At 34.4% G+C, this 139141-nt stretch overlaps 3 protein-coding genes, 1 long non-coding RNA gene and 2 other non-coding genes across 8 annotated transcripts; 2 read left to right on the top strand and 4 right to left on the bottom strand.

Moving 5' to 3' along the window:
* Positions 1–6739: 6739 nt before the first annotated feature.
* Positions 6740–115329, bottom strand: LOC126723393 (3-hydroxyisobutyryl-CoA hydrolase 1-like). Of its 3 annotated transcripts, none has more exons than XM_050426786.1 (14): positions 115169–115329; positions 114618–114698; positions 113094–113162; positions 112484–112547; positions 112130–112209; positions 111943–112026; positions 110389–110473; positions 109468–109553; positions 107878–107999; positions 107376–107436; positions 107113–107211; positions 105164–105265; positions 7118–7159; positions 6740–6998 (listed from the first exon to the last, which is right to left on the bottom strand). In XM_050426786.1, exons 1-14 carry the CDS (start codon positions 115205–115207, stop codon positions 6861–6863), a joined length of 1152 nt encoding a protein of 383 aa, XP_050282743.1. In that variant the 5' UTR covers positions 115208–115329; the 3' UTR covers positions 6740–6860. The 3 variants fall into 3 exon arrangements, with proteins under 3 accessions (XP_050282743.1, XP_050282741.1, XP_050282742.1); XM_050426784.1 differs by lacking the exon at positions 7118–7159 and adding an exon at positions 105044–105085; XM_050426785.1 differs by lacking the exons at positions 6740–6998; positions 7118–7159 and adding exons at positions 104549–104920; positions 105044–105085.
* Positions 42048–43320, top strand: LOC126723401 (uncharacterized). Its single transcript, XR_007654254.1, has 2 exons — positions 42048–42079; positions 42386–43320. It is a non-coding gene; the product is annotated as an uncharacterized LOC126723401 (long non-coding RNA).
* Positions 52289–53381, bottom strand: LOC126723397 (acidic endochitinase-like). Its single transcript, XM_050426791.1, has one exon. It carries the CDS (start codon positions 53317–53319, stop codon positions 52432–52434), a length of 888 nt encoding a protein of 295 aa, XP_050282748.1. The 5' UTR covers positions 53320–53381; the 3' UTR covers positions 52289–52431.
* TRNAL-CAA (transfer RNA leucine (anticodon CAA)) lies at positions 74101–74184 on the bottom strand. Its single transcript has one exon. It is a non-coding gene; the product is annotated as a tRNA-Leu (tRNA).
* On the top strand, positions 100850–100921 carry TRNAK-CUU (transfer RNA lysine (anticodon CUU)). Its single transcript has one exon. It is a non-coding gene; the product is annotated as a tRNA-Lys (tRNA).
* A 2795-nt stretch (positions 115330–118124) lies between the features above and the next one.
* On the bottom strand, positions 118125–129520 carry LOC126723396 (3-hydroxyisobutyryl-CoA hydrolase 1-like). The gene is made up of 14 exons (XM_050426790.1): positions 129460–129520; positions 127982–128062; positions 126762–126830; positions 126092–126155; positions 125758–125840; positions 125542–125625; positions 124193–124277; positions 122040–122125; positions 120861–120982; positions 120368–120428; positions 120102–120200; positions 118766–118867; positions 118644–118685; positions 118125–118520 (listed from the first exon to the last, which is right to left on the bottom strand). Exons 1-14 carry the CDS (start codon positions 129496–129498, stop codon positions 118383–118385), a joined length of 1155 nt encoding a protein of 384 aa, XP_050282747.1. The 5' UTR covers positions 129499–129520; the 3' UTR covers positions 118125–118382.
* Between the last annotated feature and the right edge of the window lie 9621 nt (positions 129521–139141).

Here is a 139141-nt window from a genome sequence, read left to right on the forward strand (position 1 = left end):
CCTCCAAGCGGTAATCAATCCACTAGAAAATACAGTTGGGATACAAGGACAACAATAGACCCTCCAAGCCTAATCTACCCAGTGCACCTAAGCCCTCCAAGCTTCTTGCTCCAACGAGGTTGCGCCGAACCTTTTTCTTTTCTAACTTCCCGGATTCCGCTACTAGACCGTAGCATCAACCAATGAAGATTGGTTCCTTCCTAACTGCTTCCCAGAAATCCAAACAACTGTCTCACAGTGAAGATGATGGTGAGAACCAGGTTTGGTATAATGCCTCTCAAGGATTTGACAATGGAAAGGAAGAGAGTTGAGGAATTTGAAGAGACTCTAAGGTAGAGATTGTGGGTGAAGCAATCTGGTTTTTCTTTAGGATTTCTCTCTCAAAATTCTCTCAGGAAGCTCTCTTTCAATCGTGGGTAAAAGGGGTATTTATACTGGAGTGGGAGAGGAATGTGAAACGTCAGGTTTTACAAAACAGGGGTGGCTCGCGGCTTAACCTCGCGGCTTGACTAAGTCGCGAGATCCAGTCGCGAGTTAACCGTATGGCCAGTTGTCCTGTTTTGTCCTGTAGTGCTCCAGCTAGCATGACTGTTCATCTTCCAGCATGCTTGGCACGTGTGCTGCTTCTGACGGCTTGCAGCCGCGAGTCACCCGCGAGTCCCAGCCGCGAGTCTCTGTTTTCTTGCACACTCTTGAGCAATCTTCACTCTATCTCACTCACTACCCTTACAACAAACCCACCTAAATACAGGGTTACTAAATGCTGAGTTACAAGCAAATTTGGCACGGAATAAAGCCAATTAGATGGTTGAATAAATTCAACCTTACACCTTTTTCTTTTTCTCTTTTTTCTCATCCACTCGTTCACTTCTTCCTCATCTTCTTATTTTCCTTTTCTTTCACTTTCCTCCACATAAAGCCACACACAATCTCATTTTCTTATATATATTACTTTTTTTTTCTTGGCCATCTTCTTTGACAATTCATGAAGAACATTTAATGCAAGCTCTTGCATTTCTTCACGCATGAATTTCTTCACGCATGAAACTTCTTAAATATCATGCATCTTCTTGACATGGGCATGCAAGCCATTTAATGGTTTGTTGGCTAGTATCAAGCCACTAAGTTTGACTATTCAAGCCATTCCGATAGGAAAAAAAAAAAAAACGTACTTGACTGCACTAAGCTCAAGTACTATAAAGAGATACTTGATTTCACTAATATCAAGTATCACATTTTTTTCTTTTTTAATTACACAAATTTCAGGTTAGCAGTGCCACGCTGGTGACTCACTAGGAACTCGCGTACTATTTAAAACTCAATTTTGTGGAACTCGAGTACTAAAAAAGTGATAAATTACTAAATATTTCTGAAACAGTGTTAGTTGCCACAAATTTTGCCAAAATGTGGTATTTGACTACTTTCACCAAATTTCTGGTGGTAACTCAAATGAATCAATCAACTACAGCACTGCTCTACCAATCATAGCCTATACACGAAGACCTCGATGATAATTAAAAACGACATTACTTTTCCATATGATTTAACTTCATTGAATCCATTTGATTTACGAGGAAAAATCTAATTTGAAAAAGTAATATGACTGCAGACATATCCCAAAGGCCAAAGGGTAAAGAAAAATACAACTTTGGGGTTTGTGACATTGTTGGAACGTTTTGAGTTGTTATCCACATGAATATTAAGTGGAAATAATAACTACTCAGCTCTAACAGTTTTCATATTAGTGTACGAAAACTAAGCATGATCAATCAATATTTGTTTGTAGATTTTTTTTTGTTCCTTTTCTCTGTTGATCAATCAGTAATTTTTTTATTTTATTTTTTTATTTTATTTTTTTTTATATATATAAACAATATGACGTGATGATACAATTGGCTACTGATGTTGCATGTAAAATAATTTTTTATTATTCTGTTTCACAAATTAACGTTTTTCATCCAAGAGATAACCGCAAAGATTAAATTGACATAATATTGAAAATGTTAAAGATCAAATTGAGACAATTGAAATATTATGGACCAAATTGAAATCTAGTGTAAATGATAAAGACTAACTTTGTAATTTACCCTTCAAAACATAATATAACTTTGAGACATTTTAAAAACTATTTCTTTAAATTGATAATTTTCTACTACCCTAAGGAGTTTGTTATCCAATTATTTAAGAAATAGAAAAATAAAAAATAAAAACCACGCACACATGGTCAAGTACACTACACACGCGCACATGTTCTTGAATGTCCATAAATTTTCTAAAATTAAAAGTGTTCTTAAAAACATGTCCATAAATTTTCAAAATTATTTTATTTGTTGGCATTTGTGTCACTTTATATTTTCAAAAGACTTTGAAAAATTTCAAGATGAAACAAGTCTTATAACACAAACTCACACCCTTTATCACATAAACAATCTACACAAAATATTTTAACAATTATTACTTTTCTAAAAAGAATTAAATAAAAAACAATGCTTATTTAGCCAATTCAGTTGAAGCAAAACATGTAGGATATTTCTTTCTTTCTTTTCATGATTCCTATACATCCCTTTTAAGTTGCTAATTTTGCCCTAGATAACTAGGGCATTTACAAAGCACTTAGTTGGGCATAAAAACAATCAATTTGACAGTGCGGCTACTCAATTACGGGTGTCTAATTGCAATATGCAATGTTTAGAGAAGATATTTAAGGTGTATGGGACATAAGATTTATGTTCTAGCTTACCAAGACTAGCTAGTAAATATGTTCTAATAAAATTTTTTTTTAAAAAAGACTAGTAAACATGTTCTAGTTGGTAGTTGGTAAAGAAGAAATGGTTCTCCGTGACCACAATGACCTTTGAAGTTTGAGATAATATAATTGCGATAATTGCAATAAGTATACAAGTATAGAGTGATTGATTAGACATTTAGAATTTAGAAAGGACCATTGTCCAAATAGAAGAGAAAAATTATTTGTTAGACTAGAAAAATCAGCACCGCCCTGCAGCTAGCAACTCATGAGTCCTCAATTTAATTTCGCATATGGCATAATTTTTTTTTTTTGAGAAGGCGCATATGGCATAATTAATAATTGGATTTTGATCTCAATCAATAATTGCATGGTGCAATTATAATGGAACTAACTTTTTTTTGAGATCCCAACGATAGAATTGCATTAATATGGTCAAGAAATACATACAAAGGTGGGCCCGGGGGTGCCCAAAACAGAAATGGCTACAGTAGATTATGGAAACATAACACATGCAAACACAGTGAAACAAAAACGTAGAAGCCTAGTCTTGTCCCTGAGGGTCCGTTTGGATTGAGTTTATTTTTGCTGAAACTGAAAACACTGTAGCAAAATAATTTTTAAATATGTGAATAGTATCATGAGACCCATTTTTTAATGAAAAAGTTACTGAAAAGTGAAATTTGTGGATCCGTGAACAGTATACGAATGCACTGTTCACCGTTGATTTAGTCAAAATGTGCGGCTAAAGTTAAAAAAAAAAAAAAAAAAAAAAAAGATTCAGAAAACGCAGCTTGGATTCAGCGTAACGGCCTCTGAGTGTCCATGAACCTCTGATACTCTTCAAGCAGTCCACACGCCATGTCTGCTATCACTTTTGGGTGAGTATGGTAGTGTTGGAAATAAAATTTGTTCCTCGCGCCCCATATCGCCCATGCTGTGACTGCCCATTTCTCCAACTCCTGCTGACTGAGCTTGCTCCGCATTTGCCGAAATAAGAGGAAGAAGTCGCTGACAACGTTGCTGCACTTTTGGGTTCGGCCACTGAACAGAGCCCACACATTTTGAGCAAAGGGCATTCCCATAAGATGTGGTGCACAGTCTCAGTATTATGAAGGCAGAATTCGCACCGTGTGTCCACATTCACTCGGCGTTGATGCAGCTTGTCTCTAGTTGGAAGACAGTTTGAAACAGCTCTCCATAGGAACATCCTGACCTTCGGCGGCACTTTCAGATCCCATACTTTGTTCCAGGTTGGCCCATCCTCCCGAGCACCAGAGTGCTCCGCCCAACTCTGCGTACTGGAGCGGAGAGCGACTCGATACACAGTTTTTACCGAGAATTTTTGGGCCGCGTTTTCAATCCAAACAAGCGTGTCTTGGGACTGCAAATGGTCAAGTGGTATTGATAGAATCTCCTCCCTCGTCCTTTGGCTGAACATGACATCAAGCTTCCCACGGTCCCACTGCCGAGTGTCTTCGTCTATGAGTTCACAAACTCTCATATCCAGCACTGCCTCTGTTCGTGGTATTGGCTTGTGTGTGAGCCATTTATGGGTGTACACTCCAATTGTTCTGCCATTACCCACCCGCCACTTTGAGCCTCTAAAAATTATGTCCCTTGCTGCCAAAAGGCTTCTCCAAACAAAGGAAGGATTGCTCCCTATGGAGAGTTTGTGCTCACGCACGGAGATGTTCAATTGTAATGGAATTATTGGTATTATGAATGTTATATATATATATATATATATATATATATATATCCATTTGATATTCATGTAGACAACATAACATTTTAAAGAATTAAAATGAGAGACAAAAAAAAAAAAAAAAAAAAAAAAAAAAAAAAAAAAAAAAAAAAAAAAAGAGGAAAAAAATACCTTGAAGTTTTGCCAAGAAGTAATGAAACGTAAATTTAACTTTGGATAATTGGATTTGAAGTACAATAATTAAACGAAGATATAAGATTTGAAGCAGATTTACTCCAATTAGAAGTATAGAATGGCAGAGAGGCGAATCAATAATACTAGGCTTCAAACGAGAAGCCTATCGATTGTCCCACGAAGTTTAGGTTTCAAAAATCTGAATCCGCTCTTAATCGACCAATTATTTGTACTAGATGTCTTTTAGCTTGGGGGCCTCCATGTCAAGCAAGTCCAACTCAATCCTACGAGCATGAAGCATTCATTTTAAGTTCTATAAATTTAGAAAAACAACAAATTTCACAATTGGGTAACAAATTATTAATATAGGATAATAAAAAAATAACAATAATAACATATAAAAATCAATAATAACCGGTCAACTCAATAATTGAGAAACTTACTGTAAAAGCTATTTTGTTTATAGCATTATTCTTTTAATTTAGGTGTTTTGTGTTTGTTAAAGTTTAGTTTCCTTCCTAACCTTTTCTCCCAAAAAAAAAAGAAAATCATTTAAATAAGTTTATTTTTTTTATTGGTACGTACAAAAACCGACACAAAAAGAACCCCACATTGTCACCCAATCATACCTCTTGGGTTATTTTCACCCATGCAAAACAATATAATATTATAATATAAACTAGCATAATATTTAAATGAGATTAAAAAAATAAAAAAGATTATTCATAGAATCATTGTAGAACAAGAGAGGTCCAGCTCACATGAGACTGATTTTCGAAGTGAAAAACCATTTCAGTGTCAGTGACAGAGACTCATCAGAAAAGCAAAAGCGACACTCAACACAGAAGACGTCCAGTAAGGATTAGGGATAGATACACATTTTCTACATACACATGCACTCGTATCTACACTTACAGCTTTTGCTCAACTTGGTGATTTTTAGATTTGGGGAGTTGGATCCATGAAATATATCAAGATGGTTAAACTAGAGCATTCTACAAGTTTCAAGTATTCATTAATTGAAATGTACTCAAAATATGGAGATATAGACAATGCTCGTGGAGTATTTGATATATATATATATATATATATATATTAATGTGTGCCTTAGAGCACATATTAATTATTTATCTTAGGAAATTTTTAAGGATAAATTGAAAAAAACTGTAAGAAAAAAAATAAATAAAAAGTTAAATCACTTTTATTACTTTCTCATAAAAATTTTCATAAAATAATTTACTAACATATGCCCTAATTTATATATATATATCAGCAAAAGATGTAGTCTCTTGGAATGCTATGATCCAAGTACTTGCTCTTCATTTCCTTGGCTCAATTTCATTTGATGATAACGACATGCATTCAGCCATATGATATAACCTTTATTGGAGTATGATCAGCTTGCAGCTGTGCAAAGTTGATTCAAGAAGGTACAAGGTAGGCAATATTTCAACACGAGGACAGAACGTGGAATAAGTCTTAAGTTGGAGCACTGTGGATGCATGATTGATCTTATATGTAGAGCAGGACTTTTGGTGGAAGCTATAGATCTCACCAAAAAATATGCCCATAAAACCAAGTGGGGCAATCTGGAGAAGCGTACTTGCTGCATGCAGTGTTTAAAAATGTGAAGTTAGGGGAGGAAGCAGCCAGACACTTTGCTATATCTTGAACCATAAAATGATGGAATCCACGTTTTGCTTTCATGAATCGAAGATCGTTCTCATCCAGAATCTACAGAACCTAATGCTAAATCAAATGACTCAAAAGTTGAAACTGGCTGGCTATGTTGCAGAAACTTTAAAAGTTATAGTGAACGGAAAATGCAATTTCTCTACATAGTGAAAGACTGACAATTTCTTTTGCTTTGTTGAAAACACAACCAGGGGCCAAGATACTTATTCTAAAGAACCTTAGGGTCTGCTCCAACTGCCATTCTACATTTAAACTTATTTCCAAGGTTTACAAACGAAAAATAACTAGGAAGGTTCCTGTTCTTGCAACGGTTGGTGAAAACAATTTCAAGGGTATACTGGAAATTTGTGTTCTATATAGTATATTCTGCAATTTTAACATCAACTAAAATTGGCGTTATGAAGAAGGATTGGCCAAAAGGACAAAGTTAATGAGATTATTATTGTTGTCAAATAAATGTCTCTACACATTAGGTTGATATCCATTTTATTATGATTCACAAAGTACATCTATTTCCCCCATTTTCACCTTCATGCATTAAAGCTTTGCAATGGCAGATACATGCAAATTAGATCTTGCAGGGAACTTTAGATCTTCCCAGCCTTCATCATCCACTTTAGAGAAGTATGAGTCAACCATACGGTCACTAACAAACTCCAATTTAGAGGGTTCCCACTGAGAGAGAGAGAGAGAGAGAGATGAAATAAGAAAAATAAACAGCAATCTATATTTATGAAAAATATTGAGTGAGAAATCTAAAATACCAAAGATACAGAAAAAGAATGCATATCTACATTTGGGTTCTTATCCTTATCCCACAGTATAGCTCTGCAGCCCTACAGTAAAAGGGGAGGTCTTAAATGATCCTCAAAAGAAGAAATTAGGAGAAGAAAAATATGTGAGTAAGATGAAACCTCAAAGAAATCCCTGCTGAGTTTTCCTTGCACGACATGACAAACCATTCTATACTCACGAACAAGGCATTGACCAACACCTTGGAGCCTTCCTTTTCAATCTGTTTGCAAGAAGAGAATGAACATTAACTGGAAACAATCTCATGAGACAACTTAGTTTTGTCTACATTTATAAAGTTATTGAGGGAAATAAATATTCTTGCAGATGTTCCACTAGCTATTTTCAACAGGACCATACATTTATATAGATCTAGGTGTATCATATTTCTTTAATGGTGGTAACCATACAACAGAGGAGATCATATGTCAGATAACCCCCACATTCCATCTTCATACTTCAAATGATATGCTCTCTTGCACATATTAATAAAATTTTGTGTACTATTATTACAACTATGATTTCACATATTTACGGGGGGAAAAAAAAGCATTGTGCATATCAACCAATCTGCGTCTTTCTCTTTATGCAGAAAAAGCAGGCAAAAGGTACAAGGCCATTATTTATTTTTTATCAAAACAAAACTTATATTGGCCTGTTAAAAAAAAAAAAGGCAGGAGTGCAGGACATTCTCTTTCATAGGATCCAACTTGATTCTCTAACATTTCTGGTTGTTCCTTCAAATTCTACCACAATCCCCACCCCACAGAGACTAAAATATTTAACTCAAATGTTCTCCAATGGCCATAGCACTTCCTTTTTCCTGTTTGACCAGTGCCAAACTATGTCACAAGTCCCATGTGCTAGGTGCAGATGACAATCTAGGTGTCAAACTAATTTACCCCTTTTTCTTTTAAAGAAAAAGGTAAGTGTATTTTATTAGCTCAAACCATTTTGTAATACAATCTCCAAATCAGATGGTAGTTCTTCTACTCAAACATCTAAACCTGTAGTGAAACTACTCTTCTAACAAGGGTATGGGCTAAACATGATTAAAAACCACTGCATAGAACTTAACAGGATGTTTGTCTCTTCAATAATATGTCCTTGCAAAGCAAAACAAGGTCTGTTGTCTCTCAAGGCTGAGATGACCAACATTGAGTCCCCTTCAAATTCAAGCTTGTGAATATTAAGACCCTTGGCAAATTGAACTGCAACAAAAGCTTCAGTGGCTTCAACAGAGTGTGGGAGAGGAATTTTTTTGGCTCATTGCTGCAATAATAGGACACCATTGGAATCCCGAACGACAACCCCACTACTGTCATAAGATATTTCAGAAAATACAGCCCCATCAAAATTGGCTTTGTATTCTACTTAGGTCGGTGGAGACCATTTTCAACTTGGGCCCAAGCAAAAATAGAGTTCTCCACAGAATTAAAATTAAAACCAAGCTCAAACAATACCACAATCCAAATCTAACCCAAACAGTATCACAACCTAGTCCAAACAACAACAATTATAAACCCAAAAAAACCAATCCGAACAAAAATTCAGCCCTATTAACAACTAAAATTTGGAAAAAGAAAAAAAAAAAAAAGCTAAAATGCAAATTGCAAGACTAAAATTCATTTTAGACCTCTAAATTTTAAATTAATTTAATTTAGGCCTTTTTTGTAATTCTGTTTAAAAAATGCTCACCATCTCTGTATTCTCTCACATAATAATAAATACTTTTTGAGTCTCTCACTGGATGCTAACTGGCGGTGAACGACGACATGAACGACTCTGAAATTTTATATGAGTAACGATATGAGTGGGAGTGGCTGTGAATCTTCAAAACTAACATATGCATCAATTTGGCATATATACCAAATTGATAGTATAGCACAAAGTCTGTACAGGGGTTGAAGTTAAAATGTTATCAAGAGGAAATATTTGTAGACAATGTCTAGCAGGCTCAGTCAAAATTTGGACACAAGGGCCTCTTTTTCTTGCTATAGCAAAGGGCCTTATTATTATTCCGGCCTTAAGTTCAAGCTTGCCATGATTGGGTCCAAGACATTCCAAAAGGACCTTATTAAAAGTCTATCTGGTTTCTTTGAGGCCCAAACCTTTATTGGACTCGGATTAGAACCAAAAAATAGAACTTTCTAACTTTGATCTTCTCATTCTCTATTGATCTGTAGGATATATAGATCTGGTGGAGTACTAGCCCGTCAACTCTTGTTGCCGGCCACACCCACGGATTAGCATTAGTAGGGTACTCAATAAATATCAGCCAATATCTTGATTGCCAAAAGCACAGTCCAATTACTTGACCCAAAACATTACTTCCATTTGGGTGAAAACCCATCTCGATTTTCAACAATAGGCCTTTTTAGATATTTAGGCAGCTTAGGCTAACTTACATGGTTCCATAAAGAAAATCCATTCAGAGAAACTAAGACTAGGGTTCTGTTTGGATTGAGTTTATTTTTGTTGAAATTGAAAACTGAAACTGAAAACACTGTAGTAAAATAATTTTTAAATGTGTGAATAGTACCGTGTGATCCATTTTTAATGAAAAAGTTACTGAAAAGTGGAATTTGTGGGTTCGTAAACAGTGCACGGATGTAGAGTTCACCGTGAAAAAGTCAACATTTTGTGGCTACTGTTTATGAACAGTATATAAACAGTAGCCGCATTACTCCCTAAACACGTGAAAAAAAAAAAAGGAAAACGCAGACTAAAACGCAAACGTCATTTTCAGTCCAATCCAAACCGCACCTAAAACTTTGAGATAGTGATCATTACAACCTTAAAATTTGTATTTTAGTTCAATTTACTCCCTAAATTTTGCATACATGCCAAATTGATGCATACATTAGTCTACAGATAAAGTAACTAAAAACTTCAAAACTAAGAATATATATCTAAAATAATATTTCTCATTCTAAAGAAGAAATTTATCTCAATTTGCAAAACTAGATCGATCTTGGATACCCATATTGAGAGAAATACATACCTACAAATTTACAAACATGTACTCCACCAGATACCCAAGACGTAACACCAATCCAAGTGAACGGAATAGCCATCTATGTTACTTTGGTTTTACATATCAATGTCTTAAAACTCAATTGAAATAAAAGAAATGCGCAAAAAGTTAAAATCAATATGTCTCAAGCTTCCCATAAATAAATAAATAAAAGTCTTATACTTAAACATGAGGAATTCATGTGATTTAGTTAGTTCAACTAGTAAAGTTTCTGATAATTAAATAAGAAATATGTGATTCAATTTCCGCTATAAATTGACAGTCTTAAAAAAAAAAAAAAAAAAAAAAAAAAACTACATTTTAATGATGCGTTCTTCAGCCAATTGGGCCGGAGTACAAGGCCATCAATCTTGAACATTGTTGTGTCTCTCTCTCATCCTCGGCTAAACTGCATTTCCTCCATTCTTCTTCACAGCGCACAAATTTAAGGCTCTCCCAAACCAAGTCCAAATTACTCAACAATAAGCCCAAGCCTACACCAGACACTAGCCCAAACCTAAAAAGGAAATCCAACAGTAAAAGCTCAGACCTGGGCCTATTTGGTAACACTTTCAAAAACAGTATTCAATTTTCTGTTTCTTCCTCAATTGAGCTCTGAGCTATTTTGTTGCAATTTTGGGCTCGTAGCTGTAACGCCCAGTGAGCCAGAGATTGTTCTGCTAAGGCTTATAAATTAAAAACTCAGTCCATGATTTATGTTAATTTTAATATATATTGTAACTTTGCAAATTGCAAGTAAGAGGGTTAAAGAATGTGGTGATTGAATTGCTATTTAAATTGTGATCTTTATTGGTTTTTGAAATTGGGATAGAATATTATATTTAAAGACCCATCGCCTATTGTATTTATCATAGAAATTATAAATTCATATGAAAACGTTTTTAAAAAATTTAACTTTGTAGTTATAATACTAATTAGATAATAGATAATATGATATTTGAGATTTGAGAATTAGTTGTACTAGTGTGTAATCCATATGCACATGTATAATTAAAAATAATCACAATTGAGCAAGATTTAGGTACAATACTTATGTGTTGTTCTTTAAGTTCCTTTCGTAAAATTCTGCCATGTGACTTTTTTCTTATGGATGGAAGTGTATTTTTTAAGTTAAGTAGCCACATGACATAATTTTAAGAGGGGAATCTAAAGAACAGCACCTAAGGTACTGTACATAAATTTTGTCCATCACAATTATATAGTTTAAATTATACATTATTTTAGAAGAGGTTTAACTTATACATGGTATTAGCTTACACACACGCGCGCGCACACACACACACACACATATATATATATATATATGATTTAGAATTTAAATGGATTTAGACTCTTCGGTTATCCAGTAATTCACTTGTCATAAAAACAAAAACAAAAAAAATAGATGGACACATGACACAAAATTGAACTTTGATTGAAATTTAATTTAGAATCTAATTGGATTCGAACTTTTCGATTTTTACAGTTAATAGTTTAAAAATTAAGGTCATTTAACCATTATCCCCCAAAGTTAACATCCCTTTAGACCTAACAAAAACAACAACTCACAAAAGAATAAGCCAAGCCTAATGCACCATTCCTTGACTTGGGTCTATGGTATGTGAATTATAATTTTGAGTGACTACTTACTATTGTAATTTACTAAAGTACTAAAAACCTTAGGGCCTATTTGGTTGGTTAGTTCTAACAACATTTTCACATTTTAAACAACCTTACATATATTTCAACACACTTTTTCACCCACACGTATATCAAAAACACTCAAACAACATTACTCAAACTAACTTACCAAACAGGCCCTTAGTAACTTTTAAATTTGAATTTTTTAGGGGTTAAAAGTGGTAAATGGGAATGAATGATATAAATTAAGTCCACACATTGTGTGGATGTAAGTCTAGTATATTATAAAAGTTGGATTTCACAATTGGTGGATGCACACAATGGTGACAAATGACGCAATGACAATGCAAAAAATAATGACACATCATATTTTGTAATTTCCTTCGTCTATTAGGGATGATATTGAATAAAAACAATGTTACATGACAAACAATTATTAGTACATGTCAATCTTTTTGTAATGTCAACAATAAATAAAGTTTTTAAAAAGTCCTTAAATGCACACTATAAATTCCACCATTATAATAAACTAGTGTGTAAACTCATACATATACATGATTACAGTACAATTAAAAATAATTACAATTATATAGTTCAAATTATATATATTGTTTTATAGAAAATGTTGAAATTATACAATATTTTGATATCCAACTCTTTTAATACTCCACAATATTTTCTTTGGATAACCTAGAAGGCATCTTTTCATTTTAAGAGTAACCTAAATGACACGTTTAAAATGTGCTAAGTATGTGTAATAAAGTATCAAAATAAATTACAAATGCTAATATAGTACACAACTTATAAAGGATTTTTTTTTTCTCCAAAAAAAAAAAAAAAACTTATAAAGAATATCTTCATTGATATTGTAGGAATAAGGGCCCAAAATTATATATTGGGCCTTGGGCCTTAGCCGAGGATGTTGGTTGGTTCGAGGACGAATAAACAGTAATGAGGGTGTTAAGCTTAGAGTCCCATGAGTATGTGGCAAATGGAAGGATTGGGGGAGGTTGTCCGAGGAGGAGTAACTAATTGGATCAGCGAAGCACAAACCAAATGTATATCCTACTGTTCAAAGTAACATTCTAGAAAGTTTCACTGATAGGAACGTGCATTATGAACGTATAAGAGGGATGGGAGCCCGAAAATACCTAAGGAAAGGCTACTGCCACCGCATTAAATGCTCTGCAGCTAACTTTCTGGCTGCATTAATGTGGAGAAGACCCTTGAACAGTGCTTCCTTGGCTATCCCAACTCACAGAGGGCCTGATGGGGTGTCCAATGGGACAATCACTCAAGTAATGGCTTAGAGCTCTTCTATCCAAATGCCTAAACTCGTAGATGAAACACTCATTAGCAGGGCATGAGCTAAATAGTTTCTCTCTCTTTCAACATGATTAAAATTAAACCAAAGTAAAGAACTTAATAGGACCTATGCCTCTTTAATAATATGTCCATGTAAAGCAAAACGAGGTTTGTTGTCTCTCAAGGCTGAGATGACCAACATTGAGTCCCCTTTCAAATTCAAGCTTGTGAATATTAAGATCCTTGGCAAATTGAACTGTAGCAAAAGCTTCAATGGCTTCAACAGAGTGAGGGAGAGGAATGTTTTTGGCTCATTGCTGCAGTATTAAGACCATTGGATACTTGCCATAGATATATCAGAAAACACAACCCCATCAAAATTGGCTTTGTATTCTACTTGGGTCAGGGGAGACCATTTTACAGGTTGAGAAGGAGTCCTTCTTGAAGCCAGTTGTTTCTGGGCCTCTAGAAAATCTTGAAGATACTATTTTGCCTTAAGTCCCAGCTCCCATATTTCCCAAGTTGGTTGGTTCTTCCGAAGCTTGTTTCACCATTTCTATAAGCTCCAAGCATCGTAAAAAGAGCAGCGGTATATTTGGAGGATTTGGTGAGGATATAAGTCCTCCATCAAATCGACACCAGACTTGTAGTTGCACTCCAAAAACTTCTTAAACAACGGTTTAGACTTCCATACCACATTGGCATCATCTTAGCTCCACAAAGAATGAAAACACTCTTGAATGACCTGCCTCTTATATCTACAACAAGCTACTTTGGTTGGAAGGGACTCATTACAGAAACGGCAAATGAAGTGTCAGAGTTTATTAGGCACCATAAGCTTCCAAACCCCTCTTCACAATAATTTATAGCTCTCAAATATTGTTTGAAGCACCTAGAAGATTTGAGAATTTAGTATCAGTAAGCATATTATGCACTGTCTTGCTTGAATAATCACCATCCCGTGCTATGAAGCACGGGTGCGTTTCAAGACTCGGGTGCGGGTGCGGGACTCGGCAATTTTTGAAAAAGGTGGGTGCGGGTGCGGCGGGACTCGGCAATTAAAAAATTATTAAAAATATTTTTATTTATATTTCTATTTATTTTTACTATTAAAATATTCTTAAAAAATACATTAGATTCACAAAACAAAGAAAGAAGAAGGCAAAAAATACAAAACCAAAAAGAAAATACAAAACAAAAAAGATTGTCCTACCCTCTCACCTAATCATGCCATATCAGATCATGCACTGTACCCATCTCAACCAACACGTGTATATCAAGGTAAAATGACCAAAACAGCTGCATGACTTTAGGTGCAACTAGGGGGTCCAATAGAATACAAAGCAAAGGGCATTTTGGGGTAATCAAAGTCTTTTTATATTGCAACTCTTTGTCATGGGCCAATAGAGTAGCATTTGTGTTGTGTTGTTGTGGAGACGCAGAGACGGAGAGTAGAGATAGAGAGGTAGAGAGTGATTTAGTGAAGCCGAGCACACACATGCTGCAGAGAGCACAGAGAAGAGAGACGAGTGACGGAGTGAGAGAGTGTGTTTGAATTTCGGCCTGAATCGGCCGTTTCGGCTTGAACCGGCCATTTTGGCGGTTTCACCAGTTTCGACTGATACGGCCCGAGTCGGTGCGAATCAGCATGAATCGGGCCGAGTCTCAGCCGCGTCGGCACGAGTCGGCCAAAAAAAAAAAAACCATGTGGCAGATGTGGCCCGACGCAGCACCGACGCATGGTCAGCGGCGTCCCTTGCGCATCGCCGTGTCGCGCCGTGTCAGACACGGGTGCGGCGCCTCTGGAGCCACGTCCGTGCATCCCACATCCTGTGTCAATGGCCAACACAGAGTATCTTCATCCCGAAGAGGAATGAGTAGGGGCCCAAGAGGCCCAGGCCCCCCTGACTCTACCCAAAAAAAGAAATAGTATATGTAGTATACCCATTTTCAACTTAGGACCAATTAAAGTAAGTTTTGGGCCTTCCTCCTCAAAATTAAAATTAAAACCCAGCCCAAACAACACCACAATCCAAATCTGACCCAAACAATATCACAACCTAGTTCAAACAACAACAATCATATACCCAAAAATTTAGCCATATTAACAACTAAAATTCACAACAAAAAGAGAGAGGCTAGAATGCAAATTTCACTCTCTAAATCTGATTGAAATTTATTTTTTAAGTTTTAAATTTATTTGATTTTGGCATTTTGTCCAATTCTGTTAAAAAAATGCTCAAGGTCTCTTTATTCTCTCACATAATAATCAACTTTTTGAGCCTCTCATTGTATGCTGACTGGCGGTGAACGACCACATGAGCGACTCTAAAATTTCATGAGCAATGCTACGAGTGGCAGGGGCTGTGAAATTTCATAAGGTTGGAGTGAACTGAAACTGTTTGAGAGGGCCAAAATGGCCAAATACCACTTTTTAAAAAAATATTTTGCAATCTACTGTTGTTTGCGAAATATTTAGTAATGTACCAATTTTTTAAAACTCAATTTTCACCATATATATTTTCTCAAATAGTGGTATATGGCCATTTTGACCGTTTGAGAGAGCTAAGGGGCTGTTTGGTACATCATTTTAAACACATGTTTTCAGTTTTTAAACAACATTACATGTATCTTCACATACTTTTTCACCCACACGTATTTCCAAAAAAATTGAAAACTGTTGTTTAAACACATGTACCAAACGGGCCCTAAACGTTTTAAAGCGTGTAGATTTTATTTTGATAGGAAGATGTGAAAGCCTATTAGAAACGTATGGAAGAAAAGTAAAAGAAGGGGCAATTGCCACTTGGGATTTAGGAAATCTTAGGTTGATGAAGAAACAACTATTGACTAGTTTGCTCGAGCCAGATTCTTCATGTGCCAATTCTTTGATTTTCTTCACAAATTAATCAAGAAATGCATCCTTGACTCAGATGACATTGTCACAAATATTAGCTACTTTAAATCCTAACAGTTTAATTCAATCATTGTTCTCAAGCAACATGTGCTTCACCACTAACTAAAAGACCTGCATTCTTTCTAGTCTCAAAATCAATTTACAGCCTTAAGAGTTGGACTAGTGATTTGACATAAATGGAGACAGATTTAAGAATAAACTTATGTAGATAATTCTTTCTTTATATATATATATATATATATATATATTTTTTTTTTTTTTGGGAGGTGGCATGGGTACCCATGAGCTATGATCTAACCCAACTTGTGACTTGATACTCTTTAAGAGATGGGGGGAAAGGGAGTATGTCACATAATCAGTCCTACACCCATGTATTTCACGAGCATTGGATTTGGCCTTTGACAAACTTTCCAACTAGAAGCACCACACATGGTGTAGCCAAAGAAACCTACAACTGCTCTGCCAGTTAGCTCTTCAGCATATTCCATTCTTACTCGGGCAGGATGCCAAATCAGAAATCTAATTACAAGGGCTGGCTCGAGTGAGATATGATTGAAGAGGAAGGGGACTACGGCAATGGTTTTGGGTTTTTGATTTGAGTATTTGGCTCGTAAGCTTTTTGGATTCTTTGTATAAATTTTTTTATACATAGAGATCTATGGACTGGACGACATTTACATGACTACAGAGGTCAAGTAACGATTCAAACAAAGCATCCAGCTATTCCATTCCCATTAAAAATAATATTTTTAACACTATATAGTTAAACCCGACTAAAGTCTTATTCATGTCTTTAGGCAACTCTCTCTTCTTTTCACTTCCCTCTTCCATAGGAAAAATGTCCCAAATGAGAGAGCCTTTGATCCTAGAGGAAGGATCATATCCCCCGCGACGTTGTACTCATCATCTTGGCAAGGCTACATGTCAACTCACTCTTAAGATTCAGGTGCGTTTGTAAATCCCGGGACTCCTTAATCGTCACCTCCAATTTCATCTCCACTCACCTTAATAACAATAACAACAATCATGATCACGGTTATCTCTTACACTGTCTAATGGTGTTAGAAATGTCATGCATCCTTCTTCTTCTTCTTCTGCTAAAAGCCCTGTCTAAACGGTTGTTTGTGACCACACTTTTAATAGGATTTCTGAGTGTCCAATTCCCCTTTTTTTTCAACCATACATTTTCAAAATAGTCGGTTTGTGCAATGGCCTATTGTGTCTTGCTAAAGATGGATGTAGTCCCAGGTTTGCTGGAGTTTTATATTTGTGGAACCCCAGCATTGGAAAATTTAAGCGGTTTCCTGATTCTTGCTTAAGCAAAGATATATGGATGGCTACTGGATTTGCTTATCAGTCACAGTCCCATGACTGCAAGGTTGTAAAGATCTATTGTTTGTGTCCATACAAAGAAATAGAGCCTGAGGTTGCAGCTGAGGTATACACGTTATGTTGGGATTAATACCCAAAGTAATAAAGGAAGAACAAGGGTAATACAAAAGACAAACAGAAATAGATAACTTGGAGGCACAAAATTGTTATCCCTAGAGAATATTGGCCTTCACATTGTTGCTAAAGGGTTATTGAAAATTTGTTCTTAGGATACAACCAAGTTATTGAGTTCTACAGATAGCAATTCTGGAGAATGACTACAGGATTTCTTTTGTTTCTTTCAAACTTACTATTTCTTGTGTTTCTTATATTTCATCAAAAGGCATGTATGGAGAGTCAAAATGTTTCATAAAACCGTTCACAATGCTTGAGACCTCTTTAAACATTCAGACCAGTTACTAGAAAAGTATGTAGAAAACTCAATTTTACGAGTTTTGATTGGTCAAGAGTTCCTTTCAATTGATCGAATGCTCTTTTCGATCGATCGAACAAGAATCGAATAGCAATCAAATCATCCAGAGACTCCAGGATTATTTTCTTCATCATTTCAATCAATCGAGCAAGAGCTTTGACTGATCGAAAATCCTTTAGTTCAAATTTCACTTAGAAAATTCCAGAACTTGAATTTTCACTTAAGAAACAATACTCTCCAATCTCAAACATCATTATTACAATGTATCCATTCCAAACTCAAACATCATTATTACAACGTATCCATGTATATATCTATATATATATAGCACATTAAGCTTGGACTCATGGAGAAGGTTTGGAATGTCATTGAGACCCAATGTTGTGGTCTCCACTATCCAGCCTTATTCGTGTGCCATATTTGTTAGTGGGGCTTTGCATTGGTTGGCATGTATTGTAAAGGTGGAGGGAAATTCCTAAATCAAAACACAATATTGTCATTTAATGTCACTAATGATAAATTTGGACAGGTAGAACTCCCTGATGGAATTGACCAGGAACGACAACATCTAGTTGTGATCAAGGGGAATCTATCCTTCATTACATTAGTACACCATAAAACAGCTTTGTGATATGGTATTTGCTACGCTCCATTTGGGTGATGGAGGAGTATGGTGTACCTGAATCATAAAATCAACTTTTTTCAGTGCAGTTGGAAAATGTAGAAAGCTTCACTAGTTGCACCTGGCATGGTGAACTTCTACTTCTCAAGTCCAAATCCAATTGTCTTCATTTTCGTTGTGGATTATGGAGGTCAAATGATTGTGTGACTGTTTCACTTGACCCTAAAAATTTTAATGAGAAAGACCTTGGTATTCTATATTTTCCAACGATAGCTACTACTTTTGTGGAAAGCCTTGTGTTAATTGATAGAGCAAATGATCTATGTTGTTGAGAAGTGAAATCATTACTGATTTCATAAAATTTTATTTTGCAAGAATAGAAATGAGACCATTATCAATTTGTTTCCTTTGATTGTTGTTGTATTTATAACATCCCATAATTCTTGTGGAATGGGGTATCAAATACTAGAGGGGAAGAAGTTTGAATGCTGTTATGTGCAGATAAGCTTCAGGGTCTGCTGATTACTCTGTTTTGTATAGCAAGATTGCCTAGTGTTCACCCCCTGCTCTGTTCACAGTGATTGTTTCTGTTTGACATGGAGTCTATGTTGGCAGTTGGAAGATTTGGGAAATTTGGCTTAAGCCTTTGGGCTTAGAAGTCCTATAACATATGACTGTCTGTTGTGTTCCTTGCTTTGTTTCAATAAAAGTAGTCCGCTATTTTTTTTCTTAAAAAAAAAAAAAAAAAAATCCTTAATCCTTGTGAAAATTTCATGGAAAACCATGCTTACTCAACATGTTACTTCCTTTTAGTGTGTCTCTTTGATAGTGTTGGCAAAGATTTAGATTGCAGATCTTCATCCAAAATAAATAAATAGGTAAACATGCAGAGAAACTAAAACAAAAACAAACAAAAAAAGGGAAAAAAAAAAAAATGAAGCTTTGAAACGAGAATGTTGAAAATGGGATGTGGAAGTGCTTATTTGGTGAGTACGACTTGTGCTTAATTCTTTGATTGGAATGATACGGTTCTTGTGGGTGGTTGCAGTACATCTAATATGTCATTTTAACGACAAGAAACTCATTCAAACGATAGATAAATGCTTCCATGAAAATTGAGCTCGATGTATTATTGTGTCACCCCCCATGGGAATTGCATTATCTCAATTGTCTAAGAGAGATTGAGATGACAAATAGTGAAAATTTTCTTAAGGCTTTTTAAGAAATTAGTGTCACTTGACTATTTTGGAGTTGCAATTGTTTTCCCCCTCCTGCTTTGGTGGATGAATCACATTTTTATTACCTGAGATAATGAGAATCAATTTTGGGAGGAGGGAATAGAATGGAATGGAATCAAAGGAATATTTTTAGAATATTCTTCCCTCCTCTTGTTTGGAAGTTTTAACGGAGGGAATGAAATGTCCATTCTCTTGTTTGGGAGTTTAAGTGGGAGGGAATGGAATGGTTAGGAGGGAATGCTCATTCCTCCCTTTTCCCTCAAAACCTCAAATTTTTGTTCCCCTCAAAATTGGGAGGAATGAGAGGGAATGGATTTAGGTTTAATGAAATTTTTTTTAAAATCCCTAAAATACCCCTTTAATTTCAACCATTTTTTTCTCATTCAGCCGTAAAAAAATATAGCTATCATTCTATTATCCTTTCTCTGCAGAGTGAAGTTGCTGCCGCTGGTCTTGCTTTTTCTTTTGTCTACTACAATTTTCGGTTATTGCTCAAACCAAGTATGTGTATCTTTTTCTTTTTCTTTTCGGTTTTTTGCTAGGCTTTTTTTTTTTTTAAATATAATTTTTATGAACTGTTTGCTATGAGAGTGATATATAGTGTTTTTGTTTGATCAGCCTCCCTCTGTTGAACTTCTCCCTGTATTGTATTCGGATATGAATGGTTTGTCCTTTTGTAGGCTGATAAGCGTGTTTGTAAATAGTTAGTTGTTTTATAATATATATCCCTTTTAACAAAAAGAAAAATATATATATATATATATATATACATATAGTGTTTTTGTACACCTAAAAACCAAAACAAACTAGCATTCTATACACCTAAAAATCTTGAAAGTGAAAAGAAACGAAAATTGCTGTTAGAGTTACCTGTACAGCTAAGATTCGAACTCGTATTTAGAAATTTGAAAGTGAGAACTGCTAGAAAACTACTGTAGAACTACTGTAAATTTGAAAGTGAGAACTGCCGGAGAACTCAACGGATTTGCTTTTTACTCTGTTTCCTCTCTGCTTCCTCTGTTATTTATGATCTCTGCTTCCTCATGATCTCTGCTTCCTCTGTTATTTACGAAGCAAGTGGTGTGTTGAACTTCCAGTTTTAATTCAACCATCCAATGCTACTAATATCTCCAAGGCTTCACCACGTGTATGGTTAAGAGGAAATATCTACAAAAGCTACTGTACAAGTTTAGACAACAGACAAGTGTGCGGTTAAGAAAAAAACAAGAATAAAAAAAAAATTTTAATGAGAAGAAAGTAAAATGAAAAGTATTTTAATTAATATAATAGTAGGTGAGAATATCATAAAGATGTAACACAGTGCCGTAGAATATCATAAAGTATTTTAATTAATATAATAGTAGGTGAGAATATCATAAAGATGTAACACAATGCCGTAGAATATCATAAAGTATTTTAATTAATATACTGCTACTGCTTGGGCAATACACAGTGCCGTAGATGAGAATATCATAAACCCAAGGCTTGGACTCCAAAGCAACAACCATAAGGGAAACAAAGAGAGTTACTTTCATTGCCATGGTTATTTTACTATTATTCTCTTACAATTGACTTGCTAAAATGCTAGGCATTGGGACCAATTTATACTATATGAGAAAGCACAAGCAACTATTACAAATAAGGATTACCAGTGGTTTTGTCTAAAACCATGGTCTACTAGGATTTGGTTTTGTAACCCCTAATAGGTGGTTTTACGATTATCACATTCTTAAAAAAAAGAAGAAGAAGAAATTAAAGGATTACCATATTTATGTTATATTTTATATATTTATTTATCAATGTTGAGATACAATACTAAATAATAAAGATGTAAATGTATTTATGCATGTGTGTATATCTGCTTACAATGTGCCCATAATTTTCTAAGTTGGACTAATAACATAACTATTTTTTTACTTAGATGGATTTGAATGATGAAGTACTTAAGACCATAATTTTTTCGGACTTTATGCGGAAACTAGCCTTGGTTCATGCTGCATGCCGTTATTTGTGTTACATTATCCATCAAAGGCAACGACTAAAAAGAAGACGTGTTCCCCACATCCCTACACAATCAACCATAGAAAGACAAAAAGTTCGTGATGAACTAATGTCTCAACTTAGGAATAGTGAAAAATGCTATGATGTAATACGCATGGGTCCACAAACTTTTCAAGGTTTGTGTGACATTTTGCGGAGAGATGGTGATCTTCAAGACACATAGCGTGCCACGGTTGAAGAGCAAGTTGGCAAATTTCTTCACATGCTAGCACATAATCAGACGACTCGTACAAGTCCTTTTTTTTTGTCGTTCCAGTGAGACCATTAGTTGCCATTTTCATAACGTGCTAAGATCAATAATTAGGTTAGAGGATCAATTCCTTCGACAACTTGATGGAACCCAAGTGCCACTTGAAATACTACAAAGTAGTAGGTTCAACCCATATTTTAAGGTAAATATATCACGCATATAATTTGTATTTGATAATAGTTTAGTACAAATATATTTTAAGGTAAATGTTTTGAGAGATAATGTTAAATCTCAGGATTGTATTGGGGCACTTGATGGAACACATGTTTGTGTCAAAGTGTCTAATGAGGATGCACTAAGATATCGGGGTAGGAAGGGTTACACAACACAAAATGTGTTGGCAGCATGCTCATTTGATTTAAAATTCACATACGTATTACCAGGTTGGGAAGAAACTGCGTCAGATTCAAGAATAATAAAGAGTGTTTTAACTAGAAACGATAACTTGAAAATCCCACAAGGTAAATTTAATTCAAATACGTATTAGGATGTATTCTTTATAATTAAAAAATTTGTAGTATATAATTAATGGTTGTTATTGTTTATTAGGTAAATATTATCTTGTTGATGCGGGATACATGAATAGAAGTCGTCTGATTGCACATTATAGGGGAGTGCGCTATCATTTAAAAGAGTACTTTGTTCGTCCCCCTGAAAATGCTAAAGAATTGTTTAATTTGCGACATGCGTCATTGCGCACTGCTATTGAAAGAGCATTTGGTGTACTTAAAAAGAGATTTCCTATCATAGCAAGCACTACAGAGCCTAATTATTGTGTTGACACTCAAAATGAAATTATTTTAGCATGTTGCATACTTCATAATTATTTAATGGGTGTCAATCCCGATGAAAGTCTTATTGCTGAAGTTGATGAAGAGGTTTTACATTCTCATTGTGAACGTGTGGCCTCTACTCCAAGAGAAGATGATGAGGATGCTAGGCAAGGAGATATTATTAGACATTCTATAGCATCAGCCATGTGGCAAAACTATGTCCAAATGTGATCGCTTTTGGGTTTATTGTTGTCATGTCGTTTAAGACTATGCTATATTTCAATTACTTAGACCTAAATGTTATGCAAATTGTAAGGTTGAATTTATTCAACCATCTAATTGGCTTTATTCCGTGCCAAATTTGCTTGTAATTCAGCATTTAGTAACCCTGTATTTAGGTGGGTTTGTTGTAAGGGTAGTGAGTGAGATAGAGTGAAGTTTGCTCAAGAGTGTGCAAGAAAACAGAGACCCGCGGCTGGGACTCACGGGTGGACTCGCGGCTGCAAGCCGCCAGAAGCAGCACACGTGCCAAGCATGCTGGAAGATGAACAGTTATGCTAGCTAGAGCACTACAGGACAAAACAGGACAACTGGCCATATGGTTAACTCGCGACTGGATCTCGCGACTTGGTCAAGCCGCGAGCCACCCCTGTTTTGTAAAACCTGACGTTTCACATTCCTCTCCCACTCCAGTATAAATACCCCTTTTACCCACGATTGAAAGAGAGCTTCCAGAGAGAATTTTGAGAGAGAAACCCTAAAGAAAAACAAGATTGTTTCACCCACAATCTATACCTTAGAGTCTCTTCAAATTCCCCTACTCTCTTCCTCTCCATTGTCAAATCCTTGAGAGGCATTATACCAAACCTGGTTCTCACCATTATCATCTCTGTGAGACAGTTGTTTGGATTTCTGGGAAGCAGTTAGGAAGGAGCCAATCTTCATTGGTTGATGCTACGGTCTAGTAGCGGAATTCGGGAAGCTAGAAAAGAAAAAGGTTCGGCGCAACCTCGTTGGAGCAAGAAGCTTGGAGGGCTTAGGTGCACTGGGTAGATTAGGCTTGGAGGGTCTATTGCTGTCCTTGTATCCCAACTGTATTTTCTAGTGGATTGATTACCGCTTGGAGGGCGGCGGAGAGGTTTTTCGCCGAGGACTTCGATTTCCTCTTCGATAGCACATCGCGTGTTGTCTTTGTGTTTGCATCTTCCTTCCTCTCTATCTTTGCCTTTTATTTATCTGCTGTGGATTTTATTTTGTTATGGCTTAGATAGTTTATAACCAATTTCATTTTATAGCATGTGTTAAGTTTCCGCACACTAGTTGTTTGACATATTGCTTGAATTGGTTAAGCTGTATTTTGGGGGTCTAAACGTTCAAAGGTGTTTTGTACACGTTTTTGAACTTTCAATTGGTATCAGAGCGGGTACACTGCTATTGGTTTCATTACCATTGTGTGATCCTTGACTCCCTTTTGAGATGGATAGGTCTCAATCCCTAAATGCACCTCCATATTTTGATGGTAGTAATTATGCTTTTTGGAAGGTTCGTATGAGAGCTTTTCTGTGTTCTATTGATGAATCCGTTTGGGATGCTGTTGAGATTGGTTGGACCAAACCTGAGGCAGCCAAATCCACATGGGATAAGGCAGCACTTGCTGCATCTAATGCTAACAGTAAAGCACTCAATGCTATTTTCTGTGGTGTGTCTCCAGATGAATTTCACTGGATTTCTCACATTACCATTGCCAAAGAAGCATGGGAGATTCTGGAAACAACTTATGAAGGCACGAAGAAAGTGAAAGACACCAAGTTACAAATGCTGACCACTCGGTTTGAGGAGCTCAAAATGAGTGAGGATGAGTCTTTTGACTCTTTCTATGGAAAACTAAATGAGGTGGTTGTCAGTAAGTTCAACTTGGGGGAGAAAACGGAGGACTCAAAGATTGTAAGGAAGATCCTTCGATCATTGCCGGAAAGTTTTCGTGCTAAAGTGACAGCAATTGAAGAGAGCAAGGACCTTGATGACATCAAAGTACATGAGCTGGTTGGTTCTCTGCAGACTTATGAGATGTCGCTGCCCAATCAACGGAAGAGTAAATCTCTTGCTCTAAAGACCATTAATGAGAAGGTGGAAGATCAAGACTCATCGGGAGAAGATGTGGTTGACAAAGATGTAGCCTACCTTGTCAAAAATTCTAGAAAGTTTTTGAAATTCAAAAATAATGGCAAATTTGATGATAAAAGAAAATTCCAAAGTTCTGGAAGGGAGAAGAGGGATTTCAAAAAGAAAGATGGAAAAGAATCCCAACCCACACAAGGTGTCACTTGTTTTGAATGTAACGGGCATGGACACTTTAAGAAGGAATGTCCGAATTATTTGAAATCGAAAGGCAAGGTGTATGCCACGACCTTGAGTGACTCAGATTCGTCTGACTCAGAATCTGAAGAGAGCTGTGATGGAGAAGGGAACTATTCAGCTTTTATGACTATTGCTCATGTTGAGTCTTCGGATGAGTTAAATCTGCTTGTACAAGACCTTGGAGAACATAGTGATGATGAATCACTAGGAATTGTTGAAGAATCAGATGCTGAAGAAGATGAAGGCGTAGCAAATCTTCAAGAGAATTATAACTCACTCTTGGAGAAGTCCGGTGAGTACACAAGGGTGGCCAAGGCTGCTGTGAGAAAAATGAAGAAGGCTGAGGAGGACTACAAAAGTCTCCTAATTCGATATAGGGAGGCCAAATGCGAGATAGAAACACTGAATGGTGAGTTGACCAAAGCTTACACAAAAGTGAGATTTCTTGAGAATGAGGTTGTGCAAGCGAATGCTAAAATAGAGAGGGTCATCACCAAGAAGCTAGATGATGTTATATCATCTCAAAAGAGCTTTTCAGACAAATCCGGACTGGGATATACCGGAGGAAGTAGTTCATCTGGAAATACCACTAAAGAAGTGAAGTTTGTAAAGGCCAAAGATCCAGTTGTAGCTGACCTTACTGGTGTGAAGCTCGAGGTGGAGGAGAAGAAGAATGTGGTGGACCAACGGATGCTGAATCATCGTAATCAGTCTGTGGGCAGGTCTGAATCTCGTGCCAAGTCACGTCCACGACCACAAAGGGGTCCTAGAGGAACTTATGTGTGCCATTATTGCGGACTTCAAGGGCATACTAGACCAAATTGCCAAAAGCTGAGAGCAAAGAACAGTGCAACTCCTCAAAGGTCAGGAGGACCAAGAAATGATAGGAGAATTTGGGCAGGTGATCAATCTAGAGATCAAAATGGAGATCCAGGAATGATGAACGTGATGAAGATGATTGGTGCATTCACCAACTGCTTGGAAAGCTTCTCACGAAGGTTTGAAAGCCCTAACTCCCGTACCCAATCCTATAAGGAAATCACCCCAAACGCAAGTGACGTGCGGGTGAAAAAGGGTACTCATGCATAAGCATTACAACATGTCCATGCATTAATACTTCCTATGCTTTGCGACAATGTTTGTTTGGTTCGCTTGCTGTTTTTGATGATGGTTGTTTGCTTGTCTTCTTGTGAATATTTCTTAATTTTGTTTTATCAATCTTTTTGTTTCTTGTGTCAGAAATCCAAAAATCACATAAAAATTAGAAAATCAAAAAGCTTGATTGACTTTGTTGAGTTTTGTCTCAAAACTTGTTTTGCCTTGTACCTTTGTGCTAATGGCTTTGTGCATTTTCGAGCATTGCTTGTCTTCATGCACTCATATCACTGTGGGAAAAATCTTGAAATCTATGTGATTGTTGTAAATAGATCTTCAAACTTGTCATGGATGATTAGTGGATGGTTATGTTGATCTTGAGACATGCATAGACTTGTGTCTATATATCTTCCCACTTTTTATTTTTGTTTTGCTAAAAAGAGCTCACCAAATGTAAATCTCCAAATGAAAAGAGATATTGAGCTGCAAAAGCCTATCGCACATTCTAGTATTTGACTAGGAAAAAGGGTAAGTGACCTTATATTAAAGTGAATGTTCATTCCAAAAGGCCAAAGGCCTGTTCTTTAAAGTGAAATGTCATATATCACTCTCACAAAGAGAGATGATTGCCTCAAAAGATCAAAAAGATCAAATGTTATGATTGAAAGTGGAGTCAAATGAAAAGCTCCAAGTTATGTTATTAAGTTGTGTGGGAGGTCATATATACATATTTCTATAATTGAGATGGGTCACATGATCTAGTGCTAATTGTGTATGTCTTGGTTGAATCGATCATTGAAGCTTCACATTAGACGAAGGACTATCTCATTGTTGATATCCACACACAACACACAAGTGTATGTTCAATAAATGCCATATTCATTTGTGTGATTGTACTTGATGAAATGTGTTTTCACATGCTCAATCCTTGTTAATTCAAGCACAAAAAGATTTTTGAGTGTTTTAGGTGTTTTTGGAAAGTATTTTGTTTGAAAAATCTGAAAATTTCAAAAATACAGTTTTGCCCTGTTTTGGCGGCTCAGTCGCGGGTATGTCAAGTCGCGAGCCTCAGTCACATCTTCGCTGGTCAATTTTGGCGACTTGTTCGCGAGTGGAAGGTCCAGTCGCGAGGTTCACTCAGAGATTTTCGCGGCTCAGCTCGCGACTCACTCGCGGGTAGACCTTCCAGTCGCGAAAAACACTTAGAAAAATTTTTCAAATTTTTGTTCTTGAGTGCTTTGGCGGCTTGAGCTGGCGATTTAATCAAGTCGCGAAAATCGCGTGTTTTGCAGAAACAGGAGCAGTTTTTAAACCTTTTTCAGTTTTCCCTCGAACTTTTGTGACTGTTCATCTTCTCTCTAAACTATCTCCCTCCCAAACACTCCGTGCTCCCATTTCCAATCTCCATTGTTGCATTCTTGTAGCTCAAAATCGTCAAGTTGCAGGTATGGGTTTTCAGTTCTGCACCCTTTTATACTTGATTTTGTGCTTTTCCCTTTGATTTTTCGCATATGTTTGTGATTTAGAAATGGGTTTGTGTTTCGGTTTTTGCTCCTTGTTCATGCTCAGCTTGCGAATGCTGCTGCTAGTATTTGATGTGTTCTTAGTTGTTTCCTTATTGCTCTTCATCTTGTGCTTAGCTAAGTGTTACTTTTATTTTAATCTGAACTTTGAGCTGTTGAGTTGTTTCTATCTGTTCATTTTGAGGTTGTGAGTTTTACTGTGCTAAATATGCATGTTTTATTGTGTTAATCTGTTGGGAGCTTCTGTTAGTCTCATAATACTGATAGTGTGTCATGTCATTTTTTTTCATTATATGTCTCAATGACATATATCTGCCTTTAGGATAGTTTCTCCATGTTGTTCATGTGTTTCCTATCTTAGGCTTGGTTTATCCATGTGATTGATTAAGTAGCTTATTGTTTAAGTGTTCTAAGTTAATTTATATGAATGATATCTCTTTGTTAATTACATGGTACTGACTGGTTCTGCACATATATTGTTCTATGCTGTTGTGGCCTTTTTCTGATTGTTCACAGATGGCTCCCTCACCTCAGAAGAAGAAATCTACTGCAAAGAAGGCTGACAAAAGATTAAAGATGGATTCTAAACTGTTTAGGTCAGTTCACCACTTTGAGAGATACAAGGATAACTTCTTGAATGCAGGAATCATTCAAGAAAGATTTGTAGATTTGGAGGACTTAAGACAAACCTTTATTCCCAGCTGTTTTGAAGGAAGAGGATGGGAAAAGCTTCTGAGTGGTTTCCCTGTTGTGTGTGAACCCCTAATTAGGGAATTTTACTCAAATGCTGTGATAAAGGAGAATGAATTAAGTTGCTGGGTGAGAGGTAAAGAATTTGTCTTGGATGCTCATGTCATAGATGATGCATTAGGGCTTGAAGGATTAGATGATGAAGAATTTATCAATTACAAGGATAGGAGTGTTTCTATTGAAATAGTTCAACAAAGGATAGGTGGGCAGAGAGAAGGGAAATGTTTGAATACCACTGCCTTTCCAGTGGACATGAGGTGCCTTACAATAATCATGATGTTTAACCTCTATCCCATTAAGAAATTGACTACAATCAATTGTGCTAGAGCAGTTTTTCTGATGGATCTCAAAGAAAAGAATTTCATAGACATAAGTTCCCACATTTATGACACCATTGTGGATGAGACTAGAACAACCTCTAGGCCTAAATTGATCTTTCCCAGTTTGCTAATGAGGATTTTTAGAAGGAAGGGTGTTCCAATCCCTCAAGACATCAGTCCCATGTCCACACCCTCTGCAATCAACAAGCTTACCTGCAAAAGGATAAGTGTTAGGCTTCTAGGAGAAGAAGATGAAGGTGATGAAGGAGAGGCTGTCCCAATGGAGACTGAAGCAGAGGCAGCAGGGCATGCATCAACCTCAACACCTAGGAGGAGTGGCAAAAGACACAGAGCTTCAACTTCTGCAGATACACCTCCAGATGCTTTCCAGATCATTCTGGAAAGGCTTGATGGGATCAGGGCAGTCCAAACCGAGCACTCTGACAGGATGAGAGCCATGCAAGACCAAATTGATGTCTTGGCTGCTAAACTTGACAGCTTCACAACTCAGCATGACCAGTGACCCTTTGGCCATTCCGGTAAAAAAGGGGGAGATATTATGTCATTAATGATGAAAAGCAGAAAAGCAAATCTTAAGGGGGAGTAATGTGTTTATATATGCTTATGTTTTTGGGTATTTTGTGTATAGCTGTTTCTAATTCATAACTTATACTCTTGGTTTAAACTTTAGTATATTTTGATGATGTTATTCAGAATGTTTTTGTGGTTTGTACCCATGTGCTTTTGTAAGCTTTTAGGGTTAATGTTTTATGCATAGTTTGTAGGCTTTATGGTATGTACCTTGCTTAATGCAGCCTTTATGCTATGTTGAAATCAGTACTTTAATCTAAATGTTCTGCATTTTGGTTTATGTACTGTCACTCTTGTGCCCTTGTAGGATTGTTCCTAGATGCATATGCCTTGTGTGTTATGCATTGGTTGAGTGTTGAGCATACAAGTGTCTTGCCTTGTGCTTGTTAACTTGTATGTCCTTGTGTTCATTCCAAGTGTGAATGAGCACTGTGATCACTACCTTGTGGTGTTCACTTGGTTGATCAAGCCATGGTTTGTTTATTAACTCCATCTTTGCTTGATCACATATTGCCTGTTTCATATGCATTTATAATTTTCTGCTTACAATGATCATGGTGTATTGTTGTGTTTCAGGAGTATTATGTTCATATGATTCAAGTGCTTCACAGCTTCTAGAGTTAGGTGTGAGTGAGTTTTGTTCAACTGTTCCCAACTCACATGTTAAGTCTAGAGTCTGTTTTAGGGTTTTGTCACTGAATAGCCAAAGGGGGAGATTGTAAGGTTGAATTTATTCAACCATCTAATTGGCTTTATTCATTGCCAAATTTGCTTGTAATTCAGCATTTAGTAACCCTGTATTTAGGTGGGTTTGTTGTAAGGGTAGTGAGTGAGATAGAGTGAAGTTTGCTCAAGAGTGTGCAAGAAAACAGAGACTCGCGGCTGGGACTCGCGGCTGCAAGCCGCCAGAAGCAGCACACGTGCCAAGCATGCTGGAAGATGAACAGTCATGCTAGCTGGAGCACTACAGGACAAAACAGGACAACTGGCCATACGGTTAACTCACGACTGGATCTCGCGACTTGGTCAAGCCGCGAGCCACCCCTGTTTTGTAAAACCTGACGTTTCACATTCCTCTCCCACTCCAGTATAAATACCCCTTTTACCCACGATTGAAAGAGAGCTTCCAGAGAGAATTTTGAGAGAGAAACCCTAAAGAAAAACAAGATTGTTTCACCCACAATCTATACCTTAGAGTCTCTTCAAATTCCCCTACTCTCTTCCTCTCAATTGTCAAATCCTTGAGAGGCATTATACCAAACCTGGTTCTCACCATTATCATCTCTATGAGACAGTTGTTTGGATTTCTGGGAAGCAGTTAGGAAGGAGCCAATCTTCATTGGTTGATGCTACGGTCTAGTAGTGGAATCCGGGAAGCTAGAAAAGAAAAAGGTTCGGCGCAACCTCGTTGGAGCAAGAAGCTTGGAGGGCTTAGGTGCACTGGGTAGATTAGGCTTGGAGGGTCTATTGCTGTCCTTGTATCCCAACTGTATTTTCTAGTGGATTGATTACCGTTTGGAGGGCGGCGGAGAGGTTTTTCGCCGAGGACTTCGGTTTCCTCTTCGATAACACATCGCGTGTTGTCTTTGTGTTTGCATCTTCCTTCCTCTCTATCTTTGCCTTTTATTTATCTGTTGTGGATTTTATTTTGTTATGGCTTAGATAGTTTATAACCAATTTCATTTTATAGCATGTGTTAAGTTTCCGCACACTAGTTGTTTGACATATTGCTTGAATTGGTTAAGTTGTATTTTGGGGGTCTAAACGTTCAAAGGTGTTTTGTACACGTTTTTGAACTTTAACAAATTTCTCTTTTCATTTTGATATTGCTCTCTATCTTTTGATAATTAATATTAATATTTACACAATATTTTATATGTGTTTTTTGTCCTATTAATTATAGCATGGGTAAGATATTAAAGAAGAATGGTGGAGATCCAAGCAAAGAAGTACAATGGAGTAGTGTTATGGATGATGCTTTAGTGGATGCTTTTTTACATCAGGTGATCATAGGTGGTAGAGTTAATGGAACTTTTACCTCTAAGGCATATGATGACATAGTGAAAGAGTTGGTTGAAAAATTTGACATGGAGATTAACAAGGATAAGGTGAAAAATCGACAGAAGACACTGAAGAAAAATTTCATGAATGCTATGACATATTTAAAGATGGATTGAGTGGTTTTGGATGGAATGATTCTTTAAATATGTGGACAGCTGAACCAGAAGTTTGGAAGCCACTCATAGCGGTAAATTACCATTTTTTGTGAGTTTAATTTTGTGTTACATAATTATATCTGTTGTTTAACCATTTGTCTTGGTTTGTAACAGTCTAAACTTACAGCCAAGAAGTGGATGACAACACTTATACCCAACTACTCTAAGATGGCACAACTTCGGGCTAAAAATAGAGCAAAAGGTGATCATGCTAAAACTGCAAAGGAGAAACGTGCTAGGTATGCTGCATCGACCACTATTGATGAGATTGATAATTTGATATCTCAAAATGAAGCTTCTTTGGAGAACTTTGAAGTGGAAGATGATCAGAGGTCACCAAAAATTAATGTTGCATGTTCTCGAGTGTCATCACAAGATGCAATATCTTCTAAAAGCAAGAAAAGACGACTGGCAGAAGATGATGAACTCGGGAATGTAATTTTCCAGTCATTTGATAATGTATCAAAAGCAATTGATAGGGCGACTGAGGTTATGGCAAATTGCTTTTCAAAGTCATATGGAGTAGAAGTTCACGCAGTTTTGGGCGTATTGGACTTAGATCAAATATCAAAGACTAAGGCCTACATATTTTTGATGGAAAATCCAACATATAAGGAGATGTTCTTTGGTTGCCCAGATCATGAGCGCAAATGTGTCTTACTGACACTGATGTCTAGGCCTAAAAATTAAAAAAGTGTGGGATTTTTTGGCAAACCTTAGTTTTGGAATAGATTATGTTATTTTGTTTTGTTTTGGCAAGACTCATTACCAGAATTTTTTTTTTTTTTAAAGATATTTGTTTGCATTGTTAGATAATATTTATTTTGCTGAGAATAAATATGTGATGCGTGAATTACTTTACACATAGAAATATACATAACTTGTTTTTTAGCAATTATAAGTTTTCTTTGATTATTTTTTTATGTTCTTTAAAATGAGGGGTATAATAGTAATGTTATTATAAAATGATTCTATTCCATTCCTTCCAATGTCACTTCCAAACGGTGTTACTTACTTTCCATTCCATTCCTTTCTATTCCCTTATTTTATAACATCCAAACAAGATTTTTAAATTCCATTCCATTCCTTTCCATTCCTTTATTTTATAACATCCAAACAAGATTTTTAAATTCCATTCTATTCCTTTAATGATCATTCCATTTCATTTCATTCTATTCCTTTATAAACTCCCAAACGAACCCTTAGTGTGTTCAGATTATGAGAATCAATCACTGAGATGACTATATTACAAAGGTTAGGCCTTTTTGTGGTTGTACCCTAGTTATGTAATGTATTATGAACCTGATTTAAAACACTAATATTACTATTTTCGTGTATGTTCTAATAAATATTATTGTTTACTCAAAAAAAAAAAATCATTGAGATGACAATTAATTTTTTTTCCTTATAATTTTTTACTTGACAAAATTATTAGGTTAAAAATAAAAGTTCCTTTCCAAGTCCAACAGGTGTTTCAAAAAAACACGTGGTATTCATTGAGATACAAGAAAGTGATGAAACTAACAACATTTTCGTGACAACAGAGGCCAATCAACAGTTCAAACAAATTCCCAATCTATATCTCTATATTACTAAAAGTTGAAGCGTAGCATTTACTGTTGCTATACTCACATTGAACCACATCTGCAGCCATGCCATCATTTTTTGTTTCCAATTTTCTTATATATTTTTTAAAACATTTTCTCATTTAAGATGACTTAAAAACTCCATTATTTAAAAATTAAAATATCTTTTAACCATTATTTTTATTATTAACTTTCCAAAACTCTCCCTCCCTTTTACCTCTTCATCTCCCCACTACTTTCTACCTTAATATCATTCTTTCTCTACCTTTTTATCTTCCTTTATTTTGATTTTCTTATTTTCAACATCTTACTATAAATTTGACATTTTCTTTTTTCATTCTATGCATAGTTTTCTTTTTATTTTATTTTAAAAAAAAAACTCTTTATAAAGTCTAGGGACTAAAATAGTATTTTATCTAAAAAATTATCATGCGCAACACACGGGTCTGTAACTAGTTAAAAATAAAAGTTATTTATTGTGCTAGAAATAAGTCAATAAATACTTCTAGGTTTTTTATTTTTTATTTTTAAGGAAAACTACTACTAGTAGTTAATCCCAACTAGTAGTATTATTCATGCCTTTATCTTCAATGGCAAATCCATGTTATAGTAATGTTACTCCAATTACCATAATTCATGACATCAATTGTAAAAAATATTGTATCCCTAACGTCACTTGGTTTCTAACTTATCAAAATAAACTCAACCATCAAAGAATAGATGTCAATGTGGAGACATTTTTACAATGGAGCATGGCCAGAATTTTGATTTAAAATGTCAACATCATGTTTTTAATAACTATAAAATCTTATTTTGAATCAAATATCATCTTTTAATATTAATTTTGAAAAAAAAATCAATTAATATTATAATTAATGGGAAAATATACACAACCACCTATGGTTATTTAGTAAGCAAAGAGATTAGGTTTAGTACTCCAATGCATTGGATTTGTTGAGATGATGACACGTTTGGCCATGTTTTGCCATTTCAACTAGTCAAGTATGCTGGAGGTACTAGACCCATGCCAAGTCCTTTTAGTAAAATTCGAAAACCAACTGAAGTTTTAAGCGTAATAGTTAACATTCTTGTAATATTATTTTATGAGTAAATTTTTGTAATATTTGTGAAAAAAATTAAGTTTCTCATTTGAATTAAACACTACTAAGGAATTATTGAAATCTCCAAGATGTTAAGTAGAGCATTCACAACAAGTTCAACCAATGAGTTCCAATTAATTAGTTAAACTGGTAAAGTCTCTTGACAATTATCAAGAGCAGATGTCATATGTTGAAACTATCTCTAAAAAAACAATAAGCTCAACCAATGTCTTCTCTTTACTTCAAATTTTGGTAACTCACCCCCAACCAATAGTTTACTAGTAAAAAAATGCCACTCTTTAAAAAATCAAATAATACCCCAAAATATGTTCACATACAAAGTTCATTGATTCCCTTTTTTAATCTAAGTACCCAAGTACTATTCCTCACTCACTCTCTATCTCTTCTCTTTTGAAAATGTCCCAAATGAGAGAACCATGTCGACAACCACCGATCCTCTGAAAAAGTAAGAACCATTTCTCGGACGACATCGTATTGAACATCTTGGTAATGTTGGGTGTGCATGTGAGCGAAGTTCCACATTGAATAATAATGAGAAGAATGAGTAGTTAATATAACATAATTAAGCACATATCCATAAGGCTTAAGCCTTTTGGGTTAAAGTATGTCTCTATATGTTATATTAATGAGAGGTGTTATGTCCACAACATTTTTACAATATTTTCACAACAAATCATTGGTAGTTAGTTGTTATTGGTTCCAATTTGAATCTAACACTAAGATTACTTTTTTACTCTAATAATAACAACCAATAACAACTTGTCACTTAGGATATGTTGTAAAAATGTTGTGAAAATGTTGTAGACATATCATTTCTCTATATTAATTACTCAAGAAAGCTCCTTTGAGTGTTTATCTCTCTTACAACTGGTATCAAAGCCTAGGCATTTGCAGCACTATCAGAGGGGCACAGATAGGGCTTTGCTGATTACTCTGTTTTGTATAGCAAGATTGCCCCAACTTCATTTTTGCTTTGGAGTCCCCTGCTTTGTTTCTAGTGATTGTCTCTGTTTGACATGGAGTCTATATTGGCAGTTAGAAGATTTGGGAAATTTGTTCAAGCCTTTGGGCTAAGGAGTCCTAACGTATGATTGTCTGATCTGTTCCCTGCTTTGTTTCAATAAAAATAGTCAGTTAGTTTTTTTTTTTTTTTTTTAAACACCTTAATCCTTTTGAAGATTTCATTAACAAACATATTTATTCAACATGTTACTTCCTTTTAGTGTGCCTCTCTGATAGTGTTGCAAAGACTTAGATTGCAGATCTTACTTCAATCCAAAATAAATAAATAAGTAAACATGGAGGGAAACTAAAACAAAAACAAACAAAAGAAAGGGAAAAAAAAAATGAAGCTTTGAAATGAGAATGTTGAAAATGGGATGTGGAAGTGTTTATTTGGTGAGTAGGCCTTGTGCTTAATTCTTTAATTGGAAGTGCTTATTTGTTGTTATCAATTTCTTTGGAGAAAGTAACAATGAGTTTTTTAACAAACTATGCAACAAACATTTTGTTTACATCTTTTTATTTTTTATTATTTATATATATATATATATATATTTTTTTTTTTTTAAAGTTGGGCTTAGAAATTGTGGTTGCATCAAGTAGCTTCACCAAATTACAACAATTCTTTCTAAACTATGATTGGGCCTAGTAGTTTCACCAAATTACAACAATATTGTGGATAAAAGCAATTTTTTAGATAGAGAAAACAACTTATTTGTTTTTATAACTCTCATTAAATTAAGTAACAATAAATGTTTTAGCAAATCATGCAACATCGATTTTGTTCATATCAACTTTAATATATATATATATATATATATATAAACTTAATTGTCATTATACATATATTTTTTAAGAAGGATGAAAAATACCATAGCCAATAACAAAAAGAAAATCTAAAGCATAAAAATGTGTAGTTGTGAAGTAGAAGTATAGTTAATCTACGGGAGGAAAAAAAAAACCCACTTTCATGGAACTTGGAAGGATATACACGCTACATGGATGCGTATCATTTCTCATAGATTTATCATAAATTTTTCCCTCAAGTTGCATCTTACATTTTGTTAATAATTGAAAATTTTATTTTATTAATTTTTGGGATATATTTCATTAAATCAAGGGATAAAATTTAACTATAATTTAAGGGAAATGTTAATGAATGTCCTATGGGCATTGTTTTCAAAACTATTTTTAGAAAAATTTTATGAAAAGATGATAAAACCAATTAATTTTTTTGTTAGATTTTTATATTTCCCATAAAAGTAGTACTCTTATTAAAATTTTCCTAATATGATTTATTAACAATTGCCTTAAAGACACCTGTTAACATGACCCATAATTTAATCTAGCTAAAACTTTATTATCTTAGCTTCAAAATTTTAAATATTAATCCAACTAAAAATCTATTATTAAAATTTCAAAACTTATATATTTCAATTTTTTAAAAATATAGGAGTTGTGGTGTGCCTTTGTGTTAGAACCCCCTTCCCTCTCCCTTGTGTGTGTGTATTTGTTTCTCAAAATATATATATATATATATATATATGTAAGGTTGAATTTATTCAACCATCTAATTGGCTTTATTCCGTGCCAAATTTGCTTGTAATTCAGCATTTAGTAACCCTGTATTTAGGTGGGTTTGTTGTAAGGGTAGTGAGTGAGATAGAGTGAAGATTGCTCAAGAGTGTGCAAGAAAACAGAGACTCGCGGCTGGACTGGCGGGTGACTCGCGGCTGCAAGCCGCCAGAAGCAGCACACGTGCCAAGCATGCTGGAAGATGAACAGTCATGCTAGCTGGAGCACTACAGGACAAAACAGGACAACTGGCCATACGGTGAACTCGCGACTGGATCTCGCGACTTAGTCAAGCCGCGAGGTCAAGCCGCGAGCCACCCCTGTTTTGTAAAACTTGACGTTTCACATTCCTCTCCCACTCCAGTATAAATACCCCTTTTACCCACGATTGAAAGAGGGCTTCCAGAGATAATTTTGAGAGAGAAACCCTAAAGAAAAACAAGATTGTTTCACCCACAATCTATACCTTAGAGTCTCTTCAAATTCCTCTACTCTCTTCCTCTCCATTGTCAAATCCTTGAGAGGCATTATACCAAACTTGGTTCTCACCATCATCATCACTGTGAGACAGTTGTTTGGATTTCTGGGAAGCAGTTAGGAAAGAACCAATCTTCATTGGTTGATGCTACGGTCTAGTAGCGGAATCCGGTAAGCTAGAAAAGAAAAAGGTTCGGCGCAATCTCGTTGGAGCAAGAAGCTTGGAGGGCTTAGGTACATCGGGTAGATTAGGCTTGGAGGGTCTATTGCTGTTCATGTATCCCAACTACATTTTCTAGTGGATTATTGACCGCTTGGAGGGCGGCGGAGAGGTTTTACGCCGAGGGCTTCGGTTTCCTCTTCGATAACACATCGCGTGTTGTCTTTGTGTTTGCATCTTCCTTCCTCTCTATCTTTGCCTTTTTATTATCTGCTGTGGTTTTATTTTGTTATGGCTTAGATAATCTTTAACCAATTTCGTATTATAGCATGTGTTAAGTTTCCGCACACTAGTTGTTTGACATATTGCTTGTATTGGTTAAGTTGTAATTTGGGGGTCTAAACGTTCAAAGGTGTTTTGTACACGTTTTTGAACTTTCATGTTGTAAAATTATTGTGGATATATCATTACTCTATTTTTTTTTTTTTTTAGTTAGAGAATGAATAATGCATGTATCATGAGATAATTTCTATGATTTTTAATTAATTTTTATTTTGTAAATTCTAGAAAAGTCATTCAAATACTTCTAGATCCAATGTTGATAATGTAGCATTCCTAACCCTTAATATTAATATCCTAGTTTCTTTAAATCCTTAAACAAATTTTTGAAAAATTGAAATTACTAAAGTTGATATTTGTTCATTAGAGCATGATCGAAGTTGCGTCCAAAAGTATGGGATTATCATAATAGACAACATGATAAAATCAACATATTCTTTCATAGTACCCAATAAATGGACTATTAAGCCATCTTTCTTTTTCTCTTTTAATAGAAGGCTAGAATATTATTTCATAGCTTTCAATTTTTGTTTTTCATGTTATTTCCTGTGTGACTTAAAATTCACGTAATAAAATGCAATTTTTTGCCTCCCATGCTTTTTAATTTAATAAACCACCATGTCATCAAAAAAATTTTGGTTCATGCTTTGGCCCCCCTAAATTGAAATCCAGATACTATCCCTATTTCCATAGAACCCCTTTTGCGCCCCATGGTTTTTTTTTTTTTTTCAAGTTGCAACTTACGCATACGTACTTGTATAAGATAGTTTTGATTAAATAAATTCATTTTACTTATTGTTATTTGTTTCTAAATTTGCATTTATGAATATTATGTCAAAGGAAGTCTACTATAAATGAGCAAAACAATGGATACTCATTTAATTTCTTGGTTCCTCTCAGGAGAATTTTTTATTTTTTTAAATTCTAAAATTTTAGACTATTTTGTGTGTGTATTTAGGTTTTGGTTATTCTATACATTTAGTTTGTAATTTTTTTTTTCCAATTGACTATCGCTACGAAAAATTTGGTTCAAATTTCATGCCTTTTATGTGTTGTAGTGCAATCTAATTCCAAGTTACTTGTACTTATTGATTGCTAAAACTATCAATATTTATCTATTTACATGTTTTAAAATTTTATTTGTACTCTGTCTTAATTTCTTAGTATGCGGAATTCCTCCCATATCCTTTTAGATCATATAATTTAAGGTTCTTGTGAGCTTTTTTATGACTATATTTCTTTGAAAGTATAACTAAATTCAATTTAGAATTTCTCCTATATCATTTCAGATCATAATATTTAACTAAAATTCAATATGAGGGCTATGATGTAATGGTATGTAGATTATATAGCAAGTGAAATATCTATATCATTTATCTTCTCATTACATGATTTTTTTTTTGTTGACAACAATATTTTCTTGTGGATTTAATTTGTTGTGGTTTTCGTTTGGTGCAGGTAGTTTATCTTCTTTAAAATAAAAATTTGCTGCCAACATGAAATAGAATACAAGAGAAAAAGTAGGATCTAAAAGGGTTCTTACATGTGAGCTAGCATATAATATTTGGCTAAATTATATCCATTGGTCTAAATTCCTGTGTAAGTTTATCTTTATTTAACTTTTTTTATTTAAATTCTGAAATTTAGATTGTTTTAAGGAATTGGGATTATGGCTTAATAATTTGTTTTCAAATGTTTTAATTATTATAAAGTCATTATTTTCTCATGTGTAATATTAATATATGTCTTCTTAAAGGCTAAAGAACAATACAATTAGAGACACTACTCAAGCTATTTAAGTTAGGGTGTTATATATATACATATATTATTATTATTATTATTATTATTAGTAAGTTAGAATGTTACATGTGAATACTACATATGTTGGTTTTACAAATAAGACTTAAATATGAAATTTCTTTTAGGTGTGTAAATATAATTGATTTTTTAATCTTAATTTTGGAATTAATTCTTTTTGGATAACTTATTCATGCAAGTATTAGAAATGATTTTATTACTTCAGTTCATATCACACTCTTCATTAATAAATAAGGAATTATAAAATAAAAAAAATGAGAAAAGTTTTTATTGATAATTTAATTTAGAAATATTATATATAAGGACAAATATACAAAATTATGCATTTCATAAGCAATTTATTACATGATATAATAATAATAATAATAATAATAATAATAATAATAATAATTTATTTAATTAGATTTGAGTTCTAAAATTATATAACAATAACTTATATTTAAATATTTATATATAAAGAAAATTCATAACTAAAATCGTGTGATACACGGAACTTGTGGAATATAATAAGAAGGGTTAGGTGTAGTAGTAAACAAGTGATAGACGGATAGTTGGAAACTTTCACCGGTGGTAGTATAATATGAAGGGTTAGGTGAAGCAGTAAAAAGTGTTTTTTTCCTTTTTCTTTTTTTGACTGAATTGATAGAAAGTAAAAAGTGTTAATACTTACTACTTATGGCCCGTTTGGTTCCACTTTTTCAGCCCAAAACGGGCGTTTTCAAAAAAGCCAAATCAGTTTCTGCGTTTGGTAAGTTCAAAACGCAACTTTTTTATAAAAGTTGCGTTTTGAACTTTACGGTTTTACGAAGACAAAACGCGCATTCGAAATGGACCTTCAGCGGTCCATAAAACAAAACGCGCTTGGTAAGTTCAAAACGCAACTTTTTTATAAAAGTTGCGTTTTGAACTTTACGGTTTTACGAAGACAAAACGCGCATTCGAAATGGACCTTCAGCGGTCCATAAAACAAAACGCGCATAGCGCGTTTTGTTATATTACCGTTGCAATAGTGGAAAGACCGAAATACCCACAGACGCCCCTCATCTCTGATCTCTGCTCTCCCTTCGCATTTGACGCCTCCATCTCTTCTCTCTGCCTTCTCTGCCTTCGTAAGTCTCTCTACTCTCTCTGTCTTTTTTCTTTGTCTTCCTTTTCTTCTTCCGCTTCGTCTTCCTCTTCTTCTTCTTTCTTTCTTTCTTTCTGGTTCTTCCTCTCCGTAAGTCTTTCTGGTTCTTTCTCTACTCTCTGGTTTGTTTTATGGGTAATGATTTTTCTGTGTGTTCTTTGGGTTGATTTGTCATGGGTATGGGTTGTTTTGATTTGGACCGAACCGGGGTTGATTCTCATGGGTCTGATTTGGGTTTTTTTGGTTTTGATTTCTCTGTTCTTTGGTTGATTTCTCATGGATCTGGGTTTGATTTCTCTGTTCTTTGGTTGATTTCTCACTTTTGGTGTGTGGGTTTTGATTTCTCAGGTACCAAAAACACTGATCTGCTACCAAAAACCAGGTACCAATACTGATCTGATTTTTTTTTTTTTTTACCGAGTGTGGGAAAAAAAATTTCGGATCTTGCTATGAATGGGTATTGTTCCTTTACTTGTTTTGTTATTTGTTTTTGCTGATTGGAATATATAATGAAGTGTTAGTTTGATGAATATATAATGGGTATTGTTTTCGGATCTTGCTGATTGGAATATATACATGTTCTCATGAAGTGTTTTTGTTTATTTGTTTTGTTATAACAAAATTTCGGTTGTTTATTTGTACTCTTCGAAGAACTTATATATTTCAGTTGTGTTAGCTTGTGTTTTGGTTTGTAACATTTAATGTCTAGATAAAGAAATTTGGGCAGATCTATGTGTCAGGGTTTTTTTTTTTTCTCTATGTTATGGTTTTTGCTTGTTTGTTAGGTTTAGATTCTTTATCTTTAATCACTGTTTAAAGCTGTAGTTGAAGCTTTCAATGTAGTAGTGCAGTCATTTGCACTAATGGAAATTGATTGCTTATGTTTAATTTTGGATCCTTTGAATTAGCACTAATTGGTGTTTTGGTTGTTGTTATCTCTGATGGGTTGTGCATTTTTAAATATGCTCTAAGTAAGGTTGCTGGTTATTGATATTTTGTCATTACGTTTTTGCTAAATTAAAATGCATTTTGTTTCACAGTTTGGTGATGGTTGAGCTTGTTTGGTTTTCCACTGCTATCATTGTGGTTACTGCAGGCTCAATTTTCCATTTCTTGAGCTATGTTAAGTTTAACATGTCATTAAATTCAACTGCTTTCCTCTCATAGAATTGCACATAAGACAACTTCTATGGTATTTTCCGCTTTTTGGTATGGTGCATTACTGATGCCATGATTCATATGGCAGTTACTATATATGTGTGGTTTGATGCATTACTAGGGTATAGTTCTTTTCTTTTGTAATTCAGAATTTGCTAAGCTTCTAAATTCCTAATTTGTATTCCAAGTTTTTATTTATTTATCCTTTTTTTTTTATATATATATATATTACCACAACACATGTAGACATCAGTCAACTCCCAACTTATGAAACAGCTGTTTGTAGATATATATATATATATATATATGTGTGTGTGTGTGTGTGTAAGATTTATGAAAGCTTCTGCTTAATTTATCATTAGCAATCTTTGTCTATTAACTTCTATTGACTTTTTATTTTATTTTTCTGTCGAACATATATGTATCAGCACTATCAGAGGAAGCAGGGCAAGCTAATCTACAAAGTGCTGTTTCTTCAGGTTGGCCTGCCTCACTACACTTGATTGGAAAGGTATAAGCATCTTCTATGCATTTATGATTTTTTTTTCTCAGAAGTATAATACACTTTTTTTGAATGTTTCTTCAATTTGATTGGCACGCTATTCGCAATTGACACCAAAATGTGATGTCATTTTCCATGTTATTAATCCCAATTGATCCCTGAACAGGTTCCACCTCTGTATATGGAATGTGGTTTATTGTGTCATGTGCTCTCTAAAGATGCTAATTGGAAAGTTTGTGTAATTGACCACTTAATAGCTGTACTAAATCTATTATCTTTATTCTAATTATTAAAACCTAATATAAGCTGTAAGATCCCTGACTCATTCATTAATTTTGCACATAATTATCTCTCCAGGTAGTTTGCTGTATTTAAGCATTTGACTTTGATCATGCATGCTGTGAAATCTGACCTCATATTGTTGGCACAAATTCTATTAAACATTATTAATGCTAGATTTTAGTTTCTTTTGAAAGAGAAGTAACACTGTTTACATATCAAAATTCCTTAATTGGTTTTGCTGCTGACTGCTGTTGTATGAGACCGGCAAATATGGAATGACATAAACTTTGGTGAGAGTGAAGCAGACAAAGATCACACGCTGTTGGAATTGGAGGGGGAATGCTTAGAAGTATACGGGCCAAAGGTTGAGGAGGCTGCCAATGCCAAGGCACGCCCCCATAGTCTGTTGCAGCCAAAGAAGCTGAACTTGCCACTCTCATGGCTGAAGACCTCCATCAGGATTTTGTGACTATTGTGGACTTGGTAATATACTAATTTGTGGTCTTTTGATGTATGTGAGGTTGTGGAACACATTGAAAGATATTTGGAGCATTTTATATAATATTGTGTTTTGAGATAGTTTAGACTTTGTAATGTGGTTCTTTACAGCGTGTGTGGTTGTGGTATGTATTGAAATGATTAGGAACAAGTCATATAATATTGTGCTTTGGAATATAATTTCAAGTAGGTTATGTAATGTTGTGTTTCAAGCAAGTTATATAACGCTTGTTTCAATCAAGGGTCATAAAGGCCATTGAAAAAATGACACTTTCTTTAAGAATTAAGCCACACTACTGAAAATTGCAGAGATTTACAACAAAATCACATTAAAAAAAATAAGAAGCAAAGCAGCCAACATCAAATCTCAAATACGTTGTTTTTGGTTTTTAATTATGACTTTGAGTTATTTAACAAAACAACCACAATATATTCTTTAAAAACTTGGGTTATTGGTATGTATTTTATCATCTTTTTTACATTTTTGTGTTGTACAATTTAAACTTAGATTATTGATATGTATTTTATATGTTTTTACATTTTTATGTAGTACAATTTAAACTTAGATTATTGGTGTATATTTTATCATCTTTTTACATTTTTATTTTGTGTTTCATGTTGATGGAAATTATTTAGATTTAATTAATATTATTATTATTATTGTTTAGTAAGTATATGAAATAGATGATTTATAATAAGTATGAAATAAACTCACATCCACAAAAAAAAAAAAAACAAAAAAACAAAAGTTTGAAATATCCCTTATATATACATTGTCCTTTTTGGTCATTTATCCCTCAAAAAGCCACTTTTAACAGTTTTTACCAAACACTCAACTTTTTCATTATGCACTTTTTAACAGCTTTTACCAAACACTCAGCTTTTTGAAACTCCACTTTTTCATTATGCACTTTTACAAAACTCCACTTTTTCATTATGCACTTTTTCAAAAAGCTGAACCAAACTCACCCTTAGTCATAGTTGGAAACTTTCACTAGTGGTAGTATAGTAGTAAAAAGTTTTTCCTTACATCGATTATCGCACCGTCCGACCAACGGAAGGCCAGTTTCGGCATTGGACCACACAATCCGAAGTCAATTCTAGTCATAGTTGGAAAGTTTGGTGTAAGTTCCTTACATCGACCAATAATATGTTCGGTCTCGTTGCTAAAGGGTCAAGGTCATCGTGGTTTCTTGGGACTCTTGTAGCCCCAGTGGCTTCTTCAATAATGTGCCTTCTTGACTCACTTTTGTTTTCACACATAAAAATTGGGTCAAACCCTTTGACTGACGGGATCCAATTTGGTCTAATAAATTGTCAAATTTTAATAATTTATGTTTGATGGATACAAACAAATACTTTGAGAGAAACAAAGAAATAATAAGACAAGAAAAGAAGTGTAATTTTGGTTGTTCCGACTCTTGAGAGGGAATCACTTTGATGCAATAAGAGTTGTGGTAAAATTGTAAATTAGCGCGTGTCATAGAATTACTCAAAAACTAAAAAAAAAAAAAAAAAAAAAAAAAAAAAAAAAAAAAACAAGCGATGAAGTTTATATTTGACTGAAAAAACCTCCAATATACAAGCCACTTATGACTGCCAAAAAACAAAAACCAAATATATACTTGCAATTTTTTATATTTATTTTTTATTTTTAATAGCACTTTTTATTTTTATTTTTACTTTACAATATATATATATATATATATATATTTATATATATTGAACATCTTTTTTTAGAATCCAATAATTTGGGTTTAACTATAATAGAGTAATTTTATGACCGCAACAATTTCACAATAAATCTTTTTTTTTTTTTTTTTAATATTGGTAACAATTTGTCATTTAAGATTTGTTGTGAAATTATTGTGAAAAATTTTGGGAGTACCATTTCTCACAAAAATAATCTTAGCTCTCCAAACATAATACATAACCATTTAAAAAAAAAAAAAACCAAATTATGTCATACTTGTAATCTCCTCATAATTGTTGTAATCCCTCTAATTAGTTAGTTAGTTGAGACAATGATGAGTTAGTTAGGATTTGAGTATGTCATATGCGCTCTACAAAATTGGTTTCAATCACCAATCCTTGATGCATTAATGGAGAATACCACCCAAGAATCTAAGATGCAAGAGCCTGAATTTCATGCCATTGGACCAAGAACCAATTCTTGATGCACCAATGGAGGCTCTCACTCAAGAGTCTATGATTTAGGAATCGGCAATCCAAGTGACGGTGATCCAAGAATCAAAGTTGCAAGCACCAATAATTCTAATGGTTCTAGAATCAAATGAGGTTTTAAGGATCTAAGAACATTCCAATGTCCAAAGAACCAATGAGACCTTGACGATTGAAGAACCATTAAAGGCTCAATAATTTGAGAGTTTGAAGATCTACGAAAAAGAAACCTTCATGTACATGAGACTGCTTGTCAAAGAGAAGTGCATAAATATGGTGATTAAAATATCACTAAGGTATTGGTCCATTGGAAGATTTCCTTTGATGAAGATGCCAACCACAACAATACCATGTGGACAAGGTGTTTTAAAGGGGAGGGAAATGATAGAAACCCCAAAGTATGTCTTGTAATCTCCTCATAGTTGTTGTAATCTCTTTAGTTGGTTAGTTAATTGAGATTAGGATGTGTTAGTTAGGATTTGAGTACATGTAGCTCATTTAACACATAACTTAATTTATAAAGCATACGTTGAATTAACTAGCCAATTATCTTGAGCTATGTGGACCAAGAAAATTAGAGTTAGACTTCTATAAATACATAATTGTAATTCAATATTAGATATCATTGAAGAATAAATCAATTGCTTAATGCATCTCTCTCTCTCTCTCTCTCTCTCGTGGAGGTTTAGGTCCCCTTGGCCTACAACAACTACTATTGCAATTCACCATTCTTACTTTTCCACAATTCATATTCATATTCTAGCAAGTTTTTATCATGAAGATTGAAAGTTTCCTATGATTGATCTTCTATTTTTTATTTTTTAAGAATTACTAAATCAAGTTATATTTTCTTTTTTTTGTTTCTAAAATTCAAAAGTTTCATGTTATCTTACATGAATAGAGTAGATCCAAAAAAAACTTTTCCACTACTTGTTTTATATGAGATGAAAAACCATGTTTTCCAACAATTTAAGGAACAACTAAAAGACAACACAAGCCATCATTAATTGTTCAAATCTATTTTTATCACATAAATTCTTGTAATTTAGTAACTTTTGGAGTAGTTGTAAATACTAGTTTCTATATCAATAATAAGCAACTAATTGGTATCAATCACAAAGGAGTCAATTTTATACTAGATGTTGTTTCAGTTTGACTAGGAGAACGAAATTTCGGTATCGATTGATACCGGTGTACCATTTCAGAATTACCGCTATTTATATATTTCTATATATAAATATATATATATATATATATATACATACATATTTGTATTATTTATGTAAGTATGAATTTATTAATTTTTATATTTATCAACATAAATTTAAAGTCCACATATTTTATAAGCCTAAATATTAGCTTAAGTACATTAACCAATATATTAGATAAAATAAACATTTTTTAATAATTTTTTTTATTGTACCAGCCGAAATGTCAGTACCGACCAGTACAGCTGAAACAAGTCCATATAACCTGATATTTTTTTGGTACGTTTTGGAGGAGTACCGGTTTAATGGCCGATATGGTATATTTCATCGGTACAAACTGTTAATGTATATTATATTATATTATGGGCTTTAGGCCCAATTACCTTTCTTGTATAGCACACTTGTACTTGTACTACACTTTACTTGTACCGCACACTTACGCCTCCTATATAAGGCTCTGATGTATATTCTCTCATTAAGAAATACAATACAATCTTCCAGTATTTCTAACATGGTATCAGAGCCACTGCTCTGACCTTTTCTTAGCAGTCTTGTCTTCATTAGTGTGGCTTTCTTTTTAACAACGCTTCCGCCATCACACTACCGCTGCAGCCTCTCGCCGTTGAACTTCCGACGTCATCCAGCCGTCGTCCTTGGGTTCCGGACCTGCAGCCGCCGTCGTTAAGGAGTTTCACACTGCACAGACCACTGCTCCGCTGCAATTATTGCTCCGATTACGATTTTGAAGGTACCACTGAGATCGTCCAACGCCGATCTACACACTCGTGGAAGCCTCGTCGCCATCGGAGACTGCACGCGCCCCCACGCGCCGTTCAAAGTTGCTGTGCCGCCGATCACGCGCCACCACGCGCCAGCAGCTTCTTTTCACGCGCCTCCACGCGCCGTCACGCGCCTCCACGCGCCTCAACAGCCTCGCTGACGTCATCGCTGACGTCAGCCCTAACAGCTTGCTGACGTCACTGCTTGCGTCATCCGCTGACGTCACCTTCTGAATCTGGATTTGACCGTTGACTTCAGGTTGACCGTTGACTTTGACTGGCCGTTGACCGTTGACTGTTGACTTTTCCAGGGTTGACTTTTCCTGTCCAGGTTCTCCTTACCCAGTTTTTCGCGTAGATTTCATTTCTGCTGTTTGTTTTTGCATATTGTGTCTCTAAATGGATAAAAAGGATAATTTTGTTCCTCGCCCCATCAATACTGTATTGGAGGGGAATAAAAATTACTTATCTTGGTCTCAAGCTATGCGCAGTTTTCTTAAGGGTCGCATGCTCTGGCATTATTGTACTAGTGCAATGATTATTCCTGTCAAGGGAGCAAGTGAAGAAGATGCTGTTTTTCTTGGTCGCATGATTGAATGGGATAGTCATAACCACATGATCCTCACATGGATTCGGAACACTTCCATTCCCTCTATTTCCAATCTGTTGGGCAGCTTTGATGATGCAAAATCTGCATGGGATATGTTGGCCAAAAGGTACTCCACTACTCATGGATCCATGAAATATCAGTTAATGGTTGAATTGCATCAACTCAGGCAAGAACCAGGGCAATCCATCAATGACTATTATGATCAGCTTCGCTACATTTGGGACCAAATTGACCTTTCTGATCCAACTTGGGCATGCTCAAAGGATGCTCAGCAATATGCTTCCATCAGAGATGAATTTCGCCTCTATGAATTCCTGATGTCACTTCACAAGGACTTTGAGCCCATTCGAGGTCAGCTTCTAAATCGCAGTCCTGCTCCCTCTCTTGATACTGCTGTGAATGAGCTAGTTAGAGAAGAAGCTCGTCTTGCAACCCTTCAAGCCCAGAATAAGCTCAATGTTTTGGCTATTACTCCATCTACTCCACTCATAGAGCAACCTCAGCAATCAAGTGATTCCTCTGGCTCTCACAATCGTCGCAAGCAGTCCAACAAAAAAGTCTGCAACTATTGCAAGCATTCTGGCCACACCATTGAGACTTGTTTCCGTCGCAACAAATCTACTGCTGCTGTTGCTAATACTGAGCCTACTCCGCCAATGGCTTCCACCTCAGCTGAGTCCCAGTCTTCTGGATCCACTATCAACCTCTCCCCCACTGAACTACAGGAGATTATAGCTCAGGCTGTTCGTATGGCTGGTAATGCATCTCTTTCCACTGCCCTATCTGTTCTACCCGGTAAGTCTCAAACTTGGCTTTTTGATTCTGCCTGCTGCAATCACATGACACCTCACTCATCCTTATTCTCCAAACTTGACCCTGCACCACATCCTCTAAATATTCATATAGCTGATGGTTCCACCATGCATGGAAATAGTTTAGGTTTTGTTTCAACCTCTAACCTTTCTGTTCCTGGAGTCTTCCATGTACCTGACCTATCCTATAATTTGTGCTCTGTGGGACAATTAGCTGAATTAGGTTATCGCCTTATTTTTGACTATTCTGGGTGTATTGTGCAGGATCCGAGGACGGGACAAGAGCTTGGGACCGGCCCTAGAGTTGGGCGTATGTTTCCCGTGGACAATCTTCATCTTCCACCTGTTGCTCCTGTTTCTGTTGCTGCTGCAGCTGCTGCAGTTTCTTCCTTACCATCTCTTGCACTTTGGCATTCTCATCTTGGTCATGCATCATCTTCTCGGGTACAACAGTTAGCTTCTAGGGGTCTGTTGGGTTCTGTGTCCAAAGACAATTTTGATTGTACTTCATGTCAGTTAGGAAAACAACCAGCTTTGCCTTTTAATAACAGTGAATCCATTTCTAATAGTATTTTTGAGTTAATTCATTTTGATGTTTGGGGACCTTCTTCTGTTGCTAGTATTGGTGGATCTCGATATTTTGTTGTCTTTATTGATGATTATTCTCGTTATAGTTGGATATTTCCTATGAAATCTCATTTTGAAATTTTACCAATATACAGCAACTTTGCCAAAATGGTTGAAACCCAATTCTCCAAACGTATCAAAACTTTTCGTTCTGATAATGCTCTTGAATATACTCAATATGCTTTTCAAGCTTTGTTACATTCCTATGGCACTGTGCATCATCTAACTTGTCCAGGTACCTCTCAGCAAAATGGTCGAGCCGAAAGAAAACTTCGTCATATTCTTGACACTGTTCGTGCTCTTCTTCTTTCTGCCAAAGTTCCTGCCCAATTTTGGGGTGAAGCTGCTCTTAATGCTGTTCATGCGATTAATCGCATTCCAAGTGCTGTCATTCATAATCAGACTCCGTATGAGCGTCTCTTTGGGTCACCTCCTGATTATCATCACCTTCGATCCTTTGGATCTGCTTGTTTCGTTCTTCTTCAGCCTCATGAGCACAACAAACTTGAGCCTCGATCTAGACTTTGTTGTTTCCTTGGTTATGGCGAAACTCAAAAGGGGTATAGGTGTTATGATCCTGTCTCTCATCGTCTTCGTGTTTCTCGTAATGTTGTCTTTTGGGAACACCGATTGTTTGTTGAGCTCTCTCACTTTCGTTCTTCCTTGACTAACTCCTCTGTTTTAGAAATCTTTCCAGACGAGTCTCTTGTTCCTTCTACAAATACTTTTGATCCTTCTTTGGACTTCTCTCCAGATATTTTTGATGCTTCTCCTAGACAGGTTGAAGATGAACAGGTTGATGACGAGCTACCCCACCTTGAGCCTGGGTCCCCTGCTCCTGCTCCGCCTGAAGATCCTCCACAAGACATTCCACATCGCCACTCAACCCGGGTAAGATCCATTCCTACACATTTACTTGACTATCATTGTTACACTACCCTTGCTACACTTCACGAGCCTCAAACCTATCGTGAGGCCTCCACTGACCCTTTATGGCAGATTGCAATGAAAGAGGAACTTGATGCATTAACCAAAAACCATACCTGGGATCTGGTCACTCTCCCTCCTGGACAGTCTGTGGTTGGTTGTAAGTGGATCTATAAGATCAAAACTCGCTCTGATGGGTCCATTGAGCGCTACAAGGCTCGTCTTGTTGCAAAAGGTTTTACACAGGAGTATGGGATTGATTATGAAGAGACTTTTGCTCCAGTTGCTCATATCTCATCTGTTCGTGCCCTCTTAGCTGTTGCTGCTGCTAGTAAATGGGATCTTTTTCAGATGGATGTTAAAAATGCTTTCCTTAATGGGGATTTGAGTGAAGCAGTCTATATGCAACCTCCTCCTGGTCTCTCTGTTGACTCAAACAAGGTTTGTCATATTCGACGTGCACTTTATGGTCTTAAACAAGCTCCACGAGCTTGGTTTGCCAAGTTCAGCTCCACTATCTTTCGCTTGGGTTACACTGCCAGTCCGTATGATTCTGCCTTATTTCTTCGTCGTGCTGATAAAGGCACCATTTTGCTTCTTCTATATGTGGATGATATGATCATAACTGGTGATGACCTCAGTGGCATTCAAGAACTCAAGGATTTTCTCAGTCAGCAATTTGAGATGAAAGATCTTGGACATCTCAGTTATTTCTTGGGTCTTGAAATTACTCATTCCACAGATGGTCTTTATATTACTCAAGCCAAGTATGCTTCTGACCTTTTATCTCGAGCTGGACTCACTGACAGCAAGACTGTTGACACTCCGGTTGAACTTAATGCGCATTTGACACCCTCGGGGGGGAAACCATTGTCTAATCCTTCTCTTTACAGACGATTGGTTGGCAGCCTAGTTTATCTCACAGTTACTCGTCCAGACATCTCCTATGCTGTTCATCAGGTGAGCCAGTATCTGTCTGCTCCACGATCTACTCACTATGCTGCTGTTCTGCGCATTCTTCGATATCTGAAGGGCACTCTCTTCCATGGCCTTTTCTACTCAGCTCAGTCTCCTCTTGTACTTCGTGCATTTTCTGATGCTGATTGGGCAGGGGATCCCACTGATCGTAGGTCCACTACAGGTTATTGCTTTCTCCTTGGTTCTTCTTTGATTTCTTGGCGAAGTAAGAAACAAACTTTTGTGGCCCGCTCTAGTACTGAAGCAGAATATCGTGCCCTTGCTGATACCACATCTGAGCTCCTTTGGCTACGATGGCTTCTTAAGGATTTGGGTGTGTCCACCTCCTCTGCTACTCCCCTTTATTGTGACAACCAGAGTGCCATTCATATTGCTCACAATGATGTCTTTCATGAACGGACTAAACACATCGAGATTGATTGTCATTTTATCCGTTATCATCTTGTCCATGGTGCTCTTAAGCTCTTCTCCGTCTCCTCCAAAGATCAACTTGCAGATATCTTCACCAAGTCACTTCCTAAGAGACGCACTCGTGATTTAGTTGACAACCTCAAGTTGGTCTCACATCCACCTTGAGTTTGAGGGGGGCTGTTAATGTATATTATATTATATTATGGGCTTTAGGCCCAATTACCTTTCTTGTATAGCACACTTGTACTTGTACTACACTTTACTTGTACCGCACACTTACGCCTCCTATATAAGGCTCTGATGTATATTCTCTCATTAAGAAATACAATACAATCTTCCAGTATTTCTAACACAAACAATACCGGTATAGTATCTATAGGGTTGTGGCTATTGTCACATGCCCAATTCATATCGTTTGAACTCGGGGCATGACAATATTTGATAATATATAATATGATCTTAAAAAAAATAAAAAAGGGGCACAGATTACATTCATTCATGGAAAAAAAAGGGACATGTTTTAAATTGATGCATATTTTATTCGTGTCACATACATACATGTATATAAGCACAGATAATAGTTATCGAAGATGTAGGAGCTCGTCTACTTTGAAATTATTACATGCATCAATTAGAGAGTCATTTCTAGACTCTATCTCCTAAACGCTGCTCTTGATGGAAGAACTGTATCCTGTTTTGTCATCATAGTATTTCGACCACAGCATCACACCTCCATACTTGGCACTACCTTTAATGGCCGGAAGGACTTTGGAAGTTAAATCAGCAGCTGGAATGAAGCCACTCCCAGCTGCATTAGGCGAAGCAGGAAGTCCTAAAAAAAATTTGGTGGCAGGAATAGAGGTAGTCCATTGGTTCCAATACTTTACTAGATTACCTGAGCTGTATTGGCATGGAGGGTTATTATAGAACTGTACCCATACATAATCAAATAGACCTGTCTTAAGGGCAGCTCCCATATAAGCATCAGGAAATGGGCACTGAGGAGCTGCGGTTAAGTACACTTTCTTTCCTTGTTTGCTGTATTGAGAGAGAAAGCTTGCAAGCTCATCCCAATGTTGGGTTGTTCCTCCTTCAATATCAAAGTCAATTCCATCCAAAACAGCTGCTCCAAGAGGGCGAGATGAGGATTGTCCTCCTAAGAAGTTATTCCAAAGATAGGTCGCTACTTGTCTAGCATCGTCAGTTGAAGAAAGAGAATAGCTCCCTGCACCTCCTCCAATGGATAACATCACCTTAATTCCTCTTGACTGACATGATTGTATCTCAGAGCTAAACCTGGTGCACCCATTAGTTGTTGGATCACAATGGCCAGCAAGGTTGATTTGGGGTTTTTGACCGTTGCCAAAGGTTGGAAGGAAAGCTATGTTGACAAAGGCATAATTACCTGTGGCACAAGTTTGTGCCAAGGTACCCTCATTTCCATTCTGACCCCAGTAGATTGCGATTCCACCAGCATTAGTACCAACCACTAGAATCAGAATTACTGATAAGAGGAAAGGTATTGAGCTTGACGGATTTGATGCCATAGTATAGTAGGTTTGTGTGTGTTCAGAGAGTCACAATTGAACTAGATTTTTTCTCTGTGTTTGTGGTGTTCCGTGTATCACATTTTCAATCTTTTATAGGACAAAAGTTGTAATACCCGAAAAATAAAAAAGAATTAAAAGGAGGGGTATTTAAGTAAATTTGTTTATGGGTCAGTTTTATAATTAATATTACTAAGGGTTTTTAGAAAATAAGGTTGAAACCCTAGCAATATATATTTTCTAATTTAAGTTAGCGTATAATGACAGATATTTTGAAATAGGATATTACTCAAAATATTCAAGTAGAAAAGTTTTGACTACACAATTGAGATAAGAGTTTAAGAATTTTTTTCTTGTTAAATCTAAGATTTATTTGAAATTAGAGTATTTTTTTTATGTGGATATTTTGCCCAGATTTGAAACTATTTAAATACTCAATGAATTTTATGATGTGACCTAAGAAGGGATTAAATTATATTTTTAGTGTCTATACTATTTCGATAATATTGATTCTTTTCCTACGCCTACTATTGCCTTAAGTGTAGATTGTTCTGCAGAAAATTTAGGCATGGTCATGGTGGGTCCGGTTTGTAAGTAAAGATGAATTTGTAGAAGGTTAGGCATGGTCTTTAGGTCCGGCGAAAATAGCCAAATACTACGTTTTTACAAAATTTATGGCAAATTAGTATTGTGCTAATTTGCCACAAATTTTACCAAAATGTGATATTTGGCTAATTTCAATGCTAATTTGCCACAAATTTTACAAAAACGTGATATTTGACTAATTTCACCCTCTAGGTCCGGTTCTACACTATTTTTTCCTTAAAAAGTTGTACTTTTGGTGAATAGGAAAGTTGATGCAGTAGCAACATTGTATTGATGATGTGCGCATATCAGTATAGATGAAGGCCAAAACAAGAAACAAGGCAGCCTTCATCTTCTTTTTATTATAATTTTTTGTCTATTGGTTTTGGTAGGGGTGAATAAGAAGTCAATGAAGTCTTCTTTTTTTTTTTTGGAGAAACAGGAAGTCAAAGAAGTCGACAAGTCATAAATTATTGTGTAAAAAAAAATAATAATAATAATAAAGAAAGGAAACAAAGGAACACACGTACTTGAAGATGGCCCACGTGCCTACATGGTAATAGGAGTTATGGCCTTATCTCTAGGGTTTTAGTTGTGGCAAGTAAAAAAAAAAAAACCCCAAACAAACCAACAAACAAACAAATAGTAATAAAACAAGCAGTGAAAAAGATTTTTTATCTACTCTATTCATAAAAGATAATATGAAACTTTAGAATTTTAGAAACAAAAAATAAAAAATATAACTTGATTTAGTAATTCTTAAAAAATAAAAAATAGAAGATCAATCTTAGGAAACTTTCAATCTTCGTGATAACAGCAACCACATCAGTGGTTGCAAAAATTTGCGAAATACAAAAAGTGCTCAATTTTGCACATTTTAACCCAAAAAACAACTACATCAGTACTTGTAAAAATGTGCAAATATACAAAATTGCTACAATAACCATGCATATATGCACGGTTACTATTCATGTGCAAATGATTTTTTTATACTTTTTTTCTCTCTTTGCGTCATGTTGCTCTCTCATTTGTCTTCTTCTCACAACAAAGAAAGAAAAAGGTAGGTGGGGCCATGTGGGTAGTGGTTTTTTTGATATAATAAAAAATTAAAGAAATATTATTATTTAAATAAAATAGATAATAGAATAGATAAACTGATATGTGTATTTTGTAAAAGTAGGTGTGTAAAATAGGAGAAGTATGTTTTTTTATGGAAAATAGACAAGAATTTTGCACTGACTAATGCAGTTGCTCTAAGAACTTGCTAGAATATGAATATGAATTATGGAAAAGTAAGAATGGTGAATTGGAATAGTAGTTGTTGTAAGCCACTTCAAGGGGACCTAAACCTCCATAGAGAGAGAGAGAGAGAGAGAGAGAGAGAGAGAGAGAGAGAGAGAGAGAGAGAGAGAGAGAGAGAGAGAGAGAGAGAGAGAGAGAGAGAGAGAGAGAGAGAGAGATGCATTAAGCAATTGATTTATTCTTCAATGATATCTAATGTTGAATTACAATTATGTATTTATAAAAGACCAACTCTAATTTTCTTGGCCTACGTGGCTCAAGATAATTAGATAATTAATTCAACATGTGCTTTATAAATTAAGTTATGTGTTAAATGAGCTACATGTACTCAAATCCTAACCAACTCATTCTAATCTCAATTAACTAACCAACTAAAGAGATTACAACAAGTATGAGGAGATTACAAGACATACTTTAGGGTTTCTATCATTTCCCTCCCCCTTAAAACACCTTGTCCACATGGTATTGTTGTGGTTGGCATCTTCATCAAAGGAGATTTTCCAATGGACCAATACCTTAGTGGCATTTTAATCACCATATTTATGCACTTCTCTTTGACAAGCAGTCTCATGTACAAGAAGGTTTCTTTTTCGTAAATCTTCAATCTCTCAAATTATTGAGCTTTTAATGGTTCTTTAATCTTCAAGGTCTCATTGGTTCTTTGGACCTTGGAATGTTCTTAGATCCTCAAAAGCTTATTTGATTCTAGAACCATCAGAATTGTTGGTGCTTGCATCTTTAATTCTTGGATCACTGACTCACTTGGATTGCCAATTCCTGAATCGTAGACTCTTGAGTGAGAGCCTCCATTGGTAAGTCAAGAATTGGTTCTTGGTCCAACAACATGAAATTCAGGCTCTTGCATCTTAGATTCTTGGGTGGTATTCTCCATTAATGCATCAAGGATTGGTGATCGAAACTGATTTTGTAGAGCGCATATGACATACTCAAATCCTAACTAACTCATCATTATCTCAACTAACTAACTAACTAAAGAGATTACAACAACTATGAGGAGATTACAAGTATGACATAATTTTTTTTTTTTTTTTGGTTTAAAAGGTTATGGATTATGTTTGGAGGGCCAAGATTATTTTTGTGAGAAATGCTACTCCAACAATTTTTCACAATAATTTTACAACAAATCTTGAATGACAAACTGTTACCAATGAATAAAAAAAAGAAGAGATTTGTTGTGAAATTATTGCGGTCATAAAATTACTCTATTTTAGTTAAACCTAAATTATTGGGATTCTAAAAAAAGATGATCAATATATATATTTTTTGTAGAGTAAAAAAAATTGTTTTTAAAAATAAATAATAAATATAAAAAATTGCAAGTATATATTTGGGATTTGTTTTTTGGCAATCATAAGTGGCTTGTAAATTGGAGGTTTTTTTCTCAGTCAAATATAAACTTCATCGCTTGTTTTCTTTTGTTCTTGTGTAGTTCTATGACTATGCGCTAATTTACAATTTTACCACAACTCTTATTGCATCAAAGTGATTCCCTCTTGAGAGTCGGAACAACCAAAATCACACTTCTTTTCTTGCCTTAATATTTCTTTATTTCTCCAAGTATTTGTTTTTATTCATCAACAGTTTAACTGTCAGTATTATATACTTGTACGGCACAATGCACAAAAGAACCAGTGATCGGCATGCCCCAATTAGGGTACCGTAGACGCAATAAATTAAAACATAAATTATTAAAATTTGACAATTTATTAGACCAAATTGGACCCCGTCAGTCAAAGGGTTTGATCCAATTTTTATGTGTGAAAACGAAAGTGAGTCAAGAAGGCACATTATTGAAGATGCCACTGGGGCTACAAGAGTCCCTAGAAACCATGATGACCATGACCCTATAGCAACAAAACCGAACATATTATTGGTCAATGTAAAGGAACTTACACCAAACTTTCCAACTATGACTAGAATTGACCAGGGACTGTGTGGCCCAATGCCGAAACTGGCCTTCCATTGGTCGGATGGTGCGATAGTCGATGTAAGGAACTTACACCACACTTTCCAACTATGACTAGTATTGACACAAATATATTTGATTACCATATATATGATTTTTTATATGTATTTGAATGAAATATATTTTTGTTTGAATTATAATTTGATATATATGATTTTAGATAATTTGACTCTGATACTCCGTCGATGAGGGTTATTCATTGGTACTCTAATACCCAGTCAATTGAGGTTATTCATTGGTACTGAAACTAGTTCTATTTGGGACATCACGAGCCTATCGTGTTTTTGGACCCAGCTAATGGGGGATATACATTAGCACAGAACTAGTTTTATCTGAATCTGATGCCCAGTCATAGGGATATAATGTGACCATAGCCGTAAAGATTGTTAAGAATATGAATTATGTTGAATATTTGAATTGTTTTAAGTCCTTGAAACCGTTTACGTGTTTTTGGAACTTATTGTAAATTATAGTTTTGATATATATGGAAAACAAATTACCTTCTAATTCATCTATGATATATATGTAAGATTTAAAATATTTGATCTATATACAACTTATTATTTTACAGATCTATTTGTTTGATAGAACTTATTATGACTTTGGTTACTTATTGAATTGTCAACTCATCCCCTCTTTCCCTTTTCAGGTTTTGATCAGGAAGAGTAGCATATGTTTGGGCTTCCGCTGGGATGTGCGCATGAGTGAAGTTTAGGAAATCCATGGAATAAGATTTGATCTTTTATGTTTAAAATCACCATTTTTGTAGATTTTTAGCCTTAAAGGATTTAGTTTTATTTTTATTTTTTTTATTTTTTATGTTGGAAGATTATTATTTGGAGATCTTTTGAGAATTGCATTATTGATGATATTTTTAAAATTTATTGATGATTTTTTTTTTTTTTTTTGAGGATAATTCTTTAATTGTTAAGAAGGCCATTTACACTTGTAGGATGCCAACTTTATAAGTGTGTGGCTGTTATCACGTGCCTAGCTCTCACGTGGGTTCGGGGGCGTAACAAAAGTAATCCTATTATTACGGCTACATTGATTGCTTTTGCAGAATTACTTCACATAAATGGTTGACATATGAAAATGCATGAAAGAGTCAAGTCGGTGTTGATCCCAGACCTAACCAAATCCTTTACGACTTGACTTGGATTTGCACAATTTCTTGATGAGTTATAAGATAAGGACTGGCACTGTGACATTCACCAATAAGTAGATTTCTTGGTGGATTTTAACCAATACCCTAGTCGATGGCTTGAACTGCGGCAATTGCCACCTTTTTTTATTTTTATTTTTTTAATACATATGCGATTGACAAAGATAAATAGAAATTTTGCTTTGTCTAATATTGCGTCCTAGTGCCGCAATTGGAATATGAAGAGAGCTATTTGACAATGTCGTGGTCCTGAGGAGTGATTACTAATTTAGAGAGCAGAAAATATTTCACTTTGTTTTAACTGTAGTACGAAATTTTGTATTGTAGAGATCATTAGGGGTTTTTTTTTTTGGGTGTGATTGAGGTCCTATTTGGTAGTAGCTTTCAAGTATTGTTATTTAAAATGATGTAAAAACTGTGGTTTAAAATGTATTTTGAAAATATATGAAAATGTGTTTGATACCATGTTTCAAACAACATATTATAAAATGTGAAAAAATATAATCGTGTTTGGTATGTGTATGCATTTTCCTAAAAAAGTGGTAACTTTTTGACATGTGCAATTAATGGAGGGGAACATAAAGATGAAGAAAATTGAAAATGAAAGAGAAGGGACAAGAGAGAGAAGGGAGGACAAAAGAGAGTTGTAGACATGTTAGCTCTTATCAAGTGGGTCCCATATTTTTATAAATGTTTACAAAAGTGTCATTAAACAATGCTATTTGAAAACTAAAAAATGGTAAGCATTAGTATTGGTAGTACTAAATTGCTATTTTTAGCACTACAAACTTCAATTAGTGCCCAAAATTGGTAGAGTCAAAGGTAAATTTTTTTTGCCATCTTGCTACAGTATGAGTAAACAACCAAAAGTAGTTGTATACTCTAGCAAGAAGGCATAAAAGAAATATTTGTTTATTCTCTTTTCTCATTTAAAAAAAAGGTTCTCTCTCTCTCTCGTGGGTAGGTTCATGGTGGTGGGTCAATGTGGGCTTGTGGGTGGGTTGATGGGTTCCTGGGTGGGTTGCTGGATTCATGGTGTGGGTGGGTTCGTGGATGGTTTGGTGGTTGTGGTTTGCTGGAATTGTGGTTTTCGGTTTTGGGTTGTTGAAATCGGTTTGGTGTTTGTTGGAATTGTGGGTTGGTTTGCTGGTTTGCTGAAATCAGTTTGTTGGAATTGCGAGTTGCTGAAATCGGTTTGTTGGAATTGCTAGAATTGGTTAGATGTTATCTCTGGCTTTGCAAGTTCTACCGGCCCAGTGATAGGCTCTTGGGGTTGTGGGTGTGGTGGCCGTGGTGGGTTGTATCTTGATTGGCCTATGGTTTGTGTGGCTTGTGATCGTTGATGTGTTTATGGGTTTTGCTGGTTTGTGTGGCTTGTGATTGTTGTGAGAGAAAGAGATGAAGAAGAAGAAGAATTTAAATATATATATATATATATATATTTAAAGGAAATGCTAAAAAATATAGAACCATTGATGTTGGTAGTGTTATAAAATAAGATATTAAAATAGATAAAGTAACTTTTTGAGTTGCTAAAAGGTAAAAAATATGGCTCCACCAATGTGGATGCTAAGAGGAGTTTTCTAAATTCAGTATCCAAATACTCAAAAATTAGAAATGTAACTCAAACATTTCTACATAAAATCTCTTATCAACCGCATTGGTTTTTTTTTTTTTTTTGGGAGCCAATAGTTTTCAATGTTTGAATACTGAAAATTATTATTTGTACTACCTTACCATACAGACCTTAGCTTTTAAGAGAGTGACCACCGATGACTGCACATAGTAGTCAGGATGGTCCTCTAACCACCAGTGGTTGTGCATAGTAGTCAAGTGGTTGGAGGACGATCTTGATTTATTAAAAAAATGTATTATACTTGGAAAATAAAATTATATACGCAATTGTTTTTTAAATTAACATGTTTTGTCCAACTTGTGAGTTCTAGTTAACTTAATTGGTAAAATTTTTAATGGTTGAATAAGAGATTTGAAGTTCAATCTCTGCCTACATAAAAAACTAATTGGTGTCTTGGTTTAATGATAAAGAGCAAAATCACAAAAGTAAATGCCACAGGTTGGAACTCCATAAAAAAAATTGGGTTCAAGAAAAACAAGAATAATGCTAGAGATAAAAAAATGTCATAACAATCCAAAATTAGCAATGTTTACTCACATAGGAGCTTTTTTTTTTAATCTTTAATTTAAAATTTTTTTTTATTCTAATGTTGAAATTGTTGTGACATTTTATTTTATTTCTAGCATTACTCACAAAAATAATCTTGGGTGCCAAACGTTATTCTTAACCCCTTAAACAAAAAAAATAAATAAGCGTTCAAATAACATAAAAAAATGTGCCCAAATAACATAAAAAAAAAAAAAAAAAAAAAAAAAAAAAACTCTTTTTTCTCTTTTTTATCATCATTTCAGACTTCTTATCACTTTATTATCCTTGTGTCAACATTCTCAAGTCTCACTTTTTTTTTAGAAGAATGTAAGAATTCTCAAGTCTCACTTAATTTCTCATCATTCACTTTTTGCTTTTTTAATTTTGTTTGTAAAATGAAATTGTACAAATTCATGTATTTGATTATTTGTTTTTTGTAATTTCAGTATATTCAAGTTCTTTTTTATTATATTTTGTATAATTTAAATTTCTTAATGACTATCTTAAAAAATTTCCTAGAGCCGCTACCGAAAGTGACTCCACAACTCTATATTCTCCATATTTGTTAATGAAATTTTCTCTTTGTTATCATTGATCTATGGACGTAGGCCAAAGGCCAAATCATTTAAATCATTACTATTCTCTTTTTTGTGTGGCTGTGTAAATTTTTTCCTTTCAAGTTTTCTTCATTCCTATTATTTGTTTGTGAGATCTTTCTCAAGATTGTAACAATTTTTACAATCAATCTTGTGTGGTAGTGCTTCAAGAAGCTCTTTGGCACAATAAACCGGTATTAGAGCCAAAATTCTTTACCTAGGAATTTGTGTTTTGAAGATTTTACTGATTGGTTCGTGTGTCTAAGGTAAGGAGATTTTATGGAATGAACAACATTGACATGTGGCAATACCAAGTTGTGGATGTCTTGGTCCAGTAAAAGTTAAATATTGCTTTGGAAGACAAATGTGAAGAGATAATAGATAAACACTAGGAGAAGAAAACTAGACAAGCTTTTAGCACCCATCTGTTTGTGTTTGGCCAACGATTAAAAGATTACACACACATATCTATATATATATATATATATATATTATTTACAATGGAGACGAAAGCTAAGAAGTTGTGGAAAAAAAAAATAGGAGCACAAGTACATGACTAAGAGTATGTAGAATTGACACTCATTTGAAGAGGAATATTTTCTATTGCCAAAACCATGAAGATATTTTTATGTATCCGCATTTGAATTTTTTAACAAAATATTGTTTTGCAAATTTTAGAAATTCAAGATTAGCGTTAGGGATAAAACTATACTGTGTGTATTGTATAAATCATATCATATCGTAAAATTATATATGTATTATAAGGTACCTAAACATATGCTTTAAAATGAGGTTTTTTTTTTTTTGGGATTAAAATTTGTACTTTTATTTGAATCTAAAAAGTTGTTAGACTTGTTTTTAATATAAAATTATTAGGTTATTTAATTTAGCCTAATAAAATAACATGTTCATAAGTTTTTTTTTTTTTTTTTTTTTTTTTCCTACAAAATTTGGACTACACACTTAAACTTCACTTTCATATTAACAAATTTCTTTTCTATACTATGAACAAGGTATAACCATTTTTCATTTTTTTCATTATTGATATAAGTCTAAGAAACTAGAATGCTATGAAGAAATAATTTTTTTTAAATGTATTTAAATAAAAGAACAAGAAGAGATAGTAAATGTTGATGGTGATGAAGAAAATTTCAATAAAGAAATAAGTTTATTGCAAAATGATGAATATGATGATAACATTGACTTAGATGACATTGATTAGGCAATATGACAAAAATAAATTATTATTTTGGGTCATTTTCAATGTATTGTCACTTTTGAGTTTAATTAATTTGAATTTGTATGTTATAAACACATGCTCGTTTGATTTATTTAGTCATTAGTGGAATATATTCAAAATTCATAATGAATATATTCTTTATATATGCATATCAATTTATTTATAAATTTTATTAAGTGTTTGTATATTTCACAATACATGATACGATAGGATTTATGCTTTGACGACTGTGCTTATGCCAAGGATTGATTTGTCCATCATCATGTTTTTAATTATAGACAAATAAACAGCTAAAAAGATCCTTAACTACCTATGAACTTACAAAAATTTTCCTTACAAATAAGGGAATAATTTTTAGATGACATGGGACCTCATCAAGGTAGGCCCTAGAGGTCCATCCCTGTGAACTAAACCCTTGATGCACGGCCCTCTTACCTAAGGAAATATATTTATCAGTGAGCGACAGTGGAGGAAAATCTCTTGTATGCGTGCATTGAAGCATTATCACACACATTCCACGCTAATACAATATTAATAAAAACATTAGTGACCAAATGTTGTAAGATGAAGACAATACACACAACATTGGCAAGCATCTTTATCCCAATGCAAGCATGGCAGACACATTAGGTGCTTAATAGTTTCAGTAACAAATAGAAACAAAATTGCAAATCATACAAAAATACTAACTTGAGAATAATTTCAGCAACAAACTGAAACAAAATTGTCAAAACTAAAAGTGATAATTTAACAATAGAAGTAGATGAAATAGCACTAATCAATGTAGTTACCATATAGAAAAAACCTACACCGGTAGTTGAGGTCAAAAATATGCAAATTAAGAAACACTTTAACCCCGTACCACATGAACATGTGCTCCAATGGGCTTGCAGTACAAGGTTAAATGCTCGAAACAAATTCTTATGTAATCAATAATATAATAAGAAGAAATCCTGCAACTTGACAAAAATGGTAAGAATCTCATCAATTATATGATAAGAAGAGATCTTGCAACTTGACAACAATTGAAGAGAAGATAATGTTTCAAAAAAGGGCAAAATACAAAAAATAAGAGAATAGAAATATTGCAAAATTCGTAGTAAAGACAAATTAAGAACACCACTCTGATATGATATTAACTATTTTTTACAGCTATATATATATATATATATGTATGTGTCTATATATATATATATATATATGTATGTATATATATATATATATTTCAAACAACAACAAAACCTTAATCCCAAAATTTGGAGTCGAATATAAATCCTCAACAAATTAAATTGAGTGACTAAAGTGAACCATACTAATGCATCAAGGTTTGTATCATCCCCCAATATGCTCTCTATAATACATCTTGTATATTAATACATCTTGTATATTAATATACATCTTGTATATTAATTCAACATCTAAGTATTCAATGTTTCTTATGAACAGGGTACTATCCCATGCTCAACAATAATTGATAATTCTTGTAATATTTTCATTCATAAAACCAATGTAATTTTTCTTAAATTTCTTAAGAGAAATCTTTAATCCTACTCTAAAAGATACATTGAAGTAAAGAACAAACTAAGAACATAAGCACATTCTAAGATGAAATAAATTTTAGCATAATAAATAAATAAGAAAAAGTCGCTAGCCTAGCATCTTGGAAGATTTTTCATCAAATTAAATAGGTTTAGTGTATAAGTTGCATTTTTATAATATGGTATATGCTTTTTATCTGTAAGGTTGAATTTAATCAACCATCTTGTTGGCTTTATTCCGTGCCAAATTTTATTGTATTTTAGCAATTAGTATCCCTGTATTTAGGTGGGTTTGTTGTAAGGGTAGTGAGTGAGATAGAGTGTTGAATGCTTAAGAGTGTGCAAGAAAACAGAATCTCGCGTTTGGATCTCGCGGGTGACTCGCGGCTGTAAATCGCCAGAATCAGCACACGTGCCAAGCATGCTAGAAGTTGAAGCGTCATGCTAGTGGAGCACTACAGGACAAAATAGAACAACTGGCCATTCTGTTATCGCACAGCTGGATCTCGCAACTCAGTCAAGCCGCAAGCCACCCCTGTTTTGAAAAACCTGACGTTTCACATTCTTTTCTCACCCCAGTATAAATACCCCTTATACCCAAAAAAGAAAGAGAGCTTCCAGAGAGAATTTTGAGAGAGAAACCCTAGAGTAAAATAAGACCGATTCATCTACAATCTTTACATAAGAGTCTCTTCAAATTCCTCAACTCTCTTCCTCTCCATTGTTAAACCCTTGAGAGGCATTTTACCAAAACCTTTTCTCACCATATCCATTATTGTGAGAGGGCTGTTTGGTGTTCTAGGAAGCAGTTAGGAAGGAACCAATTTACATTGGTTGATGCTATGGTCAAGTAGCGGAATCCGGGAAGCTTGAAAAGAAATAGGTTCGACGCAACCTCGTTGGAGCAAGAAGCTTGGAGGGCTGAGGTGCACTGGGTAGATTAGGCTTGGAGGGTCTATTGCTGTCCATGTATCCCAACTACATTTTCTAGTGGATTACTTACCGCTTGGAGGGCGGTGGAGAGGTTTTACGCCGAGGGTTTCGGTTTCCTCTTCGATAACACATCGCGTGTTGTCCTTGTGTTTGCATCTTCCTTCCCTTTTATCTTTGCCTTTTATTACTGTGGGTTGTGATTTTAAATTGGCTTAGATTGTTTACTAATTCTGTTTTATAACTTTTGTTCATTTTCCGCACACTAGTTATTTGACATAAAGCTTGAATTGGTTAATTTGTAAATTGGAGGTCTAAACGTTCAAGGGTGTTTTTACACTATTTGAACTTTCAATTGGTATCAGAGCGGGTACACTTCTAGTGGTTTCATTACCATAGTGTGATCCTTGACTCCCTATTGAGATGGATCGATCTCAATCCCTAAATGCACCTCCATATTTTGATGGTAGTAATTATGCTTTTTGGAAGGTTTGCATGAGAGTATTTCTGTGTTCCATTGATGAATCTGTTTGGGATGCTGTTGAGATAGGTTGGACCAGACTTGAGGCAGCCAAATCCACATGGGATAAGGTAGCACTCGCCGCATCTAATGCTAACAGTAAAGCACTCAATGCTATTTTCTGTGGTGTGTCTCCAGATGAATTTCACAGGATCTCTCACATTACCATTGCCAAAGAAGCGTGGGAGATATTGGAGACCACTTACAAAGGCACGAAGAAAGTAAAAGATACCAAGTTGCAGATGCTAACTACTCAGTTTGAGGAGCCAAAAATGAGTGAGGATGAGTCTTTTGACTCTTTCTATAGCAAGCTGAATGAGGTGATTGTAAGCAAGTTCAATCTGGGAGAGAAAACGGAGGATTCTAAAATTGTAAGGAAGATCCTTCGATCATTGCCGGAAAGTTTTTGTGCCAAAGTGACAGCGATTAAAGAGAGCAAGGACCTTGATGACATCAAAGTCCAAGAGCTGATTGGTTCTCTTCAGACTTATGAAATGTTGTTGCCCAATCAACGGAAGAGAAAATCTCTTGCTCTTAAGACCATTAATGAGAAGGTGGAAATCCATGACTTGGTGGAAGTCCATGACTTATCGGAAGAAGATGTGGTTGACAAAGATGTTGCATACCTTGTATAAAATTTCCGAAAATTCTTGAAATTCAAGAATAATGGCAAATTTGGTGATAAAGGAAAATTCCAAAGTTCAGGAAGGGAGAAAAGGGAATTCAAAAAGAAAGATGGAAAAGAATCCCAATCTACACAAGGTGTCACTTGTTTTGAATGCAACGGGCATGGATACTTTAAGAAAGAATGTCCAAATTATTTGAAATCAAAAGGCAAGGTATATGCCATGACACTGAGTGCCTCAGATTCATCTATCTCTGATTCTGAGGAAAGCTGTGACGGAGAAGGGAATTACTCCGCTTTTATGACTATTGCTCATGTTGATTCTTCAGACGAGTTGAATCTGCTTGTACAAGAGCTTGGAGTACATAGTGATGAAGAATCATTTGGAACTGTTGAGGAATCAGTTGCAGAAGAAGATGGAAACACAGCCAATCTTCAAGACAATTATAACTCACTCTTGGAGAGGTTGGGTGAGTACACAAGGGTGGCCAAGGCAGTAGTGAGAAAAATGAAGAAGGCAGAGGAGGACTATAAAAGTTTCCTAATTCGATATAAGGAGGCCAAATGTGAGATAGAAACACTGAACGGTGAGTTGTTAGAAGCTTACACAAAAGAGAGATTTCTTAAGCAAGAGGTTGTGCAAGCAAATGTTAAAATAAAGAGGGTCACCACCAAGAAGCTAGATGATATTATTTCATCTTAAAAGAGCTTTTCAGACAAATCCGGATTGGGATATACCGGAGGAAGTAGCTCATCTGGCAATATCACTAAAGAAGTGAATTTTATAAAGGCCAAAGAATCAGCTGATGTTGGCCCTACTGTTAAGAAGCCCAAGATAGAGGAGAAAAGGAATGTGGGGAACGAACGGTTGTTGAATCCACGTAATCAATCTGTGGGCAGGTCTGAATCCCGAGCCAAGTCTCGTCCACGACCACAAAGAGGTCCTAGATTGAACTATGTCTGTCATCATTGCGGACTTTAAGGGCATACTTGGCCAAATTGTCAAAAGCTGAGAGCACTGAATAATGCAACTGCTCCAAGGTCACGAGGACCTAGAAATGACAGAAGAAATTAGGTTGTTGAACCATCAAGAGATCAAAGTGGTGATACCGGAATGATGGATGTGATGAAGATGATTGGTGCTTTCACCAACTGCTTGAAGAGCTTCACACGAAAATTTGAAAGCCCTAACTCTCGTACCCAATCCTATAAGGAAATCACCCCAAACGCAAGTGACGTGTGGGTGAAAAAAGGTACTCATGCATAAGCATTACAACATGTCCATGCATCAATTCTTCCTATGCTTTGTGACTTAGTTTGGTTGTTTGCTTTTTAATTGTGTGGGTTGAATTGTGTTTATTTATTTTTGCATTCTATCGTTTATTCCTTTTTGTTGTTTTTGATCAATCGTTTTCTTCTTATGTGTCAAAAATCCAAAAACCACATAAAAAGTAGAAAATCAAAAAGTTTGATCGACATTGTTGAAGTTTTGTCTCAAAACTTATTTTGCCTTGTACCTTTGTGCTAATGGCTTTGTGTATTTACGAGCGTAGCTTGTTTCTTTGCACTCTTATCACTGTGGAAGAAATCTTGAAATCTATGTGACTGTTGTAAATAGATCTTCAAACTTGTCATGAATGATTAGTGAATGATTATGTTGATCTTGAGACTTGCATAGACTTGTGCCTATATATCTTCCCACTCTTTATTTTTTTGCTAAAAAGGGCTCATCAAATGTAAATCTCCAAATGAAAAGAGATATTGAGCTGCAAAAGCCTATCGCACATACTAGTATTTGACTAAGAAAAAGGGAAAGCGACCAAAAATTTATGTGAATGTTTATTCAAAAAGCCAAAGGCTATCTCATCAAGGTGAAATATAAAATATCACTCTCTCAATGAGAGGTGATTGTCTTAAAAGGACCAAAAAGATCAAATGATTTGATTGAGAGTGGAGTCAAATGTAAAGCTCCAAGTTATGTTCTCAAGTCTTGTGGGAGGTCATATATGCATACTTCTATAATTGAGATGGGTCACATGATTTAGTGTTAATAGTGTATGCCTCGGTTGAATTGATCATTAAAACTTCACATTAGACTAAGGACTATCTTATTGTTGATATCCACACACAACACACAAGTTTATGTTCAATAAATGCCATATTCATTTGTGTGATTGTACTTGATAAAATGTGTTTTCACATGCTCAATCTTTGTTGATTCAAGCATAAAAAGATTTTTGAGTGTTTTAGGTGTTTTTGGAAAGTATTTTGTTCTTCAAAAACTAAAAATTTCAAAAAACATTTTTCCCCTGTTTTGGTGACTCAGTCGCGGGTAAGTCAAGTCGCATGCCACAGTTGCGAGCTCGCGGGTCAATTTTGGCAACTTGTTCGCAGTGGAAGGTCCAGTCGTGAGGGGTACATAGAGTTTTTCGTAGCTCAGCTCGCAGCTCCCACGTGAGTAAGACTTCCAATTGCGAAAAACACTTAGAAAATTTTTCAAAACTTTTGTCTTGAAGTGTTTTGGCAGGTGGATTTGGTGACTATCTGGCGACTTACCTCAGCCGCGAAAAACCAATGTTTTGCACAGTGAAGACAGTTTTTAAATATTTTTCAGTTTTCCCTTGAAGTTTTTGTGAATGTTCATCTTCTCTCTCAACTGTCTCCTTCCCAAACGCTCCGTGTAACCCATTTTGAACTCCATTGTTGCTTCATTTCTTCTCAAAATCATCAAGAAAAGGTATGGGTCTTCTCTTCCTCACTTTATATGTTATGTTTTGTGTGTTACTTTCTTGCTTTTTGGGTTGTTATTTTTGTCATATTGTATTCAAACGTTTTACTCTTTGTGTGTTGGGTATGGTGGATTGTGTTTGATGCTGATTTGATTTGGTGTTGTTTTGTTGGTCACAATGTACTTATCTTTGTTCTGTGCTTTGGCATTTGTTGGTTTTCATACTCTTTTGGGAAATGGGTTTGGTGTTTTTCTGGTTTTTACTCCATTTGTGTGTATGAAAGTTTACTTGTGTTTGTGGTTTTGGATTACCTATCTTGTATCACTGTGTTTTTATGTTGTCATAACATGTGTATGCTTCTGTCTTGAGTGTATTACTTTAATACATTCAATTTTCAGTTTGATATGTCCCACTGCCATTTTTTTGATTGTATGTGGTGCATTTCAGACTCATGGTAGATTGTCTTATTGACAATTATCTTTAAGTTTGTCTTACTCTGTGCTCTATTGCACTTTCACCATTTTGTTGCACCTGTCTCATTCTATATTGACATGACTTATGTTTGAAATTGTGTGTGAGTTCTATGGTTTACATTCATTTCTGAATCTAATCAAGTTGATATCTGTCCTTTGTGGTGCTATTTTCGGTTCTTTGCTGTGTGCCTATTCTCTTGTAGATGTCTCGTCGATCCTCTAAGGGAAAAGACATTGTTATTGATGATCCATCAACCCCAGTTACTAAAAGGACTCGACTCTCATCTGAGTCATCTCAAGACTCCAATTTGGAGAGGTTCAAAACCCTGCTTACCTCACACATCTACTCAAACATTTTTGACAAGGCATCTCCTATAGTGGAACGGGTGGTTAAGTTTGACACCTTAGGGACCACTTTTATCCCTCGAATCTTCGAGCCAAGAGATTAGGCAAACTTATTTGGGAATTTTGTCGATCCAATGGATGAATTGATTAAGGAATGCTACTCTAACACAAGTGATCTTGGAGTTGAACTAATTTGCTGGGTCAGAGGAAAGGAGTTTACCATCACCCCGAACTCCATAGCTGATATTCTCTACATCACTAGACCTCAGAATGTGGATCTAACTCCGTACGAGGATCGAACTCCAGAGACTCAAGACATTCTACAAGTTCTAGGATCTGATCATGAAGTATCCAGTACAGGCACATCCATAAGCACCACAAAGTTTGCACTAGAGTTGACCACACTAAAGTTGATCATGTTTTCTAATCTCTACCCACTGTCCAACACTACCTTCATAAATCTTGGAAGAGCTCAATTCCTTTGTGATCTTATTACTAGAGCCCCTATTGATATCTGTGCCCACATCTTTCAAACCATGAGGAAGACCACGACTCGATCTGCAGCTCGAGGATGTATTCCATTTTGCAGTCTCATCATGAAGTTCATTCTTCGTGAAGGCATTGTTCCTCCCTCAGATGGAAAAATGTTGACCCATCTGCTCTTGAGTCAGAGACACCTGTACATACCACACCTACTTCGCGTGTCATTCCTGAAGTTCCACAAACTAGCATTCCGCAAGCACAGTCTGATCCTCAAACTGATAGAGTGGGTAGTTTGCTTGAAAATATTCAGAAACGCATTGATGAAATGGTGACACTTCTCTACTCCACCAACAACCATGTTCAAATGTGACTCGAGACCATGGAGAATTAGCTAGAAGCTATTCAACAAAAGTTAGATGACAGCCTTTAACTATTCGTGCCAAAAAGGAGGAGAGCATTCAATAAGGGGGAGAAAGCTCAAAGGGAAGTGTGCATAGTAATAGGGGGAGTACACATACTTTTGTTTTAGTCTTATCCTTTAATTTATAGGTTTATGCTTTTGGATATTTATTGTTACTATGGATTTGATACACTGTGGTTTTGGTGTATTTTTGTTTCTAACTCATAACTCATAAACTTGGTTTACTTTATAAATATACATATTGTTGATGTTCTTCAGAAGTATATTGTATTTGTACCCATGTTGCTTGTGTAAACTTTTAGGGTTTATTTTTTTCTTGTAGGCTTTATGGTTTGTACCATGTTTTATGCAGCCTCTATGATTTTGTTATATCAGTACTTCTATCCAAATGTCATGCATTTTCTAGTTAAGTACTGTCACTCTTGTGTCCTTGTAGGATTGTTTCTAAATGCATATACTTAATGTATTGTGCATTGGTTGAGTGTTAGGCATACAAGTAACTTGCATTGTTCTTGTTAGCTTGTATGTTCAAGTGTTCATTCCAAGTGTGAATGAGCATTGTGATCACTACCTTGTAGTGATTACTTGTTTGATCAAGTCATGGTTTGTTTCTTAACTTCATCCTTGCTTGATCACTTTATGCCTATTTCATATGCATTTCATGTTTTCTGCATACAATGATCATGGTGTATTGTTGTGTTTCAGGAGTTTCATGTTCATATGATTCAAGTGCCTCACAGTTTCTAGAATTAGGTGTGAGTGAGTTTTGCTCAACTATTCCCAACTCACATGTTAAGTCTAGAGTCTGTTTTAGGGTTTTGTCACGGAATAGCCAAAGGGGGAGATTGTAAGGTTGAATTTAATCAACCATCTTGCTGGCTTTATTTCGTGCTAAATTTGCTTGTATTTCAGCAATTAGTAACCCTGTATTTAGGTGGGTTTGTTGTAAGGGTAGTGAGTGAGATAGAGTGTTTAATGCTCAAGAGTGTGCAAGAAAACAGAGTCTCGCGGTTGGATCTCGCGGGTGACTCGCGGCTGAAAGCCGCCAAAAGTAGCACACATGCCAAGCATGCCAGAAGTTGAAGCGTCATGCTAGTTGGAGCACTACAGGACAAAATAGGACAATTGGCCGTTCTGTTATAGCGCGGCTAGATCTCGTAACTCAGTCAAGCCACGAGACGAAGTCGCGAGCCACCCCTGTTTTGAAAAACCTGACGTTTCACATTCTTTTCTCACCCCAGTATAAATACTCCTTATACCCACAAAAGAAAGAGAGTTTCCGGAGAGAATTTTGAGAGAGAAACCCTAGAGTAAAACAAGATTGATTCATCTACAATCTTTACTTAAGAGTCTCTTCAAATTCCTCAACTCTCTTCCTCTCCATTGTTAAACCCTTGAGAGGCATTTTACCAAAACCTTTTCTCACTATATCCATTACTGTGAGAGGGCTGTTTGGTGTTCTGGGAAGCAGTTAGGAAGGAACCAATTTACATTGGTTGATGCTATGGTCAAGTAGCGGAATCCGGGAAACTAGAAAAGAAATAGGTTCGGCGCAACCTCGTTGGAGCAAGAAGCTTGGAGGGCTTAGGTGCACTGGGTAGATTAGGCTTGGAGGGTCTATTGCTGTCCATGTATCCCAACTACATTTTCTAGTGGATTACTTACCGCTTGGAGGGCAGCGGAGAGGTTTTACGCCGAGGGTTTCGGTTTCATCTTCAATAACACATCGCGTGTTGTCCTTGTGTTTGCATCTTTCTTCCCTTTTATCTTTGCCTTTTATTATCTGTTGTGGGTTGTGATTTTAAATTGGCTTAGATTGTTTACCAATTCTATTTTATAGCTTTTGTTCATTTTCCGCACACTAGTTGTTTGACATAAAGCTTGAATTGGTTAATTTGTAAATTGAGGGTCTAAACGTTCAAGGGTGTTTTTACACTATTTGAACTTTCATTATCAACAACTTTTATATGGTATATGTTAGTGTTTACAGATTATGCTTATCAGGAATTAAAGGTGAATTTTCATGACCGCTGAGAATAAAAATCCACTCCCTAAGGGATTATAACAATCAACCATGGCCTGATTTGTTTTCTCTAAACTTCTGTATCTCTTAATCTCAAAGACATTGCCTCATCTTTTAGTTTTAGTTTTGTTGTTGTTGTTGTTGTTGTAGACATAGCTCCTTTCTAATGGTAGCTTATAAAGATTCAATTGTGATGTAATAGTGTGGAATGTTTTCCCTTTGAGAAGATTATATAGTAAGCGAAATATTTGTATCATTTTTTTTTGTCATCACATGATTGTTTGTGGTTGATATCAATATTTTCTTGTGGATTTAATTTGTTGTGGTTTTCATTTGGTGCTTTGTTCTATGTAGTCTATCTTCTTTGAAAGCAAAATTTGTTGCCAACATGAAATTGGATACACAAGAAAAAGAAGGTCTAAAAAGGTTTTTGCTTGTGAGCAAGATTATAATATTTGGCTAAATTAGAACACTTGGTCCAAATTCCTATGTAAATCTATCTTTACTCAAGGCTATTTCACTTTTTAAAAAGGTTCAGAAATTTGGATTGTTTTTCATTAATGAATTGGGATTTTTGCTTAATTTTGTTTTCAAATGTAATCCAAGTTGTATAAGTTAAGGCTGAGTTCAAGTTACACCTACTGTAACTTTAAGCAATATTATACCACTCAATATTTTTTTAATTGGATGTGAATTTTGACAAAATCCATCATTAAATTATATTATCTTTGTATATTCTCCATGCTTGTAAAATTTCAAGATGATCAAAGATTAATAGTGATGTTATCAATCAGTTGTTTAAAATCAAGTTTTTGTAGTTTAAAATAATGCATAAAAGATGAATTTATGGACCAAATGGTAAATAACATCCAATTGACATAAAAATTGGCATAAATATTAAAAACATATAGATTATGTAATTCAAATGGTGAAATTTTCAAATATGAATTCTATCAATTCAGCAAGGTTACACATGGTAACAAGAATCCATATATGAGAATAAAAGATGCCAAAATTAAACAAAGTGTATCATGAGTCTACGACAAAAGGCTTCAGAGTGGCTTAGCTTTCTTAGAGCTTACAGAGTCACCTCTATATTCTACGGCCTAAATGCAACCTTGACGGCAGAGTATGTGGCAGTTTTATGCATGTTGAAGGTTTAAATATCATTTGTAAATAAATTTTCCTCTAGTCTGCTAGGCATTTTATGTATCAACGTACTCTTCATTTATCTTTGTTCCATCCATTTGAAATCTGTCTTTGGTTTCTTCCATATGCTGCTGACTCTAAACATGGCCAGCACTGTCATTCATATATACATACAATATGCAGCGCAGATATAGGGGTTTATAAGTCATCCAAAATTGTACATGTTTACTTTTTGAAAGCTTAATCACTGATTGCTACCGCACAATGACAAAAATTGGTGCAAACGTTAGAGCTTGGCCAGACCCAAGTCTGAAAACCATCAATTCAGCAAAGTTACACATGGTAGCAAGAATCCATATATGAGAGTAAAAGATGCCAAAATTAAACGAAGTGTCAGCTGAAGTGGGATTTGAACTCACGCCCACTCACGAAGACCAAAATTAAACAAAGTGTCAGAAGTGGGATTTGAACTCACGCCCACTCACGAAGACCAAAATTAAACAAAGTGTCAGAAGTGGGATTTGAACCCACGCCCTCTCACGAAGACCAGAACTTGAGTCTGGCGCCTTAGACCACTCGGCCATCCTGACATTTGCTGCAGTTTTCTCTTTAGTTTTCTAAACCCTAAGGATAATCTTAGTACAACTGATTCTAAATAGCCAGGTTGAAAATACCGTGATTCAATATATGTTAAATGGGTGAGATTTAAGTTAAATTTGATGTAATTTTTAGAAATGTTATGCCACCTAAAACCATTTATTAGATTAATAATTTAAAAACTCATTATTAGTTTATATGTTCTCTATGTTCCATACGTACAAAATTTCGTACCAATTGGATGTAGTTTATTATTTTATTAATAAACTCATCTTTGATGCATAATCTTAATTTACAAAAACTTGAACTTTAAACATTTGATGGATTATATAGTTATTAACTTTTTATTGTCTTTAAATTTGGAAAATATGAAGAATATACAAAGATAATTTAATCCAATGATAAATTTGTTAAAGTTTGCATCAAATAAAAAAAAAAAAATTTGATGGGTGTAATTAGTGTAACAGTTAAAATTATTGAAGGGTGTAGATGTAACATTTAAAATTACAATAGATATAATTTGAAATACATAGTAATTTCTGTATAAAAACGTATGTTTGAATCATTTGGCACATTGATTTAAAAGTATAGTTTGATGATAAAAAAAAGGACAAACTACAATCTAATGCATTGATTTGGTCCTGCATTGATTTTTATGATTTTTATCCCTTCATAATAATAATAATTTTACATATATTTATATCAGTTATTAATTTACATGTATTTTTACTATTATGAGAAAGTCTAGTGACACAATAAAATTTCAAAATATTTTTTCAAAATCATTATCTTATTTGTGGTGAGTCTTCATATAATCTTTTTTCATTTATATTTCATTTTATTTCAATGCCCCCCCTTGACGTTTCAAAATTTCCAATTATGATACTAATAAAATCTAAAATTATCTTAAAATTTACTTACCTCCCCCCCCACCCCACCCCATCAGGATTTTGAGAGAGAGAGAGAGCAAAAAAAAAAACTACAAATTTAATTAATCTGACTTAAAACCCATTAAAATGTTATAATTTTGGCCTCCTCCAATCTTACATCTAGTTCATAAAAACCTATTAAAGATATATTTAATATAAAGAACTCCAGTGAATGATCAAGCTCGTAGCTGCGACAAACTCCAGTTAAAAATCAACCCTCAACATGGTCTCTCTCTCTCTCTCTCTATATATATATATATATATATATATATGTTTGAACTTTGAATCTTTGATAGTGAATTTATTTACAGTGAGGTGTTATTGAATGTTTGATAAAATCTGTAGTTTTAAATAATATTAGTTTAATGATTGGCCATGGGTTTCTTTTACATAAAGAGATTAAGTTCAAAAAGTATATAGTGTAAAAGCCTATATTTACACCTTCCAATAATATATTGTCAAATCAGTTTTGTCTGAAGGTAATAATAAAGTCTAAAACACTAGATCACACTCTCATTACATCATATATATTCCAAATATTTAAAAAATATATATATTGTGTACACTAGAGAAGAGAAGCTAACAAAGTCATCGTCTTTGACTGGGACAAGCTCTGTCAAAAGATGGCAGAGCCAGCATGCCGCTTGTCGGGGATATTTTGCGACAATGGCCAAAATGGTGGAACAATCCTAAATTCCCCTTGGGTTCTTTAGAAATGTTTATTTGTGAAACTGAGCCCAAAATTTAAAATGTATGATGAACAAAGGTCAATGATTTTTTAACAAGAGAGAAATAAAAAATGCTTATAACAAAAATGCAAAAAATAAACTTAGAACATCAAGTCTGAAACTTCGACTCACAGACAGCAGGAAGAGAAAACTAAGAGGGTAGGTTCCTCTGTACTGGTATTTCCACCCACAAACTTCAAAATAGTGAGAATCTTTGCTACTTGAATGGGGTTTTACTCAAAAATTTCAACTATAAGGGTAAAGCATGGTTAGCTTATTTTTGAACTAAAGAATGTTTTGTACCTGGCTTGAGGTGTCCTTAATGATTGGTTTTAAACTAAAAGATGAGGCTATGGACCTCCAAGGTGCTAAATTGATGTTTGTACAATTTGCCTTTTGTTTGGATAAAAGATTGGCTTGCTTTTAAGCATAATTGAGGAAATAAAGTGGCTCAATCTTATTGGCTGCCCTTTCCTAGTCATGGTAGGTTCTTGAAGGCTGCAATAGGTGGCTACAACAGGTGAGACTAGCCAATTAGAGTCAGCTGTGTTTTTTAGGCAGAAAAATATGTAGGGCAAATTACTTGGGCCACAGATAGCACAAGCATAAGACCTTATTTGGAGTTGAAATTTCAGGTACAAGACCCCCTCCATGACCCTGAGGTGCTACTAGCATCCCTAGCCCGCTTTGTAGCATGCATGAGTTAGGCTTATGCAAAAAGTCCAAAAGGAACCGAACCATGCTCTCCAAAACACACTTCTTCAATTTTCCTAATATGTCATATGAGTTTAGGTCATGCTTAAAAGAATAAAATAAAATAAAACACATGGATTAAGCCCAAAAATAGTTGATCTTGGCCGAATCGGGCTTGTAGATATGTTGTGAAAATGAGTGAAAATGATAATCAACACGGCTTAATCCGCCATTGAACCCACCATTACCAAGGCCTCTTGTTGTCTTGGTTCCTTTAAATACTTGAGTGACTTTGTGATAGTTCGCCACCTCCACAAAGTCAACCAACAAAGTAAAGTAGTAGAGTGAGATTGACCTAACTGCATTGGCTATCGAAGTGTTATGCAAGTAGATGAAGAATGAAGGCTTGGGCCATCCTTTCTTAATCCCATGAGTGGTCTGAGGCCTGTTTCTGAGCAAGTACAGGCCCCTAAGTTGACAGTGCTGGTTCGAAAAGTGTGCCCAATAACACCTTATCAGGGCAAGCATCAACAAGGAGGTTCTAGAACCTTATAGCTACCCCCCTTCCCCCCTTACAATGAAGTTCGATAAGGTGGTAGGTGTCATGTAGGGTTAGAGTTAGCTCCCTACCAGTAATATGGAACATGCGGGTTGTGTCCCACCACTACTTAGAGAAAGCCAGCAACAAGACCTTTAGAGCTCCTCCGTCAGGCTAAGTCTCTGTTAGCACTCCAAAGCCAGCTTGGTGCACTAACTCCTTAGTCTTGATGAAAACTATGGTTAGTGATAGTTCTTCAATGTGAAGAAAGTTTCAAAGATTAAAGTGATTATGTAGGAAAGATCACACACACACACACACACACACACACACACACACACAGAATGAGAGAAAAATCTAGAAGAACTTTTATTGATCTTCTTGCTTGAATAACAATATGAACTATATCACAGTATTTATACTATATGAAACTCTACAATCGTATAATTAAATCCCTAGAATTACGGAATTGATTCGCATAATGTGGAAACCAAAACCCAAAGCAAGGTAACTGCCATTCCCGCCTTGTGTAACTAACTTACAAAGGACCAGAATGACACCGTTTAGCAATGGATCTATTGACATTGCTTGAGTTAAATAAAATGGTGCGTTTGGACATTTAAATGAAACTGTGTGTTTCATGCTTATTGTGTTGAAGTCAATGATGCTGTTTTGTTTTGGGTTTGTGTATCTTCCTTAACATCCCCCCTCTGAGGAATCCACCATGAGTTTGCACCTTTGATGAAGAAACAAAGGCAAGGGTAGAGATTTGGTGAAAATATCTGCTAAATTATCCTTGCCCGAAACAAACTTCACACACAAATCTCTACAAAGAACCTTTTCACAGACAAAATGGTAGTCAACTTCAATATGTTTGGTGCGAGAATGGAAGATTGGATTGGCCGAAGGGAAATAGTTGAGACATTGTGACACCATAACACTGGAACATGATATAGAAACAATTTAGGCCCCTTGAAAAGAATGTGCAGCCAAGCCAATTTAGCTGCAGTGGTGGCTAAGGCCCTATGCTCAGCTTTTGTAGAGGAGCGTGATACTGTAGATTGCTTCTTGGAAGACCACAAGACACATGACTAGAACCAAGGAAAACCAAGAACCCAGTTGTTGAACGACGATTAGATAGATCCCTTGCCCAGTCAGCATTGATGAAAGTTGAGAGAGTCAAGGGACTAGGGGAGAAATTGATACCATGGTGAATAGTGCCCTTAACATCTCTAAGAACACGCTTAGTGGCCTCAAAATGAGTCGAGGTTGGATGATGCATAAACTGACAGAGCTAGTGCACACTAAAAGCTAAGTTAGTGCATGTGAATGTCAAATACTATAAAGCTCCAACCATAGATCTATATTTAGTAGGATTAGAAAGAACAGTCCCTCATAAGGCAGCAATCTCTTAGAAGGACAACAAGGGGTTTTAGTAGGCTTGGCATTTTCCATTTGGAACCTGTATAAGACATTAGAGGCATATTTACTTTGTGTTAAGTTGAGACCATACTTAGTAGGCTGAATTTGTATACCCAGAAAGTAAGAGAGAGGCCCCAAGTCCTTTACCTCAAAAGTAGAACTGAGGACATCAATAAGGCTACTGATGTGAGTAGAATTGTTGCCTGTGATGGTAATGTCATCCACATACAAGAGCAAGTAGATGATAATTTGTGTGGTTTGAAAAATGAAGAGAGAGCTATCAGCTAGGGAAGCAATAAAGCCAAAGTGTAGCAAATGAAATGTGAACCTTTCAAACCAAGCTCTCAAGCTTATTTCAAACCATACAAGGACTTATGCAATTTGTAAACATAATTAGGATGCTTGGAATAAACGTAGCCAGGTAAGAACTGACTACAATTGCTAAAACTAACCTCATAATGGCAGGTTTGATAACAGGATTAAATGTGTCTGTATAATCCAGTCCAACTTGCTGATGAAATCCCTTAGCCACTAACTTGGCTTTGTATCTAGCAATAGAACCATTACTATGCAACTTAAGTTTGAAGACTCACTTGCAGACCATAATATTCACATTGGGAGGTGAAGGAACTAAGTCCAAGTGTCTTGGTTCTATAAAGTTTTAAATTCAGCATCCATTGCTTCACACCATTTGGGATATTGAGGAGCAATTTTGTATGTAGGAGGCTCAATATAAGTGTAATCAACGATAGCCTTGTAACATAGCTTAGGCTTAGTAATACCACTCTTTTATCTAGTCCGCATAGGGTGCTGGTTTTGAGTAGATGGCTGTGAAACAGGGAAAGTGACATTAGAAAGGGGAGTTACAGAATTGGGAGCTGCAAAATTGGGAATTGCATAATCCAAAATAGTAGGATTAGACATATTAGAATCTAAAGTAGGAGTGGAGGAAGCTATAGGATGGGAAATAGTTGGAGTAGGAACAAGTTGAAAGGGTGGATCAAGTGAGGTAGGAAGTGGAATGTGTGGAGTGGTAGGAAAGGAAGAAGAGTTAGTGGACTGAGCATAAGGAAAATGACCTAGGACTGAAGGCTGATTTGTAGAATGGAGATATAGTAGGTTTGAAAACCAGGTAGCATTAGTGGAAGTAGAAGTGAATTTGGAGGAAGTAGATTTAGTGGGTGTATAAAGAGTGTAAGGAAACTTAGATTCATTAAAAAGGACATGTCTAGAAGTATAAATCAATTTGATGAAAGGTCAAGATACAAATAACCTTTAGATACTATGGAGTAACCAAGGAAGACACACTCTCTAGTTCTAGGCTCCAATTTGAGGGAATTATATGGTCTGAGATATGGATAGCATGCACAACCAAATACTTTGAGCTAAGACTTAGAACAATATAACATAGACTAAGGGGAATGGAATTGAAGAACAAAAGTAGGAAGAAGATTGATTAGAGAAACAACTGTTTGTGTAGCATAAGGACAATAGGATATGGGAATGGAAGCCTATGACAGCATGGTGATAGTGGTTTCAATGACATGCCTATGCTTTCTCTCAACTAAACCATTTTGTTGAGGAGTATATGGACATGAAATCTGATGGATAATGCCATTCTGAGACAAGTAAGATTTGAAGGCATTGGAAAGAAATTCACCACCTCCATCAGACCTAAAAGTCTTGATTTTGGCAGTGAATTGAATCTCAACCATGCATTTGAATTGAAATTTTTTTGCAAACACATCTAACTTCTTTTCAAGAAAGTAAATCCAGGTAAATCTAGTATAATGATCAATGAAAAGGATATAGTATTTAAAACTATTGACAAAATTAACAGGATTAGGTCCCCATATATCTGAATGAATCAGTTCAAAAAGGGAATTAGCAATGAATTGAGACTTAAGGAAAGGAAGTTTATGCATTTTTCCATATAAGCAATGTGTACATGAAACACTAGCATTACACTTATTTGAAGAATATCTGATTCAGAAGAAGGGATTAAGGAATTACCAACATGAGTGATGGGTAAATTCTGCCCATTTCCTACTGTAAGATGATCTTGGCCATGGTAGGGTTTTGGAAGTTGAGTTGATTCAGACTAGATGTAACATGATCTATGGCTGCACTATTAGCAAGCCATGGTTGTTCCTGAGCAATGCAAGCATTTGATGCTATGGCCATTGCAACAAGCTTAGTGGATGGATGCTTCCCCTAATAAGCATAGTCCATCTTGTGGTAGTAGTCAATTGCCAAGTGACCAAGCTTACCACAAATCTGACAAGTAGGCCTTTCTGATCTTGCACCAATGGACTGGTTTTGTGAGAATGGATTGAACTGATTTGATGATAAATTAGAGCCTCTTCCTTGACCTCCTTTATTGTTGTAATTGCCTTGACCTCTTCCTCTATTATAGGATTGATTGAAAGATATTTAGGTACAGTACTTTAGGTACTGTTCCTTAGGTTTTCCTATTAAAATTCAGTCATGTGGCTATTTAACTAAAAAATACACTTCCATCCCATGTAAAAAAATCCAAATAGCAAAATCTTAAAGGGGGAACTTAAAGAACAACACCTAAATACTGTACCTAAGTCTTACCCTTAGGAAAAAGATGAGTATAGGTTGGAAAAAAATTGCTTTTTGATTATTTCATTTATGGATTTACCCATTAGTTTTTAAATTGTTCAATTTTTTTATCAACCACTTTCCTTACACCAACACGTCACTACCTCATATTTATTACTTCTTATTAATTTTCGTCCTATCTTATTTTTATCTTAATTATTCTAATAAAAAAACTAGCATGATTAAAAAATACTATTCTAATTATTAAAGGACTACTAAATATATTTATATATAATTCCTATATAATCTTGAAATGGTAAACTAGTATTAAACGTTACTAAAATATATTGTACCCATGACTATACTAAAGTTAAACACACACAGACACACACACATATATATATATAGAGAGAGAGAGAGAGAGAGAGAGAGAGAGAGAACTTGTTTGACGGGCAACATACAGTGGTAAAGTGTGTTGGCAATGCATTAATTTAATAAAAAAAATTGAAAAGTTATGAAAAGTGTGTATGGAGTTGAATAATTTGTTGGTAAGTAATATATTAAGGATCATTGGATCAATGATTTTGTCTCTTTGTCTTTGTTTGTAGTTGTAAATACTAAATGAATTCTTATTTGGAATTTAATAAATTTATTATTTTGCTTATACTACGCCCCTTAGTTTGAACTTCTAGGTCCACCCCTTCCCAGAACCTACTAACCAGAATCCATTTGAAAGCTTCAGGTCTTTGACCCATCCAAAAATTAGGGAATTGTGGTAACCAATTTTGTCTCCAAATATTAAACTTACTCCCATCACCTTACTTAAACTACTAAGCAATTTTGGGGAGCAAAGAGTACTCCGTTTAACCTAATAGATTTTTTCTGGTATTACTTTATTTTTCATTGATATCTAACTATATGTCTAATTCTATATTATATATTTAATTATATTACCTTGGCAAATAAAGAGTCATACTAACTCTTTTTTGCTTTTCATGGTAATACTAACGTACGGCTATATGAGTATCTGATATCTTTATTGTTTTAATCACTTTAGATAAAAATCAATTGCATGCACTCCCTTATTTTAGAAAAAAATAATTAGGTTTAATTTTTTTTATTAATTACTATTAAAAATCACAATATCATTCAAATAATAGTTGTAGTATACGAGCAAACCATAACATGCAGTCTACAATTGTCCAAATCCCAACAGGTTCATAGTACAAGAGCACTGGACCCAAGCTAGTTTGTACTAAAAGCATCTATGATATCACTTATAAATAGAAATGACAACTATCAAAAGAATTTTTTAAATCGTACTTTTCTTTTTTAGCAAAAATGAAAATTCCTTAACTAACATTTTCATGCATGAAGTTTCCTTTTTCTATCCAAAAAAAAATCATTTTGTTGGTCTTTTCTGGGTAGATTCTCATGCATAAATGTTTGTGGTGTAAATTTATTCAGCTGACCTTTTTCGTGATATAAATTCTCTCAAATAGGGACTATTATACACAACCTATTACATACAACATATATACATTTAAATGGCATTTTTCTAATGTAAATTATCACATAGTAATTCAACCATTGAACTATAGAAATTGCTAAGAGTGTGTGATCTAGCGGGGGAGGGGACTCAAATCCAAGACACTCTGTATAGCAGAGTTTTGTTGGCCCAAGTTTACCAGGCCACAAATAAGGTCACACCCTTTCTAAGCTGCCTGAACTACACAAAATATTTTGACAATTGCTGCCTGCTTTATAAATTTATTAAAAATAAATAATAAAAAAACCAACAAAACTTAATTAGCCAATTCAGTTGAAGCAGAACATGTAGGAGAATGCTTTCTTTCTTGCCATCATCATCATGGTTTCTATAGATCCTTTTTTCGCTGCTACTTTTGCCTTAACTAGATAACCAAGGTATATACAGAGTAACTTAGTTGAGTACAAATCAACCAAGTTTACAGTGTGTCTTTTCAAGTACTGGTGTCCAATTGCTATATTCAGAGTTCAGGTGTAGGGGACAAGATTTTTATGTTCTAGTTTACCAAGACTAGTAAATTTGCTAAAACAAGATTTACAAGCAGCCATTTCATTCGTTCTACGCCAACTGTGGTGTGAAGATGGAGAAAAGTTTCACTTGATTGAAAAAGATATGGTCCTCGGTGACCACAATTACCTCTGACGTTTGAAATAATGTAAACCAAAAACAAACAAACCAAAAAAAAAACCTATCTTATACGCAATCAAGAAATCAACAATTACGGAAAGTCGTATAAGACTGAAACATCAGCACCGCCTGCAGCTGCATAGCAAGTCTGTCCTCTATCAGTCTACTCATAGCCAAACTCTCTCGTGATTCAAGGATATATACAATGTATGCTAACAGATCTGATCATAGATACTAACAATAAGCATGCTGTTACTTCTTCAAATCTAAGTTCATGTCAGAGACCAAATTTGACTTAATCACTCTCAAATAATTTATCAAGATGACGCATGTACTAACGCCAAGAAATTTTTGTTGTGTTCTTGATGTTGATATTATCCCACTTCCGTTCATCTATTTGAGTGGAAACTACTTGTTACTTTCTTGTAGAAGATAATACTTTTCATCAAGACCACAAGAACAAGTTCATTTTATCTTCATCTATTTGAGTGGAAACTACTTGTTACTTTCTTGTGGAAGTTTTCTAGCATGTACTAGTGCAAAAAATTGCTCTCTACCTCCAATGGCAAGAGGATTGACATTGAGTGCAGGACTCACAGCCCTTATTGCTCTTGCACTAGTCCATGAAACACTCAGTGCTAATGATCATTACTGTCCCCCTTCTTCCTGTGGCAATATCCCCAACATAAGCTTTCCTTTTCGATTGAAGAGCGATCCAGAAATCTGCGTGGACTCAAGGTATGAACTGTCATGTGAGAACAATCGAACGGTGTTACACTTATTTGCTGGAAAATACTACGTACAAAATATCAATTACAATAACTACACAATCAGGGTTGCAGACTCTGGTATACACAACGACAATTACTTCTCCACCACCCCGAGCTATTCCTTATATGGCTATAATTTCAGTAATGGATATCAGTCTACATAGACCACTTATCAGCCGAAGTTAGCAAAGTCGGAGCCGTATGAGTACCGGTGAAAGAAATTAAATATGGAGTACGTGAATCCTGAACTATCAAGGAATGTGGTTTTCATGAGCTGTGATAAACCAGTGAATTCTCCTTACTATTTGGACACTTCTATTTGCATCAACAACTCTTCTAACTATATGTCTCGTTCCAAGAGGTATAGATATGTTAAAGTTGGTAAAACGAATGCAACCGAAGTGGCTGACTCGTGCCGAGTAGAGAAGATAACTCGGACATCGTGGCCAAGAAATGATGACCATAATGTATCCTGTAAAGATGTCCACAATGAATTGGTATATGGTTTTGAGATTTCATGGTTCGGAGGTAATTGTATAAGTATTTGCGGAAGACAGTACGAGTATTGCTACCTCAATGACACGAACCATGTTCAATGCTCCGGCAAGCTCAATGGTGGGTAAATAATGCAATAAAGGCCATAATACTTTCCTTTTTCTAATTTAAATATGCATGTTCCACAATTATTTTCCTTATGCACATCTCTCACACTCTCACTAATCGTTGTATTTTCCCAATTTTTTTTCTTCCCCAAAAGCTGATGATATTCTTTTTCTTTGTCAAAGCAGTATTCCAGGTCATACTGATCAGCTTTTGCTCGAAACATGGATATTTTTTATGCAAAGGTAAGGTATCGGCACAAGTTTTTGTTTTGTTTTGTATTTTTTTTTTTCCACAACGCAATTGCACGAGTTGTGTGTGCTTGATCTCCAACTTTTACCCCTTCACTTAGATCTTAGAAACTATGAAAAAAAAAAACGATTACTATTGAAACTCTTGTTTGTTGGTATGGCTTTAATCAAAAGCTCAAGCCAAGTTGAAGCAAAAATTACTAGCAAAAATTATCAGAATTATTGAATATATGTATAATCCTTGCCATATAAATAGTATGTGAACCACAGAGTCGTTGAACTTGCTTATTACTATGAGAGGAGGATGTTGATGCATGAGATTATTTCTCATCTACCATGTATAGAGGTGTAGAAAAAAAATATAAGCATAGAACAATTGATAATGTTAAGAGTTTAGCTGTTTATGTACAGTTTCTAATCTGGCCTTTAACTTCTTTTGATTTTAATGTATTTTCTTTTCTTCATTTTCAGCTTTGCCTTATGTTTTTCCTAGTCCTTATCCGATCTACCTCATCAGTAAGAACTTCTTACCTTCCTCTTTCTTTTTGCAAGATCATTTCTTTTAAAAAGAAGGATGAAGAATAATTGGCCAACCTTTACACAATTCTCATTATAGTTCAAATCAGTGTGAATTTGGATTTAATCCTATTGTTTGAAAAGTTTCAATTAAAGCCCTACATTATTTTAATTGTTTCAATTTGTCCCTCAAAAAGAACATTGTCAACTAAGTGTTCTAAAGAATCAAATAAATTGCGCATAAAGACCCGTCACACATCAACACTTTAAAAAAAAAAAAAAAACCCTCACAAAATGAGCAGATTGTCATTAGATTGTATTTATTTGCTAGCATTATTTAAAATAATTTTGAAAGTTCTTTTGTGCTAAATGTTTTATATGATTGACATGGAAGAATTTGTGATATCTATCTATCTATCTATCTATATCTTTATATATATATATATATATATATATATATGTTTTAAATATAACTTAGATGAATTTCCATTAGTTTTTGTTAATAACAATTCAATGAGGGGGCAGAGTGAATTGATTTTAAAGAGTTTTTACTATTTCAATTTCAATTTTAAATTTTGTATATTTAATTTGAAACCAACCCCCCAAAAATAGTAGAAATTATGTAAGTTATCATCAGACAAGATAAAGATACTACACTTGAAACAAAGCCAATTTATGCTTAATAAAAAGAATTTAGCATGCAGTGATACACCTTGCAGCAAAAGGACTTGAAGTAACTAGTTGATAACGGTGTAGCAACATCACTCGTTTCTAATGGGTTTTTCGATGATGATCCTGCAGTGTCACACCTTGCAGTAAAAGTTTTACTTGGGACTCCATGTGTGGTTGCATTTATAATTTATAAATGGCGTAGGAGGAATTTGTCAATGTATGACGCCATTGAAGATTTTTTGCAAAGCCATAACAACCTCATGCCCATAAGGTACTCCTACCCAGAAATTAAGAAGATGACCAATGGTTTCGCGGAGAAATTGGGAGAAGGAGGCTATGGCTCTGTATTTAAAGGAAAGCTTCAAAGTGGTCATCTTGTAGCTATAAAGATGTTGGATAAATCCAAAGCCAATGGCCAAGATTTTATTAGTGAAGTTGCAACAATTGGAAGGATTCACCACACAAATGTTGTGCAACTCATTGGCTTTTGTGTTGACGGACTAAAGCATGCTCTTATATATGAATTTATGCCTAATGGTTCTCTCGACAAATACATTTTTTCTCAAGAAAGAAGTATCTCCCTAAGTATTGAGAAAACATATGAGATTTCTCTTGGAGTAGGTCGTGGGATTGAATATCTACATCAAGGATGTGACATGCAAATTCTACATTTTGATATCAAGCCTCATAATATTCTACTTGATGAGAACTTCATCCCAAAAGTTTCTGATTTTGTGCTAGCAAAACTGTATCCTCCATATGATAGCATAGTTTCTTTGACTGCTGCAAGAGGAACACTAGGATATATGGCCCTAGAGTTGTTCTATAAGAACATTGGAGGCGTCTCCTATAAAGCTGTTGTTTATAGTTTTGGCATGTTATTATTGGAAATGGCAAGCAAAAGAAAGAACTTTAATGAATTTGCTGACCACTCAAGCCAAATTTACTTTCCAACTTAGGTCTATGACCAAGTTTGCGAAGGAAATGACATAGTAATGGAAAATGCAACGGAGGGGGAGAAGGAAAAAATTAAGAAGATGATCATAGTTGCATTATGGTGCATAGAAATGAAGCCTAGTGATCGACCTTCAATGAATAAAGCTGTAGAAATGCTTGAAGGAGGAGTTGAATACTCACAAATGCCTTCCAAGCCTTTCCTATCATCACAAGGGGATGTAGGAGACAACTTAAATCCAACTTGCTCATCAGTTCAATCAAGTGAATCAAGTGAATCAAATCAATTAGCTTAATTTAAATGCAAAGCATTTGATATGTCAGTCGGCTGATTTATATGGGATTGTTTTAGGAATTTTAGGTGTTGGCTAATTCCTCAAGAAATTTTCTTGTAATCTCTACAAAAGTTTACTTGTAATGACAAAGTTTTAAGGTTATTGTTTTCAATGTCATTTGTAATCATGTGGTGTAATCAAAGATAAAGTCTGATAAATACTATCACTATGCAAGTCTAGAGATTTTTGGTAAAGAGAAATCAAGATTGATCAATTGAAATCAAGTCGTTTAAAAATTTGATGAACCAAAAGTTCACCTAATGTTCTTATGATACTTCCTTTCACCCTCAAATAGCTTTCTAAATAGTTATTAAATTCACTAAAAACTTTGTTACTTAATTGATATTTTCTTATGTTTCCAATGAAAATATCTAGAGTATTAATTCCCTTCTCATCACCTTATCAAATTTTGAAAAGAAATAAAAAAATAATGGGTTCCAATTAGCTTAATTGGAAATAATTCATATTCTCAAATAAGCAACTTAAATTTGAATCTTGCTTACACCAAACAAATTGGTGTGTTTTTTATGAACCTATATTATCCCCCCCCCCAAAAAAAAGTATCAATCATTAAAATTGGTTCTTATCAAGTTTGGGTCTTTGGAAAAAGATAAGGAAGTTTCATTTATTCAATTCTGTTAACATTATTTCAAGGGAAACCAATAGATAGTATGAAATTTCACGAGGAGGAGAAAATAGAAGAGAAGAAAAAGATCTACTATGTATTGATTGAACATGACAAAGTGGCCAAAATGTTCCCATTCCATTTGTCATATATTAAATTATCATGGACTCAGTGAAGTTTTAGTCAATGCCGTGCACATCATGGGATCTAGTGACATTTTAATGTAACATTGATAATTATTTGAAAAATAATGTAACTTTGAGGCATGTTAAAAATTATTTCTTTAAATTGATAATTTTCCAATCCTAAGGAGTTTGTTATCCAATTAGTTAAGAAAAAAAAAAAATCACGCACACATGTCCAAGTACACTACACATGCGCACATGTCCAAGTACACTACACATGCGCACATGTCCTCAAAATGTCCATAAATTTTCTAAAATTAAAAGTGTTCTAGAAAATATATGTCCATAAATTTTCAAAATTGTTTTATTTGTTAGTATTTGTGTTACTTTATATTTTCAAAAGACTTTGAAAATTTTTCAAGATGAAACAAGTCCTAAAACACAAACTCACACCCTTTATAACAGAAACAATCTACACAGAATATTTTAACAATTATTACCTTTTTTATTTTTTTTTTTTAAAAACCAATACTTAATTAGCCATTTCAGTTGAAGCAGAATATGTAAGATAATTCTTTCTTTCTTTTCATTCTTCCTATATATCCTTTTTAGGTTGCTGATTTTGCCCTAGATAGGACACATACAGAGCACTTAGTTGGGTATAAGAACAATCAATTTGACTATACGGCTATTCAAGCATGGGTGTCCAATCGCAATATACAGAGTTTAGAGAAGATATATAATTTGTATGGGACAGGATTTATGTTCAATTGGTTTACCTAGACTAGTATATATGTTCCAATCATAAAATTATAAATTATAAATAAATAAAAGACCAGTAAATATGTTCTAGTTGGTAGTTTTTGTTTTTGTTTTTTGTTTTTTTAATGGAAATGTTCTAGCTAGTTGGTAGTTGATTGAAGAAGATATGGTTCTTAGTTACCACCACAATGACCATTGACGTTTGAAGAAGGTATGGTCTTTTAGGACATACATTAACCATCTATTTAAAAAAAAATAAAAAATTTTGAGAAATCGAAAAAATTGTCAAATCATCAATTAGTTACTTTTTCAATTTCTCATAAAAAATTTCTTAAAATAGTTTATTAACATATACTTTTAAGGCATACATTAGTAAAACCTTTCAATAATTAAGAAAAGTGTACACGTAGAGACTCATCTATTAGACATTTAGAATTTAGAAAGGACCACTGTTCAAATGAAAGAGAAACATTATTTGTTGACTAGAAAAATCAGCACCCCCTGCAGCTAGCAAGTCAGTCCTCTATCTAATTCGGCACATGGTATGATTAATTCTGTCTTTTTTAGGTGGTGGCGAGTCAGTCTTCTCTGCATATAGCCAAACTCTCTCATGATTTTAGGTCAGCAATCAAGGATATATACAATGTATGCTAACAGATGTGATCACAGATACTAACTATAAGCATGCTAGAGCGAGTTCAAATATAAGTTCATGTCAAATAATTTATCAAGATGACGCATGCATGGGCTAACGCCAAGAAATTTTGTTGCGATCTTGATGTTGATATTATCCCACTACCACGAACTTTCATTCATCTTTTTCAGTGGAAACTACTTGTTACTTTCTTGTAGAAGATAATAAACTTTTGGCAAAAATGTAAAACTGACCCTTTAACTTTTAGTCTTTTTCATTTCAGTTTTTTAACTTTCAGTTTTGTTATTTCAGTTTTCCAACTTTCAATTGTTGTCAATTCGGTATTTTGTTAACCATCTGTTAAGTGTCTCCGTTAAATGAGCAAAACGACGCCGTTTTGTTTTGTTTTGTTTTTTTGTAATTAATGGAAATTAAAAAAAAAAAAACTGTTATAAAAATAAAAAAAATAAAAAAAAATTGAAGAAAGGAAAACTCTGTCTGTCTGGGTAGAACAGAGCAAAGAGAACATGAAGAAAGGAAAGGACCCACGTGCTTGATCGATTTCTGGATGCAACGTGCATGCGTGTACTTCATTTGCGCTATCTAGTCGCCGGAGCTCTGTACCTTAGAATCTCACGCACCACCGTGTGCGTGTACTTCATTTGCGCTATCTAGCCGCCGGTGACCATATCAACTCGACTTCTTCACGCACTTTCGCCAAAACCTCCGGATGCGAGTGGAGGAGAGTCACGACCCAGAGGAGCGATGAAGTGGAAGCATCCTGAGCAGCGAAGAGAAAGTCGAAGAGGTAGCTTCCGATTTCAACGTTGCTGGTGTTTGGTGGTGGCGGCGCCGTGGTTTCACCGGATTCAGATAAAGCTGTTAACGTCTTCACAGTCTCTTGCATCCAGAAATCGATCAAGCACGTGGGTTCTTTTCCTTTCTTCATGTTCTCTTTGCTCTGTTCTACGCAGACAGATTCTTCAACTTCGTTTTTTTTTTTTTTAATAACAGTTTTTTTAATTTCTTTTAATTACAAAAATTTAAAAGAAGTTCATATTAAAGAAGTTTTCTAGTATGTACTAGTGCAAAAAATTCCTCTCTACCTCCAATGGCAAGATGATTGGCGTTCAGTATAGGACTCAAGACCCTTATTGCTCTTGTACTATTCCATGAAACTTGGAGTGCTACTGCTAAGGTTAATCATTACTGTCCCCCTTCTTCCTTTGGCAAAATCCCCAACATAAGCTTTCCTTATCGATTGAAGAGCGATCCAAAAATCTGTAGGGACTCAAGGTATGAATTATCATGTGAGAACAATTGAACGGTGTTGCACTTATTTGCTGGAAAATACAACGTACAAAAAATCAATTACAATAACTACACAATCAGGGTTGCAGACTCTAGTATACACGATGACAATTACTTCTGCACCCGGAGTTATAACTTATATCGCTATAGGCGAAAATGGCCTACTATTACTAATTTTCGAAAAAATTAGCAATATACCACTGTTTTGAAAATATGTAGGGATCTACCACCTTTTTTGAAACTCGAGTTCTAAAGCTCGAGTTCTTTGAAAAAATGTACTTAGAAAAATTTTGAAAATTTTTCTATGGTATTCGAGTTCCATAAACTTGAGTACTATGGGAAACTCGATTCCACTACACTCGAATACCCAAAAAGTGGTAGATCCCTGCATATTTTCAAATACCATAAAAAATTTTCAAAATTTTTCCATGGTATTCGAGTTCCATAAACTTGAGTACTATGGGAAACTCGATTCCACTACACTCGAATACCCAAAAAGTGGTAGATCCCTGCATATTTTCAAAGTAGTGGTAGATTGCAACATAGTTTGCAAAAAGGTACTATTTGGCTATTTTCGCCTATCGCTATAATTTCAGTAATCGATATGACTCTGTATATACCACATATCAGCTGAAGAAAGAGTTAGTATCGGTGGAGTATGGAGCTCAGGAATCCTGAACTATCATGGAGTTTGGTTTTCATGAGCTGTGATAAACCGATGAATTCTCCTTACTATTTGGACACTTCTACTTGCATCGACAACTCTTCTAATTATATACTATCTCATTCCAAGAGGTATAGATATGTTAAAGTTGGTAAAACGAATGCATATGAAGTGGCGGACTTGTGCCGAGTAGAGAATATAACTCGGACATCGTGGCCAAGAAATGATGACCCAAATGTATCCCGTAAAGATGTCCACAATGAATTGGTATATGGTTTTGACATTTCATGGCTCGGAGGTAATTGTAAAAGTATTTGCGGAAGACAGTACTAGTGTTGCTATCTCAATGACACGAACCATGTTCAGTGCTACGGCAAGATCAATGGTGGGTAAATAATGCGATAAAGGCCATAACACTTTTCCTTTTCTAATCTACATATACATGTTCACCATTATTTTCCTTTTGCACCTCTTTCACACTGTCACTAATCGTTGTATTTTCTCCAAAAGCTTATGATGTTATTTTTCTTTGTCAAATCACGGTTCATGGCCATTGTCACGCCCCAAACTCAAAAGGATCCAAAGCATAAAAAACCGAGCCTTTAAAGAGACAATGTAGGGGATTTTTTTTTTTTTTTTTTTTTTTTTTGGGATAAAGATAAATAAACATTGTGAACTCTCACAATGTAAGTCAGAGTTCTGTGAGACATTTACAAACAATACAAATAACAAATGATGCCTCCAAATATACATGAAATTCCAAAACTCCAAATGGATCAACATATAATCACAATTCTTCCTAGGATGGGCAACCTCAATGACAAAATCTAGGCCTACTATGCTCAAGGCTAACAAATCTCAAGAGCCAACCTTTGATAGAATTAGTTATGGCCTCGATAAATTTAGTAAATTGAGTCACCAACCAATCATAGCATAAATCTCTCAATTAGCATATTGCTCCAGTCAACACCAATAAAACAAGCTCCATGCCCGAGGTATAGCAAGTGTATCTATAAAGCTATTGGAGAGTGGGATGAGCTAAAACCCAATAAGTAGTATAATTAATGGGGGTGGGAGAAATGCAAGTTTCATGATGATAAACAGTTTACAAAGCATGTTTTAATTTGAGAAAATTCTAACTAAATATTGGAAGATCATTTCCATAACAGTATGACAAGAATGATTAAATAATGGAACACAAAATTTCTCAAAGTAAATACCTTAAAACTATATACCATAATCTGTGAGCGCTAACAATATAGTTTCCAAAGCCATAAAATATAGCATACAGTAATTTATCACAAAGATACCACACTATCACATAGATTGGTTAAGGGATCTACCCATCCACAACTGGCATGATATTGTCTTCTCTAATATGCAGACTTTTGGCCCCATGGATAGCAGCCTCACCCATACCCTCAAGGTTTTTCTCTCCCTCCATGGGCAGCAGAGAAAGCGCGTCAAATAGAACCTCTCTTGCATGTGGTCTCTTGGCCTCATGGGCAGCAATCTCACCCATACACAATCAAGGAACCTCTTCCCCCCATGGGCAGCAAGAAAGAACATATCATCCAAAGTAAAAGGGTACTAACCTGGATTTGATTCTGTAGTCACAAAGACTACGGAAACCAAATTGGATGATCACCGGGAAATCACATATGGCATGGTGTTAAAACCACATAAAGCTCACAGGTTACATATACTTTAAAACACACAGTTTATATCTAGGTAATTTCAGAAAAATCTTAAATAATCTAACTTCCACAAAGTTTATAAGGTTTTCAACTTCATTCTTGTCAAGAGATTTTCTATCAATTTCCCACATAACAAAACAAGATAAGCATCTTTAAATTTTCTAATATACCATAAAATCCATGATTTCCTTATCAAAGATTAAATAAAAGATGCTCATTTTTCCATATAAACAATTCATGCATTTCCCCAATTGCAATACCAAATATGATGCATTTTCATATATAATCATATATATATATATATATATATATATTAAGGTTACGACACAATAGTTTTTAGGATCCATAGGTAGTTTCCAAAAGCGTGTCTAACTCAAAAACAACATTCATGCAACATGATTATTTTTCAAAAATCCCATTAAAAAGCTACTTACCTTAGCAGTCCAATCCAAATTTACCTCAACTGGGCACTGCATTCAACCAATCAAGTTACTAGTTCCATCACCAATTACCTTGGAACCTAGAAACACAAGTATCGAGCCTATTAATAACAAGGCCTACTACAAAATTATGCTATCAAATTTGTCTCAATAAATCAGAAAGAATTCCCTCAAAAATCAAACCTAAGGCCTTAAAGCCTAGCTTGACCATCCCAAAAGAAGTACCCCTACCCAAATGGGAACCAAACAAGCATACAAGAAACTTATAGGTCTACAACACAACCAAAGCCTTTAATTTTGCTTCAGCAAATGATGTCCATTTACCAACTTGATACAACGTATGTCACTACCAAACCATGACAAAATTAGCCAAAGTAAAACACTTGTCATAGAAAGCACATATGAACTTATAGGCTAAACCACACAACAAAAGCTTGGAGTAAATTCCTTAAAGTCTCAGCATCTTAATTACACTTTCAGTTAACTTCCAACAGGTCAGCCCTTTTTATAAAATTCGTTTGGTCCACTTAGTTTTATCCAAAAAGCTTGAAATTAAATAGGGAGAAGCCTTTATATGTCTAGTATTTACCACCAAATATTCAGTTCAAAATGATTTTTCTATAATTTATTAAAAATCATGTAATTCAGCATACTCAAATCTATCAGGGACAGATTTACAGTCCCAAAAGAGAAATCATTATAATTATTATACTAGCCCAAATGCTTTGAGACTTGAATCAGGTAAAAGATATGTGTATTAGCTTTCATTATAGCCATCTTAGGCTTCCAGATTCAATCTATGGTAGTTATTATTAACTTTTAACTACAATGTGTGCAGAGTTTCTACAGAAAACAAATTGAGTATTAAATATGGTCAAATGGTATTTTTGAACACCAAACTTCATATCCCTTTTCGAGAAATATCATATGTTCATTCTCAACAAACCATTTTATCATTGATACTATACATAAATAACAGAATTTTAAGAAATTAACACAACAAGCGACCACAAAATAAAGTTTAGCAAACTCATACAAAACCGTAAATCGTACAAAACTAAAAAAAAAATCTCACACAACCCATATCTGAAGCTTGCATTACCCACTTTCTAAACATCCTCAAGAAGAAATACCCATATCAAAATATTATCCCCACCTAAGAGATTGACTCTACACAAGCTTTAGACCATAACCAAAACAATAGGGAGATCCAAGAAAATTTCACCTTTACACCACTGTTTCAGCAACTCAATGGGAACACTTGCTGCCTCCATTAAAATGGAGCGGTGCTGGTGTGGTTTAGGTTGCTTTAAGTGGTGATAATGGGTGGTTGTGAGTAGAGGAAGCTTTCAATGGTTCGGCCATGAGGTGGAGAAAACAGGAAGAGAAGAAGAAGCTAGAGAAGAACACAAGAAGAGGGAGAGAACCGTGTGGATCCAAGGAGGGGTGGGGGAGGGGGGGGGGGGGTAATTTGCCCCCTAGCATAGTGGTGGGCAAGAATATTATAAGTTAGCGTGCGAGTTGAAAGATTTTTGGAAGTAGCATCTCAAGTTTCCGAATCTCGAGTTCAGTATCAATCTCGAGTCTACAAGACTCGAGTTTCCCTTGAGGATGTGGCAATTTTAGGCCACATGGATCTCAAGTCTATAAGACTCGAGTTATGTCACGAGTTTCCAAAACTTGTTTTCTTATGAAATAGAGTCAAAAAACGTGCCACATTGCAACAACGAATTGGCGCCTCACTAATCTTGAATCTGCAAGACTTGATTTCTACTGGAATAAAATCAGGTAGGTGCCCAATCTTTTGGTAATGGTGATTAAAAGAAATTGGAATGAGGATTCATCAATGATGACTCAATGCATGAATATGAAGTATGAAAAATATGGTTTATCTTTCAAGAATTGTTGTTGAAATATATCTGCACTATTTTCCTGTTTTTGTTTCTGTTTTTGGTTTGCTGCTTCTATGTGGTTCAAGTGCCACCTACATGTCTGCTGCCGATGGGTTTTCTACCGCCGATGAGATGCACTTGTCTCCGGTAGAGTGAGGGTTTGGGGTTTGTATGTTTAGGTGTGAAGGAGAGTGAAGTGAGAGTTTGAAATAAAAGTTGATTCTGTGCTTGAAATATGATCACAAATCGAGTACTTGAGTTTTAAAAACTCGATTTCTACCTGAAACTCGAGTTTTAAAAACTCGAGATGCTACTTTTCTACTTTGTTTTGAAACTGGGCAACTAACGAAATCCTTAGCAATCTAATGAAAAAAAAAAATAAATAAATAAATTCAAGGAGGGGGCTGTGTTGATTGTGGACCATTAACTACAAATATCTTGAGGAGGCATTTACCACTTTACCCTTAAGTTTCTTCAGTTCCTTAATTTTCACCAAGCTCATTACCACAAATCACATAAATGCCATTATATGCTTTAGATATTCAAAAGACCTTTGCAAAAAAATAATTAACCACCTTAAAGAAAAAAATTAAAATTCACTTGAGATATTATGCACATCTAAATTTTCTTAAGAAAAAGGCTTGGGGTGTTACAGGTGTTACAAGCCATACTGAAAGCTTGTACTGGCATCATGAAAAATATATAAGATATATAAGCAGAGGTACTGAGGTAAGGAACCAGATAATATCGACTAGAACTAAGAAAATATATAGAGTTGCATAAGTTGTTTTTGTTTTGTTTTGTTTTGTTTTCCCACAACGTGATTGCAAGTTGTGTGCTTGATCTCCAACTTTTACCCCTTCATTTAGATCTTAGAAACCATGAGAAAAATAGAACGATGACTATTGAAATTCTTGTTTGTTGAGACTTGAGATGGCTTTAATCAAATCTCAAGCCAAGTTGAAGCACAAATTACTAGGAATAATTATCTGAAGTACTGAATATATGTATACTCCCTGCATATATATGGTATGTGAACCACAGAGTCGTTGAACTTAGTTATTACTATTGATGCATGAGATTCTTTCTCATCTACCATGCATAGAGAAAAATATTTAGGCGTGACACAATTGATAGTGTTAAAAGTTTAGCTGTTTATGTACATTTTCTAATCTGGCCTTTAACTTCTTTTGATTTTAATCGATCTTTTCTTCATTTTTTTTAACTTCCTCTATCTTTTTGCAAAATCATTTCTTTTAAAAAGAAGGATGAAGAATAATTGGCCGACCGTTACACAATTCTCTTTTTAGTTCAAATCAGTGTGAATTTAATTAGATTTAATCCTATTGTTTGAAAAGTTTCAATTAAAGTCCTACATTTTTTAAATTGTTTCAATTTGTCCCTCAAAAAGATCGTTGTCAACTAAATGTTCTGAAGAATCAAATCAGTTGCACATAAAGACCCGTCAAACATCAACACAAAGTGATATTTTATTCGCAGAAAAAAAAAATGATCAGATCGTCATTAGATTGCATTTATTTGCTAGGATTATTTAAAATAATTTTGAAAGTTCTTTTGCGCTAAATGTTATATATGATTCACATGGAAGCATTTGTGATATCTATATACGTTTTAAATATAAATTAGATGAATTTCCCTTAGTTTTTGTTAACAATAATTCAATGAGGGGGCCGAGTGAATTGATTTAAAAAGCTTATTGTTTCAATTACAATTTTAAATTTTGTATATTTAATTTGAAACCAACCCCAAAAATAGGAGAAATTATGTAAGTTATCACAAATAATTTAGTAGTGGAGACAAGATAAAGATACTACACTTGAAACAAAGCCTATTCAAGCTATTAATAAAAAGAATTTAGCATGCAGTGATACACTTTGCAGCGAAAGCAAGCAGCTAGTTGATAACTCGTTTCTAATGGGTCTTTCGATTATGATCCTACAGTGATACGCCTTGCAGAAATTTTTTTATTTGGGACTCCATTTGTGGTCGCATTTTTAATTTATAAATGGCGTAGGAGGAATTTATCAACGTATGACGCAATTGAAGATTTTTTGCAAAGCCACAATAACCTCATGCCCATAAGGTACTCCTACCTAGAAATTAGGAAGATGACCAACGGTTTCACAGAGAAATTGGGAGAAGGAGGCTTTGCCATTGTATTTAAAGAAAAGCTTCGAAGTGGTCATCTTGTAGCTATAAAGATGTTGGATAAGTCCAAAGCCAACGGTCAAGACTTTGTTAGTGAAGTTGCAACTGTACGGCACCAAGGTCCCAAGACCTAGATGGGCCCTAGGCTCAAGCCCAATGGCACAGCCCCATCACTCTAAGCTCTGCTTGAAACTACCTTCAAGAAATACGAGTTTTGAGCCTCGGCCCCTAAACTATGCTCGGCATAAATTTCCCGAACAATCAATGAAACCTTGTCCGACCGTACCATAGGATGCTCGGCAGTTCGGGGAACATCACTACCGAGCATATTCACCTGAGTTGGAACCAAGTTCCAAAGTCATAATCGCTGCATTCCACTCTCACCTAAACATCCACTTATAACAGATAATATTAGACCTTCAATTGCACTAACAATGGTAGTAATCATGATCTCCCCACTAACTTAGAGCTATAAATAGGAGAAGTTGGGGAAGAAGAAGGGGTTCAGAAAATAGGGAGAAAAAACAGTCATTTAGGAAAGGAGGAGGGATATTACTCTGAGTTTCTGTGCCGAGAACGACCCAAAGTAGGAAATCCTAAAGCCCACTTTATAAATAAGTTGTGAGCCCAAGTGAGGTTAAGCCCAACAGTCTCATTTCCGGCGCGCACAGCAACAATTGGAAGGATTCACCACACAAATGTTGTGCAACTCATTGGCTTTTGTGTTGAGGGACCAAAGTGTGCACTTATATATGAATTCATGCCTAATGTTTCTCTCGACAAATACATTTTTTCTCAAGAAGGAAGTATCCCCTTAAGTGTTGAGAAAATATATGAGATTTCTCTTGGAGTAGGTCGTGGAATTGAATATCTACATCAAGGATGTGACATGCAAATTCTACATTTTGATATCAAGCCTCATAACATTCTTCTTGATGAGAACTTCACCCCAAAAGTTTCTGATTTGGGCTTGCCAAACTTTATCCTCCAGATTATAGCATAGTTTCTTTGACTCTTGCAAGAGAAACACTAGGATATATGGCTCTAGAGTTGTTCTATAAGAACATTGGAGGCATCTCTTATAAAGCTGATGTTTATAGTTTCGGCATGTTATTGTTGGAAATGGCAAGTAGAAGAAAGAACTTTAATGCATTTGTAGACCAAATTTACTTTCCAACTTGGGTCTATGACCAAGTTTGCGAAAGAAATGACATAGTAATGGAAGATGCCACAAAGGGGGAGAAGGAAAAAATTGAGAAGATGATCATAGTTGCATTATGGTGCATACAAATGAAGCCTAGTGATCGACCATCAATGAATAAAATTGTAGAAATGCTTGAAGGAGAAGTTGAATGCTCATAAATGCCTTCCAAGCCTTTCCTATCATCTCTAGGGGATGTAAGAGACAACTTATATCCAACTTGCTCATCAATTCAATTAGGTGAATCAAGTCAATCATCTCAATTTTAAATGCAAAGCATTTGATATGTTAGTCAGCTGATTTACATGTGAAAGTTTTAGGAATTTTAGGTATTGGTTAATTCCTCAACAAATTTTCTTGTAATCTCTACAAAAGTTTACTTGTAATGACAAAGTTTTAATGTTATTGTTTTCAATGTCATTTGTAATCATGTGGTGTAATCAAAGACAAAGTCTGATAAACGCTATCACTATGCAAGTCTAGAGATTTTTGGTAAAGAGAAATCAAGATCGATCAATTGAAATCAAGTAGTTCAAAAATTTGTAGAACAAAAAGTTCGCCTGATGTTCTTATGATACTTCCTTTCACCCTTAAATAGCTTTCTAAATAGTTATTGTTAGGTTCTAAGGAATTAGGAACTAATGTATTAGAACTTTAATGTGTAATGTTGGCAAACCATGATCAAAACATTTAGTCTAGATTTAGACTACTACTCAAAGTGTGTTTATGTGTAACGTTGGAATTGAGTATACTGCAGGATTTATTGTGTAAATCTGCAAAGCTTAATTGATCAAAAATTAGACTCGATCGATCGAAGCTCATGCAGATTGTTTTTCTCCTGATTTTTCCAACTCAACCCAAGCCCATATGACATGTAGGGTTTTATATTTTGCTTTTAGTATAAAAAGAAAAACCCTAGCCACGTTTTAAAGGTTGTTGATATGCTATGTGTATGAATCTCTTGTGAAATCTAGAGGTGTTAGCCTTCATACATACTTAGGGTTATCAAGATCAAGATTGATGTCAAGAGCTTGGTAATCGCTTCAGTTGCTGCATAAAGAGCTTAAAGAGAACACAAGTGGGAGTACTTGTGGTTGCTATGAATCCAAGAAAGTAGTCCTTGGACTTGGAGCTGTCACGTGGTCGTGGTAGTAAGCTTTCTACTCGAGGTAGCAATAAGATGTTAGTGGTCTAATTCGCTATTGTAAAAGTTTAATTCTTTCATAGTGGATCTGTTTTACCTTGAGGATAGGTAGGTTAAATCCTCCCTAGTTTTTTTACCGTTTGGTTTTCCTGGATTATCATATCGTTGTGTTCTTTATTTTCCTCACTATTTCAATGATATGATTTACTTGTGTTAACCTAGATTTGAATAATTTACCTAAGTTAATCACTTGGCTAAACAACTAGGTTAATATGTTTGTGTTTAAGGGGTCTAAAAACGTACAGTTATTAAATTCATTAAAAACTTTGTTACTTAATTGATATTTTCTTGTATTTCCAATGAAAATATGTAGAGTTTTAAATCCCTTCCCATAACCTTTATCAAATTTTGAAAAGAAAAAAAATAATAATAATGAGTTTCAATTAGCTTAATTGGGAAAATTTTGTATTCTCAAATAAGCGACATACATTTGAATCTCGCTTACATCAAAACAAATTTGTGTCTTTTTTATGAACCTATAGCATCTATCATTTCACCCCCCCCCCCCCCCCCCAAAAAAAAGTATGTATCATTAAAAAATTAGATTAATAAATTAATCTTTAAATTTGATTCATATCAAGTTAGGGACTTTGGAAAAAGATAAGGAAGTTTCATTTGATAACATGTTTTTAAGGGAATCCAATAGGTAATATGAAATTCCACGAGGAGGAAATAAATAAGAGAAGAAAAAGAGCTAGTATGAAATTGACTGAACATGAGAAAGTGGCCAAAATGTTCTTGCTCCATTTGTTGTATCTTAGTTTTAGTCAATGACGAACCAAGCCCGTCTAGCTCAGTTGGTAGAGCGCAAGGCTCTTAACCTTGTAGTCGTGGTTCGAGCCCCACAGTGGGCGTTCTTAATGTTTTCTTAGCAAAACGTTTTAGCAATACTGTGCACATCATGGGATCTAGTAACATTTTAATGTAACTTTGATAATTATTCAAAAAAATAATGCAACTTTGAGGCATGTTAAAAACTATTTCTTTAAATTAATAATTTTCCTACCCTAAGGAGTTTGTTATCCAATTATTTAAGAAATAAAAAATTCACGCACACATGGTCAAGTACACTACACACACGCACATGTTCTTGAATGTCCATAAATTTTCTAAAATTTAAAGTGTTCTAAAAAAACATGTCCATAAATTTTCTAAATTGTTTTATTTGTTGGCATTTGTGTTACTTTATATTTTCAAAAGACTTTGAAAAATTTCAAGATGAAACAAGTCTTAAAACACAAACTCACACCCTTTATCACATAAACAAACTACACAAAATATTTTAACAATTATTACTTTAAAAAAAAATTAAATAAAGAACAATACTTATTTAGCCAATTCAGTTGAAGCAGAAAATGTAGGATAATTATTTCTTTTTATGATTCCTATATATCCTTTTTAAGTTGCTAATTTTGCCCTAGATAACCAGGGCATATACAGAGCACTTAGTTGGGTATAAAAACAACCAATTTGACAGTGTGACTATTCAACTAGGGATAGTTTTCAAAACCGGACCAGACCGGGAGGTCGGACCGTGAAACCCAGGAACCGGGATGAAAACCGGTTTTTTAAGCCTAAAGAATCGGATTTTTTGTTAATTCCGTGAACCGTTAAAACCGGGGTTGGACCGCACGAACCGGTGAGAACCGTGCGGTCCAACCCCTTAGCAATTTTTTTTTTTTTTTTTATTTTAAAAAAAACAACTTAACACAATTTTATTCTACTTAATTAAATTATCCATCTCTTACAAGGAATAAAAAAAATTATAATTAAAATCCTTCAAAGATATTCAACTTTATTTCAAAAATTAATCATAAATTTTAATGTTTTCATGGTTATTATTTTATTTTATTAACTTTCTTATTTAATTATTAAATATATGCTTGAAAATCATTAAATTTCCCTCACATATATAGATATATTGTCAATTTGCTAGTTTTATAAATTTAATATCTATATTTAGGCTTTAATTAATTATTAAATTAATTATGACGTCATCACGGTTCGACCCCAGTTCGACCTCAAAAACCTTGAACATCTCCCTTTTACGGTTCAATGAACGGTCCGGGTCTGAAAACCTCAGTCCAATTGCAATATGCAAAGTTTAGAGAAGATATTTAAGGTGTATGGGACATAAGATTTTTGTTCTTGTTTACCAAGACTAGTAAATATGTTCTAATAAAATTAATAATAATAAAAAAAAGACTAGTAAATATGTTCTAGTTGGTAGTTGGTTGAAGAAGATATTGTTCTCAGTGACCACAATGACCTTTGACATTTGAGATAATATAATTGTGATAATTGCAATAAGTGTACAAGTAGAGACTAATTGATTAGACACTTAGAATTTATAAAGGACCATCGTCCAAATAGAAGAGAAAAATTATTTGTTAGACTAGAAAAATCAGCACTGCCCTGCAGCTAGCAAGTCATGAGTCCTCTATTTAATTTCGCATATGGCATAATTAATAATTGGTTTTAGATCTCAATCAATAATTGCATGGTGGAATTATAGTGGAACTAACTTGTAACTTGTGCTCACGCACGGAGATGTTCAATTGTAACGGTATTATTGATGTTGTAGACAACATAACATTTTAAAGAATTAAAGCGAGACAAAAAAAAGGAAAAAAATACCTTGGAGTTTTGCCAAGAATTAATGAATCGTAAATCTAACTTTGGATATGAAGCTAAATAATCAAACGAAGATATAAGATTTGAAGCAGATTTACTTCAATTAGAAGTATATAATGGTAGAGAGGCGAATCAATAATACTAGGCTTCAAGTTTCAAAGATCTGAATTCGCTCTTAATTGACCAATTATTTGTACTGGATGTCTTTTAGCTTGGGTGCCTCCATGTCAAGCAAGTCCAACTCAATCCAATGACCATGAAGCATTCATTTTAAGTTCAATAAATTTAGAAAAACAAAAAATTTCATAACTATTTGAGGTAATGAATTTCATAATTGTCTGAGGTGACAAATTATTAATGGTGGATGATAAAAAAATAATGACAGGTACATACAAAAATCAATAATAATCGATCAACTCAATTTAAAAATTTATTGTAAAAGCTATTTTGTTTGTAGCATTATTCTCCCCCCCCCCCCCCCTCCCACACACACACACACACACACACACACACAAAAATCATTTAACACACACACACACAAAAAAAAATCATTTAAATAAGTTTATTTTTTTAATGGTACATACAAAAACCCACACAAAAAAGAAAGAACCCCACATTGGCACCCAATCATACCTGTTGGGATATTTTCATCCATGCAAAAAAATATAATATTATAATATAAACTAGCATAATATTTAAATAAATGAGATTAAAAAAAAAGGAATCATTGTTCAACACGACACGAGGTCCAGCTCAAAGGAGACTGATTTTTGAAGTGTAAAATCAGAAAAGCAAAAGCGGCACTCAACTCAACACATAAGACATCAAGTAAGGATTATGGATAGATACACGTGTTTTCTACATACAGACATGCACTCGTATCTACATTGTTTTCAACAGACACCATATCTACATTTTGGCAGCACTTTCAACTTGTGCTCAACTTGGTGATTTTTAGATTTGGGGAGTTGGATCCATGAAATATATCAAGATGGTTAAACTAGAGCATCCTACAAGTTTCAAGAAGTCATTAATTGAAATGTACTCAAAATCTGGAGATATAGACAATGCTCGTGGAGTATTTTATGACATATATATAGGCAAAAGATGTAGTCTCATAGAATGCAATGAACCAAGGACTTGCTCTACATGGCCTTGGTGAGGGGACTTTAGCTCAATTCCATCAGATGCTAGACAGCCAGATTATATAACCTTTATGAGGACAACATATGGAATAAGCCCTATGTTAGAATAACATGGATGCATGTTTGATCTTTTATGTAGAGCAGGGCTTTTGAAGGAAGCTATAGATCTCGTAAAAATAAATAAATAAATAATTAATAAATAATAAAAAAAAAAAAAAAAACAAAAAACAAATGCCCATGGAACCAAATGGGGCAAATTGGTGCATGCAGAGTGTTTAAAAATGTCAAGTTAGGGAGGAAGCAGCCAGACACTCGCTATATTTTGGAACCAGAAAATGATGGAATCTATGTTTTGCTTTCATACATCTATGCTAGAACGCAAAAGTGGGGAAGAAGTTAGAAGAATGAGAAAACTTATGCATGAAAAAGGTAGTTGCAGCTCAATGTCGTAAATGGAGTGTCCCATACATCTGGTTGAAGATCGATCTCATCCAGAATCTAAAGAACCTAATGCTAAATCAAATGACTCAAAAGTTGAAACTGACTGGCCATGTTGCAGAGACTTCAGAAGATCTAGTGAACATGGATGAGGTAGAGAAGGAAAAGTAAATTTCTCTGCATATTGAAAGACTGGCAATTTCTTACGGTTTGTTGAAAACACAAGAAGGGGCCAAGAAACGTATTCTAAAGAACCTCATGGTCTGCTCCAATTGACATTATGCATTTAAACTTATTTCCAAGATTTACAAACGAAAAATTACAGTAAGGGACTGAAATCGTTTCCATCATTTCAACTAAAATTGGCTTTATGAACAAGGGTTGACCAAAAAGAAAGTTAATGAGATTATTATTATTGTCAAACTACACATTAGGTTGATATCCATTTTATTATGATTCAAAAAGTACATCAATTTCCCCATTTTTCGCCTTCATGCATTAAAGCTTTGCAATGGCACATACATGCAAATTAGATCTTGCAGGGAACTTTAGATCTTCCCAGCCTTCATCATCCACTTTAGAGAAGTATGAGTCAACCATACGGTCACTAACAAATTCCAATTTAGAGGGTTCCCACTGAGAGAGAGAGAGAGAGAGCGTAAGATGAAATAAGAAAAATAAACAGCAATCTATATTCATGAAAAATATTGAGTGAGAAATCTAAAATACCAAAGATACAGAAAAAGAATGCATATCTACCTTTGGGTTCTTATCCTTATCCCACAGTATAGCTCTGCAGCCCTACAGTAAAAGGGGAGGTCTTAAATGATCCTCAAAAGAAGAAATTAGGAGAAGAAAAATATGTGAGTAAGATGAAACCTCAAAGAAATCCCTGCTGAGTTTTCCTTGCACGACATGACAAACCATTCTATACTCACGAACAAGGCATTGACCAACACCTTGGAGCCTTCCTTGTCTAATCTGTTCGCAAGAAGAGAATAAACATTAGCTGGAAACAATCTCATGAGACAACTTAGTTTTGTCTACATTTATAAAGTTATTGAGTGATATGAAGATTCTTGCAGATGTTCCACTAGCTATTTTCAACAGGGCCATACATTTATATAGATCCGGGTGTATCATATTTCTTTAATGGTGGTAACCATACAAGAGGAGATCATATGTCAGATAACCCCCAGATTCCATCTTCATACTTCAAATGATATGCTCTCTTGCACATATTAATAAAATTTTGTGTACTATTATTACAACTATGATTTCACATATTTACGGGGAAAAAAAGCATCGTGCATATCACCCAATCTGCGTCTTTCTCTTTAAGCAAAAAAAAGCAGGCAAACGGTACAAGGCCATTATTTATTTTTTATCAAGACAAAACTTATATTGGCCTATAAAACAAAAAAGGAATCATAATAGCAGGAGTGCAGGACATTCTCTTTCTTAGGATCCAACTTCATTCTCTAACATTTCTGGTTGTTCCTTCAAATTCTACCACAATCCCCACCCCACAGTGACTAAAGTATTTAACTCAAATGCTCTCCAATGGCCATAGCACATCTTTTTTCCTGATTAACCAGTGCCAAACTATGTCACAAGTCCCATGTGCTAGGTGCAGATAACAATCTAGGTGTCAAACTAATTTCATAAACAAACACGGGAACGAAGCCTTATCTATTTTTTTTTTTCAATTGATTGTTCTAGAGAGAAATGAAAAACCCATGATACTTGGGATCTCCTAGAAAATTCTAGACTCAACTAAACTACCAAAATACCCTTAAATTACAATTTTGCTCCTAAATACAAAATTGATCATAACATTTAAATAAAAATCCAAATTAAAAACGATTTTAATCCTAAGACCTTTAGAACCACATGACGTTTACTCAAATGGACTTCACACATAGGTCCATAAAATAAGTCTTGACTAGACAAATTTGCAAATAACAAATTAATCTTCCATGACTGCATCACATGATGAAGCTTGAGATATCTGATAGTTCTCACCTGTACAGAATTGACACTTGATACAAACTCCAAAATTCTTGAGACTTGTGAAGACACATTGGCATATTTCATTTTTTCCTAATAGTGAGGATTTATACTAATTCATTTATTTCCTAATAATGAAGATTTATACTCTACAGTTTTGAGAAACCATATAACTTTATTTGCTTACTTTAAAACAAAATAACTTAGACATAATAAGAGCTCCTATGAAGGAAGAAGAGGCATGTATGTATGTATGTGTGTGTATGTAAATTTTTTCTTCTCAAGACCAACCGCTGAATCTTTGCCCTTAGGATATCTAATAAGATAAATACTCATTTCATATTGTCACTATTGTGTCTCCGTCATGCTCTGTCCTGCCCACTAGAAAATATATTGTGTCAGATATTAATGTCCTATATTCAGACGTTTGGTGTTGGTGTCCTTATTGCATAAAAGCCATGTCTCGTCTCCATGGATGACAAATAGCAACAGATAGAACTCAAAGGCATTATTGGTTGCTTCTTTTGCAGTCCCAAGTGGGGAACATGGTAACATATCTTCTAACCTACTTATACAATGAGAATCACTCCATCATCCTATCTGTCATTTTAAGCAGGCCCCCTTTTCCATGAGATTGTTAAACCTTTTTATCTGATGCTAACAACAGTATCTAAGTTAACCAATCAGAGGTTGTAGATAAGAATATACATGCATTGTGTCACATAATGAATATCTTAAACACAGCTACACAAGTTAATCATTCTATAACAATTAAATGCTGACTGGAATGGCAGTATTAATGCTTGCTGCTCCCTTACCGATCTCAGAGAAATTTTAAGGCTTGTTGGAGATGCTCCCTTCAGTGACTGGAGTGTTGCAGAGATCCAATCATCCTTCTTATTCAAGGTCTCTTTTTCCTAAAACAGCCAGCACAAGATCATTATCAGCAAGTGGTAACATGCAAACACCAAAAGTAAAAGAATATTACTCAAAGCACTTGTACACTATTAGAAGACATCTTACAAAGATAACAACAAATTCATTTTATCAACACACATAAAATTTAATATTATTAACTTACAAGAGAAGATATAATTTCTTCAACTGTTCTTCGAGAGAAGCACCTATCAATGACATTCAATCTGTAGCCAAGTGACCATGGAAAAACTGAGGATTGGAATTAATCAAGAAAATATTAAAAAATATTAGAAATTAGAGGATCTTGGACAGAGGCATAGGTTTGCATTTCAAAAATGAAAACATTAGTTCTGTAATACAAAAATTATTCTGATAGAATTGTCTAGCACTTAATCTGTGAGATATAGTTCATTTATTGATGTATGTTAAGATGATACATATAGAAAATAAATCAATTAAGCTTTTTTCATGTGAACATTCATTGGGAGGAGTTAATTTCATTTCCTTGACATCATAATTATTAAAAATCCTTGGCATGCATGGAATGCAGTTTAATGAATAAAAACTGTAGACGCCATTAACTAGAACAATGCATTTAAGTGAATAAAAACTGTAGAGGTCATTACAAAAAGAATAATATTTACAATTATGAATGCAGAAATAACCTGTGATATGCACTTTGCTCTTTCATATAAGGTTGCTGTGAGTACTCATCAATAACCGCGGAGATTATGGCAGGATCACTTGAATCTACTTTGCACAGTGCTTCTTCCAACAAAGACAATCTCTGGCCAATAATCAAAAACACATAAGGCATTCAAATGCCACAGTATTGCAAATTAAAAATAAAACATTTGGCAGAGAAACAGAAAGGTGAGTACTACACATGCATAGCATTTCATGTTAATGGCATGAGTCAAAAGATTTTAGAAGACAACTCTTAAAGAGAAAGTAGGTACTGTAGCTTGTAAGTATATCCTACACTTAACCCCAAGGGTTTGATCTAGTGGTTCTCAAGTCCTCATCAGATCTATGAGGTCCTAGGTTTAAAACTCCTAGCTAGCATCTTGGGATCACTCACAAGAGATTCCTCCCTCTAATTACTTTATATGTGTGGGATAAGGGACTACACATGCCCGGGAGAATAGTTAGGGGCTCCAAGAGCTTTGGACACCCAAGTTAGCTAAAAAAAGTACCTAGACTTAAAAAAAAAAAAAAAAAAAAACCCATTGTCTACTTTTCAGCACATATAATTTTATTTTGTATCTTTGAAAACCTGATTTTTCAATCAACTGCAAATCAATTACTATCACAAATGACATTTCCTTGAATATTAATTTGAAAGCTCCATGCCATATTAAAAGAAGCAACTATTTGAAAAATTAATATTATATAAAATGCAAAGTATGTCGCACATATACACATATAATAAACAAGTCTCTTGTAAGCACATTACATACGAAGCTTGTGGGATCCTACAAGAATGGCTTCTGGAACTTTGTAAGAGCTTTAAATACAAAGCTTGCTACCATTACAACCTAAAACACTTGTGCCAATATGTTGTCATTTACAACACAATCATTTCAACCTTGTACCTCTTATCTACAAAAACTTCATATGTGCATATAAAAATCAATGACAAATCATGACAAATTTCACATTAAAACTCACATTTAATGGAGAGAATAGATTTGGAGTATCAAGAATTAGGGGAATGTGCCAAACTAGAGGCCTGATTGTGGCTTTTTTAGAGATGTTAATATTGAGAAACAAAAAAGAGGAGAGAATGAGGGGAAAGAAATGGGTCTCGAACCCATTGCTTTGTGATCCATACCGTTCTTATAGAAAAAGGAGCTGCCATTTAAGTTAGAGCTCATTGGCAAATTTGATTTTTGATGTTTCTAGTAACTGACACCCTCACCTTTAATAAGAAAGGATGTGCACTCTTGTCATAGAAAAGTATAGTACAGATATGTATGTATAATGTATATCACTAACGTACTTCGCACCCCCCCACCCCACCCCCACCCCCCCCACCAAAAAAAAAAAAAAAAAAACCTTAAAAAATAGTCCTTAGAAAAAGAGATACAATATATCATAATGTGAATGTACAGTCTCCACATGCCAGCAAAACCATGCCAATGCATGTTACTGCTTCCAACTATTCCTCAACCAAACAAGTGTATCTTTTTCCTTCATTATATTTTTGAGCAATATACCTAAAATCAAATATGTAAAGTAGGATGGAGCACTACCTCTGAGGGGACAAAGTGAGTTGCAAGCCCACATGCAAGCATTTCAGCACCATCCAACCTAGTGCCGGTAAGACCAACATATTCTCCTGTAAATGATTTAGAATTATAATGAATATCTGAGTGAAAAGGAGACCTAAATCTATAACTTCATGAAAGTAGCTAGAACATAAGCAAAAAGATATGCACATAGAAGAAGGGAAGGGGAAAGGGGAAAGGGGAGAAAAGGTTACCAAAAAAAAGGCCATGAGAATAACAAAAAAATGCAAAATATTTCATAAATTAGAGGGTAGAATACAAGCATAAAAGTATGTAAAGACCACTTTGTGACACTTTTAAGCTTAGATGCAACCTGCTGCTAATCTTTCTTTAGAAACATAGAATTCCTATACCAACAACTTATATATATTCTAATAAATAAAATTACAATAGAATAAATGAGATTAAATTCTATATGGATGTGGTATAAAACTCAAGTTTTACACCCTCTAATCCTAACATGCCACACCATCAAATCATATATTAAAGAATAGACACAACCACACCTAATCAATTCTAATACTCAAATGTAAACACCCTTTAAGTGCCTGATCCCTTTTTTCCCCCTTCTTTCTTTATTAATTTTCTTTTACTTTTTGTGCCCCATGAGTCTCCCAACCTACAGATTATGCACCTCTCTCGGTCACTTGTCCCATACCATGATAACAAGCACATATAATACTCTCACCAATACTGCTAGTTCACAATAGTATCAGTCAGTCATACATATTAAAACCTACAAATAGGAATTGAACTACTCGAGAAAATTTAGTGCTAAAGAAATATAACAACCAAAATCCTACTGAAAACGAACTTCACCCCTTTTTCAGGGAAGATTTGGTATCCAAAGAGTTGCTATATATATCAATGATGTACTGCCATTACCAAAGAATCCAGGGAGTCTTGACAAGTAATAAGAGGCACCTACATCGGGGAAGAGCCCCAAAGCTGTTTCTGGCATTGCAAAGACCTGCAATATCAAATGCGTGTTAACCAAGAAACCTAGATCTACTATTTCTTTCTTCAATTTTTTTTTTATAGGAAGGTGTGTAACACTTGAACTTTTTTTTTGGTTAAGTAATATTGCCCAAGCACATTTGTTTTGGAGTTTTAATGTGATTCAATGCTTTAGTGCCATTATGATCACACACAAGAAAACTAGAACTACTAAATTAAAACAATACTGCTCAATCCTTCTTTTTATATGTAAATACAAATCATGTATCCATATGGAACACATCAACAATAAATAGAATGTACAAACCAAAGTTACATAGCACTTTAAGACAAATGAATAATAACATTTCAATTGATAGCATTGAAGAAAAAAAGGGGAAAGGAAACCAGAAGCTTAAGCCATAACAAAGATTAAGCTCCAACAATTGGTCATTACAATGAAAATTACCTAGCTAAATGTTTTACCTCCAAAATAAAAACACATAGTAGATCCCAAGGAGGACCAGGAAAATATCAAAATCAGATCAAATTGAACGCCTCTGTATATTACAAATCTCCAGTTTGTCAAACTTTTACAAACTCTGTTTACCATTCAAGCATCTCTGCCAATAATTCAAAAAATCAAACAAGATTTCTTATTGTCGAGCAGAATGAAGATTTTGGAAACCATCATTTAAAATTCTCGTCTGCAAAGAGAAAACTCAAGAAAACTCTAATTGCCACAACCAAAGGAAAGGCTAAGTCATTTATGGACCTTTTCCCTATAAGTAAACTATGGCATTACAGACCTTGGTAAAAAATTTGAAAATTTTAAGTGGTAGACAAGGCAATGTCCTTTTGGGTGGATGAGTGGTGAATTCTCATAGAATATATCATGAATACATTCCAAAATTAGAAACACAAGGTTAAGGCCAAACAGTGCTTTGTTGTATGCACAATGTCTTCAAATAAGATTCTCAAGGTGCCCATTTTATCTCCTAAAAAATTGGATGCCCCCTGGCAGGACTTTCATCTGCAGGTCAACCCCCTGCAGCATTCTACATGATCAATTGATTCACCATTTGCCTGAGCTTTTTCTTTTCTTGATCAGTTTAACACAACAATTTTTTGTAATTGACTCAGGGAGCATTAAGATTATTTAAGTACCCAAAAAAGTAAGATGAAAAGTGGTATAACAACCCATATTTAGCAAATATTGTACTTACAATCATACATAATAAGTTAAGAACAACATGGCAGGCAACAATTAAATAAAAAGAGGGGGGGGGGGGGGTGTGGAGTAGTGAACCATGAGATAAACAACCACATATAATTCCATACTTTGTGCATTCAAAACTGAAAATAATCAATTGAATCAGATAAAATAAGTAAAATACATTACTGCTGTCTAAAGTCTCAGGAAAGTGTGTAATTCATAATCATCAGCAGGGAGAAATTAAATTTCTATATAAATTTAAACTAGAGATCAATAGAGATAAATACCGAATTCTCTGTTGCAACCCGGAATCTACCATGTATGGAAACCCCAGCCCCACCTCCCATGACAATTCCATTTAGGATTGAAACCTTCAACAATGTTTTCATGCTAACAGTTAGAAAGAATACATACACGCGGATATCAAATGCTAAAAATACATTAAAATTTACACTTCATAGTGAACTGGGTCACCTGGGGTTTATGATATGTTGCCATAATGTAATTTAAGGTGAACTCCTTCCAAAAAAAATTTGCACCTAATCTCCAGTTACCTAATACATGCATATATGAGGGGGAAGTATTACAGCATTTTCATTGATGTAATAAAAACTTGACATTTGCATAAAACTTTGAGCATCTTCTAAAGAAGAGATGACTGAAACACTCCACAGAACCATTGAAGGGAAAAGAACATTAGCAGAAAATTTAACAAGAAGATGATCCCATATCAACCAAGAGTGAACCTTATCTGGGTGGTAGGTCATTAATAATCTAGATGTTAAGGATCAGCGAGGTGGTCCAATGAGCGATAACAAGAGCCTATACCTGCACTAATATCCCGAACAACAGCTGAAACATCACCTCCAGCACAAAATGCTCTTCCCTTTCCCTAAAAAATATGACCACAAAGAACATGAAGTCAGTTTGCTTTCTCTGCAAGTCTGAAACAACAGAAAGCATGTCCAATTTTTGAAATATAAGCTTCAGTTAAACAATTAAAACACCTATGTATCATATATGCACAAGAAATTTTCATAAAATTTGTGCATATGAACAATCTTTACTGGCTATACTAAATAAATTTTAAAATTTTTTTATAAGGCGAATTTACAACTAAACTAAATGAAGTTTAACTTCTTCAACTTTTGCAAGTTAACAACCTTAAGAAGGTTGCTTTTTTAAAAAAAAAAAAAAAAAAAAAAAAAGGATTAAGGACAAAATCCTTACAACATGCATAACAAAACAACAATCAAAATGATTTATTAGCACAATCTGAATTAAGAAATTAAATGTAATATGCGCTGTCATGTACCCGCATATACATTGGTGAAGTTCTGCCAAAATAAAGTGTCAGAAAGATGCAACTGTCTTTCTGATTTATTTCCAACGCAATTTGAATATAAGACATGAAGATAGTCTCTTAGAATGGACATACCTTGAGTATTACCAACTTCACATTAGAATCCTCCTCATAGGCAATGAAAAGATCCAATAGCTGAGAATTCTAGAATGTTTATTAAAGAAGAAGAAGAAGCATTAAACACAGAGTTCCGGATAAAATTTTATAGCAAATTGGTTGCTTCATTTACACTATCACATGCATGCACAAGTATTGCTGTATTGAATTAGTTATGCATAACATTATCTTACAAAAGCAGAGTATCATGACCACTAAATGGGATGAGAGAAACCAAAATAACAAGAGCTGAAAAAGGCAGAAACTTCCCAGGTAAAGTTGTGGATGACATAACAAAATGTAAGAAAAGGGCATGTATATTCAAATGAACAAAGAAACAGAACAAGGTTGATCCACCTGAAGGACTAGATATAGGAATCATCCATATTACAAAAATTAATTCAATAGACTAATAAGTCCATATTTTGAAACAAGGAAACAGCATCAAAAATTGCAGTCAGAGCTTTGCACCCTACCATCGCATTTAATTCATTTTATGTCTTTATTTATAATTGACTAAAAAATTATATTATAAAATCTAAATCTAGGGCATTTGTATTATGAACTGAAAGTATAGGGTCTGAAAAGAAAAGCTTGCATAGTTTTACTATAAAACATGCTTGCCGACATGTCAACCAAACCTGATAAAACCAATCAGACTTATAGCTGTGGCTGGCAACTAAAAACAATGTGCTGAAATAAATATTCACAGTACTGACCAAGGTTTGCTTTTGAAACTAATGCATATATTGGGTTAGAGAGTGAATAATTTTTATCTAAAAGAAAGTTACTTCTGCACCAACCACAAGCTGAGCTTGTAGTTAATAAGAATAAAAAGGGCTGGTTCGCAAGACAATCCTTGCCAGAATTGATAGAAAGAAAAAGCCAAAAATAACAATATCCACTATTATTTTTTACATTTTTTTTCCTGAATAAAAATAATTGCACCAAATAATGCCATTCAACCATATGTCTGTTTCTCCAAACAAAAGAAAAAACCAACCTATGTTTGCATGATTATTTAAAGGAAATTTTCCTGAAAAGAAACGATACCCGATGTTCATAGTATAAACCCCACTCCAACAGTCCAACATTTTTTTTTTCTCTCATTCCTACAGTTAGAATGTGCAAGAGTGTGGGATATTTTTTCTATTGATTAAGAGGGTAAAAGCCTCAACTGGTAGGACTCAAGTGGGGGTATTCAATAAATTCAAGTGGAACATCATTTATTATTCGAAATAATATAAAGACCCGGAAAGAATAATTATGGGGTGATTTAAGAGAAGACGGTACATTTGTAAATGCTGTTTTGCTATCATAAACTAGATCCTCTCATATAAAGTAGTGTAGCCAGCAACAAATAAAAGCATATACACAAGCAGAAAAGCACAAAGGAAAACTTATACACATACATACATCCATACATATATTTCAACTAAAAAGCACAATATAAATGATAGTGCAAGAAAAACACATGATCGAAAAGTAAGTTAGGCGTGATACCATTTGAAATGAGAGGGCATTCAATTGCTTAGGCCTGTTCAATGTCAATATTCTTGCAGACTTCTTCTCTTCAACCAGAACCTGTCAAAACAATCAATCAAAAAACACATATAAGAATCGAAAACGCGCAAACTTAACAATCAAAATGCCCTCTAAAACATCTCCAATGCCACGATTATTAAGGTAATTTATTCAAATTTCAAGGATTCTAGTTACTATTACTCAGTAGGAAACTAACTACTTCCATAAAATCAATCAAATTCCTCACACCCCATTATCAAATTAACAGCATAACTCAAAATTATTTGAACACTACAATTTCATGAATTCATTAAAATTAAAAATAAAAATAAAATCATTAAACCATATTATCCCCAAAAAAAAAAAAAAAACCATGTTTTCTATAATATTCAAAAGCTAAGACTCTGTTTGGTTGCCGAGAGTTTGGCTCGTTAGAGAAGTTTCCAAAGTACTGCTACTCAATTATTGTATATTTTCTCAGCAACCAAACAGAGCATGGAAATGAAATGAGAGAGAGAAATTGGAGAGACCTGAGGGTCGTCGGGTTTGGTAGAATTGAGCGGAGCCATGGTTCTTTCTCTCAGTGAATTCGTGCTGATTGCTGTGCTGATAAGCTCGGTGGTATGGTATGGGGGCTCGTTGCTTTCACGGTTGGGATTTTGCCAATTTCCATAAAGCTCGCCTATATATAGAAACGACAACTCTTGAGAGGACTTTTAAAATTCTACACTTTTACTAAGTCTTTGTTGTGATGGTTAATTTTGCCAACTTATTTTACTATTTAGCTTATTTTTTTATACTATTTATGAGTTCTACCATATTTTTTGATACTATTTATAGGTCTCACTATACTATTTTAACTTTTATCTTTATCTACAATAATTTCAATAAAAAGTTTCTACACTTTTTATTAAATCTTTGTTTGAAATGATTAATTTTGCCAACTTTTTTTACTATTCAACTTATTTTTACTACTATTCATGAGTCTTATCACATTTTTTGATACTATATATGGGTCTTATTATACTATTTTAACTAACTTTTACCTTTATCTATAATAATTTCAGTAAACAGTTTTTAGTTTCAGCAAAATAAGTGGATCATCCTAAATGAGAATGCATTTTACTTTTACATCTCTTTATGCAAAAACAACCGTCTGTTTTAGGTCAATTTTAAAATAAGATTTTTTTTTAATAAGATAAAATTTAATTATTTATTTTACAAAATACTCATATATGATTGTTTAGGTCATTTTGGATAAACACTGCTCTTTCTTTTAGACGTTCTCTTCTCTCCTTTGTATGTGTGTTAAAAATATTTAGACTTCGTTTGGGAGTTCACAAGGGAATTGAATGGAACGATCATAAATGGAATTGAATGAAAGAGAATTAAGTAACATTGATTGAATGTTTTAAAATAAATGAATGTAAAGAAATGAAAATGAATGGAATGTAAGTAATCTTATTTGAGAGTAATATGGAGAGAATGAAATGAAATCATTTTATGACAATATTACTATTAGACTCCTATTTTAAAATAAAGGGTTGAATATATAGGGGGTATTTTGGGAATTTTAGTAAAAAAATCATTAAATCTAATTTAATTTCTTCCCATTTCTCTCAATTTCGGTGGAATAAAAGGTTTTAAGAGAATAAAAAAGGAATGAGTGTTCCCTCATACCCATTCCATTCTCTCACACTTAAACTCCCAAAACAGGGGAATAAACTTTCTATTCCCTCTATTAAAACTCCCAAACAAGAGAAGAGAAGAATATTTTAAAATTATTTTTTTATTCCATTCCATTCTATTCCCTCCATTCTAAAATAGTATTCTAAAAAAATAATATTTTATTAAAATGTTGATTTTTCTTTATTTTTTTAATTGTTTATCTCCCTTCACATAGCAAATGCTTTTCATTCTCTTCCTTCACAATTGAGAATGCAAAGAAATTTTTTTTGCATAAGCTACTATGCGTAAGTATATTTACACAAGCACTGTAACGAAATCTCATTTTATACAATGAATATATAAACTGATGTGTGTGTTTTTTGAGGTTGACTAGCTGAAATCTGTTGTGAATGCCCTTAGCACCTTTTTCATGGCGTAAATTGCTTTGGTTGGTCTTTTTTGTGTAGATTATCATGCATGGGTGGTGGTGGTGTAAATTTATTCAAGTGGCATTTTCCATGACATAATTTCTCTCATAGCAAGTAGTTCCATCTAATGAAAATTCTCATGTAGTGAGTTCCCTTTCTTGATGTAAATTCCTGTATACTCAGTAGCTTTTTTTTTTTTTTTTTTTTTTTTTTTTTTTTAATGTAAGTTCTCACATTCACATATTTTTCTATCCCTTGTGGGAGGTATAGATCTATATTTCCATCGACTTCTATCCCTTGTTGGAGGGATAGATGCACAGTTTCCACATGCACATATGCACTCATATCTACATTGTTTTCAAATACGCATCATATCGACATTTTGGCAGCACATTCAGCTTGTGCCCAACTTGGTGGTTTAGATTTGGGGAGTTGGATCCATGAATATATCAAGATGGTTAGACTAGAGCATTCTACAAGTTTGAAGAATTCACTAGTTGAAAATGTACTATAAATGTGGAGATATGGACATTACTCTTGACGACATATCCAAAAGATGTTGTTTCTTGGAATGATATGATCCAAGTACTTGCTCTTCATGGCCTTGGTGAGGAGGCTTTGGCTCAATTACATTTGATGATAAGGACATGCATTCAGCCATATGATATCAGCTTCATTGGAGTATTATACTATTTTTACTATTATTGGCTTTTAGCTGTGCAGGGGTGATAAGTGATTCAAGAAAGTAGACAACATTTCAATGGGCTAAATATGGAATACGCCCTAAGTTGGAGCACTATGATTGATCTTTTATGGGACTTTTGGAGGAACTGTAGATTTTTTATAAAAAAAGAAATGCACATGGAACCAAATGGAGCAATTTTGGGGGTTGTGCTTAGTGCAGCAGATTGTTTATAAAAATCAATTTAGGGGAGGAAGCAGCCAGACACTTGCTAAATCTTGAACCAGAAAATGACGGAATCTATGTTTTTCTTTCGAACATCTATGAAAGTGGGAAGAAGTAAAAAGAGTGAGAAAACTTATGCACAAAAAATGTATTTGAAAGACACCGGGTTGCAACTCAATTGTCATAAATGGAGTTTCTCATTTATTCCTGGTCTAACATCATTCTCATCCAGAAACTACATAAATTTACTTGATGCTAAATCAAATGACTCCAAAGTTGAACTGATTAGCTATGTTGCAGAAACTTCAGAAGTGTTGACGAACATAAAGAAGAAAGACTGGAAATGTTTTATGGTTTGTTGAAAACACAACCTGGGGCCAAGAATCTTATTCTAAAGAACCTCAGGGTCTGCTCAGACCGTCATTCTGCATTTAAACTTGTTTCCAAGATTTACAAACGAAAAGTAAGAGTCAAGGGGTCATTTCCATCATGTCAAAGATGGTTCCTGTTCTTGCAAACATTACCAGAGAAAATAATTTAAAGCATACGCTGGAAATTTATGTTCTATATATTATAATTATAGCATCGGCTAAAATTGGCACCCTTTAACAAGGATTGACTAATAGCACAAAGATAATGAGAATATCATTGTGGTCATATATGTCTCCACACAATGTGTTGATATCCGTTTTATTATAATTTAAAAAGTGCAACAATTTCCCCATTTTTCAGCTTCATGCATTAAAGCTTTGCAATGGCATATGCAGGCAAATTAGATCTCGCAGGGAGCTTTAGATCTTCCCAGCCTTCATCATCCATAATAGAGAAGTATGAGTCAACCATATCGTCACTAACAAGCTCCAATTTAGAGGGCTCCCACTGGGAGAGATAGGAAGCCAAAGATGAAATAAGAAAAATAAACCAACAGAAATCTATATTTAAGAAAATCATTGGGACTGAAAAATCTAAATGGCAAAGATATAGAAAAAGATGCATGTCTACCTTTGGCTTCTTATCCTTATCCAATAGTATAGCTCTGAAGCCCTACAGTGAAAAGGGGAAGTCTTAAAATAATCGTCAAAAGAAGAAATTAGGAGAAGATAAATATTTGAGTAAGCTGAAACCTCAAAGAGATCCTTGCTGAGTTTTCCTTGCATGAAATGACAAGCAATTCTATACTCACGAACAAGACATTGACCAACACCTTGGAGCCGTCCTTGTCTAATCTGTTTGCAAGTGGAAACAATCTCACAAGATTTAGACAAATTGGATGGCTGCTTAGTTTTGTCTTTAGTTATAAAGTTATTGAGGGAACTAAATATCATATTTCTATTATGGTGGTATCCATACAACAGAGGGGATCATATGTCAGATAACCAAGTCAAGCTTGGATCCCAAGTGACACACAATCCCCACATTCATCTTCATACCTCAAATGATATGCTTTCTTGCACATAGTGATAAAAATTTTTGTACTACTATTACAACTATGACTTCACATATATACAAAAAAATGGAAATTCACCATGCTAATAAAAAAATCTGTTCTATGCCCTTTATGGAAAAAGGAAGCCAGAAAGTACAAGGGCATTATTTATTTTTGATCAAGATAAAACTCATATTGGCCTTTGAAGCAAAAGAGAGAATAATAATAGCAGGACATTTTCTTTCTATGGATCCAACTTAATTCTCTATACATTTTGGATGCTCCTTCAAATTCTACCACAATCATCTCTGCACAGTGGCTAAAAATGTTTAACTCAACTGTTCTCCAATGGCCATAGCACATCCTGATTCCCGATGGACCTGTACCAACCTATGTCATAATTCACAAGGACAGAGTAGCATGTGCTGGGTGCAGATGTGTATCTAGGCATCTAACCAATTTCATCCCCATTACTCAGAACTGAAGCCTTATCTTTTTTTCTTAATTGATTGTTCTAGAGAGAAACGAAAACACCTGATTTATTTGAGCATTCAATTCTGTTCATTCCTTAGGTTATTAAGAGGTAGTTACATGTTTAATGGCTGGACATTGAAAGCATAACACTTGCTGACAATAGTCAATGCTGCATCTGAAATAGGCACTTCAAACATTTTAGTGTCCAATAAAAAATAGATGCCACCATATCCCCTTTTTTATAACTTTATATAGGTTCTTGTTGCACTTATCATAAAAATTCCTTAAAAAAGGACACTGTTTTCAGTTGTCAACCACTTTTACCAGTTTATAATACTTGAAATTGAATTTCTAACCTTCAGAAACTAGAATAAATGATACTTCTGCTAAAGAAATAAAAAGAGATTTCTATAGCCTCACATGATTAGAGCACATAACGAAAATCCTACAGAGCTAAATTTCAACCGAAGATTTCATGAATATCTTAACCACAAGTCAATCAGTCTTAAGCAGTTAAATGCTGACTGGAATGGCAGTATTAAGGCTTGCTGCTCCCTTACCGATCTCAGAGAAATTTTAAGGCCTGTTGGTGATGCTCTCTTCAGTGACTGGATTGTTTCAGAGATCCAATCATCCTTCTTATTCAAGGCCTCTCTCTCCTAAAATTGCCAGCACAAGATCATGGTCAGGTAAGTGGTAAACATGTAAACACCAAAAATAAAAGAATATTACTCAAAGCACTAGCAAACTTTTCGAAGAAATCTGACAAAGAGGACAGCAAATTAATATTCTCATCATGGATAAAATTCAATATCATTGAACTTACAAGGGAAGATATAATTTCTTCCACTGTTCTTCGAGAAAAGCACCTATCAATGACCTTCAATCTGTAGCCAAGTGACCGCGAAGAAAAAAAAAAAGGATTTCAAGTTTATTGAGAAGGATTAAAAAAATACTTAAAAAATATATTTGAGGGTCTTGGACGACAGAAAGATAGGTTTGCATTTCAGAAAATGAAAACATTAGAGTTCTTTAATACAAAATCAAGTCTGATAGAACCTTCTAGCACTCAATCTGTGAGATATAGTTCATTTATCACTGTATGTTAACATGATACATACAGCTAGGTAATAAACTAACAGAGCTTTTTCATATGTGCATTCACTGAGAGAAGTTTATTTCATGATTGATTATCCTTGACATCATAAGTATTAAAAATCCTTGGCATACATAGAATACAGTTTAATGAATAAAAACTGTAGAGGCCGTTTAATTAGAACAAGAAGTATAATCTTTATAATTAAGAAAGCAAAAATAACCTGTGATATGCACTTTTCTCTTTCATATAAGGTTGCTTTGAGTACTCATTGATAACTGCGGAGATTATGGCTGGATCACTTGAATCTACCTTGCACAGTGCTTCTTCCAACAAAGACAATCTCTGGCCAATTATTAAAAACACGTAAGGCATTCAAATGGCAATGTCTTACAAAATTAAAAATAAAAATTTTGGCAGATAAACATAATGGTGATGACTACACAGGCATAGCATTTCATCTTAATAGCATGAGGATAAATATTTTAGAAAATAATTCGTAAATAGAAAGTAGGGATTGCAAGTATATCCTAGACTTCACTTAATCACAAGGGTTTGTTCTAATGGTTTCCAAGTCCTTGGGGATCCATGAGGTTCTGGGCTGAAAACTTCTAGCCAACAATTTACTCAGGGCACTTCCATCCATTTGGTCCATTTTGGTTTATTTTGGTCCACCTTGATCTAATTAAGTCTACTTCAGATCATTTCAGACTATTACAGTCTATTTGGTCTACTTCGGTCTATTTAGTTATTTCGGTTCATCTGGTCCACTTTCGTCCAATTTGATCTACTTTGGTCAACTTCGATTCATTTTAGTCTACTTTGATCCACTTTGATTCAATAGGTCCATTTTGTGAGTTTCTGGATCTATGATGTGGTGGATCTAAAATTTGTTTCTAAAAAAAATAAAAATAAAAAACCTACAAAATGACCGATGTATTATCAAATGCACTAAATGAATAAATCTAGTCTTACCATGTTTAATCCTAATTTGTGCTATTGGACTATATAATTATTTCCACTTTTCAATTTCTGTTTTTACCATAATTTCCCTTCTTCAAACAAAATGACCGATGTATCCTCCTCCCGTCCACTCTACTACTTTGCCTTTTAGTTTAAACTAAGTAGGGATTGGAAAAACCAATGCTGATGCATGTTGCTGCTTCCATCACTAATTTATTTCTCACCAAAAAAAAGAAAGAAAAAAGAACAAGTCTTAGGAAAAATATACAATAAATCATAATGTGCATGTACAGTCTTCACATTCCAGCAAAACCATGCTGATGTATGTTACTATTTTCAACTATTCCTAATCCAAACAAGGTGCATCTTTTTCCTTCGTTAGAATTTTGAGCACTATACCTAAAATCAAATAATTAAAGAAGAATGAAATACTACGTACCTCTGAGGGGACAAAGTGAGTTGCAAGCCCACATACAAGCATTTCAGCACCATCCAACCTAGTGCCTGTAAGACCAAGATATTCTCCTGCCAAAGATTTAAAATTATAACGAGAATCCAAGTACAAATGAGATCTAGATCAATAACTTCATGAAAGTATCTACAAAGTAACCAAACTGTTATGAATTTAGAAGATGGGAAGGGGAGGGGAGATACCAAAAAAAGACCATTATAATAACAAAACAATGCAAAATATTTCAAAAGTAGAAGGTAGAAGATATGCAGAAAAAGAAGAGAAGACCACTTCAGAACACTTTCAAGCTTAGATACAAAGAAACATAGTGAAAGGGCTCGGATATGTGCTAAAAACACACGAGCTTGTTTAGACCCCAAAATTTAAATTACGGTTAGATTGCTTTTATTCTAACTTATCTAAGTGTGGAACAAGAGTAAAAGAAGCGCAATCACCGAATCTACTCTCTAAGCCATAAGCAAGCAAGCAACAATAAACAATAAAACTTAAAGAGCAAAGGAAGAGAAATGCAAATACAAGATAACACCAATACGTGTTATCAAAGAGGAAACCAAAAAACTCGGCGAAAAACCTCTCTGTGACCCTCCAAGTTGAAATCGATCCACTAGTGAATAAGTTGGAGTACACGAATAATACCTAATGTACTTAAGCTCTCCAAGTTCTTACTACCAACAGACTTCTCAAAGTCTTTTCTTCACTAGCTTTTTAGATCCCACAATATGCCCGATTGCATCTGTCAAACCTCACCGGCTTCTTTTGGCAAATCTCCAAAGTTTTCCAAACTCCAAAACACTCTCTATACTCTAAAAATGTGTGGGTTGTGTTTAGGTACAAATCTCCTCTCAAGGTATGACAATGGAAGAGGAAAGGAAAAAAGGTTACAATGATTTCTCATTAAGGATGAGTAGCTCTCTCTCTAAAAGATGGGTATGTTGTGTTGTAAAAACCTATCTAGAGTTTTCTTTCTGAATATTAACCTCTTTTACTTTTGTGGGTAATGAGAGTATATATAGTATGGATAAAGAGTAAGAAAGTCACACTTAAAATCCTCTAGGAAGAATGTTTCGCGGGTACCTTGCGAGATGGTCTGTCTCGCGAAGTACTCACGAAATGAAACTGGGCACTTGACTCTTCAGTTTCCAGTATGTGCTTCTCATGTGATCTTTTCGCGAGAACCTTTATCGCAAACTTTTTGTGAGTTAGTTGCGAAATTGCACTGATCTTCATTTTATGCTCAATTCTTCACTAACTTAATATTAAACCCAATACAATAAAATCCCACAAAATACAAGGAAATAATTTAATGCACTTACAACACTTTTTGTCATAGATTAAAACCAATATAAAATATAATTGTAAATCACAATTTTACACATAAAATAGATATAATTCCAACTTTTATGTAATAAATAAATAATTAAAATATGAACAAATAAAATAAATATAATAAGAAATAAATGTGATGAAGAACAGATAGTAGAGGCTTTCCCTGAGCAGAGAGACCACCATAAGTTAGAGTGAGGGAAATTCAAGAAATAGAAAAGCAGTAGTAGAAATCATTGGTGACAGCGACAGAATTACGAGTCAAAGTATGTAGTAATCTGTTCATAATTTCTGAAGAATTATTAAAACTTAAATTTTCTAGTAGATTAATTGCAAGGTACAAAGAACCAACTCCCATTATGGTTTGTTCTCTGTTGAACCAAGGTTCATTCTAAGATTTGGTTCGTTCTTAACTACTTCGGTCACCGGTTTTCTTTTTCTTCATTTCTGTGATAGAAATTGATTGCTTGAGCTCTACAAATTGACTGACTCCTTATCCCAATAAGGCTCCCAACCTACAGATTATGCACCTCTATTGGTCACTTGTCCCATATATATCATGATAACAAGCACATATAATACTCTCACTAATACTGCTAGTTTGCAATAGTATCAGTCAGTCATATACATTAAAACCTACAAATAGGAATTGAACTATTCAAGAAAATTCAAGTGCTAAAGAAATATACCAACCAAACTCCTACAAACTACTGAAGAAAATGAACTTCACCCCTTTTCTAGGAAAGATATGGTATCCAAAGAGTTACTATATAGGTCAATGATGTAATTGCCATTACCAAAGAATCCAAGGAGTCTTGACAAGAAATAGGAGGCACCCACATCTGGGAAGAATCCCAAAGCTGTTTCTGGCATTGCAAAGACCTGCAACAAGACCACTATCAAAATGCATGTTAACCAAGAAACCTAGATCTATAATTTTTTTCTTTCAATGAGTTTAACACTAGGACTTCCAGGAGGTCACTTGTTTAGTACTAATATTGCCCAGCACACTTGTTTTGAAGTTTTGATGTGATTTGGTGGTTTAGTGCTGTTATGATTACACTCAAGAAAACTAGAACTTCTAAATTAAAACAATAATGCTAAAAAAAATAGTATAAAAAGGAGAGCAGTTCAATCCTTCTTTTTATATGTAAATAAATCTCATGTATCCATGTGGAACCAAACTTACATACCACTTTAAGACAAATGAATAATATAGCATTGAAGAAGAAAAGGGGAAAAAAAACAGAAACTGAAGTCATAGCAAAGATTAAGCTGCAACAATTGGTCATTCCATTGAAAATTAAATTCAACTCATGTATCCATATGGAACACATGGCACCATAATTGCCAATGCATTCAAAATTATAATCTGCAAAGAGAGAAGAAATTCTGATTGCCACTGCCAAAAGAAAGGTTAAGTCATTTATGGACCATTTGAACTTGAGCATCATCTGGCAACTTCTTGCACATAAATATGGCATAGAATGGCCAGCCCCCAGTGCCTGGAGTTGCAATAGGACACTGCAATTTAGAGTACGCAGACCAAATAGGGGTGACGTAAAACCAAATTTGAGAACCTTTTAAGGAGTTCACAACACAAGTAATGATAGTGGACAGCATTAGCTTTTTTTGCTTGATCAGGTTTAACAATACAATTCTACTTCTTCTTCTTCTTTTCTTATTGATACAGGAAGAATTAAGATTATTTGAGGACCCAAAAAAGAAATTTATGAAGTGTTGTAATGAATTAAGTTTAGCATCTTTTTTCATTTTTATTTGAATGCAAAATGTCTACATTAGAAACACCAAGAGTGCCGGTTGAACTACAAGGCTCCTAGCCAAATTTAGCAACTATTGTACCTGCAATTATACATAATAATTAAAGAACATTTGCAACAATTAAAATAAAAGGGGTGGGGGGGGGGGGGGGGGGGAGAGAAAGTAGTGAACCACGAGATAAACAACCATATTCGATTCCTTGCTTTGGACATTCAAACTGACCATCATCAATTGAATGGGACAAAATAATGGAAATACATTCCTGCTGTATGAAATCTCAGGGAAGTGTATAATTCATAATCACCTACTAGGTGAAAGTAAAATTCTGTATGACTTAAAACTGGAGATAAAGAGAGATAAATACCGAATTTTCTGTCGCAACCCGGAATCTACCATGTATTGAAGCCCCTGCCCCACCTCCCATGACAATTCCATTAAGGATTGAAACCTTCAACAATATTTGCATGCTAATAGTAAGAATATATTCATAAAACTAACTTGACCAAGAATGCCTCTACTGTCAAAAGTCAATATAAATAAAAGATAATGAAAATTTACTATTCATGGTGAACGTGGTCACCTGGGGTTTACGATTTGTTGCCAAAATGTAATTTAAGGTGTACTGCATCCAAACAAATTTTGCACCTAACCTCCTCCAGGTACCTAATACATAAAAATATTTTGTTGGGGGGGGGGGGGGGGGGGGGTGGAGTATTACAGGATTAGCATTGATGTCCTTTACTTCTTAAAAAATAAATTCTTGAAATTCAAATAAGTTGAGCATCTTGTAAAGAAGAGATGACTGAAAGACTCCACATTAGCAGTTGAATCTTATCTGTGGTGGTAGGTCATGAATAATCTAGATGTTGAGGACCAGTGAGGGTGGTCCAATGAGTAATAAAAAGAGCCTATACCTTCATTAATATCCCGAATCACTGCTGCAACATCACCTCCAGCACAAAATGCTCTTCCCTTTCCCTAAAAAAATGACCACAAAGGACATGCAATCAGTTTGCATTCTCTGCAAGGCTGAAACAATCGAAAACGTGCCCAATTCTTTACTTATAAACTTTAGTTAAACAAATTAAAATGCCTATCTATCTTATAGGCACAAGAAAATGTCTTGAGACTACTCCTACATATGAACAGCCTTTACTAGCTATACTAAGTAAATTTACAATTGAACCAACCTTAAGAAGGTTGCTTCTTCTTATTTATTTATTTTATTTATTTTTTTTATTTTTTAGAGGATTAAAGAAGATAATCTGTTTCATTTAGCCAAAATAAAATAACTTCCGCCCTCACCACAAAACTGGCTTTTCATTTAGAACCAACATAAATAACTAAGGGTTAATTTTACAACAAAATCCTTACAACTCGCATAACAAAACAGCAATCACAATGATTCATTAGCACTACCTGAATTAAGAAAATTAAATGTAATATCCACTGCCATGTACCCACACATTCATTTGCGAGGATCAGCCAAAATAAAGTGTCAGAAAGATATGACTTTCTTTTTGATTTATTTCCAATGCAATTTGAAGGTAAGATATGAAGATTGTCTTTTAACAATGGACATACCTTGACAATTACCAACTTCACATTAGAATCCTCCTCATATGCAACGAAAAGCTCCAATAGCCGAGAAATCTAGAATTTTGCATTAAACACAAGTTCCAGATAAAATGTTATAGCAAATTGGTTACTTCATTTGCACTATGACATGCATGCATAAGTATTGCAATATTGATATTTGTATGCATATATAGGTATATACGTGGATAGGTTGTAATAATGATATTTAAGATTAGAGAGTATTGATTAATAAAGATGATAAAATGAAAATTCAAGTCCAGGAATTTTCGATCAGTTATATTTTTCTCAATCGATTGAAATGATCGAGAAATTTGATCTAGAGTTTCTACCTCTCTCAATTGATATTTGATTCTTGTTCGATTGATTGAGAAGAACCTTCGATTGATGCTCAATTCCTCTCGATCTCTTGAGACTTATAAAAACTGAATTTTTGCATAATTTTTCTGGTAACTGTTTTGAACGTTTGAAAAGGTTTTCTGGTAATTGTTCACTTGATAACCAATTACTTTCTCTCCCAAAATCAGTTTCTAAGAAACACAAAAAATCTTGTGGGTATTTTCCAAAATTCTTGTTTGTAGAACCCAACAAACTTAGTTGTATCTAGGAGACGAATTTGTGATAACTCTTTAGCAACAATAGTGTGAGAACAAATCTTGTCTAAGGATAACAATTTTGTGCCTCAAAGTTATCTATTTTTCTATTTGTCTTTTGTGTTCATATTTTTCTTTCTTCATTACTTTGTGTATTATCCCCAACATGCATAACATTGTCTTATACAAAGCAGAATATCATGACCGGTAAATGGAATGCAAGAAACCACATTGACATTACAAAATGGCAAAAATTCCCTAAGTTAAATTGTGATTGACATTACAAAATGTAACAAAAGGGAATGTATATTTAAAAGAACAAAGAAACAGAATAAGATTGATCCACTTAAAGGACTAGAAATACAAAATCATCCATATTCCAGAAATTATACTCAATAGATTATTGAGTCCATCCATTTTGAAACAAAGAAACAACACCATATATAGCAGACATAGCTTTGCACCCTGCCATCGCATTTCATTTGATTTCATTTATATATATATCAATTTAAAAACATAAGATAACTAAGGTATTTGATACCATAACTTGGTAGTATAATATAAAAGAGAATGCAAGAAAACACATCAAAGTATTCAATAAGTTAGGTGTGATACCATTTGAAATAAAAGGGCATTCAGTTGCTTAGGCCTATTCAATGTCAATATTCTTGCAGACAACTTCTCTTCAACCAAAATCTGTCAAACAAGAAAGGAATATATATAAGTAACTGAAAATGACCAAACACAATGCACTTTACGATGTCTCTACGGCATGAATTGGTCACGATCTTCTTAGTTCTTCTACAAATGATAATGCCTGCCATTATTGCAAATTTAAAGGTAATTTATTCAAGCATCCAAATAGCATGTCTGTTTTGGAATTGCTTATTTTTAGTAACTTATTTGCATAGTTTTGCTAATGATAATTCCTAAGCAGAGAAAGTTTAACTACAAAATTAGTTATAGCCTAAGGCTACAACCTTACTTAATAAAATAAACATTACAACATGTTTTGAAAATTTAACTGTTGGATTGCATGTTCTTTACTCTCTTAACATACATGTCAAATTTTGCGTCAATTGGAAATTATTTACTATATGATCTATAAGCTTATAGTTTATGCATAATTTTAAACTACAAATACTTGCAATTTAAATAATTTATTGATGACATAGATATTGATCTTTAATTTTTTTAGAAATTTTGCAAATGTGGAAGATATAAGAAGAAGATGTAATCCAATGGTGGATTTGTCAAAATTCACTAACAATAAAATGATATTGAGTAAGCTTGTAGCTTAAATTTACAACCAATTTTTGTAGCTAAACTTTGTCCTTCGTCTTGTTATCTTGTGTAAAGATATTGTAGCTAAACTTTTTCCTTCGTCTGTTTCAATGAAAAATCTTATGTAAAGATAGTTTTTTGTGTTTTCCAATGTTTGGTAGTATAAAAAAAAAATTAGTCAAAAGAAAACTATCTTTAGTCAACATAAAAGTATGACTTATTTTTAGAGATTGTCTTCCACTAAATTTTTTTGGAAAACAATTCAATTTTACAACAAGCTAAATAAGAGAAGTTAGGACATTGTTTCTCAACTCATTTAAAATTGATATCAAACATAAAAAAAAAAAAAAAAAAAAGTTTTATAGAAAACACTTTTTGAAAAAATGACTCATTTTCAATAAAACATTATCACTGAAACAAAAATATTATTGCACACTTGTATTCATATTAGATTTTTTTTTAATCATAAATCAAGCAATTTCAAACCAATTAACTAATTAATTTTTTTAATTAAATTATTTGAAACTGCATCATACTATTTCATGAATTCATCAAAAAAAAAAAATATATATATATATATATATATATAAAATCAATGCAACTATACTATCCTTGGAAATTAAAAGAATAATAATAATTAATCATTTATTGTATTATAATATATATGTGTGCCACACTACCACCTCTAGTAAAAATTTATAAAAGAAATGACATGAACCAACTAATACTCTGATTGGTTATGAAGAAGTGAAACCAATATTAATAGATAAGATTGATAAGTGAAGCAAGACTATGGTTGGAGAGACTACCTGGTAGTCGTCGGGTTTAGTAGAATTGAGTGCATCCATGCCTCTCTCTCTCTCTCTACTAAGGGAATTGTGAACTGAGAGTCTGTGTTTTTTTTTTTTTTTGATGAGAGAGAGTCTGTGTTGATTGCTGTTCTGATAAGCCTGGAATATTGGCACTCTTATAAAGACATGAAAAAGTAATGACAAATAACACGTACATTTGTGTTTCACGTACTAAGGGATTGAGATTTGGTGCAATTTCTAAATGCAATTGCACCGTACAATTCACTCAAGTTTTTCACATTTGGATTTTACTTTTTTTTTTCTTCATTTTTTATACTTAATGGTTGAGATTTAAAGTTGTTTTTTGCAACTTTAAATCTCAACCAGCCATACCAATTACATTAGGTGCAATACCCACCGCATCTCAATTCCATACTAAGCTATTCGGTGATCCTGACGTTCCTGCTGCACTACTTAAGAATCCCATCAGAACAGTCTGTATCACGTGCTAAGAATAGTACATAAGCACGTACACCATTGCAAAAACACGTAAGGAAACATGCAAACGTACACCACAGCTTACATCGAATGCAATACCCACCTCATCAAAAAAAAAAAAAAAGAATGCCAACATATATTACAAAATCACACATGAATTGAATTGAATGCCGACATATGCTTTATTTTTTTCACCAAATAAAATAATCGCCCTCCAAACCAATAGGGATTTAAAAAAAAAAAAAAAAGCCTTGTGGAAAACAAATCAAACAATTGTCTTGCTAAGAAGTAAGAAGTAAGGACTTCTATGCATGATAGCACCTATAAATAAAATATTTGATTTTTAAAATATTTTATTAAAACGTAAATAATAGTTTTAAAATTTTTTTGAATCATAGATTTTTTTTCTTCTTAAAACGTAAATTACCTTCGGTACCCATTTCATGATTTAAATTCCTTTGTTTGATGTTTTTTGGTTAAATTCTCATGCATGGCGGATTGTGGCAGAAAAAAAAAAAAAAAAAAAAAAATTTGGATGGCCTCTTTTACAACCATCCGTGCACTGGAGTTTGCTCTGGAGATTGGCATAATAGATGCTATAATCTATATTGGAAGGAGATTCTGAGCATGGTCTTGAAACTCAGACGGTTCAAAAACTCGGCAAGAGAGACATTCAAGGTTTTTGAGGTCAAACCAAAGTCGAACTGAGATTGAATTGGGATGATGTCAAAATTAAATTAATAATTATTTAAAATATAAAAAAATAATTAAATTAGTAAAACATTGAGAATATATATTATTTTCATATATATAAATTTAATTATTTGGTAAAAATTCCATATTTTTTTAATCCTCAATTATAAGTTATACATAATCCAATTGGACTTAGTCCATTTTATAATTAATAAAAAAAAATTAATCAATTAACTATTGAAGAGGAAATGACGTGAGAAGGGATCTTTTTAAATTTCTTATACTTTTCAAATTGCCTAAGCTAAGTCCAATCCGTTTTTCCTTTTTTTATCTTTTTTTTTCTTCCCTTCTTCTCCATCATTTGATTGATTGATTTATCTCCTCCACCATTTGTAATTCTACATCAATATCTCTTTCTTTTTTTATACTACTATCTTAAATTTTTCTCATCCACCCAATGCCTCTTTTACTTTCCCAATGCCTACAAATTTCTTTAGGTTTTCCCTCTTCTCTCTCTCTTTCTCTCTCCCATTATTATTATTATTATTATTATTTACTTATGAACCCTCTTTTCTCTTTCTTCTTCACAAATCTCCTCACAAAACGCTTCCTCTACCTCCTTCTCAGTCTCACTCATAGAAACAATCATGCTAGTTTTTTTTGTCAAAAAATCTTGCAAAGCATTGTGTCATCACGATGTAGTGGCTGCTCCTTTCTTCTTCTTCTTCTTCTTGTTAAAAAAATCTCATAGAAGCATTCACTGCCAGAAAGAATTTTTCGCCTGAAACTGACCGAAACGTTGATGTGAGTTCAATGTTTGACAGAATCTTATGGTTGAAGCTTCAACTATGGTGATTTGGTGTTGTGAGTCTATAATGTTTTTAGTTTTTTAAAATAAAAATAGCTCTGACTTGAACCGTAAAAACTGTCCACGGTTTTTAAACCTAGGTGGTTCAACCATGGTTTGAACTAATCCCTTCTTTTCTTACCTAGAAAGGTTTCTAGGGTTAAAAAATCGTAATAGTGAAAGATTCCCGGTTAATTGAGTCAGACAGTACGATCCCAAGTTTAAAAATCATGATTATGAGACGATGATTAAGGCATTGGGTGACCATGCTTCTTCTGTGGCCTCTTATGCAAACCTGTTGAATGATGCTAGGTTTATTTCTAGATCTTTTCCTTAGTTACGATACTCTCATACTAAGCGGGAAGGTAACAAAGTTGCTCATAGTTTGGCTTTATATAATGTTAATATCTCAAATTTTTTTTGTTGCTCATAGTCTGGTTCGATATAATGTTAATATCTCAAATTTTTTAGTGTGGATGAAGGATGTTTCACCGTAACTTTTTTCTATACTACAGGCTAATATAGATGATTTAACTTACTAAGAATCCGCTCATGTTTTCTTCTCAAAAAAAAAAAAAAAAAAAAAAAAAAAAAATCTCACATGGCAAGTGGATCAGTACTTCTAGTGTAAATTATTATGCAATGAGTGATGTAAGTTCTCCAATAGCGAGTGACGTGCCATTTTTTGGCATAATTTCTCTATTGGCGGTGACCTTTTTTGTTTTTTCAACCATGTGAATTATTAATTCCTACTAGCCTCCAAAATTTCCAATAGCGAGTGACCCATTTTTGGGCATAATTTCTCTATAGTCGGTGGCCTTTTTGGCTTTTTGTAATGAAACTACTCAAGTAGTGATCTTTTTCAAACACGTGAATTTTTCCTACGTGCCTCCAAAATTTCATGTACAGTGGAATAGTCCTTAAACATGGTTGTAATAAGTGGCCTATAATTCAAAACATGTGTAACATGTTGTGTTTTGTTGCGAAAAAGCAAGAGTCTCTCTCATTTTCAGTGATAGACCAAAACAAAACTTGATGTACTATGACATGTCTATAGTATTTTTGGCTGAGTCAATTTGGTGAGGAAAAAGTGAAAAAAACTCATATTTTATGTGTAGTTAGGTTGCAAATCACCATTCATACCAATTTCCAATTGAGCTCGTTTTTGTTTTTATTTATTTTTAAATATTTACATGTACTGATATAGTGTTTTGGTTGAGGAGTGTTATATTGCATAATAAATTGTCACAATATTTTTACAATTGTCAAGGTGTCGGTTCTTTATAGGTCAAAATAAAATATAAAATATTAATAAACTATCATACCAAGACCAACCACAACTAAAAATAAAACTCTTATGAAAATATTATGACATTTTGGTGCTGTCACTTGTCACAATATCATACTAGGATGTGCCCAACTTAAAATAAAGGTATTGTGAAAATGTGACGTTTTGTTGTTGTCATAGCATTTTCACAATTAGGTGTAATAAACTTATGAACAATTTAAGTTTTTTAAAACATTCCTATCCGCTCATGCAATATGGTATAAGAGCCCATTTTTCTAATCAACCCGAAAAGTCACCCACATTAACTTATGCATTTATTGTGCAAAATGCATTTTAGCTATATTTCTTGTGCAAATATACATCAGCATTGTTGTTGTGAATTTCAATTTTTATTATTTCTTTGCATTTCCCGAGGATGAAGGAGAGTGGATTGTCATAATATTCTTAGGCTAGCCTTTTTTTTTTTTTTTTTTTTTTTTTTTTGTGCATCGACATAGTTTCACTAAAAAACCACTTTTCCATTTTATGCTTAGGTTAGTTCACAGTTACCCTCCTAAATTTAAAACTGAGCAATTTCACCATTTACATTATGGAAACAAGTAAATACCACCTATTATTACTCTCTTAGTTAAACCGTAATGGAATCTTATGAAGGTGTGTAACACTAGGACTTTTTTTCTAGGTTAAGTAAAAAGGTCACTTATTCTAACACTAATATTCCCCAAGCACACTTCTTTTGGAGTTTTAAAGTGATTCAATGCTTTAGGGTATGTTTGGTAGAGTGGATTTTAGGGAGGATGAAAAAAAGATGAGAGAAAATGAGGAGGAAAAACTTTTTGGAAGGTGTTCAGTTGGGATGATGAGAGGGAAAAATGATGGTAGGGCCTGGGTGTTTTCTCCCTGGGCCTTACCACCAAAATGATGGTAGGGCATATGCACTTCGTCTAGTACGGGTTTTTTTTTTTTTTTTTTTTGGTTGTTGGTCACTTTTTTGTTTTAATTGGGCATCATTTTGTAACAAGAGTATATGAAAAAATTTATACAATCTCACTTTTTTCATCCCTTCACATTTCCACTCCCAACCAAACAAAAAGGAGGGAAATTAAAATATTTTCTATCCCCTCACTTTTCCACCCTTCCACCATTTTCTATTCTCCTACTGTTCCACCCTTCCAACCAAATGTACCCTTAGTGTTGTTATGATCACACTCAAGAAAACTAGAACTACTAAATTAAAACAATACTGCTCAATCTTGTTTTTATATGTAAATACAAAAACCTGTATCCATATGGAACACATCAACAATATATAGAATGTACAAACCAAAATTACATACCACTTTAAGACAAATGAATGATAACATCTCAATTGATAGCATTGAAGAAGAAAAGGGGAAAGGAAACCAAAAACTTAAGCCATAGCAAAGATTAAGTTGCAACAATTAGTCATTACAATGAAAATTATCTAGCTAAATGTTTTACCTCCAGAATAGAAACTAATAGTAGATCAAAGCAAGACCAGAAAAATAACAAAATCAGATCAAATTGAACAACTCTGTATAATTACACATCTCCAGCTCGTCAAACTTTTACAAACTTTGTTTACTATTCAAGCATCTCTACCAATATTTCAAAACATTAAAGCAAAATTTCTTATTGTCAAGCAGAACGAAGATTTTGGACACCATCATTTAAAATTCTCATCTGCAAAGAGAAAACTTAAGGAAATAGTTGGAGACAAGGCAATGTCCTTTTGGGTGGATGAGTGGTGAATTCTTGTAGAATATGTCATTAGTGCATTCCAGGACTTAGAAATGCAAGGTTAATTAAGGCCAAATAGTGCTCTTTTGTATGCACAATGTCTTCAAATAATATTCTCAAGATGCCCATTTGATCTTCTAAAAAATTTGATGCCCTTTGACAGGATTTTCATTTGCAGGTCAACCCCTGCATTCTACATGATCTATTAATTCACCATTTGAACTTTGGCGTAATCTCGCAACTTCTTCCATATGGAAATGTTATAGAATGGTTAGCCCCAAATTTCTAGAGTTGCATTAGGATACAACAATTAAGAGTAAATAGACTAAAAAGAGGCTACCTAAAATGAAACATACATACATACATACATACATATATATATGTATGTATGTAAATACAAACATTGATACATATATTTCAATTAATATAAATGATAATGCAAGAAAAACACATGATTGAAAAGTAAGTTAGGCATGATACCATTTGAAAAGAAAGGGCATTCAATTGCTTAGGCCTGTTCAATGTCAATATTCTTGCAAACTTCTCTTCAACTAGAACCTGTCAAACAATCAAAAAAACAAACATATAAGAACTGAAAACGAGCAAACTCATATGCCCTCTAAGACATCTCCAACACCGAGATTATTAAGGTAAAAAAAAATCATTAAAACCATATTATCCCAAGAAAAAAAAGAAACCCATGTTCTCTATAGTATTCAATAGCTAAAGACTCTGTTTAGTTCCTAAGGCTTTGCACATAAGAGAAGTTTCTAAAGTCCTACTCCTCAATTATTGTATATTTTCTCAGCAACCAAATGGAGCAAGGAAATGGAAATGGAAATGAGAGAGAGAGAATTGGAGAGATCTGAAGGTCGTTAGGTTTGGTAGAATTGAGCGGAGCCATGGTTCTTTCTCTCTGTGAATTACTGTGCTGATAAGCTCGGTGGTATGGGATATTAAGCTCACCTATATATAGAAACAACAACTCTTGAGAGTACTTTTTGAATCCTACTACTTCTTTTATTTTTATTTTTTCCCCTTTGAGTAGATGAAAATGCATTTTACTTTTACATTTGTTTATGCAAATATAACGGTTTATTTTAGAATAAGAACTAAAAAAAAAAAGATTTAATTAATTATCTTACAAAATACTCACATATGATTATTTATTATATAATATATTTTATTAAAATGTTGATTTTTCTTTATTTTTTTAATTGTTTGTCTCTTTTCACACAGCAACTACCTTTCATTCTCTTCCTTCACAATCGGGAAATGCAAAGAATTTTTTTTTTTTTTTTTTTTTTTTTTTTTTTTTTTTTTTTTTTTCATAAGCTACTATGTTTAAGTATATTTACACAAGCACTGTAACAAAATCTCATTTTACACAATGGATGTACAAATTGATGTGTGTGTTTTTTGAGGTTGGCTTGCCGAAATTTGATGTGAATGCTCTTAAGCACCTTTTCATGCCGTAAATTCCTTTGGTTGGTCTTTTTTGTGTAGATTATCATGCACCGGTGGTGGTGGTGTAAATTTATTTAAATGGCATTTTCCATGACATAATTTCTTTCATAGCAAGTAGTTCCATCTAGTGTAAATTCTCATGTAGTGAGTTCCCTTTCTTGATGTAAATTCCTGCATACTCGTTAGCCTTTTTTTTTTTTTTTCTTTTTTCTTTTTTTTAATGTAAGTTCTTGCATTCACATATTTTTCTATCCCTTGTGGGAGGTATAGATCTATATTTCCACCCACTTCTATCCCTTGTTGGAGGGATAGATGCACAGTTACCACCTTCACACATGCACTTACATCTACTTTGTTTCCAAATATACATCATATCGACATTTTGGCTGCAAATTCAGCTTGGCCCAACTTGGTGATTTAGATTTGGGGTGTTGGATCCATGAATATATCAAGATGGTTAGACTAGAGCATTCTACAAGTTTGAAGAATTCACTAGTTGAAATGTACTCTAAATGTGGAGATATAGACATTGCTCTAGGAGTGTTTGACGACATATCCAAAAGATGTTGTCTCTTGGGATGATATGTGTTGGGTTAAAATGAATTGACCCCTTTCAATTAATTAATTAAATACCTAAGTTAATTAATTAGATCAAATTTCATGCAATAGTATGACAGCATAAACAAATCACCAAATTATCTAAATGCAGTGGAAATAAATTTGACAGATGTGATTTGTTTATGAATGGGGAAAACCATCGAGGTAAAACCCCGCTGGGTAAATTTCAGGTCACCACTCTCAAGAATCCACTATTATCAATCACAAGCAGTTACAAGTATAAGGAATCTTACAAAACCCTTTGGCCTATCCCGAAATACTAACCAACAATTGAACCCTTACACCAATACCCAATTGGACTTGTATTGTAGTGGCAATCTTCCAGTTCAATGCACAAATCCTAGTACGTGACTAACTAATGATGCACGGATCTAAGTACGTGACTAACACCAGCAACTTGTAGAAGATATTGGCTGCAAAGTTCTTTAGTTCATCAACGATGAAGATCAGGAAGCTCATTGGTCACAAAACCTCTAGCGGAAAGACGCAGTAGCTTCTTCAGAGAGAATAATGAACTAAGGTACTTTTTGCATATGTTCTCCATGTATGACGACCTTTAAAAAAAGCCTTATATATGTTTAGGGTTGTGAGAAAAGAAACCATATACAAATATTTCAGCCTGGGCCAAAAATCAGATCTAGAAATTTTGATTTCGTAGATCTCGATAAATTCAGCTTCTGTCAAGCTTCTGTTAAGCTACGTTCTTAAATCTCGATATATACTGTTTTTGTTAAGGTATCTGTCAAGCTTTAATGAACAGCTTTTCTTCACTTGTTTCTTGATCAGATCTTCATGTTTTTAACACTTGACTTGAACAACATGTTTCTTGAAGTCTTAAACTCAACCTAGATCTACTCAATTACAAGTAAAGTGCATTTTATCAATGGATTAGCCAATTACATAAAATATGTCCCTAACAATATGATCCAAGTACTTGCTATTCATGGCCTTGGTGAGGAGGCTTTGCCTCAATTCCATTTGATGAAAAGGACATGCATTCAGCCATATGATATAAGCTTCAGTGGAGTATTATACTATTACCAACTTTTAGCTATGTAAGGGTGATAAGTGATTCAAGAAAGTAGGTAACATTTCAACATCATGAGGGCACAATATGGAATAAGCCCTAAGTTGCAACACTATGGATGCATGATTGATCTTTTATAGGACTTTTGAGGAAGATGTAGATTTTATCAATAAAAGCCCATGGAACCAAATGGAGCAATCTGGGGGGTTGTGCTTAGTGCAGCAGATTGTTTATAAAAATCAATTTAGGGGAGGAAGTAGCCAGAGACTTGCCAAATCTTGAACCAAAAAATGACGGAACCTATGTTTTTCTTTCGATCATCTATGAAAGTGGGAAGAAGTAAAAAGAGAGATAAAACTTATGCACAAAAATCTATTCAAAAGACATTGGGTTGCATCTCAATTGTCATAAATGGAGTTTCTCATTTATTTCTGGTCAAACATCATTCTCATCCAGAAACTACATAAATTTACTTGATGCTAAATCAAATGACTCAAAAGTTGAATTGATTAGTTAGGGGCTAGACTGTCATTCTGCATTTAAACTTATTTCCAAGATTTATAACAAAAAGTAGGAGTCAAGGGTCAAAGTCATTTCCATCATATCAAAGATGGTTCCTGTTCTTGCAAAGATTACTAGTGAAAATTGTAAGGTTGAATTTAATCAACCATCTTGTTGGCTTTATTCTATGCCAAATTTACTTGTAATTCAGCATTTAGAAACCTTGTATTTAGGTGGGATTCATGTAAGGATAGCGTGTGAGAGAGTGTGAAGAAATGTTCAAGAGTATGCACTCAGCAGGGCCTTGCAACTAGCTCACGGCTGGCAGGTCACCAAAGCTGGCACACGTATGAAGCATGCAGAGGAGCTGAAGAGTCACGCCAGCTAGAGCACTATTGGACAAAACTTCCAATCTGGCTAAGTAGTTAGCTTGCGACTTAAACTCGTGACTTAGTTAAGTTGCGAGGTCAAGTCGCCAGACCATTTTGTTTGGGAAAAACTAACCATTCGCATTCAAAACACATACCAGTATAAATACCCCTTATACCCACGTATTATAGTGAGCTTCTAGAGAGAATTTTGAGAGAGAAACCCTAATGAAAAATAAGATTGACTCATCCACAATCTTCATCCTTTGATTCTCCAAATTCTTCTACTCTCACCCTCTCTATTGATACATACTTGAGAGGTACATTTAGCCAATACCTTTTCTCACCATACCCATATCTGTGAGGAGGCTATTTGGTGCTTGGAAAGTTGTTGGGAAAGGACCAATTGATATTGGTTGATGCTATGGGCTATAGCGGGATCTAGTAAGCTAGAGAAGACAAAGGTTCGACGTAACCTCGTTGGAGCAAGAAGCTTAGAGGGCATATGTACACTAGGTAGATTAGGCTTGGAGGGTTTTTTGCTGTTCATGTATCCCAACTTCATTCTCTAGTGGATTATTGACCGCTTGGAGGCGGGCGGAGAGGTTTTACGTCGAAGACTTCGGTTTCCT

The sequence above is a fragment of the Quercus robur genome, chromosome 4 (genome assembly GCF_932294415.1).
Source record: "Quercus robur chromosome 4, dhQueRobu3.1, whole genome shotgun sequence".
Lineage (NCBI taxonomy): Eukaryota > Viridiplantae > Streptophyta > Magnoliopsida > Fagales > Fagaceae > Quercus > Quercus robur.

Excerpts from the sequence above, each read along its gene's own strand:
- LOC126723397 (XM_050426791.1), bottom strand. The coding sequence starts at position 53,319 with ATGGCATCAAATCCGTCAAGCTCAATACCTTTCCTCTTATCAGTAATT.
- LOC126723393 (XM_050426786.1), bottom strand. The coding sequence starts at position 115,207 with ATGGCTCCGCTCAATTCTACCAAACCCGACGACCCTCAG. Across the intron at positions 112,210-112,483 it reads TGTTCGGGATATTAGTGCAG|GTAACTGGAGATTAGGTGCA; the intron begins GTATAGGCTCTT and ends TGCATGTATTAG. Across the intron at positions 107,212-107,375 it reads AAGAAATTATATCTTCTCTT|GAAAAAGAGACCTTGAATAA; the intron begins GTAAGTTAATAA and ends TGGCTGTTTTAG.
- LOC126723396 (XM_050426790.1), bottom strand. The coding sequence starts at position 129,498 with ATGGATGCACTCAATTCTACTAAACCCGACGACTACCAG. Across the intron at positions 124,278-125,541 it reads GGGTTGCGACAGAAAATTCG|GTCTTTGCAATGCCAGAAAC; the intron begins GTATTTATCTCT and ends GTCTTGTTGCAG. Across the intron at positions 120,429-120,860 it reads GAGAAAAGTGCATATCACAG|ATTGAAGGTCATTGATAGGT; the intron begins GTTATTTTTGCT and ends ACTTGGCTACAG.